This window comes from Stylophora pistillata, chromosome 5, assembly GCF_964205215.1.
Source record: "Stylophora pistillata chromosome 5, jaStyPist1.2, whole genome shotgun sequence".
NCBI classification, from domain to species: Eukaryota; Metazoa; Cnidaria; class Anthozoa; order Scleractinia; family Pocilloporidae; genus Stylophora; species Stylophora pistillata.
Window position 1 is genome coordinate 33,947,930 of NC_142523.1, and position 138,986 is coordinate 34,086,915.

A 138,986-nucleotide genomic window follows, 5' to 3' on the forward strand; every position below is an offset into this window, starting at 1 on the left:
GTGGCAAATTTACCATTTCAACTTTGTTGATATATTTAAATTATATTGAGAAAAAGAAATGATGTGAAGTAGTTAAAAAGTAGCCTTGATTCTTCGCTGCTCAATTTTCCTCCGTATCCTTAGTCCTAGCGTGAGCTTAGCCCCACCCTGTTAATAATGGAAATAAACTTCCTTGTCCCTCACCCACCCCTTTCCTACAAAAACATGTCTAAGTACGTATCGCTAGATCTTGACACATATATTATTTGCAAAGACAACCCTAATGCCTATTGACAAAACTTTGGTTTTGCGCAGGTTCAAACAAGAAATGGCCGCTGCATTTGAATATTCGGAAGAGCAGCTAAATTACTTCAGGATTTGTTACGTTGTCACTGATATTATAACAGAGGGTCTGCGAACAATCTTTAAACAAGAATGGGACAGTCGCCACAAGACAAGACTAGGAGAATGGAAAGATCAACCTAAAAATGGACTGGACTTTTGGAATGGGGAGTCCCCTGAGAAGAGAAGCGAAAACGCTCGGCTGTTATCAACTATGCAAAATGGTGACAGAGCTGAATGGGACTGTACCATGCTGTCTTACGCTATTCTTTTTTCAGATTGTATCCACGGTCTCAATTCAGAGGTTCGATCAAACATAGATGAACTAAGAGATATTCGGAATAAAATCGCACATGACAAAGCAGGCCAACTCTCTGACGGAAATTTCAATATTCTTATATCGCGGGTGAAAACTGCATTCGTCGCCTTAAGTCTTCCCACATTAAAAATCAATGAAGTCCAAAATCAAACAGCCTTCCCTACAGAGGAGTTAAATGAAGTTTTAAGGGAGGTTAACGACCTGAGACAAAAACTTCAAGAGAAGGAAAAGGAACTTCAAGGAAAAGAAAAAGAACTTCAAGAGAAAGGAAAGGTACTTCAAGTAAAAGAAGAACAGAGGCTTGCCTTGCAAGAACAGTTACACGCAGATGTCTCTCCATTTTGCATTCTCCCTCCTAAACCAACACACGACATCGCTGCTCGAGAATCTGAAGTTGATGAAATTATGCGAAACCTGCAAACATTAAAACACACCGATGATGGGATGAGTATACTGTATTTGTCAGGAAATCCAGGAAGTGGCAAATCTCAGCTGGCCCGTTTAGCAGCCAGGCGATTCTACGACGAGCTTAAAGAAACACCTTCCGCAGCTTCATTTGTCATGACACTGAATGCTGAAAGCCCAGAAACAATTTTGAATTCGTATGTCCTTTTTGCTCAACATTGCAAATGTCCCGGATATGAAATAACAAACACTTACGGCTCGAAGGATTTGAACACAGACGAGAAGATTTCATATCTCAAGACCCTAATAAGTGCAAAAATTAATCATTACACCTCATGGCTGCTGGTAGTTGATAATGGGAACTCTCTTTCAAGCGGTCATTTGCCTGATGCAGGAAACGAGGTGTGGGCAAGGGGCCAGATGCTAATAACAACGCAGGGCACTGCGTCTATGCCGTTAACAAGCTCTTCCATACAAAACCTTTCCGTCAGCGCAGGAATGCAACCTAACGACGCATGCTCTTTGCTGAGCATTCTTTCTGATATCCCAATTAATGGCATAGAGAAAGAAGTTGCTAAGGTATTAGACTACCAGCCACTTGCCCTAGCGGCTGCAGCCACGTATGTGCGACAAGTTCGTCAGAGTAAGGTATCCTCGAGATTTGGCTGGAGCGACTACTTGAAGAAATTGGAAGAGGGGAAACGAAGTGCTACTGAAATCATTCTTGCTGAGATCAATCCAAGCTATCCAAACTCCATGACCAAAGTAATAACACTCGCTGTCGAAAAGGCGATGGCGGACGATATAATTTTCTATCACATGTTCAATTTTCTCTCTGTGTGTGCATTACAGCCGATCCTTCAAGAAGCTGTTATCGAGTACATCAGAGCAGTAGATGAAGATTTTGAAGATGAACATATGATAAGAATGAGAATGAATCAATGTTCATTATTGCTGATTGAAGAAAAAGATGAGGTAAAAGAAGAATTGAGTGGTGTCTATATTCGAGCTCATGGTGTTGTTCACGACGTTATTAAGTCTGCGACGAAAGATTGCACAAAGGATGAAGTTTACGAAGTGGTATATGGGGCTGTAATGTCATTCTCAAAATTTAAAAAATTAGATTCTATTGATGTGGGAACAAAATTAGCTCCGCATTTAAAGATGTTAAGCTCAAAACTTGAACACGTGGTAATTAGAAGAGAAAAGCCAGAATTCTCCGAAAGAGCACTTAAGTCTTTGAGTTCTCACCCTGGTGGCCTTTGCACCCTCGGTGACATGTGCCATGACCACAGTGAGTTTGGAGCAGCGATAGTCTATTATAAATTGCTGTTAAAAATGATTGAATCAAGTCACGAAGGAGGGGACCTGAAAAAAGCAGCATGTTACAGCGAATTGGGCGGGATACATACGGAGCTGGGCGAAACAGATCAAGCAAAAGACTACCATAATCATGCACTGGAGATTCGTCTGAAGAAGCTGGGACCTGATCATGTTGATGTTGCAGTCTCTTACAACAATCTGGGTAATTTGCACTGGTATCTGGGCGAAACAGATCATGCAAAAGACTACTATAATCATGCACTGGAGATTCGTCTGAAAAAGCTGGAACCTGATCATGTTGATGTTGCAGGCTCTTACAACAATCTGGGTAATTTGCACTTGTACCTGCGCGAAACAGATCAAGCAAAAGATTACTATAATCATGCACTGGAGATTCGTCTGAAGAGGCTGGGACCTGATCATGTTAAGGTTGCAGACTCTTACAACAATCTGGGTAATTTGCACTGGTACCTGGGCGAAAAAGATCAAGCAAAAGACTACTATAATCATGCACTGGAGATTTATCTGAAAAAGCTTGGACCTGATCATGTTGATGTTACAGTCCCTTACAACAATCTGGGCATGTTATACGAAGCGCTGGGCGAGACAGATCAAGCAAAAGACTACCATAAGCGTGCACTGGAGATTCGTCTGAAGAAGCTGGGACCTGATCATGTTGATGTTGCAGCCTCTTACTACAATCTGGGTAATTTGCACTGGTGCCTGGGCGAAAAAGATCAAGCAAAAGACTATTCTAATCATGCACTGGAGATTCGTCTGAAAAAGCTGGAACCTGATCATGTTGATGTTGCAGCCTCTTACAACAGTCTGGGTAATTTGCACTTGTACCTGCGCGAAACAGATCAAGCAAAAGACTACTATAATCATGCACTGAAGATTCGTCTGAAGAAGCTGGGACCTGATCATGTTAAGGTTGCAGACTCTTACAACAATCTGGGTGATTTGCACAGTCGCCTGGGCGAAACAGATCAAGCAAAAGACTACTATAATCATGCACTGGAGATTTATTTGAAGAAGCTTGGACCTGATCATGTTAATGTTACAGTCCCTTACAACAATCTGGGCATGTTATACGAAGCGCTGGGCGAGACAGATCAAGCAAAAGACTACCATAAGCGTGCACTGGAGATTCGTCTGAAGAAGCTGGGACCTGATCATGTTGATGTTGCAGCCTCTTACTACAATCTGGGTAATTTGCACTGGTACCTGGGCGAAAAAGATCAAGCAAAAGACTACTATAATCATGCACTGGAGATTCGTCTGAAGAAGCTTGGACCTGATCATGTTGATGTTACAGTCCTTTACAACAATCTGGGCATGTTATACGAAGCGCTGGGCGAGACAGATCAAGCAAAAGACTACCATAAGCGTGCACTGGAGATTCGTCTGAAGAAGCTAGGACCTGATCATGTTGATGTTGCAGCCTCTTACAACAATCTGGGTATTTTACACAGTAACCTGGGCGAAACAGATCAAGCAAAAGACTACTATAAGCGTGCACTGGAGATTCGTCTGAAGAAGCTAGGACCTGATCATGTTGATGTTGCAGCCTCTTACAACAGTCTCGGTATTTTACACAGTAACCTGGGCGAAACAGATTAAGCAAAAGACTACTATAATCATGCACTGGAGATTTGTCTGAAGAAGCTGGGACCTGATCATGTTAAGGTTGCAGGCTCTTACAACAATCTGGGTAGTTTGCACTGGTACCTGGGCGAAAAAGATCAAGCAAAAGACTACTATAATCATGCACTGGAGATTTATCTGAAGAAGCTTGGACCTGATCATGTTGATGTTACAGTCCTTTACAACAATCTGGGCATGTTATACGAAGCGCTGGGCGAGACAGATCAAGCAAAAGACTACCATAAGCGTGCACTGGAGATTCGTCTGAAGGAGCTAGGACCTGATCATGTTGATGTTGCAGCCTCTTACAACAATCTGGGTATTTTACACAGTGACGTGGGCGAAACAGATCAAGCAAAGGACTACTATGAGCGTGCACTGGAGATTTGTCTGAAGAAGCTTGGACCTGATCATGTTAAAGTTGCAGCCTCTTACAACAATCTGGGTATTTTACAAGAAGCGCTGGGCGAAACAGATCAAGCAAAAGACTACTGTAAACAATCACTGGAGATTCGTCTGAGGAAGCTTGGACCTGATCATGTTGATGTTGCAGCCTCTTACTACAATCTGGGTATTTTACAAAAAGCGCTGGGCGAAACAGATCAAGCAAAAGACTACTATAAGCGTGCACTGGAGATTCTTCTGAAGAAGCTAGGACCTGATCATGTTGATGTTGCAGCCTCTTACAACAATCTGGGTAGTTTACACAGTGCCGTGGGCGAAACAGATCAAGCAAAGGACTACTATGAGCGTGCGCTGGAGATTCGTCTGAAGAAGCTTGGACCTGATCATGTTAAAGTTGCAGGCTCTTACAACAATCTGGGTACTTTACACAGTGACCTGGGCGAAATAGATCAAGCAAAAGACTACTATAAGCGTGCACTGGAGATTCGTCTGAAGAAGCTAGGACCTGATCATGTTGATGTTGCAACCTCTTACAACAATCTGGGTACTTTACACAGTGACCTGGGCGAAACAGATCAAGCAAAAGACTACTATAATCAATCACTGGAGATTCGTCTGAAAAAGCTTGGACCTGATCATGTTGATGTTGCAGCCTCTTACAACAATCTGGGTACTTTACACAGTAACCTGGGCGAAACAGATCAAGCAAAAGACTACTATAAGCGTGCACTGGAGATTCGTCTGAAGAAGCTAGGACCTGATCATGTTGATGTTGCAACCTCTTACAACAATCTGGGTACTTTACACAGTGACCTGGGCGAAACAGATCAAGCAAAAGACTACTATAATCAATCACTGGAGATTCGTCTGAAAAAGCTTGGACCTGATCATGTTGATGTTGCAGCCTCTTACAACAATCTGGGTACTTTACACAGTGACCTGGGCGAAACAGATCAAGCAAAAGACTACTATAAGCGTGCACTGGAGATTCGTCTGAAGAAGCTAGGACCTGATCATATTCATGTTGCAATCTTTTACAACAATCTGGGTACTTTACACAGTGACCTGGGCGAAACAGATCAAGCAAAAGACTACTATAAGCGTGCACTGGAGATTCGTCTGAAGAAGCTTGGACCTGATCATGTTGATGTTGCAGCCCCTTACACCAATCTGGGTAATTTACACAGTAACCTAGGCGAAACAGATCAAGCAAAAGACTACTATAAGCGTGCACTGGAGATTCGTCTGAAGAAGCTAGGACCTGATCATGTTGATGTTGCAGCCTCTTACAACAATCTGGGTATTTTACACAGTAAACTGGGCGAAACAGATCAAGCAAAAGACTACTATAAGCGTGCACTGGAGATTCGTCTGAAGAAGCTGGGACCTGATCATGTTGATGTTGCAGCCTCTTACACCAATCTGGGTAATTTACACAGTAACCTGGGCGAAACAGATCAAGCAAAAGATTACTATAAGCGTGCACTGGAGATTCGTCTGAAGAAGCTTGGACCTGATCATGTTGATGTTGCAGCCTCTTACAACAATCTGGGTATTTTACACAGTAACCTGGGCGAAACAGATCAAGCAAAAGACTACTATAAGCGTGCACTGGAGATTCGTCTGAAGAAGCTGGGACCTGATCATGTTAAAGTTGCAGCCTCTTACAACAATCTGAGTAGTTTACACTGTGACCTGGGCGAAACAGATCAAGCAAAGGACTACTATAAGCGTGCACTGGAGATTCATCTGAAGAAGCTATGACCTGATCATGTTGATGTTGCAACCTCTTAAAACAATTTGGGTACCTTACACAGTGACCTGGGCGAATCAGATCAAGCAAAAGACTACTATAATCAATCACTGGAGACTCGTCTGAAGAAGCTTGGACCTGATCATGTTGATGTTGCAGCCTCTTACAACAATCTGGGTAATTTACACAGTAACCTGGGCGAAACAGATCAAGCAAAAGACTACTATAAGCGTGCACTGGAGATTCGTCTGAAGAAGCTAGGACCTGATCATGTTGATGTTGCAGCCTCTTACAAGAATCTGGGTAATTTGCACAGTGACCTGAGCGAACTCCAAGAGGCCAAGCATTGTCTTGATCGTGCACTGGTAATTTTTATTTGGAGATACGGTCAAGATCATGTTAGGGTACGAGATGTCAGGAGGAACTTCTCTCGGCTTCAACAGAAAAGGAGGTGCGTCGTGAATTAAGGTTTAAGCTGCTTTGAGAAGAAGAAAAGATGGACTTGTTGATAGTCTAGAAACTGGGCTAATTTATAAACGGCGAAGGCCTTTAATTCTTTGTAGACGTTGCTGTCCCTTTCCTGGAGAAGTTTCGCCAGAATCTAGACCGTTTTGATATTTTCGTTATATTTGATATCATTTGAGCTTCTTGTATCCTGATCTGCAAACTCTGTGATCGGAGACAGGTTAAAGACGTTTCCTTGCTTGAAGTCCCACGTTCCAGGACAAAATCGTTTATGAGGCGCCATATAGTGCTGCTTTTTCTGAATTATGACTTTTGATTGATTGGCTTGTGCGCATATCACTCTCTTCTTATCAGCAACGTAAATTTATAAAGTAAAAGATAGCCTGGTGGTTTAGTTATATTTTATATTTGATGGAGCTTAAACTAAAAACAGGCTCCTCCTGTAAGAAGGAGTATAATTGACAAGGTTTCCAAATGAATAGCTCAGGACTTAATAGCACTGTAGATCTCAGTCTGAGAAGTTTCAAAGTATTGTAATAGACTAAGAGAATCCTTGTGATATTACCTTAGAATTTGAAATTTCGTTGAAGTGGAGACATGAACGCTTTATCTATTATTTTCTCATACATTCTTAGATGAATGTCGCGCGTTAACTACAGAGTGTACGAGGAGCTTCGTTTAATCGGGATGATTAGGTCTAGTAATGGTTGATTTCGACTCAGTGCATCTCAGTTCACCGATCTGTAGAATAATGAGGGACTATATATACATTAGCCTTTTGTGAGAGCTTACATAAGTTTATATATTTGTTTGCGGTCAAATGTGAGATCGTAAGAGATAATGTTCTTTTCAAATACACGGACATGTTTTTGCCTGAAATAGATACTTGTGTGGTTATTATCTTTCGATTTTACTTTTGGAGCGTGCAGTGGCCCCTCCCCACCCAGATTATTCAAGCATGATTTGTTTTAGCGTCACTCCTTTGGCAAGCTCGTTATCTTGTTTTTTATTATACTGGGTGAAACTCGAAGAGAGTGCCAAACTTTAGCAGCGGCTTCAGTTGTGTATCCCAGGCGCTTGTTTTATTTTTCTTCCCCCTCCCCCGGGCCAAAAATCTTTATGTACATCTTTGGATTAGGTCCGTTGGTGAGGTTGCCGTCTACGTCGTTCCCTCCGGATTGATGACTCTGTTTAAGACGTAGACAAGTCACATGGACTTTTGTTCGATCATAAAACAGTCAACTTATGTGTTTTCTAAAGCTTTCGATTGCAATGTTCTTCTTGACCTTTTTCATTTTCAATTGTGAACATTTGTGAAAAGAGGAAAACCTCACAGCTTTGAAAATGGCTTTTCGTCGTGCAAATTAAAATGAATAGAGCAAAGAAGCACAACACCCACAAAGAATAAAGCATGTTTTATCATGAATTTGCAACTCTACATCACACTTATAGGTCGTGGCAGTACAGACCCTGCAGCGTTCGGTCCATCCAAACCCAATGAGGGCCAATATGCCCCAGGACACTTTGAGCAAGTGAGGTTAAAAATAAATGATTTATTAGAGGCCAGTCTGACCAAAATTTGCCGATTTTCGAGAACAAAAATACACGGTGTTCAGGCGCATTGCAATTTGAAAAAAAAATTGATCCTTTATTTAAGGAAAACCGAAGGTAAAAGTTTAAAACAAACATGGAGGAAAAGCCAGTAGAAAAAACCTCGTGGCGACTTACTGAACGGCGCATGCGTGCACGCGATTGCATAACAATACGTCGGAACACACGGCCTACGACCGTTTCCGCGAAAACGGTCCGTATGGCAAAATCCCAACCCAGTAAAAACTAATCACAGCGCTTGGATTTACCTCAAGACTACTTGGCCGTATGAAACTATCAAAGTGACCCTATGGGGGACCCATAGATATATTATGCAGAATACAGTTGTTTATTTCATGCGGTCAAGTCTAAGGTTAAAAAGTAAACATGATATTTAACTCTTATACCCCCTTAACAATGAGTAAGTTCTTAAGTGGGAATAGTCGGTAGTTCAAATTTTGGTAAATGTTTATCCCACCTACTTGTAGGGCGCAAAATTAGCCGTCATCCCTACAACAATAACTTCACCAATCATTGATAAGGTACATGCCATCGGTGCCATGAGGCAATTTTTATGAAGCAGAATACAAATTAACATTTGAATCAGTGTCTGAATGATTAATATATCGTGTTTCGATGAATTGTTGTGGAAACTTTGGTAAAAAGTAGAAAACATTTTTCAAAGCACTTTGAATGGATAATTAATGGCTAGTGTTTCGAGACAAGGGCTACTTGAATTTAAACTGATAAGAACGTCTTGCGCTGAGATTCGATGGCCCGAAAATGTAGGCACGGTAAACAATAGATCACGAATTATGGATGAACCCCAGAGGAACATAAATGGTTTAAATGGAGGCTTGTTTTAAACAATAACAAGGCGACACCACAACATCGGGAGCTACATTCCCTGCACTTTGCGAAAAGTCATGAGCTACTTAAACGTGCACCTGCTCTTTTGTACAGAGAAGATGCAGCAGACGGGGCCTTTTGTGTTAATTGTCCTTCTCTAAGAAGACTAGAATGTCTAACCCTTTGCAGATGTCATAGCAAAAGTAGCGCATGCTCCTGAGTTATATCAAGACCCTGAGTGTTAGTCTGCCCTGGGGCTTGAACCAGACCTCTAACCTTAGACCTCGGAGCCAAAGTCGCCCAGGAGCCATTAAACTCGCCAAATTGAGAAGCGCTCTATTTTTTTTTTTTTACTAGGTATGAACAGACTATCCTGCAATTGTCCTGCTCGTGATGTTGATAATTTACAGAGTCGCATACTAAGAAATGTTATGTTTACAACAATAAGAAGTAGAAATATGATAATTTTGTTGTCTTTATTTGAAAATGATGTGGTGTTCCTAAGATTTTTGGACGATTGTAGTTTGCTGGTACATGAGGCTAAAAATCAAGGAGGTAACAATGTACTAGAAGGAACGAGAATGGCGATCATGAGGCATGATTTATATTAACATACCTTCCAAGGTATGAAACGTATATGTGCACGATCCTTCGCAGTAAAGCACTATTTGAGCAATAGTGAAAATGAGACCTGAAAAAAATTTCAGGCCTGTACGGGATTCGAACCACTGACCTCTGCGATACTAGTGCACATATACGTTTCATAACCGCAGTTCATACATATCTTTCATATGTTTGTTGTTGTTTGATTTATCATCTACGAGTTTATGTCGAATTAATTTGATGGCCTGCTCTCAGTTGGCTTGTTAGCTCAATTGGTAGAGCGCTGCACTAGTATCGCAGAGGTCAGTGGTTCGAATCCCGTACAGGCCTGAAATTTTTCTCAGGTCTGATTTTCACTATTGCTCAAATAGTGCTTTACTGCGAAGGATCGTGCAGATATACGTTTCATAACCGCAGTTCATACATATGTTTCATATGTTTGTTGTTGTTTGATTTATCATCTACGGGTTCATGTCGAGTTAATTTGATGGCCTGCTCCCAGTTGGCTTGTAAGCCCAATTGGTAGAGCGCTGCACTAGTATCGCAGAGGTCAGTGGTTCGAATCCCGTACAGGCCTGAAATTTTTTTCAGGTCTGATTTTCACTATTGCTCAAATAGTGCTTTACTGCGAAGGATCGTGCAGATATACGTTTTATAACCGCAGTTCATACATATGTTTCATATGTTTGTTGTTGTTTGATACCTTCCAAGGTAAGTAATGTAGCGGCTGAGTTCTGATTTTGGACGCTTGCGGCCAATTTTTTAAATTTGGAAACTCGTGTATGATTTTTTTTTTCTTTTTAAATTTTGACGGTAGTGTCTGATTTTTGAGAAAGGGGCCGATTTTTCGATTTTGGACAGCAAATGATCAGTTATCTAAACAAGTCAATTATCCTAGATTCCAAGCGCGCCTCCAACTAGACCAGTGGTGGCCAAGGAGAAATGAGAAGAAAACTCACTTGTGATTTCAATGGTGAGGTTACAAGTGACATTGTTTCCTGATTGGTCCATTGCATGATACAGAATAACACGATTCCTTTATTGAACAATTGAGGAGGTTGGTGGATTTGCTGATCATGAGTTGTCCGTAGCAACCGGTTTCGTGCAGGTAACTGACGATAAAAATTGTTCTCGTTCAGCATAAGATGACATGGGGTTTTTTGGACATGTGACACCAAACGTGAGAAGAACAAGATCTGGAATGGAAAAGAGTTCGTTAGTTTCAAGCGAAAGAACAAACATAAATCAAGCTAACATATCACCTGATGTCAACTCTAACCTGACCTTCGTACAGAGTTTTACTATTTTTCACATTAGAAATGACGCATGGAACACTCATCGATTTCCCAATCGTTAAGCTCGCAAATAATTTATTTTTATCAGCACTTGCGCAAAATATCTCCTTGGCTCGTTATCAAAATGGCAGAACCTATTATCAGTCGGATCGAATACTGGCTTGGTTAACGGGAACATACAAAAGGCTTTCAAATCTTTCCCGAAATCATTTTTAACTGGAAAATAACAGTTTCCTATAAAATAATGAACAATTAAAACTTATGATCACACGAACACAATAACATACGCGACAACGTTTATCGGAGGCAAAAAGCTCAATATAGTATGAAGGTGGCAAGTTATGGGTAAACAAGTTGTGTACACAAAACTTATTGAAAAGGACTGCTGGACACAAAAATAAAAACTGCGGACATAACACAAAGTTCGTAATGATATGAAAACCAGAAGATAACTTAAGTTCCAAAAAACATGGTTAGGTAGTTATTTAAAGCCTTCTCTATTCGATTATTTCCTAGAGGGAATTTTCTGTGGAATAATAATGGTATAGGGTAAAATATGGACTGGACTGGACTGTTTTTTGGACGATTTTTTGGACGATTTTTTTGAACGATGTTTTGGACCATTTTATAAGAGGGTCGGCACACCTTTAGTACTCAGGGAGGAGTGGGTGCAGTCGAAAAGTACTGATAGAGGGGTTGGGAAGAGTTCTGTTACTCAGGGAGAGGTGGTAGGTTGTTGTAATTGTAAACACCACTGGTTAATGGAGTTTTTACTCGATCGTACAGGTTATTTTGATCGGTCTTTCGACTGCCTTCAATCAAAATGTTTGCGCTGGGCCGCGGTGTTTCTTTAATTTTTAGTAATACGAAAATGCCACGTATACACCGGACGTAAATCTTTATTGAAAATATCGCGTTTACGATCTTCCATTGTAGAGTTACTAGTCTGGCGTTGGTTATGCGTGTGCCTTTCGAGTCGACTTGTGCACCATCAGTTTTCCTTTGGGTATACAGTGTGTAATTACCAGATTTATCTATCTTCTTTTTGTCATTGAAGTTATCAGACGAGATCACGAAATTCCCTGTCCTTCGCCCTTGAAGGAATTCACAAGAATTCACACAAAAAAAGAAAAAGAATTCACAAAAAAGAATTCACAAGCACTATCGTAATTTTTACGTTTGTACGTTTACTATATGAAATCATTTTTGGTACAATCGAGTGTCTCGAGTGCATTTAGCGGGTTTTGATTGTTTTTAAACAGGCGCGCGGCAGAAAATTTAGTGGTAAAAAATTAAGACAATAGAGTGTTTCTATCTCGGAACTGGCATAGGGTAAAATATGGACTGGACTGGACTTTTTTTGGACGATTTTTTGGACTGTTTTGGACGAGTTTTAGGACGATTTTTGGACTATTTTTTTGGACTATCTTTTGGAAAATTTTATAAGGGAGGAGGCACACCTTTAGTAATCAGGAAGGGGTGGGTGCAGTCGAAAAGTACTGAGGGAGGGGTGGGGGAAGAGTGTTATCTCTTAGGGAGGGGTGGCAAGTGGTTGTAATTATAAACACTACTGGTTAATGGAGCTTTTACTCGATCGTAATAATTGTTGATTGTTTTTAAACTGGCGAGCGGAAGACATTTTAGTGGTGAACAATAAAGAAAATAGTGTTTATGTCTCGGAACTATCGATGTGATAGTTGCCCCTTGGAAATCTGATGTTCTTTAAACTAGCATATCTGCCCGAGAAGCGAAGCTTCTCGGGCAAATATTTCTTTTAAGAACATCAAATTTCCGCGGGGCAGCTAACAGCTGATAGTTCCTCGACAGAAACACACTATTGTTTAACTAGGTATTTCGGTGTTTTGCGAAATTTTGTGATCTCGCCTGATAAGATCACTGACTAAAGGAAGATAGATATATTCACTAATAACATACTGTATACACAAAGGAAAACGTGAGGCAACTGATAGTGCACACACAAGTCGACTCAAAAGGCACACGGATTACTCAACAGTGAAGGACCGTAAACGAAGTATTTTAGATATAAATTAAAGTCCAGTGTTTACGTGGCAGTTTCGCTTTCGCATAACGGAAATTCCGATATCTCGTCTGATAAAATCAATGACAGACGGAAGAGAGATAAATCTGGTAATTACACACTGTATACACGTTTTTCGAGGTGTGCGTTCTCGAGGTGTGCGGTCTGCGGTCTGCGGTCTGCGGTCTGCGGTCTGCGTTTTCGAGGTCTGAGAGAATATTGCTATGTACGATTGTACCAAAAATGATTTCATATAAAAAACGTACAAACATTAAAATTGCGATAGCGCTTGTGAATTCTCTATTTACGGCTAAAGTCAAGAGCCAAGGAAAGGAAATTCTGTGATCTCGTCCGACAACATTAATGACAAAAGATAGATAGATAAATCTGGTAATTACACAAAGGAAAACTGACGGTGCGCAAGTCGGCAAAAGGCACACGCATAACCTATGCCAGATAACTCAACAGTGGAGGATCGATAGTAAAAGCGATATTTTCAATACGAATTGAAGTCCAGTGTTTACGTGGCAGTTTCGCTTTCGCATGGCTAAAAATTTAAAGAAACGCCGCGGCCCAGCGCAAAATGTTGATTTAGGAAAAATCAGTCGAAAAACCGATTAGAATAATTATCACGATCGAGTTAAAGCTCCATTAACCAGTAGTGTTTACAATTACAACCACCTACCACCCCTCCTTGAGTAATGACAGTCTTCCCCCACCCCTCCCTCAGTACTTGTCGACTGCACCCATCCCTCCCCGAGTACTAAAGGTGTGCCTCTTCCCTTATAAAATGGTCCAAAAAATGGTCCAAGAAATGGTCTAAAAGATAGTCCAAAAAATCGTCCAAAAAGTAGTCCAGTCCAGTCCATATTTTACCAAATGACGGTCACCAGTGTGTCGCCGTACCCGCGACCACAATATCACAAAAATAATAAAGATTTTGTTACTCTTATTTAGCAAACGACGAAGGGAGACGTGATTATTTAGATAACGCTGAACATGCTCACAAACGACACCTTTTTTCGTTTCTTGTTCGTGCCCGAAAAGCAAAGGTCGAAAATATTGTAAATGCATAAATTGAAAGAAGATCAAAGCGGTCCACAAAAAACATTAGGGACTTTAAGATACCTGGACGGCTGACCTCGAGGACGGTAATATTAGGCGCGGAGGACTGGGCCGAAACCGACGTTCTTGGCGAGAAACTTTCTACGTTAAGGAGCGGGTTGTTTGAACGGAGGACGGCAGCGAACCTAAAGTTTCTAGCTCTGTTCGTAAATCATGGCATATTTTAAAAAGACTCGCGAAATGATTGTTATTGTTTACGAAGAAAATCTACTGACCGACGAAGAGTTCCTATTTCTGTACGAGGCTAATAAGCCAGTTAACTTTAAGCTGCCATACTACGAGTACGAAGAATTTAACTTATGGCTGAACATTTATGGTGAATAGCAGTAACTTATGTGATACATGGAGTGAGCAAAATAATTCTGGAAACAGATGCCAGAAAATTCAATTTCATTCAAGTTTAGTTGACATATTCGCCATCACTGCGAAGCGCAGCAAACAAACACTCATTCGCGATGGTATTTTACACTTCAGTTTCTTAACTTTTGTTTATCAAAACAAGAAATAACAGTAAGGACAGCATTTTCAATTGAAAAAGAATGAATTTTAAAAGAAATTCTCGTCAAATGTGCTTAAGTTCACTTGTGGACGGCAAAACTCTAATTCCGAAGTCCTCGACAACAACTGGACGGCAACACGTGTTGTGCAGACATGCGCAATACAGTCTACACGTGTAAAATTACTTCCGGTCAGCCGTCCAGGTATCTTAAAGTCCCTATTATAGCAACTAAGACAGTTTTATCGCCGGAAACGAGGAACTAGACGAGAAGTCGCTTGATGTTAGAGGGGTTTCAAAAAACAGTAATTATTAACAATAATCAGAGATACAATGGGCAGTTTGTAGTCAGCTATTGCTGCCATGAAGGATAAATGAGGGAGTTATATACAGACCTATGGCTGATGCAAGGAGAAATTTCCGATGAGGATGCAGACTGCTTGAGTGAAGATTACGGCGCTGGGATTTCAACTGGAAACGTTCAGTTCGTTTGATTCTTTCGTTTTCTAAGAGGAGAAAATTTGTGAAAGATTTGATGCCAGTGCATCTCAGATATTTAACAAATGGTAAACACCACAGCGTACGCTATTGAGTTATGGATGCACGCGGGAGGTTGCTAAGCACGAAAGAAGCGTAAGAGTCGCTCGAGGCGATATCCGAGAGTGACTCTGGCTTCTTGAGTGCCTAGCAAACCTCCCAAGTGCATCCATGACTCAATAGTGTATGCTGTGGTGTTTACCATCTGTTTTATAACATAACATTAATACATTGTAGCTAAGGAGTTCCCTTTTATTTAACAAATCTTACATGACCAGAAAAAACAAGCGCGCGCGGAAAAATAGTCTTTGCATTTGCTCACGCCAGCAGCGTACACCCATGGGCAAATGGGGGACGCTAAACTGACCAATCAGAGCGCGCGCTTTACTTTGGTTATGTTATGATACAAAATGAGCTTCTTGCCATGTTGATGAAAGTGAATGAAAAGTAGCGACGGATTACTTGGTTGTAACTTAATGTTTAATGTTTTGCACCTGACCTTTCACAAACGTTGAATGCATTCCAGTAATTTTGAATCGGAGCACTTTCAGATCGAGTGTTGAGAAACCAAATCAAGGAATTTAAAACAGCCAATCAGAAGAAAGGAAAGTTCTCAAGAGCCAGTGAGAACTGAAAGTGAAGTTACTTTCGACATTCGATTGAAATTGCTCTGAAGGACAAATACAATGATCTTAACCTTGATTTTTTCGGCTGAAATGTTTTCGTGTAACACGCGAAAAAATTACGCCGTTACTGAGCTCCTGGACAGAACTACCCCGCTCTCATCTCTGTCTCAGTTGAGACTGCCATCACCTCGATAGCGCGAAACTAAAGGTATCCAATGTATCTTTCACGTTAGTTCACCTCCTGAAAAGGAGCTCCCACTTCTTTACATGGGACATTTCAGACAACGGAATTCTCCATGAAACACACTAAAATGTTTCATACCCCATTTGTAGGGTCAACCCTTGCAGTATGCGATCATTTTCATGCTAAACATCTGAACACTAGGAAGGATCTAAACAGTCACTGAATCTTTTCAATTTCTATTTGTTTTAGTTTCAAGGTATTTACAAGCGATTTGAAAGAAATTCTCTATTCCAATCATTATTTCAATATGTATCTTGGAGAAAGCCCGATTTTTTGATCCACTTTCTCCGTCACACATCGGTGCAAGATCAATGTTGCGTGACCGAAAAAAAGCGTCACAAAGGGAGGATGATCGCGCTCCCTAATAATAAGTAATAATAATAATAAAACTTTACTAATGTGTCAGGGGTATTTAGCTTGAAGCTAATTGGGGAGACAACTTGGACTGTTGTTTTTTGCTGAGGGAGGAAAACCGGAGGACCCGGAGATAAATCCTCGAAGCAAGGATCAGAAGTAACAAACTCAACCCACATGTGACGCTAGGTCCGGGAATTGAACTCGGGCCATAGCGGTGGGAGGCGAGTGGTCTCACCACTACACCATCCCTGCTCCCCAGCTTCCTGCTGGCAAAAAAGCTGCTCACTACGGTTTTAAATATTGTATATACAATAGAGGATTAGTCAAGAATAACAAATGCGTTTGATATCATGTTTCGAAATAAAGAATCAACATAACTGGAAATAAATTGAGTCGGTTGATAAACCCTTCAACCTCAGTCACCAACATCTAATTCCCCCTTACAATATCACTTCTAAATCAAACGCTAGGGTTATGAGAAAAAAGACAATGATCTGAACTGAATGAAGCTCTAGATTGTAAAAAAAATTTTCTTCGCGTCAGCACTATGACTAATGTAAAGCATACAGTATTGGAAACATGCCTACCGATATTCAAGGAGCGTAGAGGGCTAAACGAAGTCTTCCTTGGATCTCCCAAGTCTTTCTAAAATCTAAATCTGTCCATAAATGGGATGTTTGATAGTGTTGTCCATTGTTGGCATAAGACCTTGTTGACGCAGTTCTCAAAATTTGGCTGAATTGAAGATAGCTAAAACGAAGTTTAGCTAAAGAAGGGCAAACTGTTGGTTTCTCAACCGGCCGACTGTTATTCAGGTAAAGCTACAAAAAGCACTGAGTTTGGTTTCGATATCTTTCTACTAGCAAACATGGCGATCAAACATGGCGGTAAACACACGATCAAACATGGCGGTACACACAGACACACACACACACACACACACACACACACACACACACAGACACACACACACACACACACACACACACACACACACACAAAAATACCCATAATTGCATGGATCTTTTGTAACACTAAATACCTCATTTTCGTTCTCGCCAAAAAAATTAAACTTCAAAAGATCGATTTTGATAAATCAAAGACAGTTTGTTTCACAATTTGTGGCAGGTGTAACTTGGGGAAGGAGGGGGGGGGGGGAGTAACTGCACGGGAGGGGGATAGTCTGGTACCCTCTCCCTTTTTCCCTCTTTCTTTCCCATCTCCTATCATATCTACCTCACGGAGTAATCTGTAATCTTCGTGACTTTCGATGGTCTAGCATTTAAATACTCAGGCATTAGAGGGATACTCTCCACCAAATGTTAACATTTAATCAAAATGTAGATCTTTTGCCAAAACGACTACTGGAAGAAGAAAAAGTTCCCTAAAACCTTTTATTTGATTAAAATCCTGTTGCAAAAGCGCGAAATTCACTCAATTCAAAGACCGGAAGTTGAAATGGCTCCTAGTTAAACATAGCCTGCGAACAGGCTCCCCGTTTAATCAGACATGGGGACACAGAAACCTTCCCCTCCCTTCCCCTGCTTCGCGCCCTCCAAGCCGGGAGCCTGTTCGCAGGCTAAGTTAAACACGTGATCAATGACGAAGAAAGGAGAACTGAAAAACATACGAGCGATCGTATTGGAGTCCGACTCTAGAGATTCGAGTTTTCCTTCTCGGATTAATCGCGGGGGTGATCGAGAGTGCAGACGCTCGTGGAACTGAACCATATATGTGTTTGAGCCTTACGACAGTGAGGCTAGTTCTGACTCCTCGAATGAACCAGATGATGCCGATCCATTCGAGCGAATGCAAAACAGACTGGTAAGCGATTTCTCTGAGCTAAAATCTTCGCCTTTTGGCAAAATCTCTTCGTTTGTCACTTCACAAAGTGAAGTGATCGTTAGATTTGAGAAATGCAGCAGTGTTTGGCCTTAAAAATGTAGGACCTCAACTTGACTAGACCTGCATTTGTTTTTAACACAATAAAGCTATTCTTTCACATTCGCTGCACGTGTTATGTAAATCTTAAACTTGCGTAATTCCTCATTCTTTTACTTCTTCTTCACCTTCTTCCTCTTGATCCGAATTTTCCTCCTCACTCTGAACCAGGGTCGACGTAATAAACTCCTTGAGCGAAGTGCGTTGTGTGCTTTTACTCTTTACTGGAACGGACGTCTGACAGCCTGCCAAGTTATTTTAGCGTGCGGTTTGGTTACTTTCTTCGGGACGGCCAAACTACTGTCACAACAGATTTGTATTTTTATGTATTTTCAAGTGACTAAATTTGCCTCTAGCGGTACGACTGCTCCGAAATTGCACAGAGACATCTTTCCCTATTTTGGGAGTTTGGGTGCCGACATCTTGAGCTTGGGGTGAGAATTCTACCGATGCAAAACCTAATTGTTCGGTAACTCTCTTTGGAAAGGGAGAGCTATTCATTTTCTATATGTGCATCGAGGATCTGAAACACGCACCGGGTAAATGAGTTGGGTTATAAGTTTGAAAGAGCTTTTTGCTGCATTTTTCAGTCAATGAATACAGGTTCATATTTGAAATTATATATGCAAGGCTAAAAAGATTAAGAAAAGTTATTAAAATGCTAAAACCAAACGTTTTCGGTTGTTTTTCATCTTCAGGGTTGAAAGTGTTGACCGTCTGTACATAACTTATGTGATTCCCGATGGGAAAAGTTTGGAGACATAAGAAATGACTTGTTTGTTCAAACTGGGGTGGAATTGTTGGATCATTAGCCCCTTCGACGATCCTACGCTTGTGGAATGTTTCTGCTAGGGGGAACACGCCAAGTGGAAGAATGTGATGGATTTTACCGCAAGTGTTTTGGAGGTTCAGAGGTGTGAGTAGGTCAGCTTTATATTTATTTTCCAGGTAATACATACCCCCTTGCAGCTTTCCGTTTTCTGTATGCTCCACGTAGTTGTTGACGATTTTGTTTTGATAATCCCGCGCTAGTGTCACGGACTTGTGAAGATGAGAGTTTTTTTTTCGTCCTCGAGCCTTTGTTTCTTTTTTACAGGCGGATTAATATCAAAAACTAAGGGAACAGCATTGTATCTTAGAGGGGCTTTCATCTTTAAACCCATAGATTTCACCAGAACCGACTGTTCCTCAAAAGAATCTGCAGTGAAATAGTGAATGCTGCACAGACGGCTACAGTTTGTTGGGTTCTCAAAATCGGATCGCGTGTTTTTCACGGCTCTCATCCATAACCTGGCGAAATTAGGATCTTCGGGCCATTTATGAAGGCTTACTCCATCGCTACGAGTATTGGAACATCCACCAGCCACACATCGTTGCGGTATTATTGTATTTTTGGGGCGCGTTTTTTATTGAAGAAATCTCGGTGCTCTAGTGAAAGAAATCTCAACGGAAGTTAAATGAGTTCTCCCTTCTAAGTCAGCTCCGTGGGGAGGCAAAGCCCTATGCTCGAACCAAGCGTTGAGAAAAGTTTCAAATTTAAACGTAAACTACAAAAGATTTACCCTTTTTTTCAAAAGATTTTGTTAGGTGCACGAATGACCAACAAATGTCCGCTAACAAAGCATATATGAAAATAGATTCCCGAGTACGATATATGGCACGCAACAAAAATTCAACAACAAGCAGTTACCTATTTTAACTATTATTTAATTAGTTTTGCATTGTCTAATTTACTTAGGTTGAAGATTAAGTTAAGCAGTTCATGAAGCAGGCTTACAATCCTTCATGCCGTGTAAGTGATCGTCGTCTTGATCAACTTCCAATTCCAACATCCGCCGACTGAAGACCACAGCGCTTGGCTTTCTTGATTTATCGCATTCTTCCCTTGTACACAAACTCTTCCGGAGGACTCCATAGTAAACTCTGTATTCTCTATCTTCTTCCTCTCTTGACTATCGTCTTTTTCATCTCTTTCTTCTCTCCGGATATCGCAAGGTCAAAAGGTCATATCCTCGTGATATCATAGCTTCCACAACTTCAGTCAGCAAGCCACCAGGGTAAGCCCTCGGCCAAATCTTTTTTGTACTTCTCACAAGCCGGCTTTTATACATTTACTTTAGTTCTCTAGAATGTTCTATTACTATTTATAGCGTATTACAAGTTGTACTATTTTTGGAAACTGCTGAGTCACATGAAAGAAGTTTCTGGAATATTACAGACTATAGATAATTCTAGAAAAGCCTGGGATTGCGTGACAGATTCAGTAAAAATAATTCAATCCTCGTAACAATTTGTTTCATTTAAGTTGTTATCCGTCTTTTCTCAAAAAGTCATCACAGGCGAGAGAGTATCCCTTTAAGCTTGAATTAACAAATGGTGAAAGGCATATAGCGTATATTAGTATATACTAAAACAGTGGATGGCGTTGAAGGCGCGCTCTGATTGCCTACTCAAACTCCGAATATCGTTTGCTATTTACCTCCGAGCAACTCGGGAAAAAATGGCGTGCCGGTTTGCATCCGTGACAAGCGAAAAAATCACTCAAATAACGACGAAGCAGTCCCTGAAAACACAGAAAACGACTAAATTTGGTTTGGCCGTGTTTAAAGATAATGGTAACCGGGAGTTTATCGATAAAAACAAATGAAAAAGGTTTTGATTACAAATGCAAATTAATCTTGCGTAACCTCACTTGTTCACTTGAAAATCAAAGTTAAATGGTATTTTTCACACAATGGTCTCAGATATAGAAAGAGTTTGCAACACCGTTTGAAGAAATGTCGCCATCAGACCTAAACAAATGTCTTCAGAAATTTTATCTGCCAGCGAAAAAACCAAACGGCAGGTTTTACAACAAAAAATCACTTACCGCGATCGGAGCCGCGTTGGATCGTTACCCGCGGGAAAATGTTGGAATCGTTGCTGGAATTTATGAATTAAAATCAGTTTTTCGTGGAGCACATTATCTCACTGTTTTAGTATATACTAAAACAACTATTCACCTCAGTGTCGGTGGTTAGCGGTGAATATTTACCTCGCCGCTTCGCGGCTCGGTTAATATCCACTACTAACCACCTCCACTTCTGTGAGTAGTTGTTAACTATTGAGTTATGGATGCACGCTGGAGGTTGCTTAGCACGAAAGAAGCGTAATAGTCGCACGAGGCGATAGCCGAGTACAACTCTAGCTTCTTGAGTGCTTAGCAAACCTCCCGAGTGCATCCATAACTTAATAGTGCACGCTATGGCGTTCACCATTTGTTTTATAACATAACATTGAGACATTGGAGGAACAGAAGTCCTTTTATTGAGCTACATCGCAAAAAAAAATGTTTTGTTTAGTCTTACATGACAAGAGAAAACAAGCGCGCGAAAATTCATTCATAGCAACTAACTGCACACCAGCAACTCGATAAAGTTTAATCACGCTTCCTGAAATACCGACCAAAATCCTCTTTAATTTATAAGCTCCGTATCATTATCCAACAACCGGGGAAAGAGTTCAGCAGAACTATGAACAAACTGTGGTGTTTACCATTTGTTTTATTAACATAACATTGAAACATTGTAACAAGAGTTCCTTTTTATTTAAAAAGTCTTACGTGATCAGAAGAAACAAGCGCGCGCGGAAAAATAGTCTTAGCATTTGCTCAAGTCAGCAGCATACACCCACGGGCAAATAGTAGATGATGAATTAACCAATCAGAGCGCGCGCTTTGCTTTAGTTATGTTATCAATGAAAATGGAAAAATCAATCGACGAAACTTCTAAATATGTCTCTTACGACTTGTTCCGATACCAGTGATGAAAAAGAATAAACTTTCGACAGCACTAACATAACAGCTTTCACAAAAACAGTATTTTCAAATGAAATTGCAGTTTCTGTGCTATCGTTAAGCCCTATTAGAAAAGCAACAAAAATGACTGGGATTTGCCACACACGTACAGTGCGAGTAACCATTCTAAGCAACAGGGGCTCTCCCACTTTACGCGAGCGCACTCGCCCTCTTGTGCCAATTCCGTAGTCTGTGGAGCTATAACTAAAATCCATTCGACCGTCAACCCTAGGAAACACAAAACGTTTGTATGTAAGACTGAGAAATTAATACTTGTATCATCATAGTGTACGATACACACAATGGGGTGAGCAGCGGAGAAGGCAATAAATGCAATGATATCATTTACTTAAAGTCTACAAGTCTTTTTAAAAAACATAAGCCATCTTATGTCAAAAGCCCTCTGTACATAACTCTATCAAAACAATATGTACCACAGAATTTAAGCTTTATGTAGCTTAATGTATTGAGAGAATTTAACTGTACATACAAAAATCATGGTAATCGTACTTTTCAGCTGTTTATACACAGCATCAGTGAACAAATAGGAAAGAGGTGAAAAAATAAAATATAAATTAATGGCCTGCATACACTGATAGAGATGAGATCTACAGACAACTTAATGGTACAATAGTCTCTCCTATGGGTGCTGAGTAAAATTTATTTAAAATATAGAACTTATTTATAAAGAAGCTACATACTAAGAGAGAATTTATAGTACTGCATGTGGGTCATATGCCCACGAAAGATCTTTTTGATTTATGATTTTTCTTCAGCATTGTTGCCCATATTTAATATCTAATATATATTTCAAGAATTTAAAACCCACTATAGGATTTGTTTTTCATTTTGAACATCTAAATTCAATTCTCCCCACTTACAATGGGTGTTTCATCAATTGATACCTACAGTGTACATGGACTAGTTGATATTTTACTTTCTTCTTTTACATGTAATTTATCGCTTGCTCATGAACTGATCAATTAGATTAAACAGAAACTAACTACGTTTTCTAGTACAACTACATGACTTGTATATTCTGTATAAAAAATGGAAATGAAATGTGTAAAGAGGGCCTATTGAATCATACATGTTCATTACTGTTTCAAACCTTTTTCTTAGTCCTTCTTTCTCTTTTCAGCAATGAGGATGATTAAGAAAAGAACAAAGGCTTCAACAACGATACCAATAAAAGGCCATAAAGGGCCCAATGGATCTGTTAAAACAAAACAAAAAAGCAAACAATAAAACAACATGATAACATTGACAGGTCAAACCATATGTTGAACAAAACCTACGAGAGGTTGAGTGATTCTTTAGGACTGATACTGTACTATAACTTGCAATCACATGATATGTTGTGCTAAGAAATGCCATCATTCAATTATATTTTGAATCAAATGAAAGCAACTGGCATTTCAAGAATCATAATGCTGATAATAATCAAAATAACCAAAATAGTATTAATATAGACACTGATAATTGTAGTGTTATGGATAATGCTCAAAATGATGACAATGATAATTATTATAATAATAAATAATGGTAACATGACCAAGTAGATTCCAATTGGGTCTGACTAATCGTACCAGTGGTTAACGAAGTCAGACAAAAATGGAGAAGGAGTCTGATTTGTCAGTCACAGCTGAAAAGTAAAGCTGTAAGTACAAGCATGGTTGTTGCTATGGTTATTGTGATAAATTCTGTAATTGGTGGATATATAAGCAGAGTGGACGTAGTATGATTGGCTGCTTTGGCTGTCTGATTACAGCCAACTGTCTGATTTCACTGCAAAGGAATGATAAGTGAAGAATAAAGCATAAAATGCACTAATCCCATTTAAGGAAATTGCAATGACTATGATCACACTAATAATAATGATAATAATAACAACATTACCTGTGTGCTACTACATGTAAATGCAGCTGAGAGTGATAATTCTAAGGAAAATTAAACATAAATGTACATGTAAACCATTTGCTACCTCAAGAAATGAATAGATATTCTAGTCTTCTCGGATAAGGACGAATAAACCGTAGGCCCTGTCTCCTGCAGGGTTAGGGGTAGGAGACGTTAATTTACCCCGCACAAGATAACTGTGTGGTGGATGTTCTCCCCTGGGATGGGATGGGTGGCATGTATTTCTAGGGGGGCGTAATGAGCCTCAACGACCCGAGTTGAAATAAAGTTACCTGTAACTACTACCATGACATAATCCTTTCATCCCTAAAGATGACTTTAGCATCTACATATAGAATGTAATTTCTCCATGCTTACAAGACCACCTTGAATCAAACATCAAGGTGACGAGAATTAAGGAAATGATCACCAACTAAAGAGTTTCTTGATTTTTCGACAAATTCTCCTCCTCAGTAAAAGAGGAAATATATAGAGAAGAGAATGAAGAATCTAGATGTTGTCGGTGTTGGGGTACAAAGTGTTAAGCAAGTAAACTGATGAAAGTACACGTAGAGCCTCACCTCTGACGCCAAGAATGAATGGCTGGCATTTGTCTTCTACATTTTGGGAGCAGTTTGAAGAAAGACAACAGTAATAAAATCCACGATCAGTATAATCCACTCCAGATAGAGTCAGAATTGATGTGCCAAATGCATCCTGATGAATCTTGTAGTGTCCACCTGATCCATCTAGGTAAAGTGAGTCAAATTCATTTCCTCAAGAACAGATCATTTCTCTGTCTGTCTCTACTTGATCACAAAATAAGTAAAGATAATGAACAACTTATGATGACTAATCCTCAAAGATTGTGCTGAACTGTTTTAATAGGGACCCTTGATGAAATGAGCATCTTTAAAACTTACTTATGCAAGCCTGAACACTGTCTTCGTTCAGCTTCTTCACCTTCCATTCTACCTCCAAAGGAAATCTTTTCGCAGCACACTCAAACGACACTTTGCTTCCTTTAGAAGCCTTCTCCTTAATGTCTTCCTTCGGCTTGGGAAGCCAAGGTACAACTGGAATAAACCAATGACCAGCTATTACACTCGAATTGTCCAGGTAATTAACGGCAAGACATACATGTACATTTAATAATAATAATAATAATTTAATATTTATATTGCGCAAATTAACATGCGGATATGATCAAATGCGCATCATAACACTTTCCGGGTGACTTTGGCCTGACTGCGTCAGCAGTTTACAAACAACCAAAGGAAATTTATTTGAAGATGCCCCCTCCCCCCCCACCAATCCCCAGTAAAAAGGACAGATCACATCACAGTAATCTCGTGAGTGCTTTCTTTAACGCCCCTTGCTTAACCAAATTAACTAATTAATAGATTCAGGAGACGGGACCTACGGTTTATTCGTCCTTATCCGAGAAGACTAGAATGTCTATCTATTTCTTGATATCATAGAAAGGTAGCACATTCTCCTCAGTTTTTTTAAGACCTTGAGTGTTGGTCCGGCCGGGGCTCGAACCAGCATTTACCCTGGTTTACAAGGAAAAAATGGTAAATACAGATCGACATGCCGTCTATGCACAGTACATGTAATGTAAAAATTGGGCCATTGAAATTTCACCGGGACACTGTGCTGGGTAGCCTTAAAATTTTGTGATCTCTAAAGCTGAATGAACCTTCCCAGGTATGCTGTACCAAGGAAAATGTCTCACTCGACCAAATGCTTTCCCTTCAATTCCCAGAAGTGGCTGCAATGTAACCTCTCCATACAAATTTAAAACTCAGTCTATTCAGCCAACAACTGAAGCAAGATGTTTTTTCCTTCTCATGACAAGAGTTAAACAACAAATATTCTGGGATCACTAGGTTCATACAAAGCAATTTATCAGTTTAAAGGTGTTAGCTATGATGTAATTATAACAAATTTTCTAAACTAGCTATGATGAGAGATTTACATTTCTAATCAGATAATCAGATGCTGATACAGGTATATTTAGAAATAAATTAAATCATAAAACTGTTTTCATCATGGGTACTTTACTTTCTATTTAATAATGGTATGGCTGTTGGCAGTCAGGGTACTTTAATTTTTGTTTAATAATGGTATGGCTTTTAACAAGCAGGGTATTACAGAGTTGACTGGATGCTTATCAGCCCAAGCAGATTCTTAGTGGCCATACAAAATGTACAATGCAGCGCTTTTACCCCTTTAAACTCCCGTGAGTGATTAAGACAGAACTTTCTCTTCACAGTCTCAAATGAATACAAAATCACACTGACAAGTCATGAGAAGAAAGAAAAATATCAATAAGGGGATTATTAGTTGATCCAATACTAAATTCACCGAAGTAACAGCTAGCAGAAGAATTGAATGGCAGACAGTAACAAGAATTACTTATGAGGTCTTGCTGCAATAGTTCATTGTACTTACTCTTAAAGACTGTGTAATCTGTAACGTTGTACTCCATAGTATGCCTCAGCTTTACTTCCAAAAGGCAGGTGTAGTATCCCCCTTGTTGAACATCAACCTTTGTAAGCTTTAGTGGGGCTAAAAAGCCCTGTTGCACATCTGGATCTGGATTCCGCACACTCTCCAACAACTTCCCATCTTTAAACCAGGAAATCCTCTTCAGTGGGGTGCTGTTTTCATTTCCTCTTCTAGTTAGGTTGCAGAATATTATAATGCCATCATCTGGATTAAGAACACTGGAAACTGAGACTTTCACTGTTGGAATTTCATTTCCTGAAATGCAAGAATGTGTAAACCATTACATGAAGATTGTAGTGGCCGACACAAGCGAAGCAAAATTTCGACAACTATGAGTTTCGCAAATGAAGACACACTATGAAGCGGGGATATATTTTACGGTCAAGCCTTGAATCGTTTTATTTAACGTAGTCGTGGTATCCAAGTACTTATCATAAACTGAAATATGAATTTATAAGGAAGAAGCTCAGCTAAATGCGAATAGACAAACCAACATTCCGAAGATTCCAATATAAAGGCAAGATGCAAAGCTAGCTAAAAACTCAAACAAACTCACAAACGAACTATATATGAGCTAAAGGAAAGGAACATTAGCACTCACATAACACTCCCGCTTGTAAGAATTGAACCAAAACAAACTTCAATATAAGGTAGGTATTCGGAAGCGAAACGGGAAATCCAAACAGACACTTTTACTCTAACACAGAAAACTGTAGTCTTACGGTAAATATGACAACAACCATTAAACAAACCGCCAAATGATAAACTAAAAACTTCAACTACTCTCCTCTAAAAATCACACACGTCAATGTTAAAAAAGGGTCCGTGTGATTTGCTTACGATATTACTTCGTAATCTCAAAGCACGCACACACGAGTCGCGCGTGCACAAGTTTGTCAACGTCTTCTTAACAGTAGGCAAAAGGCGTGGCAGCCGTTACAAAGATGAAGATTATTGGCCAAAAGCTCAAGCATCAGGTGGATAGATTTTTCTGTTAACAAATACAATTTGTTTCCTAGTTGGAATGGAGATGGCTTATAGAAATATTTTGCTGCAAGAGGATTTTTATAAAAAGGTACTTTACCATTTAAGATGAGGGCATAACTTTTTGATGATCACTCACCCTACATGTAAATTGCACATTCAAAGTGAAAAATAACAGGAACTTTGACTCTGAACAATGGCAAGTAACCACACTACAACTTAACAGCTCATCCTATTCTCAGTGGTTTAAAGGAGATAGCAGTAGTGTTTTTCCCCTCAATAAGATGCCAGTCTTCAGAAAAGTTACCCCCATCCCTTGCATTTCCTTCTGTTTTCTGACAGTTTATTTTTACTCAATTCTATACTATGTGGATAGACACGACATACATAATAGACTTATTTATGCTGTGAGAGTACAAAGTAGTGAAACTTCATCTGAAATGCAAAGACTTACTTGTAGAAACGCTAACACTAAAGCCATGCCTCTTTGGTGAGCTTACACTTTTCGCAAAAGCATGGCATTCATAGCTTCCAAGATCCTGAATTGTTACATTCTCCAAAGTCATGGTAGTGTACAATTTAATGTTTCCTCCTACAACGAAAGCAATTAACTTGTTTGCGGGAGGAGAAGAATATGGCTTTGTACTGTACAGATTATAGAGGGGGAGGGGAGGGGGAGGGGAGGGGGAGGGGAGGGGGAGGGGAGGGGGAGGGGAGGGGGAGGGGAGGGGGAGGGGAGGGAAAGTGGAGGGAAGGGGAGGGGAGGGGAGGGGGTCCTGATCCCATTCCAGGCACAAATTGATAAAAAATTATCATGGCATCAAGTATCCAAGAAAGGAAAAGTTCAAATCTCTCATGTTATATGTGCGAGGTTTCAGGAAAATCTTGATGTTCTGACAAACTTAAGGAAATAAAATTCATGGGTGACATATGATTCAGGAGGGAAATCATGACTCAGCCTCGTTCACACTATTTATGACGATTTTAAGAATCCTGCTTTGGGAGTAAAGTCTGAGATCCAGAGGTTGTTTTGTTTTGTTTTGTTTTGTTTTCTAGAGCCAGATACATCATCTGTAATACAAAGATATACTCACTTATATTCTCTGTTCTTTGATTAAACAAAAATCTATCCCCCTCTAACTTTCTGTATCGGTTAAGATCATCTCTCTTATAAAACTCTATTCTATCTGGTTGAAGTTTACCAGATGCATCAAATGCAATGCAAGTAACGCTTGCTGAGGTGTACTCTAGTGGGTAGATATTCTCTGGGAAAGGTTGTATAACTCCAAATGGTGGTTCCCCTGGAAAAGAAGAAAAAAAAAAGAAAAAGAAAAAATGTACACTTACATCTATTAAACTGCAGGAACTGCACATACATGTATACTTGTATCTAGAAATGAGAAACTGGCGTGCTTTTCTGCATGGGACCGGACAGATGTTAATTTGAAGCTGTAATAGATTTTTGCCCATACTGTACCTTACGAAGCTGTAACGCACAATGTAACTATACCTAAGCTATCTCTAATTGATATATAAAAAGTTGAAAGCCAAAGTGCACGAGTAGATCACTCTAAATAATTCACACTGCTTTTTGTTCGAAGTTTGAATAACGCGCATAAAAATTTCTAGATCATTCCGTTATCAGGTATTGTTATTTAGTAACTGCCCAAACACGGATCCAAAAACAGCAACATCGCAAGTTGTGTCATTTTCAATTTTTTTAAAAATCGTCCCGCCACACTGAAACCATGTATTTTAATCCATCATGACATGAAAAGTTTGAGCAAGACTATAGCAACGCTTTGACAAAAAAAATATTGCGATCTCAGAATTCCAGCTCAGCAAAAAAATGTGATTTTCAAATTAGTATATCTTAAAGTCTATGTAAGGGCGTCAAAATTCTTAGCGCATAAAAACAGTCTTCAATTTCACAAATACGACCTCAAACATCTTTCACTTCCAAATTCATGTATGCGATCTCAAGGCCAACGAGCTACTGAAATTTCGTAGAACAAACAACACAATTACGTATGTGGTGATAGCACTCAGTAACACTTCTAGATTTTTTCGATCAGTTCATCCTAAACTTTTAAAACTTTAAAATCAACATATAAGATTCAAGACACCACCTTCCATTTGTAACCACAAAAAAAAAAAAAAAAAAAAAAACTGCGAGGTTTTCGCCAGAGAAAGCTCGTAATTTGCATCGAAAGATCGAAATTTATTCCTACATTACGACAGTTATACGCTCACAAGGCTTTAAAGAAAATTAAAAAACAATGCTAACATGAGATCGCAAATCATCTAGACGAAAGCTTCGGTTTTCTTCAAAGGTTTCAACCGACGGTGAGGTGAATGTACTGATTTAACTTCACCAACACATCCACTGTGCTGAAAGTAATTTTTCTCCATTAACAGGACATACGTCCTTTCAAATCTTTATTTTGGTCGGACATCTTATCAATTTGACCGGAGATTAATTAGCATTATTATACATTGTAGTCACCATCTATCTTCTCACAGGCTAAACGCCTACAGTTAATTCTGGGAAACAGCGCAACCTACAGATTATTCGCTAATCTGTACAGACAGATTAGTGAATAATCTGTAGGTTTCGCGCGCAATACGTGATTTCAGGTGGAGCAATGTCAAGTTCACGGACACCGAAGTAAGAATGGCTTCTCGATTCGCTTCATCGACCCAGCGAGAAATTGAGAAATGACTTGAAGATAAAGATTCGGAAAATACTAAAAGAATGTATAATGAAACAATTATTGGATTCGGTTTTTGTGATATCCGGGATAATCAAGGTCTCGGTTACTGTTATCAGGCTCAGGGTTCGGCCTCAGCTGATAACACTTACCTCGACCTTGATTATTCCGGATATCACCAAAACTTAATTAGAATTATTTAGCATGATGAAATTCAAGTTAGAATAATAATTTTCAGGAACTGCAATCAATTTTTTTTTATTTCATTATCAGCCATGATCATGAACACTTCACTATGCAGTTTCTCTTCATGATACTGCACGGAAACTCTCCACTGAAGTATTTTTCTCGTTCGATATCAGTACTTTATAGTAAACTGATATGCCGGGAAAATATAAAAGCAATGTCTTAAGTCCTGTTTCCTTATTTGGTTATAAATAAACCTATGCAAGCCCTGAAGGTCACGCCAGAAATAGTGGATCAATTGCAGCGTAGCACAAGTCACAACGACCCTCTGGAGACACTAAAAACTACAATTCTGACCGGATGGCCAATGCAGAGAGATCAAGTACCAATTATGATCCGGGAGTAATGGTCTTACCGCGACGAACTATCAGTACACAGTGGTGTTCTTTTCAAAGGCTCGAGTGCAGTCATCCCCGGCTAAATTACTGAGACCTGAAGTCAAATCCAGAACTCTTTCCAGTCAGTTAGGAGTAGAAGCTTGCCTGCGTAAAGTTAGAGACACTGTACTCTAGCCTGGTATGAAGGCAAAAGGGAGTAACCAAATCAAACAATGTTCAATTTGCAACGAATTTCAAGCTAAAAATCAGAAGCTTTTAATGCAAAGCCATGAACTTCCTAACCGCCCGTGGAGTTGAGTAGTTGCTGACCAGTTCAGATTTCATGACAAAGAATACATAGTGCTGGTTGACTACTACTCAGATTTCATGGAAGTACAAAAATTGGAGGAAAACACTTCCAGTTCCGTGATTGAATTCTTTTAAGGAACAGTTCAGCCGACACGGCATACCAGGCACACTAACTACTGACAACACTACTCAGTTTACAAGCCATGAGTTCCATCAGTTTTCAGTCCATTAGGAGTTCACTCACGTATTGTCTTCCCCGCATCATCGCAGATCCAACGGAAAGGCAGAGTCTGCTGTGAAAATTGTCAAGTCTTTGTTCAGAAAACCTCTCAACGACAACAAAGACCCGTAGTTAGCGCTATCGAACCAACACAACACACCAACAGAGCCCCTCGAAAGTAGCCCTGCACAGAGATTGATGTCTAGACGCAGCAGAACCTTACTGCCTACAACTTCTAACCTACTGTACCCCAAGATTTCAGAAAATGTTGATGCAGAGCTTAAATTGAAAACGCAAAAGGCTACGTGGTATCATGACCGCACATCGCGCGCCCTACCAGAATTACAAGTTGGGCAAGACGTCAGAGTGGCACCTCTTCAGAGGAATCAAAGGTGGAAAACCGGCACCTGTATTGAAAAGCTATCAGACAGGTCCTATGTAGTAAAAGCTAGTTCAGACAATCAAATATTCCGTCGAAATCGGGAATTTCTCAAGCCAGCTGCACAACCAGCAGCAGAACAGCACAAACTAGTTGCAAGCAGTGACAGCCAGCTTTCAAAGAGTGTGAATTAGCCTTCAAAGCAAGATTTCAATTCAGCTAATCATGAACCGAAGCCATATTGACACCACAAAGTGTTCCATTGAAGAGAACTCGTACCAGAGTTGTAAAGCCACCCTCGAGGTTCAGAGACCTTGTTGAGTAGTTTATCGTATGAAAATTGACTTCAGCTCAAGCGAACTCGAAGTCTTCATCAGTTAGAAAAACTGACTATTGGACAGTAACTTTAATAAGGACTTTCGACTTTCAGTCCTGTATGAAGTTCCATTTGTTTTGTTTTGTCCTATTTTTTAAAATCTTGTTTTAGTCATCTCCTTTTCAGTTTGAACACATTTCATTTATGTTCATATGTTTACTTTTGGAAGTTAGCTTACCCCAAAAGAAGGGAGATGTTACGATAAGTTGTCCTACATCACTTGTCACGTTACGTATTTCCTTATTTGGTTATGAATAAACCGGTCCGAATGGTTTATTCATTATTATTTTAACCTTTTTCACTTGTGAAAACAAGACGTAAATTCGAGCAACTTAAATGTTAATGAATAAACACTTGGCGACGCGCTGTCTGGCTGGTCAAGACTTTATTTCCTCACGAAATATTCATTACAGGTGTTGGCGACCTGAAATTCAGCTTTTAATTTCGCAAACAGTTTGAAAAAAAATCCTTTCCCCGAAAATATTTTGTCCAGTCTAAGTTCATCCTTTATTAAATATACTTTTACGAGTTGCTAAAGCAGACTATAATTTATTCATCGCTAGTTCAACTTTACGTGCAGATTATTATCTCCTGTTCATGTCATTCGAGCACACCTTGTTTTACATCAAACGTTTTCAGAGTTGACCAAACACGCAAAAACTTAATAAAATCGCTTGGGTTTTTCTTCGCCTTCACAATTAAAAAAAGGTCCGTTATCTTGAAAGAACACAAAGTGACAGCCAATATTTGCAACGTGACTGATCGACGAAAAGCGTTTGTTTTGTTTTTCTTGCGCATTCATCTGGCATCTGCTTAAAGGCAATTAATACTATTGAAATTATTACGTAGTCATTAAATAAAACTTGTTTTATAAATGATTTGAACAGGCCACTAGCTAACATTAAACTTATAAGTCATTTTTTGACCAGCCTTTGCCGTTGTAAAGGGCATTACCGTGCGAGACTCGAGGGTACATATATCAAATGCTAACAGCATTTTGTGATGCACGCAATGCATTAAAGGGCGATTTATTTGCAATACCCTTGCTTTATGAGTTACCTTTCCAATATAGCTCAAACAATCTGTGTCGGTGAAATGTTTGGACATCATGTCCGATCATAATGTGAAATTGGCCGGACAAATTCAAAATTTTGTCGGTCAATGTCCGATGACCGACTGTTATTTCCAGCTCTGCATTCAGTAAACCGGCATGTTTTTGTCGCTTTCCTCCCAAGTTTCATTTACACAATGAGATTTGTTTCGGAAGCTCTCGCATGACAAGTAAAGATTCTTCGTAGCTACCACTATATTATTATAGGGCTCTTAATACACATTTACCCTTACCTTGAGCCTTCACTGTTGCAAAAATAGTGAGAAAAAGAGGAATAATCTTTTCTAATACGGCCATGGTGTTCGTCGCACCTAAATCTATCTTTCAGCTTTTCATTAACCTTGGCACCAGGTGAAACTCCCGGCAGACTTGAAATTGAGGCTGTTTGACGCAACAGCCCTGTGCGGGAGTGTGTTGTCGTCTGAGTGCTAAATATGTATATGCGCTCGTTGGAAATACGAATACTTTATTCTAGAAACGTGAATCTTTAAATTGCACTGATGTAGTCGCGATAAAACCCATCGAGATAAGTCTTTTCTTTTGTAAGGAGGAAAAGATCTCGCCCAAGAAAACTCACAAACTTTTGATTCAAAGTAAAGGAAATGTTAACAGAAGCGTCGAAATTTAACTGACATGTATAAAGTGAAATAGAGTCTGGATATCCATGTTGAACGTACCCTACGGAGAGTACCCTCGAGCTTGGGGTGATGATCATAAAATGTCGTTAATTTACAAATCGTAATATTTGAGACCTTTCGTTACCAGCAATTTATCAAGATGACGTGATAGCAAGCTCGCGCAAGCCCTGCGTTTTCCTAATATGGCATATGAAGTCCATTGCAACACCAGGTCGTCATGACTACATGTTTTTTTTTTCAGAATCCGACTGCGTTTTGAGCGAATCGGGCTGGGAGATTTTCCTCTCTGATTTTTTCGAAGTTATTTAAAATCAAGGAGAGTAACAAAGAGTGTTGACCGAAAATGGCTTCAATTCAAGAAGGTTGGTGGAATTTTGTACTGTTATTGCCGATTTTTTTCTTTTTTAAGTTAATTTGTTTGCCGAAAGAAAACTTTTTTTCTCCTCATTAATTGCGCGTTTGGTTTTTATTTCTCAGGAGAGATCCAGGCTACTAAAGAACAGGTAAATTTAACATTTGTGCAGTTTGTCGTGAAAAGCTGAATTATCATTTCCTACAGCTTTTTTTTTAGATAAGGTTCAAGCACGTCAGTTTCTTGTAATTCTAGTGCGCTTGCATGCAGAAACGTGTATTGCGTGTTCCAAGCACATCCGTATCGAATAGCAGCTGTGGTCTTTTGTTTCCTGTCACGAATCACTAGCGGTGGTTAAAGATTGTAATCGGATTATATTCGGTCATTTTCGTGTGGAACAAGATAAAGAAGTCAACGTTAAGGAAATAAGTGTCGTGCACAAGTCTTAGATCACGAATTAAGAAACAATGATGAATGTTTGACAGTTTAGGTTTGTGGTCGGATGTACGTATCTAGGGCGTTTACTTGTGACTGCAATAAAACTAAACTCTTTATATAATTGTTTCCAATTTCTACGGTATCTTTTAAAAGGATGAAACCTTCAATAAGTGTTAAAGGCATTTCGGCGCTTGGCGTTAGAGCATTGCGAATATTTTACCAACTGTATTTGATTATTATGTCTTGTTTTAACTCACTAGTAATTTTATTGCATTTAATTTGTATGACAACTGTACGTATTTTTTAGCTTATAAAGTAGTAAACTGATGCATGGCTTATAACCCCAATAATATTGTAGTAATGAAATCTCTTTAGTTTGTTGTGGTAATGAAACTTCTTTAGCTTGCAATGTGTAGTATTTACTTATTTATTACTAATACCCGCCAAGACTAGCTAATGCTATATGCGGGTTGTGTAAATTTGCTTTTAATGTTCTATAAAATAATAATAAACAAGCATACAAACAAACTACAGCATGCTCTAATATTTAACAATTATTCGCCGAAGGCGAGGTGAATATCGTCGAATAATCCTCGAGACAAAGTCGAGGGGATTATTGGACAATATTCACCGAACCTGAGGCGCATAATTGTTTTAGTATAATTTCAGAACTGAGCAACAGAGAAATTTCTAAAATCATAACATTTTAGTAACATTTATCAACATTTTATTTTAACATTTTATATAAGCCGCGTGGAGCGGTTTATATAGCGTCATATAAGGAACCGTTCGACCAATCAGAGTGCTGCAAACTCTGTGCTCAGCTCTGAGATTATACTAAAATTTTTTTAATACAAGGATCTAACAAAAACTGCTGAAGACCAGAAAAAGCAAATCGAAAATCTTCAACATCAAATTGCGTGTGTATAGGCTTAACCTAAGTTAAAGTAATGTACAAAGTAGTACTGGAGATCGGTTTTTGCAAAAACTTAAAATTCTGAGACGTCCTCGGAAGTGTTCGGGTGTCTCCTGATATAATATGGTCTTTGACTGAGGTGCATTACATAGCGCAAGAGATAGGGTTGCATCAGAACTTCTCGGGATATCAGAATTTTTTGGAACATCCTCGGAAGTCTTCGGGTATCTTTGGATATGATTAGGTCCCTTAAGATAAATCTCACGCTTTTGCGGCCAGTTTGAATAAACAGTAGATTTTATTCCGCGGTTTCTCCTAATTTTTTTAATTTGCCTCAATCATTGGACAATGATAACTCTTTCAAACTACAATTTAGTTTTCAGAAGAGACTTAAATGCATACTTGTTTTGAAATTAGATCAGTGTTTAAGGTTTTTCGTCTCCTTTGATGCAAGACGTGGTATCTAAACATTTCTTCTTTCCACTGCAGGGCTTCAAAAGTAGCTTTGGCAGAACAAGAACTCACCACTTTTGAACTTGATAAGAAAGTTATTCGGCAAGCTCGGTGAGTGTCAAGTTTAATAAAACAATATAGTTTATGTGCGTGGACATACCTATGTTCTAGGCCCAACTCAGATTCATTTCAAATTTAGGCTCAAGAACAAAAACTTTATCACCAATATTCAGTATCATCAAGGAGGGCGAGTAGAAAAAAAATACTTAAAAAAAGAAGACAAAAAAACAGTCTGATCAATCACACGAGCGAGCGGGTTAAACTATATTTAGAGGATTGTGAAAGTGTAGTGCGATCATCCGGGAGAGTGTAGTCATGGGAACGACTGTTGTCGGTGGTGGTGACTGACGTCTCGACAACCTGTGCGGAAGTGATCATCAGATTCAAGTGAATAGTTGTTGTCAGTAGAATGTTGTTAGTCCAGTTTATGTAAAATGTCGCTCAGTTTTTCCGTGATGTTATTGGCTGTAAGACTCACGTGGCTTAAAGCTTTGAGATACTGCGGATATTCGTTTAAAAAAAAAATTTTATAGTACTTTTGCTAAGGTTGGGCTATAGTGCACTGATATGTTTTCTTCTGCTGTCTTGAAAAGTACTGAAATGGCGAAATTTTGGCCAAGCATTTAAAAAGAGAAGTATCAACTTCGCTACTACGATAGTGTTCCTTTTTCGTTCTCTGAATTTACTAAGACTTATTTTCCTCTTTCCCAGTTGAAAGAAACGAGGGAATCAGAAGAATGGATGAATAAAAAGTGAGAAAGCTTTTAAGGATTCGTAGTTATCTGCGTTCTGTGTTACCTTCATGTCGCAGCTCGAAGTTTGGATAAGGTTATCTACTGGATAATTTTGTTACGGCTTGCATCTGTGGGTATACGTTAACTACCCTTTGAACAACAGGGCCCAGATCTTTCTTTATTTGTTTTCTAGATATTTTACTTGAGGATTCTCCAGGTAAAAAAAAAAAAAACAAAAAATTATACAGATGACCTTCATGACTCGAGTTCGTACCCAATGATGATGCTCCATCTAAGATGAATTCAGCCTCAGATGCAATGGATGTTGCGTGAAGTTTTTGTCGTTTATTCTCAGTCGGCAATGGTAATGTTGTCAGGCTACAGAAATTTTCAGTCAAAATCCTTGTTCGCAAGAATTATCTCGAAATTGTCTGTCGAACACTCGCCTTACACCGCCTTACATTCTCCTTACACCGCCTCCCGGTTAGCTCAATGGATAGACCGCTGGACTGTTGTGCGGGAGGTCGAGGGTTCGAGCCCCTGCCAGACCGACACTCAGGGTCTTAAAATAATTGAGAAGAATTTGCTACCTTTCAATAATATCAAGAAATGGTCAGATTTTCTAGTTTTCTCGGATAGGGACGAACAAATGGAGGTCCCGTCTCCTGCAGGATTGGGGTAGGAGACGTTAATTTCCCACACACGAGATTACTGTGTGATGGATGTCCTCCCCTAGGGTGGGATGGGTGGGAGGGTGGACTAGCACGTATAGCTTGTATCTTCATTTCTAGCCCCTCCCCACTGCAAACTAATGCAGTGAAAATGGAGTAAATTAAATTAACACTCCATTTTTAGTTTAATAATCTGTACTGTAAGCAGTTTAATAATCTGTGTTTAAGAAAGACCGAGAGAATCTGCTTGCGATGAGTACGATGTTTAAAGTTGTACAGAAAGAAAGCAGCATAGTAAACCAAACTTTACGTGTAAGTTGCGGAATGTAACACTTTTATTGGTCAGTTGAATTTGGTGTCAGAATAGTAAAGCCCAGCCCTTCCTCAAACAACACGGCTTGCGGATTTGTAAACCTGCTGGTGTTCAGTGAAATTTCGGTGCGCATGCGTCGCTTAGATCCCTATATTTTGCACTTTGTTTTAAAGGTTCAAGAATGGTGGACTGAGCTCAGCCAGGGCAGTTGAATCAATCCCAATCAATTCCTTAAGAAAGAAGCATCAACAGAACATGTATTGGAAAGGAAAATTAGAGGAAATTTGAAGTTCGCGAAAATAAAAATGTATATGAAATCGTTCCCCTTGCTATTAGTACATGTGCATTATGATTTATTGCTTGTTGTTGTTCTATTTCTTCAGGAAGATAGAAAAAAAATGGATCGGTAGGTGTTCTATTATTAAAATCCTCTCTTGATTTGTAATACTGAATAAGGTTTAACAAATGTCACCCACTATTACTTACGCTCTCGATATTACGTTGAACGGAAAAAGAAAACGAGCCTATTTTGACTGGGAACCTCAAAAAACAAAACCAAAACGTTGAGTCCTTGGATCTCTAGCTTAAGAATGACTGCCTCGTATTTCTCCTTACAATATCACCCCCGAATTAAGCATTAACGTCACAGGAATATAGGAAATGGTCACCATTTGGAGAAGCTCTTGCAATCAATTTTTGAGCAAATTCTCCTTGTCAGAGTATTAAAAAATGAATAGAAAACAGTATGGAGAATATGTATTCTGATGTTATGGTATAAAAGGTTAACAAGGCTATTCAGAGCCAAGGTGAATATCACTGGGTAGCCTAGCCTTCATTTTATAAACATGCGCAGTAACATGTTTGACAATCTCAAACATTTGATCTAAGAAGTTCAACCGGTTTTTCTTTTCTGATTTCCTCTTTCAAATACAAAAGAAGCCGAGCTAAAATGTGCAATCTCAATAATTGTTAACAATTATTCCACGAGCACGCGTTGGATATGAGATGATAGATAGCCAACAAACGCAAGTGGAATAATTGTTTTATTAAAAACGCTACATTAAATGATTAAATTTTATTACATTTTTAGCTCCCTTTCATTTTTAAGCTTATGCGTACGCTTACCATATCGTAGTTTATGGTATATTGGCTACTCTACCATAATGGCTAAGCCAATGAAAAGTCTTGAACTGCATTATCCAATGATCCAGTTTTTAATTATTAGAAATATCTATAACTTTTGAGGTCATCAGCCTCGAATTCCACACTTATGGCAAGCGAAAGAAGTTTAAAATCTGAGAAAGATCAACGGTTCAAAACACATTTAAGCGTAGTTTTTATCTCTGGGATGAAGATGACTAAACATCATAACAAATCAAGTGAATTTAATTAATAGTTGTCAGTAAAACAATTGATATAGCCTGCAGGGTGCAGCTATTTAGAGACGTGATTTATGTGTTTGGTGTCGAAGTCAGATTAGCTTTCGCTTTCGTGTTCATCAGGTGCCTTTTTGATCACGGAGAGCAGCCTCTATTCTTTATCGCAAAATAAGTACTACTATCTTGCCATGAGGTGTCTGAAAGTTTGACAACGGTAAGATTACTTTATTTCAGTTACACCTAAGGATAACCAAAACTACAACTGCTTTCAAGCGAGGTTAAATTAGTTTAAATTAGACCAAAAAACTTTCCATCCTAAGATGGATGTGATACTCGCTTTAAAAGATTTGACGACTGTTTGGAGAAGAAAGATTAGCCAGCTCAGCAACAACGTGAAGTTGCACCACGCTTTCTTGTTCCATCCTTATAATATCGTTTTGTGCAAATGTAAGTGATGCTATGTTGATACGCTTCACGATTTTATGACAAGATTTACTGAGTGTATCAACTTATCGTATGAACTCGAATGGCTATGGAAGATAATTCTGATAAAGGCTTGAATAGACTGCGAAAAGTATATTTTCTTTGCCGATAATAATCAAAGTCCTGTCCCCGTTCCGATTTCAAATTTTGCAACTATTATGATCCACCTCAGTTGTAATCCTTGAGTGATCACAAGCGAGTTTGTTTCAAGTCTCATCAAGTGAACGAAGCGAACTGCAGCAAAAGATATTTTCATTCGCGCTTACATCAAGCTGATCTAATCTGCGGTTATCGTGCCAATTTTGCGATCTGTTACTATTCATGTCTTCAGACAACGAGAAGAACGTCCGTATTCTCCTTGCGTCGGTTTTTTTTCTTACTTATTCTCTTTCCGATTGCCTTACGCACGCATTTTTTGTTTTGTTTCAGTGTTTGTATTTGTGTATGTTTGACAAACCACTGGCATCGATTTCATGTGAATCACCTTTGGAGGTAACTATCACTTAATGATAATGAAAATAATAACTTTTTTATTTTACTTATATAGCGCATTACGGTGCAGTGTACAATACTCTTTCGGGATGGTATAATAGCAAATAATGCTTAAGGAATTTTAAAATAATGTGAAAAAGGGAGGGAGTAAGCTCCCTCTTACCCTTGGGTAAGCTGGGTAAGTTGTGTAAGCTCCATCATACCCTCCTTCTCACTTTTTACGTTAAGTAAGGTTAACGCACTCAAATTAACGAAGAATTTTCCAGACGAGAGAACTTTGAAAAATAATTAAGATTAACGTTTCAAGGCACATCCTAGTGTTGTTTTGCGGCGGGCAGATGATGGACAAAGAATCAAACCAAAGCAAATTCAATAGTTGTCAAAAAACAGTTGACATTAAACTTGCAGGGTTCAGCTATTTAGGGAGGTAGATAATTTGTTTTGCCTCAAGGCCAAAGAAGTTTTCGCTTTCGAGTTCATCGAGTGTTTTGTTGACTAGTTTTTGGTGACTGAAAGGAGCCTAAATTCTTTATCGCCTTTGATAAATCACCATGCACCTCACGAGAAGTTTCCAAAACTTGACAGCAATAAGTACCTTAATTTCACTTTTATTAAAGTTATGAGAAGCAGATAAAACTCTTTTCAAACGAAAAATACTTCCTAGAGTTCCTATATTGGAGGAGAAGGAGCTTCATGAGACCGTAACAAGATGAAATTTGACCGTGATCTCTTCCATCTTTCTTAGCACAAACTCCCATAAATCAGTAAACTATTTTCTGTTAATCGATGTAACCACAAAAGCCTGCCTCATTACTTCAGCAAAACAAAAGCAGTTCAGATGGCCCGTTGATATAACGTCATAATCATTTGATCAACGCTTTACAAGTATTGTGCGGCCTTCCACATAAAATCTCTCTAAGTGTCTTTTAAATTTATTTATGGTCTTCTAGATATATAAGTCTCCTCTGAAGTTAGCCGCGAATTGTTGACACTTATGTAGAGCGAAAGGAGTTATAAAGATAATTTTGATTAATGGGTCAAAGCACATCAAAAGTGTCATTTTGCAGCGCCAGATTATGGACGAAAAACCGCAACAAAGCGGTTTTCTGTCCAAAAATTTGCATAGTACCTGCAGGGTGCCGGCTGCTATTTAGGGACGTGATTAATGTGGATTGCGACAAATCTAGATTAGCTTTCGCTTGTGAGTTCCTGAAGTGTTTTGTTGACTTGAGAAAGGAGCCTATATTATCTATGGCAGATGAAGTATTACAACCTCACTAAAATGTTTCTTAAACTTTGACAACGTTAAGTAAACTTTGATTCACTTACCTAAACGTTAAGTGCAGCAGATACAACTTGTTTCAAACGAACAAGGCAGAAAACTTGATCCTTGAATCATCACGGGTTACCCAAGCCGAGAAAAGAAAGTAAATAAATTTGCGAATTCTCGCAAAAGAAACCTCAAGGAACAGTAAACTGCAGAACATAGTCGTGGTAACACTAGATGCAAAAGGCGTACAACAGCTGCTTTCGCTAGTAGGAATCCAGAGTGTCAAACGGCGTAGGAATTTTCTAATGTCCGTTAAATAAACGGGTCAAAGCACTTCAAGTCTATTATTTGGCGGTAGGGCCCAAGGGACCAAAAATCATAACAAACTATACACAAAACTTAAGTTAAAAATAAAAGAAAAAAGTAGCAAAAAATATTGCAACGATAAGTGAATCGTTCGGGCTCTCGGTGCGGGTCCCCTCGCATTTCATCCACGCCGATAACAAGCTACTCGTGTCAGTTTTGCGTGTTGTTATTATCCATGTATCCAGACTACGAAGAAAACTTTCATGTTTTCTTTGCGTCCGTTGTCTTTTCTGCTTTTTCTTTCCAGTCTCTCTTTTCAATTGCCTTTGGCACGCATTCTGTTTTTTTCAGTGTTTCTATCTGCGAAGTTTTGACAAACCACTATAAATCGCATTTGGAGGTAACTATCACTTAATAATAATGACGACAATAACTTTATCATTTTACTTATATAGCGCATTACGGTGGGTCTAATGAATACCGATACTCTTTCGGACTGGCCATGGCATAGAAGAAAATATTACTTGAAGAATTGTAATTAAAGGTGAAACAGGGAAGGAAGGGAGAGGAATGGGGTTGAATCACTATCAGTAGTCGTTTAGACTATTGTAATGGACTTTTGTATGGCCTTCCTAAGTCGCAAATAGCCAAATTCAACGTGTGCAGAATGCTGCGGCTAGACTTGTACTGAGTTTAAGTAAGTATTTGCATATTTCTCCTGCGCTTTGTCAACTTCACTGGTTACCAGTACAACATCGTGTTCATTTTAAGATCATAAATTTAACATTTAAAGCTATTCATGGATGGGCACCTAGGTATATCATTGAATTAATTAACATCAAACCTAGGTCTTTATATAATCTTAGATCAAATCAAAGTTTATTACTTGACCTTTGTAAGGGAATCATGCTTGCCACGTTGGGGGACAGATCATTCTCTGCTGCTGCCCCGTGCTTTTGGAATGCTCTGCCAGCTGAATTACGTTATATTCAATCATTTTCCATTTTAAAATGTAAGCTGAAAACTTATTTATTTCGTGCAGCTTTCTCAAAGTACCCTGTCTGACAATTATTTTTATTAGTACTACTAATTAAGTTTCTTATTAAGATCCTTATTCCTAATTAAGATCCTTATTATAGATATTCCATATCATTCTTATTTTTAACATACATTGTTAATATTAATGTAGATGTAATTAGTTTTATAAATTTGAATTTACTGTAGTATTCCAAGTTGTTAAGCGCTGTTGATCATTGAATGAAAATAGCGCTCTAGAAGTTATTAAGTTATTATATCATTATGAATAAGCTGCATCTTTTCCTCCTATCTTAGTTGTTTACTCTAAGTAAGGTTATCGCACTCACGTTAGCGAAGAATCTTCCAGACTTTTGTAGAGCGAAAAAAGTTTGAAAAATTATTAAGATTAACGGATCACGGTACATACTAGTGTTATTTTGATGCTGTAGAGTGCATTTGCTATGAAAAGATGGGATGATTACTTGGAGAGAAGGAGCTTCATGAGACCGTAAGAAGATAAAATTTGTTAGTGATTTCATCCATCTTCCCTGGCACAAATTCCCATAGATAAATGAAAATGGTATCTATGTTACTTAATACGCTTTGCAATTTCCTTATCTGATATTCTGAGTGTATCAACTCAACGAATGAACACACGAAAGAAAACTGCTACAAATTTATCAAAGCTGAAGAATTTATGGCGGAAGATACAGCTCTATTCCATAGTTATGGACCTCCTGCGGCGCATTAGCGTCACTTCAAGAGTTCTCGCAGCGCACTAACGGAAATTTTTTTACTGAATTTTTTCTTTTTTGACTCGCACGACGGACTTTGTGGAGGAAAAGGAAAGAGGGAAATTTATTTTAACTAGGATTGTTGAGGCTGATTAGGCATATTAGCAATACATGCTAATATGCCGAGCAAACTAAATAAGAGCATAAAAATCCCCACCGTCATGAGGCAAACTAGTGGGCTATTTACAGAGTGCAGCCGAGGAGTTGAACCAGGGGCAACCGAGAACAAATCCAGTGAGTGGCAGGGTGGAGGACTTGAACCTGGGACACCGGATTACAAGTCCAGCACGCTAACCACTCGGCCATGCCGCCTTCACGGGGGCCTACCACTCGGCCGAAAAGGGGGGACCTCTCGTAGTCTAGATAGCTGCCTCCGTTGTCGAAAAGAGTAATGATTTTTAAAATTCATTAAACAAACGGTTCAAAGCGCCTCAAATCTTTGTGTTATTTTGCGGTAGGGAGTGATGGACCGAAAATCATAACAAACCATGCACATAGACAGGTAAAAACGAGCGATATATTATCCCGACGTTTCGGCGACTTCATGACGCCATTATTAAGGGTACAAATGAAAATCAAATTAACTAATGCGAGTTCAAGAGTTACAACTAATTTACATAGGGGTGGTAGCTACACAAATACTTTAGCACGGATAGAATCCGTTTGCACGTTCCAACTCGGTGTTAATTGTTTGATGTAAAGCATCTCGTTGACAAGACAATCGAATTTGTTCATGCACTTCTTGAGAAATTTGAAACAGCTAAGAAGGTCCCCAGGGACAGCACCTACCTGGTCGATGTCGTCGTGCTTGCGTACTGAAGATGACGTGCTCTTATGGCTATCCACGCGGGCATATAAATGCCCACGTGTGTAACCAACATAGCTCCCTGTATCACACAGGTTACATTTAAATTGGTACACTACGCACTGTTATTACTAAATTATTAAACTAATATTACTACTAAGTACCACTGTTACTAGTTTTTCAGAATTATAATGCACTATACTATAACATACTAACACAGATATTACTACTTCTAGTATTGCAATTAGCTTAACCAGTCACTTATTTATTAGCCACTTTTTATGAAATTTATCTAAAGTATTATTCTTCATACACACATAGTTTTCAATTTCAAACTTATTTTAAACCTTTAATTTGAAGCAGGATATATAGGGTAATATTTGAGTTCTTTTTCAATCCCATAAATAGAAGTATAGAAGTATAGAAGGTATCTTGCTCTTCATTGCCGTTAAATATATTTATATTGAAGTTTTGTCGCTTAATTCACTTTGTTTTCACCTCCGATGTAGATAAGTACGTTCCGATTGCAAGCAAACGGCTAGGAGTCTTCTTCGGGCGAGCCGATCACGTTCCACAACAGCAATGAAAAGATCCTAAGACAAATAATAGCATCAATCAGCATTATTTTTTCCTCAAGGCACTAGGACAAGCCTCGCTGGTAAGTACATTGCGTCATTGTGTAATTTAGTTGTTGCGGACCAGGATTGCTTATTATGAAACTGAAACGAATTATCTACCATTCCCTTTTAGAAAACATTAAGAGATACCAGTCTTCGCTCGGGATAGAGGATCACGTACCTCCTTACCATTCATTATATTGGGTATGTTTTGAAGATGATGTAAGATAAATAGACTGGAAAAACTATATTTCTTTGCCTGTAATCGTTAAAGTCCTATCCCCGTAGATACTTATGACTCGATCGCCTCAATTGTAATTCTTGATCCTGAAGTTTACGAAGAGAACTGCAGCAAAAAATATTTCAACGTCAACTGAATCGCTTAGGCTCTCAGTGCGGGTCCCCTCGCATTTCATCCGCGCCGATATCAAGCTAATCGTGTCAGTTTTGCGCGTTGTTATTATCCATGTATCCAGACTACGAGAAGAACGTTCATATTGTCCTCGGGTCGGTTTTCTTTTGTGCTTTTTATTTCCAGCCTCTCTTTTCGATTGCATTTGGCACGCATTCTGTTTGTCTCAGTGTTTCTACCTGTGTACATTTGATAAACCACTGGCAAAGATTTCATGTAAGTCGCATTTGGAACTAACTATCGCTTTGTAACAATGATAATAATAACTTTATTATTTTACTTATCTAGCGCGTTAGACGCGTCTAATTTATACCAATACTCTTTCGAGCTGGCATAGAAGAAAATGTTACTTAAGGAATTGTAATTAAATAGTGAAACAGGGAGGACCGAGAGAGATGGGGGGGGGGAGGGGGTGGATAGGCTCCATCTTTTCTCCCTTTCACTTTTTAAGCTAAGTACGGGTTATTTCACTCACATCAGCGAATAATTTTTCAGACTTTTGTAGAGCGAATCAAAGTGTTATTTTGCGGCGGACAGATAATGGAACACGGATCAAACCAAAGTGAATTCAATAGTTGTCGGTAAAACATTTGATATTAAACCTGCAGGGTGCAGTAATATCAGTGTTCTGTTGAATACAGAAAGCAGTCTATATTTTTTATAGCAATGATAAATCACCACCTCACGAAAGGTTTCCAAAACTTGGCAGCAGCAAGTATCATAATTTCATTTGCATGAAAGTTATGAGTAGCAGATACAACTCTATTCAAACGAAAAATACTTCCTAGAACTGCTATATTGGAAGAGAAGGAGCTTCATGAGACCGTAACAAGATGAAATTTAACTGTGATTTCTTCCATCTTCCTTAACACAAATTCCCCTAAATCAATGAAAATGTATACTCAACAAAAGAACTCCCATGTTTGGTTGGGCACCGAATATCTTCGTTACTTCAAAGCAGGTTGCTTCTTGTTTCAAATGGATTTCTTAGATCAAGCTGGAGAAGGTCTTTACCAGCTCTATTTTCAGTTTAAGTCATCCTTTCATTGAAGTTGACTATTTTTCAACGATCAAAGTTTGTTTGGGTGATTGCAAAGAAACGTAACCAGGAAAATACAAACTATTTTCTATTAACTGTTCGACGTAACCCAAAAACCTGTCTTTCTTACTTCAGCAAAACAAAAGCAGTTCAAATGGCCCATTGATATGGCGTCATAATTATTCGATCATCGCTTTATAAGTATTGTGCGGCCTTCCAATGAAATCTCTCGAAGTCTCTTATCCTGTCTTGCTTAGAGACGTGATTAATGTGCATTGCGACGAAGCCAGATTAGCTTTCGCATGCGAGTTCTTCAAGTGTTTTGTTGACTACAGAAAGCAACCTATATTCTTTATCGCTGATAAAGTATTATTACCTCCCGAAAAGTTTCTAGAACTTTGACAACGTGAAGCAAACTTTAATTCACTTACCTGAAAGTTATGCGTAACAGATAGAACTCGTTTCAAACGAAAAAGAAACAAGCGAACATTGTAGAATACTTATCTTGATACGAAACACGCTGCAGGAGAGGGAGCATAATACAAAAAACTAGTTTAGCAAAAAGATAGAATTGCACTGCGACTTCTGCTATCGTCGCTTTAAGTTAGAGATGTTTGTGACTTGATGTTTGTGACTTGAATTTTGCTGGGAGAATCATCCATTGTTTTAAGGACTAGAGGTGGGAAAACTTTGTTAAGAATACCAGCCTTGAATCAAGGCTCCAGAAGATTTATTAAATACTTTTCACGGTGAATTTTTCACCTTTATTTTCTATCATGCAGATCACATTAAAACTGTAAAGTAAATTTATTTCTCTACCTCCTCTTGTAAAAGGATATTTTTATTGATTCTAAATGAATGATTTTCAGATGTGCAATGTTTTCTAGGTACTCTCGGACTAACTGACCCCATTAAAAAAAGAGAAAATAGTTCTATTTTCAAGCTTTTAAAAAGTGCCAACCAAAAATTGATTTCTTTTGTGTTAGAAAGCCTAATAAAAGTTATTGGTTATAGCGGTGGAAAGTTTCTGTCTAAATAACTTTTTAATTACCCGTAAGGAGTGGGATAAAAGGTCTTTTGCTGACTTCCTCTGCGAAGATACCGGTTAACGTGACCTTTAATTCCGGTGAAAAACTGCGTTTTCCGTTTATAAATATTTGTTTTAACGTATAATGGGCCACTTATAATAATACTTTTCTTGTAGCTCTATCACGGGCACAGTGTTTTATCCCCTCCGACTCAACGAAAGTCACCACCCCTGAATGTAGGGATGACTTAAAGGTAGTGTGAAGTCGATGGACCTTTTAACTTTCGCCAACGAGCAAAGCGCTCCTTCGAAAAAAAAGAACTTGTCAAACATGTAAAACACTGCTGTAATAGGTTGGCTTGTCTTTGAAGCCCAAAACAATGAAGCTTCCTAAATGACCATCCCACTCCTAACCCTATAACCTTACCCAACAAGTCAATGTTCTGCTGTTTTATTTCTGATGAGATCACGCGCAGATCAGGTGTAAAAATAGACACTGTGTCATCAGGTATGTTTCGCAATAATCTTTAGTGGCTTTCGGTTTGGTGCCCTGTTCACCTTCGAAAGGAGTCTTGCTTTTTTTTCTGGAGAAATACATCGATGCAAAGCTTCAATAGCCCCTGAAATCCTCAAAGAGGTAAGACTAGATCATTTGTAATCTAGATTGAGAAGCAATTAAGTGTCTGTATACAACAAGACTATAACTCAGTGTACGAACCATTAAGAGTTTTGTCACAAATCCATGCTCGTGTGCGCGAAGTGTTATACTTAACGGCTCTATGAACGAGTTTAGGCCTGCTCCATTTTAAACATTTACCAACAGCTAAGTCGATTTCATTTTGTAGAAAACAATTTGGGAATTTGTCCCTCATTCATTTCGCGAAATATATAGATCTTTTTAGACGTTTTGTTGTGAAGTATCGCTGAGTATTTTTACGAGTTATTTGTATTTTGACTCGCCCTACGGGCTCGTCAAAATGCGGCACAACTCGTAAAAATACTCAGCGATACTACACAACCAAATGTCTAATGAGTTATTTATTATCCAACACGCCAAACTGTTATTTCAGTGCGGGCGAATTTCGCGGATTTTATTTGCGAGGAGTGCGTGACAGAAGTATGCGAAGCGGAACGGAATTGGCGCGTTGTTGTGCTGCTGTTTCTATTTTCTTCATTAATGAAGAAATTTTCTGGTCGTCAAGCTGTTTTTCTTCGTTCGATTCATCTAATGAACTTGGACCTATATTTGCTAGCCATTTTGACTCTTTTTCGTCGGAAATATGATTCAAATTGTTCGCCCCTTGCTTATTTTTTTTTTTTCGTAACCACAATTCTTCGCTCGCCCGATGCGAGAAAACCTGTTTAACCGGTACTACAATAGACGAGTACAAATACCGCGTGATATTTGTACTCGTCTATGGCGTTATTTGTACTCGTCTTGGTGTAGTTGTATAAGAAAGTCTCTTAACCGGACGGATGTACAGCGATTCTTTATTTGGTGAATGAAAAACCTCATCGCTTATTTCGCTTTGTTTTTTCCTCCGATGTAAATTGGAACGTTTCGATAGCAAGGAAACGGTCTGGAGTCTTTATTGTTCGTGCCAGCCCATCACGATCTAAAACGGCAGTGAAAAGATGATCAGATCAACAATAGCATTTAACAACCTTACTGTGTTCCTCAAGGCACTGAAATAAGTCTCACTGGTAAGTACATTATGTCAGAGCGTAATTTAGTTGTTTCCGTAAAGGGCCAGTACTTGCCAATCATGAAATTTAAACTAAACATCTACCTATCTTTGGACAACAACAAGAGCTACATGTCTTTGCTCTCGAGATTGATCACGAACGAAGATCGTTAAGTTTCTTGCCAATAAGCACGTTAGGTATGTTTTGAAGATGGGAAGATTTTCGAATGTATGTTGTCTAAGGTAAAACCGTAGAAAGAAATTGACACAGACAACTCCGCAGTCGATTAAGATCTTCTCTGCATCATCGTTTTCCAGACACGTTTCCCCCCTAATTTTCTAACCCTATATACTTTCAGCTGGCTCTAAATTTTACTATAAAGAAAATGCTGAATGTTTTCGCTGAAGATAACCGGTGAACTGAATACTAAACTGTTCGTTCAAAAATTTTCCTTTCGGTGAAAGGCTCAGTTTAGTGCTTTTATCATTTTTTACTTCATAAATTGTTACAATGCCGTTTGGTAAAGGGACTTTAATCAGAACGTTCTAGAAGAGGACATTCGAATATGGTTGACCTCTGTTCAAGATTACTTACTGACTCCTATTACTTGAAATATCACACCAAACACGAGAGCAGGCGGTAAATCATTCAACGTTTAGTATTCCCCTAATGTTGCCCTTTATCTGCTTTGTATTAATAGAACCGCTTCGAGAATTTCTTGAAATATTGCCTAAGGGACAGGGGAAGAACTGATGTGCTTTGCTCTACCACTTTTTCATTTTTTGACTTACCTCCTCCAACGTCCCCCATTCCGATGAAATAGTTCTATTTACACGTAACGGATCAGCGCATTTGCTGTTAAAAGACGCGTGTCATGGGATTATTATTTCAAGGCTAAGGTCACAATAGGTAACACACTGGTTTCACTTTCGTGTTCCTGTTTACAAGTTGAAGGCTGGTTGCGGATGAGCAATTTTAAGTTTCTTGTCTTGTCTGGTTGGAATTTTGACGCCTAAACGAAATTCAGAACCGATTTTAGTAGTTGTTTCAGACAAGAGATATTTACATTCTCTACAGAGGCTTAACTGTGGAGTCTTATCCTTGTTGCTGCTCTGAAAAGGACTTTGATCAACACATTCTCGAACAGAATTTAGATTTGCTCTATAATTTGACTCAACCCCCATTAAGTAGCTCTGCTCATAAACTCAACGGATCAGCGCAGAAATCGCAAGTCTGACGTTTGTGGCTTTAAAGGTGCCATAAAAAATGATGCAATGTCTAGAGATTATTTCTGAAGGTCACAGTATGTAACTAATCAGTTTCACTTTCATGTTCTTGGTTATTAGCTTCTAAATAGCTCATATTGTCCTTGCGTCGGTTTTCTTTCTTACTTATTCTCTTTCCGATTGCGTAGTCTTACGCACGCATTTTTTGTTTCAGTGTTTCTATTTGTGTATGTTGGACAAATCACTGGCATCGATTTCATGTGAATCACATTTGGAGGTAACTATCACTTAATGATAATGATTATAACAACTTTATTATTTTACTTATATAGCGCATTGCGGTGCGGTGTACAATATTCTTTCGGAATGGTATAGAAGCAAATAATACATATGGAATTGTATTTTAATGTGAACAGGGAGGGAGTGGGGATGGGGTAAGCTCAATCTTGCCCCCCCGTCTCACTTCTTCCACGCTAAGTAAGGTTATCGTACCCAACTTAAAGACGAATTTTCCAGACTTTTGTAGAGCGAAAGAACTTCGAAAAATAATGAAGGTTCACGTGTCGAGGCACATCCTAGTGTTGTTTGCTGCGGAGAGATGATGGACAAAGAATCAAACCAAAGCAAATTCAATAGTTATCAGTAAAACAATTGATATTAAACTTGCAGAGTGCAGCTATTTAGGGAGGTAGATAAGGTGTTCTGCCTGAAGGCCAAAGAAGTTTTCGCTTTCGCGTTCGTCGAGTGTTTTGTTGACTACAGAAAGCAGCCTATATTCTTTATCGCAGATGATCAATCACCACCAAAAAGTTTCCAAAACTTGACAGGAGCAAGTACCTTAGTTTCATTTGCATGAAATTTATGAGTAGCAGATACAACTCTTTTCAAACGAAAATTACTTCCTAGAATTGCTATATTGGAAGAGAAGGAGCTTCATGAGACCGTAACAAGATGAAATTTAACCGTGATTTCTCCCATCTTCCTTAACGCAAATTCCCCTACATCAGTGAAAATGTTATTGATGTTATTTTGTTATGCTTTGTAATTTCTTTAATCTAATATTCTGAGTTTATCAACTCAACAAAAGAACTTCTATGTTTGGTCGGGCACCGAATATCTTCAATACTCCAAAGCAGGTTGCTTCTTATTTCAAATGGATTTCTTAGCTCAAGCTGAAGAAGGTCTTTACCAGCTCTATTTTCAGTTTAAGTCATCCTTTCATTCAAGTTGATATTTTTCAACGATCAAAGCTTGTTTGAGTGAGTGTAAAGAAAAGTAACCAGGAAAATACAAACTATTTTCTCTTAACTGACGTAACCCAAAAACCTGTCTTTCTTACTTCAGCAAAAATAAACCAGTTCAAATGGCCCATTTATATGGCGTCAAAATTATTTGATCATCGCTTTATAAGTATTGTGCGGCCTTCCAATGAAATCTCTCGAAGTCTCTTGTGCTGTCTTGCCTAGAGACGTGATTTATGTGCATTGCGACGAAGCCAGATTAGCTTTCGCATGCGAGTTCCTCAAGTGTTTTGTTGACTACAGAAAGCAGCATATATTCTTTATTGCTGATAAAGTATTATTACCTCACGAAAAGTTTCTAGAACTTTGACAACGTGAAGCAAACTTTAATTCACTTACCTGAAAGTTATGCGTAGCAGATACAACTCGTTTCAAACGAAAAAGAAACAAGCGAACATTGTAGAATACTTATCTTGATACGAAACACGCCGCAGGAGAAGGAGCGTAATACAGAAAACTATTTTAGCAAAAAGATAAAATTGCACTGCGACTTCTGCTATCGTCGCTTTAGGTTAGAAAAGAGATGTTTGTGACCTTACGTTCTTTTGATACTCTAACTAATACGATCCATTGTCTAATATGCTGACCGTATCAAATGAACAAAAGACGGAACTGTTTAGCAAAGTTGACAGTAATTATGAAAAACGCAAGGGGCAAAAAGCAGCGGATTACGGCTGCCACAACTTCATTAAAACTCCAGAAATTTTGCTGGGAGAATCATCCATTTTAAGGACTAGAGGTGGAAGAGATAAGAGGACCTCAAGAGATAAAACTCTGTTTAGTGCTACAGTATACCAGCACTGTAGTGTCACAGTATACCAGCACTGAAGTGCCACAGTATACCAGCACTGCAGTGCCGCAGTATACCAGCACTGCATTGCCACAGTATACCAGCACTGTAGTGATAGTTCCAGAACTCAGTGGGATAATCCAGCTGCGAACAAACTGCCAAAGCCTTTGAAGCTTTGAGATCTAATGTCCGTGAGATGAAGAAGAAACGAAATAAATAGCGAACAAAACAAGTGTTGTAGAGCGTTTTCAAGGCTCGTTATTTCAAGCATTTTTAGGTTTACCTTTTGTTTTATTAAGTCTCTCCTTTTCGCCCCTACGTGCTATTTTGAACTTGGCTCAGCACTTACCGTGCTAGACATTTTAATCCTTTGTTATGGTTGAAGATAACTAGTTTGCTAGGTGGTCATGTTTGAGTTGGTAAAACTGACCTTGAGTTTTACCCACACTGAACATCCTGTTTTGGAAGTTCCCACGGTTAGCTAGCCCAGACATGTCTGTGATTTTTGTATTTAATACTGGAGCACTCCTTGCTGAAAGTAGTAGAAATAAGCAGTGGAACAAGAGAGAGAATAAAGAAGAAAATTAGAGAGTCTCAGTACCTCTTGTTAATTTGCCAAGCGAGTGGTAAAACCCCTCAACAAAAGTGCTTTTCGTGAAATGTCTTCTTAAACTTGTTCCAAACGTCAATATTGCATAAAAGAACGCTTATTATGTCAAATATATCTCTTGGCTCAGGCTGGAAAGAATTCTGTCTCTCTACCAACTTTTAACACAGACCCCGTTTTGTCATTTTCACTTATCTTTCATTACAGATCACTTGCCGTGAAAGTAAGCCTTGACTGATAACAGTTACATAAGCCGTGAACAAAAAGTAAATAGATTTGAAAATTCTTGCGAAAGAAACCTCAAGCAACAGAAACCCAGAGCAGATCTGTGGCAGCACTAAATGCAGAAGGCTTCCTTCCGCTGTTAGGAGCCGTCTAGATTGTCGAACAGCATGAGAATTTGTAATATTCATTTACTAATCAGATCAAAGTCGTTCAAATCTCCGTGTTACTTTGCGGTAAGAGGTGATGGATCAGAAATCAAAACAAACTATTCTTAATACTTCTCAAACAAAAGAAAAATAGATGACATGTTGCCATGTATCTGTTCAATAATAGATGACAAAAGTGTCACGTGAGGCACAGCAGAGTGTGTCACTGATGTTCTTACTATTTTGACGTCTTCTGTGATCTATTACTAAACAGACCCACGGCATCATGGATGATCTATTATTCAATTTATTATTACTTATATAGCGCAAAATACATGTGGATATGATCTAATGCGCTAGAATTCTGATTGTTTTATATGATAAATACGTCTGTCCTCCAGTCGATCATTGGTAAGAACCAATCACAATTGCAGCGTTATTTAGCTTATGATACATAAAACACCGGATATGCTGCTGTGTGTAGCTTTAAACGCATGTGATTCTTAACTATTCAACCTTTGAACGCAGACAGTTTAAGTATTCCAAAGGTTTCCCAAACTTCCAGAACGGTATGTATTATCTAAGTTACTGATTCAAGTGAGTTCCAGATAACTTTTTTCTCTGAATTTGGTTGTGTTATCGATCTATAGAATCAGAGTGATAATTTCCATTCGTGAAGAAACCTCAGTTCACGAGTTGACGTAAATTAAAGTTAACCGTCACGTGTGGTGTGTATCATTTTATACAGTACGCTGGGAATTTATTTCGGCTCAGGTTGGCAAAGTTCTCTAGTATTTATCTAAGAGTGATGGCTGGTTTTTACTTAACGCTATCATACTTGAATGAAGTGAGAAGCGATTCTTTATTGATCACTAGAAAGTGAGCTGAGAGAATGGAATTCAATGTTAAGAGACCTTATTAAGTAAGATTATCATAACTAATTACCTCGGACGCAAAAAAAAATAAACTGAAAAGACGGAAAAAAATTCGTATAGCTTAGAAATTATTGACTTTGACCATCAGTTCTCAGACTTAGACAGTATTCCTGATGCTTTAAACATTTTCTCTGTTATAGGAAAATTCATTACCTGACGAGGGACTCGTGCGGTATCAGTTTTTGCAGGAAAGTTAACGCGGAATTGACGAGGTAGGTGATCGATTTTCCTTAAGTCGCATATTTGAACAAAAATTAGTAAAATCAGAGTTAACTTCGTTTGCTTCTTCGGATGAGCCAAAAAAATAAAGGCTGATAGTTTCTAAAGAAACTGTTTGGGGCTGCGTCGGTGGGGGTAACGAAATAATTTGAATATATCAACAAAGTTGAAATGGTAAATTGGCCACTGTTACGATTATAAAAGCTGACGTTTCGAGCGTTAGCCCTTCGCTCCGACGAAGAGCTAACGCTCGAAACGTCAGCTTTTATAATCGTAACGGTGGCCAATTTACCATTTCAGCTTTGTTGATACATTCAAATTAAATTGAGAAAAAAAATGATGTGAAGTTGTTAAAAAGTAGCCTTGATTCTTTGCTGCTCAATTTTCCTTCATATCCCTAGTCCTGGCGTCAATTTAGCTCCACCCTGTGAATAAAGGAAATAGACTTCCTTGTTTTTGACCCACCCCTTTCCTAAAAAAAACATGTCTAAGCGCGTATCGCTAGATCTTGACACATATACTATTTGCAAAGACAACCCTGATGCCCATTAACAAAACTTTGGTTTTGCGCAGGTTCAAACAAGAGATGGCCGCTGCATTTGAATACACGGAAGAGCAGCTAAATTACTTCAGGATTTGTTACGTTGTCACTGATATTATAACAGAGGGTCTGCGAACAATCTTTAAACAAGAATGGGACAGTCGCCACAAGACAAGACTAGGAGAATGGAAAGATCAACCTAAAAATGGACTGGACTTTTGGAATGGGGAGTCCCTAAAGAACAGAAAAAAAAACGCACGGCTGTTATCAACCATGAAAAATGGCGATAGAGCTGAATGGGATTGTACCATGCTGTTTTACGCTATTCTTTTTTCAGATTGTATCCACGGTCTCAATTCAGTGGTTCGATCAAACATAGTTGATATAAGAAATATTCGGAATGAAATCGCACATGACGAAGCAGGCCAACTCTCTGACGGATATTTCAATATTGTTATATCGCGGGTGAAAACTGCATTCGTCGCCCTCGGTCTTCCCACATTAAAAATCAATGAAGTCCAAAATCAAACAGCCTTCCCCACAGAGGAGTTAAGTGAAGTTTTAAGGGAGGTTAACGACCTGAGACAAAAACTTAAAGAGAAGGAAAAGGAACTTAAAGGAAAAGAAAAAGAGCTTCAAGAGAAAGAAAAGGTACTTCAAGTAAAAGAAGAACAGAGGCTTGCCTTGCAAGAACAGTTACACGCAGATGTCTCTCCATTTTGCATTCTCCCTCCTAAACCAACACACGTCATCGCTGCTCGAGAATCTGAAGTTGATGAAATTATGCGAAACCTGCAAACATTAAAACGCACCGATGATGGGATGAGCATACTGTATTTGTCAGGAAATCCAGGAAGTGGCAAATCTCAGCTGGCCCGTTTAGCAGCCAAGCGATTCTACGACGAAGTCAAAGAAACACCTTCCGCAGCTTCATTTGTCATGACACTGAATGCTGAAAGCCCAGAAACAATTTTGAACTCGTATGTCGATTTTGCTCAACATTGCAAATGTCCCGGATATGAAATAACAAACACTTACGGCTCGAAGGATTTGAACACCGACGACAAGATTTCATATCTCAAGTCCCTAATAAGTGCAAAAATTAAGCATTACACTTCATGGCTGGTGGTAGTTGATAATGGGAACTCTCTTTCAAGCGGTCTTTTGCCTGATGCAGGAAACGAGGTGTGGGCAAGTGGCCAGATGCTAATAACAACGCAGGGCACTGCGTCTATGCCGTTAACAAGCTCTTCCGTACAAAACCTTTCCGTCAGCGCAGGAATGCAACCTAACGACGCATGCTCTTTGCTGAGCATTCTTTCTGATATCCCAATTAATGACATAGAGAAAGAAGTTGCTAAGGTATTAGACTACCAGCCACTTGCCCTAGCGGCTGCAGCCACGTATGTGCGACAAGTTCGTCAGAGTAAGGTATCCTCGAAATTTGGCTGGAGCGACTACCTGAAGAAATTGGAAGAGGGGAAACGAAGTGCTACTGAAATCAGACTTGCTGAGAGCAATCCAAGCTATCCAAACTCCATGACCAAAGTAATAACACTCGCTGTCGAAAAGGCGATGGCGGACGATATAATTTTCCATCACATCTTCAATTTTCTCTCTGTGTGTGCATTACAGCCGATCCTTCAAGAAGCTGTTATCGAGTACGTCAGAGCAGTAGATGAAGATTTTGAAGATGAAGATATGATGAGAATGAGAATGAATCAATGTTCATTATTGCTGATTGAAGAAAAAGAAGAAGAGGAACAAGAAGAGGAAGAAGAAGAAAAAGTGAGTGGTGTCTATATTCGAGCTCATGGTATTGTTCACGATGTTATTAAATCTGCGACGAAAGATTGGACAAAGGATGAAGTTTACGAAGTGGTATATGGGGCTGTAGTGTCATTCTCAAAATTCGAAAAATTAGCTTCCATTGATGTGGGAACAAAATTAGCTCCCCATTTAAAGATGTTAAGCTTAAAACTTGAACAAGTGGTAATTAGAAGAGAAAAGCCAGAATTCTACGAAAGAGCACTTAAGTCTTTGAGTTCTTACGCTGGTGGCCTTTGCACCCTCGGTGACATGTGCCATGACCACAGTGAGTTTGGAGCAGCGTTAGTCTTTTATAAATTGCTGTTAAAAATGATTGAAACAAGTCACGAAGGAGAGGACCTGATAAAAGCAGCATGTTACAGCAACTTGGGTATTGTACACAACGAGCTGGGCAAAACGCACCAAGCAGAAGACTACTATAATCATGCACTGGAGATTCGTCTGAAGAAACTGGGACCTGATCATGTTGATGTTGCATCCTCTTACAACAATCTGGGTCGTTTACACAGTGAACTGGGCGAAACAGATCAAGCAAAAGACTACTATAGGCGTGCACTGGAGATTCGTCTGAAGAAGCTAGGACCTGATCATGTTGATGTTGCATCCTCTTACAACAATCTGGGTATTTTACACAAAGTGCTGGGCGAAACAGATCAAGCAAAAGACTACTATAAGCGTGCACTGGAGATTCGTCTGAAGAAGCTTGGACCTGATCATGTTGATGTTGCAGCCTCTTACAACAATATGGGTAGTTTACACAGTGCCCTGGGCGAAACAGATCAAGCAAAAGACTACTATAAGCGTGCACTGGAGATTCTTCTAAAGAAGCTAGGACCTGATCATGTTGATGTTGCAAACTCTTACAACAGTCTGGGTACTTTACACAGAGCGCTGGGCGAAACAGATCAAGTAAAAGACTACTATAATCAATCACTGGAGATTCGTCTGAGGAAGCTTGGACCTGATCATGTTAATGTTGCAGCCTCTTACAACAATCTGGGTGGTCTACACAGTGACCTGGGCGAAACAGATCAAGGAAAAGACTACTTTAAGCGTGCACTGGAGATTCTTCTAAAGAAGCTAGGACCTGATCATGTTGATGTTGCAACCTCTTACAACAATCTGGGTATTTTACACAAAGCGCTGGGCGAGACAGATCAAGCAAAAGACTACTATAAGCGTGCACTGGAGATTCGTCTGAAGAAGCTTGGACCTGATCATGTTGATGTTGCATCCTCTTACAACAATCTGGGTAGTCTACACAGTGACCTGGGCGAAACAGATCAAGCAAAAGACTACTATAAGCGTGCACTGGAGATTATTCTAAAGAAGGTAGGACCTGATCATGTTCGTATTGCAGCCTCTTACAACAATCTGGGTATTTTACACAAAGCGCTGGGCGAAACAGATCAAGCAAAAGACTACTATAATCAATCACTGGAGATTCGTCTGAAGAAGCTTGGACCTGATCATGTTGATGTTGCAGCCTCTTACAACAATATGGGTCGTTTACACAGTGACCTGGGCGAAACAGATCAAGCAAAAGACTACTATAAGCGTGCACTGGAGATTCTTCTAAAGAAGGTAGGACCTGATCATGTTCATGTTGCAGGCTCTTACAACAATCTGGGTATTTTACACAAAGCGCTGGGCGAAACAGATCAAGCAAAAGACTACTATAAGCGTGCACTGGAGATTCGTCTGAAGAAGCTTGGACCTGTTCATGTTGATGTTGCAGCCTCTTACAACAATCTGGGTAGTTTACACAGTGACCTGGGCGAAACGGATCAAGCAAAAGACTACTATAAGCGTGCACTGGAGATTCGTCTAAAGAAGTTTGGACCTGATCATGTTAAAGTTGCGGCCTCTTACAACAATCTGGGTAGCTTACACAGTGACCTGGGCGAAACAGATCAAGCAAAAGACTACTATAAGCGTGCACTGGAGATTCATCTAAAGAAGCTAGGACCTGATCATGTTGATGTTGCAACCTCTTAGAACAATCTGGGTACTTTAGACAAAGCGCTGGGCGAAACAGATCAAGCAAAAGACTACTATAATCAATCACTGGAGATTCGTCTGAAGAAGCTTGGACCTGATCATGTTGATGTTGCAGCCTCTTACAATAATCTGGGTAGTTTACACAGTGACCTGGGCGAAACAGATCAAGCAAAAGACTACTATAAGAGTGCAGTGGAGATTCTTCTGAAGAAGGTAGGACCTCATCATGTAGATGTTACAACCTCTTAGAACAATCTGGGTAGTTTACACAGTGACCTGGGCGAAACAGATCAAGCAAAAGACTACTATAAGCGTGCACTGGAGATTCTTCTGAAGAAGGTAGGACCTCATCATGTAGATGTTACAACCTCTTAGAACAATCTGGGTAGTTTACACAGTGACCTAGGCGAAACAGATCAAGCAAAAGACTACTATAAAGGTGCACTGGAGACTCGTCTGAAGAAGCTTGGACCTGATCATGTTAAAGTTGCAGCCTCTTACAACAATCTGGGTAGTTTACACAGTGACCTGGGCGAAATCGATCAAGCAAAAGACTACTATAAGCGTGCATGGGAGATTCTTCTGAAGAAGCTTGGACCTGATCATGTTGATGTTGCAACCTCTTAAAACAATCTGGGTATTTTACACAAAGCGCTGAGCGAAACAGATCAAGCAAAAGAGTACTATAATCAATCACTGGAGATTCGTCTGAAGAAGCTTGGACCTGATCATTTTGATGATGCAGCCTTTTACAACAATCTGGGTAGTTTACACAGTGACCTGGGTGAAACAGATCAAGCAAAAGACTACTATAAGCGTGCACTGGAGATTCTTCTGAGGAAGCTAGGACCTGATCATGTTCATGTTGCAGCCTCTTACAACAATCTGGGTAGTTTACACAGTGACCTGGGCGAAACAGATCAAGCAAAAGACTACTATAAGCGTGCACTGGAGATTCTTCTGAAGAAGCTAGGACCTGATCATGTTGATGTTGCAACCTCTTACAACAATCTGGGTATTTTACACAAAGCGCTGGGCGAAACAGATCAAGCAAAAGACTACTATAATCAATCACTGGAGATTCGTCTGAAGAAGCTTGGACCTGATCATGTTGATGTTGCAGCCTCTTACAACAATATGGGTAGTTTACACAGTGACCTGGGCGAAACAGATCAAGCAAAAGACTACTATAAGCGTGCACTGGAGATTCTTCTGAAGAAGCTAGGACCTGATCATGTTGATGTTGCAACCTCTTACAACAATCTGGGTATTTTACACAAAGCGCTGGGCGAAACAGATCAAGCAAAAGACTACTATAATCAATCACTGGAGATTCGTCTGAAGAAGCTTGGACCCGATCATGTTGATGTTGCAGCCTATTACAACAATCTGGGTAATTTGCACAGTGACCTGAGCGAACTCCAACAGGCCAGGCATTGTTTTGATCGTGCACTGGTAATTTTTATTTCGAGATACCGTCAAGATCATGTTAGGGTACGAGAGGTCAGGAGGAACTTCTCTCGGCTACAACAGAAAAGGAGGTGCGTCGTGAATTAAGGTTTAAGCTGCTTTGAAAAGAAGAAAGGATGGACTTGTAGATAGTCTAGAAACTGGGCTAATTTAAAAACGGCGAAGGCCTTTAATTCTTTTTAGACGTTGCTGGCCCTTTGCTGGAGAAGTATCGCCAGAATCTAGACCGTTTTGATATTTTCGCTATATTTGATATCATTTGAGCTTCTTGTATCCTGATCTGCAAACTCTGTGATCGGAGACAGGTTAAAGACGTTTCCTTGCTTGAAGTCCCACGTTCAGGACAAAATCGTTTATGAATCGCCATATAGTGCTGCTTCTTCTGAATTATGACTTTTGATTGATTGGCTTGTGTACATATCACTCTCTTCTTATCAGCAACGTAACTTTATAAAGTAAAAGATAGCCTGGTGGTTTCGTTATGTTTTATATTTGATGGAACTTAAACTAAAAACAGGCTCCTCCTGTAAGAAGGAGTATAATTTACAAGGTTTCCAAATGAATAGCTCAGGACTCAATAGCACTGTAGATCTCAGTCTGAGAAGTTTCAAAGTATTGTAATAGATTAAGAGAGTCCTTGTGATATTACCTTAGAATTTGAAATTTCGTTGAAGTGGAGACATAAACGCTTTATTTATTATTTTCTCATACATTCTTAGATGAATGTCGCGCGTTAACTACAGAGTGTACGAGAAGCTTCGTTTAATCGGGATGATTAGGTCTAGTAATGGTTGATTTCGACTCAGTGCATCTCAGTTCACCGATCTTTAGAATAATGACGGACTATATATGCATTAGCCTTTTGTGAGAGCTTACATAAGTTTATATATTTGTTTGCGGTCAAATGTGAGATCGTAAGAGATGATGTTTTTTTCAAATACACGGACATGTTTTTGCATCAAATAGATACTTGTGTGGTTATTATCTTTCGATTTTACTTTTGGAGCGTGCAGTGGCCCCTCCCCACCCAGATTATTCAAGCATGATTTGTTTTAGCGTCACTCCTTTGGCAAGCTCGTTATCTTGTTTTTTATTATACTGGGTGAAACTCGAAGAGAGTGCCAAACTTTAGCAGCGGCTTCAGTTTTGTATCCCAGGCGCTTGTTTCATTTTTCTTCCCCCTCCCCCGGGCCAAAAATCTTTATGTACATCTTTGGTTTAGATCCGTTGGTGAGGTTGCCGTGTACGTCGTTCCCTCCGGTTTGATGACTCTGTTTAAGACGTAGACAAGTCACATGGACTTTTGTTCGATCATAAAATAGTCAACTTATGTGTTTTCTGAAGCTTTCGATTGCAATGTTCTTCTTGACCTTTTTCATTTTGAATTGTGAACATTTGTCAAAAGAGGAAAACCTCACAGCTTTGAAAATGGCTTTTCGTCGCGGAAATTAAAATGGATAGAGCAAAGAAGCACAACACCCACAAAAAATAAAGCATGTTTTATCATGAATTTGCAACTCTCCATCACACTTATAGGTCGTCGCAGTACAGACCCTGCAACGTTCGGTCCATCCAAACCCAATGAGGGCCAATATGCCCCAGGACACTTTGAGCAAGTGAGGTTAATACGAAATGATTTATTAGAGGGCAGTCTGACCAAAATTTGCCGATTTTCGAGAACAAAAATACACGGTGTTCAGGCGCATTGCAATTTGAAAAAAAATTGATCCTTTATTTAAGGAAAACCGACGGTAAAAGTTTAAAACAAACATGGAGGAAAAGCCAGTAGAAAAAACCTCGTGGTGACTTACTGAACGGCGCATGCGTGCACGCGACATGCGTGCACGTGACAATACGTCGGAATACACGGCCTACGACCGTTTCCGCGAAAACGGTCCGTATGGCAAAATCCCAACCGAGTAAAAACTAATCACAGCGCTCGGATTTACCTCAAGACTACTTGGCCGTATGAAACTATCAAAGTGACCCTATGGGGGACCCATAGATATATTATGCAGAATACAATTGTTTATTTCATGCGGTCAAGTCTAAGGTTAAAAAGTAAACGTGATATTTAATTCTTATACCCCCTTAACAATGAGTAAGTTCTTAAGAGGGAACAGTCGGTAGTTCAAATTTTGGTAAATGTTTATCCCACCTACTTGTCCGGCACAAAATTAGCCGTAATCCCTACAACAATAGCTTCACCAATCATTGATAAGGTACATGCCATCGGTGCCATGAGGCAATTTTTATGAAGCAGAATACAAATTAACATTTGAATCAGTGTCTGAATGATTAATATATCGTGTTTCGATGAATTGTTGTGGAAAATTTGGTAAAAAGTAGAAAACATTTTTCAAAGCACTTTGAATGGATAATTAATGGCTAGTGTTTCGAGACAAGGGCTACCTGAATTTAAACTGATAAGAACGTCTTGGGCTGAGATTCGATGGCCCGAAAATGTAGGCAGGGTAAATCATAGATCAGGAATTATGGATGAACCCAAGAGGAACATAAATGGTTTAAATGGAGGCTTGTTTTAAACAATAACAAGGCGACACCACAACATCGGGAGCTACATTCTCTACACTTTGCGAAAAGTCATGAGCTACTTAAACGTGCACCTGCTCTTTTGTACAGAGAAGATGCAGCAGACGGGGCCTTTTGTGTTAATTGTCCTTCTCTAAGAAGACTAGAATGTCTAACCCTTTGCAGATGTCATAGCAAAAGTAGCGCATGCTCCTGAGTTATATCAAGACCCTGAGTGTTAGTCTGCCCTGGGGCTTGAACCAGACCTCTAACCTTAGACCTCGGAGCTAAAGTCACCCAGGAGCCATCAAAGTCGCCAAATTGAGAAGCACTCTATTTTTTTTTTTTACCAGGTATGAACAGACTATCCTGCAATTGTCCTGCTCGTGATGTTGATAATTTACAGAGTCACATACTAAGAAATGTTATGTTTACAACAATAAGTAGTAGAAATATGATAATTTTGTTGTCTTTATTTGAAAATGATGTGGTGTTCCCAAGATTTTTGGACGATTGTAGTTTGCTGGTGCATGAGGCTAAAAATCAAGGAGGTAACAATGTACTAGAAGGAACGAGAATGGTGATCATGAGGCATGATTTATATTAACATACCTTCCAAGGTATATGTGCACGATCCTTCGCAGTAAATCACTATTTGAGCAATAGGGAAAATCAGACCTGAAAAAAGTTTCAGGCCTGTACGGGATTCGAACCACTGACCTCTGCGATACTAGTGCAGCGCTCTACCAATTGAGCTAACAAGCCAACTGAGAGCAGGCCATCAAATTAATTCGACATAAACCCGTAGATGATAAATCAAACAACAACAAACATATGAAACATATGTATGAACTGCGGTTATGAAACGTATATGTGCACTAGTATCGCAGAGGTCAGTGGTTCGAATCCCGTACAGGCCTGAAATTTTTTTCAGGTCTGATTTTCACTATTGCTCAAATAGTGCTTTACTGCGAAGGATCGTGCACATATACGTTTCATAACCGCAGTTCATACATATGTTTCATATGGTTGTTGTTGTTTGATACCTTCCAAGGTAAGTAATGTAGCGGCCGAGTTCTGATTTTGGACGCTTGCGGCCAATTTTTTAAATTTGGAAACTCGTGTATGATAAATTTTTTTTTTTTTTTAATTTTGACGGTAGTGTCTGATTTTTGAGAAAGGGGCCGATTTTTCGATTTTGGACAGCAAATGATCAGTTATCTAAACAAGTCAATTATCCTAGATTCCAAGCGCGCCTCCAACTAGACCAGTGGTGGCCAAGGAGAAATGAGAAGAAAACTCACTTGTGATTTCAATGGTGAGGTTACAAGTGACATTGTTTCCTGATTGGTCCATTGCATGATACAGAATAACACGATTCCCTTATTGAACGATTGAGGAGGTTGGTGGATTTGCTGATCATGAGTTGTCCGTAGCAACCGGTTTCGTGCAGGTAACCGACGATAAAATTTTTTCTCGTTCAGTATAAGATGACATGGGGTTTTTTGGACATGTGACACCAAACGTGAGAGGAACAAGATCTGGAATGGAAAAGAGTTCGTTAGTTTCAAGCGAAAGAACAAAGATAAATCAAGCTGACATATCACCTGATGTCAACTCTAACCTGACCTTCGTACAGAGTTTTACTATTTTTCACAATAGAAATGACGCATGGAACACTCATCGATTTCCCAATCGTTAAGCTCGCAAATAATTTATTTTTATCAGCACTTGCACAAAATATCTCCTTGGCTCGTTATCAAAATGGCAGAACCTATTATCAGTCGGGTCAAATACTGGCTTGGTTAACGGGAACATAGAAAAGGCTTTCAAATCTTTCCCGAAATAATTTTTAACTGGAAAATAACAGTTTCCTATAAAATAATGAACAATTAAAACTTATGATCACACGAACACAATAACATACGCGAAAACGTTTATCGGAGGCAAAAAGCTCAATATAGTATGAAGGTGGCAAGTTATGGGTAAACAAGTTGTGTACACAAAACTTATTGAAAAGGACTGCTGGACACAAAAATAAAAACTGCGGACGTAACACAAAGTTCGTACTGATATGAAAACCAGAAGAGAACTTAAGTTCCAAAAAACATGGTTAGGTAGTTATTTAAAGCCTTCTCTATTCGATTATTTCTTAGAGGGAATTTTCTGTGGAATAATAATGGTATAGGGTAAAATATGGACTGGACTGGACTGTTTTTTGGACGATTTTTTGGACGATTTTTTTGAACGATTTTTTGGACCATTTTATAAGAGGGTCGGCACACCTTTAGTACTCAGGGAGGAGTGGGTGCAGTCGAAAAGTACTGAGGGAGGGGTTGGGAAGAGTTTTGTTACTCAGGGAGAGGTGGTAGGTTGTTGTAATTGTAAACACTACTGGTTAATGGAGTTTTTACTCGATCATACAGGTTATTTTGATCGGTTTTTCGACTGCCTTCAATTAAAATGTTTGCGCTGGGCCGCGATGTTTCTTTAATTTCTAGTAATACGAAAATGCCACGTATACACCGGACGTAAATCTTTATTGAAAATATCGCGTTTACGATCTTCCACTGTAGAGTTACTAGGCTGGCGTAGGTTATGCGTGTGCCTTTCGAGTCGACTTGTGCACCATCAGTTTTCCTTTGGGTATACAGTGTGTAATTACCAGATTTATCTATCTTCTTTTTGTCATTGAAGTTATCAGACGAGATCACGAAATTCCCTGTCCTTCGCCCTTGACTAGAATTCACAAGCACTATCGCAATTTTTACGTTTGTACGTTTACTATATGAAATCAATTTTGGTACAATCGAGTGTCTTGAGTGCATTTAGCAGGTTTTGATTGTTTTTAAACAGGCGCGCGGAAGAAAATCTAGTGGTAAACAATTAATACAATAGAGTGTTTCTATTTCGGAACTTGCACAGGGTAAAATATGGACTGGACTGAACTATTTTTTGGACGATTTTTTGGACTATTTTGGACGAGTTTTAGGACGATTTTTTGGACTATTTTTTGGACTATTTTTTGGACTATTTTTTGGACAATTTTATAAGGGAGGAGGCACACCTTTAGTAATCAGGAATGGGTGGGTGCAGTCGAAAAGTACTGAGGGAGGGGTGGGGGAAGAGTGTTATTACTTAGGGAGGGGTGGTAAGTGGTTGTAATTATAAACACTACTGGTTAATCGAGCTTTTACTCGATCGTAATAATTGTTGATTGTTTTTAAACTGGCAAGCGGAAGAAATTTTAGTGGTGAACAATAAAGAAAATAGTGTTTATGTCTCGGAACTATCGATCTGATAGTTGCCCCTTGGAAATCTGATGTTCTTAAAACTAGCAAATCTGCCCGAGAAGCGAAGCTTCTCGGGCAAACATTTCTTTTAAGAACATAAAATTTTCGCGGGGCAGCTAACAGCTGATAGTTCCTCGACAGAGACACTCTATTGTTTAACTAGGTATTTCGGTGTTGTGCGAAATTTTGTGATCTCGTCTGATAAGATCACTGACAAAAGGAAGATAGATATATTCACTAATAACATACTGTATACACAAATGGAAAACGTAAAGCAACTGATAGTGCACACACAAGTCGACTCAAAAGGCACACGGATAACTCAACAGTGAAGGATCGTAAACAAAGTATTTTAAATATAAATTAAAGTCCAGTGTTTACGTGGCAGTTTCGCTTTCGCATAACGGAAATTCCGATATCTCGTCTGATAAAATCAATGACAGAAGGAAGAGAGATAAATTTGGTAATTACACACTGTATACACGTTTTTCGAGGTGTGCGTTCTCGAGGTGTGCGTTCTCGAGGTGTGCGGTCTACGGTCTGCGGTCTGCGGTCTGCGGTTTCGAGGTCTGAGAGAATATTGCTTTGTACGATTGTACCAATAATGATTTCATATAGTAAACGTACAAACATTAAAATTGCGATAGCGCTTGTGAATTCTCTATTTACGGCTAAAGTCAAGGGCCAAGGAACGGAAACTATGTGATCTCGTCCGACAACACTAATGACAAAAGATAGATAGATAAATCTGGTAATTACACAAAGGAAAACTGACGGTGCGCAAGTCGGCAAAAGGCACACGCATAACCTATGCCAGATAACTCAACAGTGGAGGATCGATAGTAAAAGCGATATTTTCAATACGAATTGAAGTCCAGTGTTTACGTGGCAGTTTCGCTTTCGCATGGCTAAAAATTTAAAGAAACGCCGCGGCCCAGCGCAAAATGTTGATGTAGGAGAAGTCAGTCGAAAAACCGATTAAAACATATATTACGATCGAGTTAAAGCTCCATTAACCAGAAGTGTTTACAATTACAACACCCTACCACCCCTCCTTGAGTAATGACAGTCTTCCCCCACCCCTCCCTCAGTACTTGTCGACTGCACCCATCCCTCCCCGAGTACTAAAGGTGTGCCTCTTTCCTTATAAAATGGTCCAAAAAATGGTCGAAGAAATGGTACAAAAAATAGTCCAAAAAATCGTCCAAAAAGTAGTCCAGTCCAGTCTATATTTTACCAATGACGGTCACCAGTGTGTCGCCGTACCCGCGACCACAATATCACAAAAGTAATAAAGATGTTGTTACTCTTATTTAGCAAACGACAAAGGGAGACGTGATTATTTAGATAACGCTGAACATGCTCACAAACGACACCTTTTTTCGTTTCTTGTTCGTGCCCGAAAAGCAAAGGTCGAAAATATTGTAAATGCATAAATTGAAAGAAGATCGAAGCGGTCCACAACAAACATTAGGGACTTTAAGATACCTGGACGGCTGACCTCGAGGACGGTAATATTAGGCGCGGAGGACTGGGCCGAAACCGACGTTCTTGGCGAGAAACTTTCTACGCTAAGGAGCGGGTTGTTTGAACGGAGGACGGCAGCGAACCTGAAGTTTCTACCTCTGTTCGTAAATCATGGCATATTTTAAAAAGACTCGCGAAATGATTGTTATTGTTTACGAAGAAAATCTACTGACCGACGAGGAGTTCCTCTTTCTCTACGAAGCTAATAAGCCAGTTAACTTAAAGCTGCCATACTACGAGTACGAAGAATTTAACTTATGGCTGAACATTTATGGTGAATAGCAGTAATTTACGTGATACACGGAGTGAGCAAAATGATTCTGCAAACAGATGCCAGAAAATTCAATTTCATTCAAGTTTAGTTGACATATTCGCCATCACTGCGAAGCGCAGCAAACAAACACTCATTCGCGATGGTATTTTACACTTCAATTTTTTAACTTTTGTTTATCAAAACAAGAAATAACAGTAAGGACAGCCTTTTCAATTGAAAAATAATGAATTTTAAAAGAAATGCTCGTCAAATGTGCTTACGTTCACTTGTGGACGGCAAAACTCTAATTCCGAAGTCCTCGACAACAACTGGACGGCAACACGTGTTGTGCAGACATGCGCAATACATTCTACACGTGTAAAATTACTTCCGGTCAGCCGCCCAGGTTTATAACATAACATTAATACATTGTAGCTAAGGAGTTCCCTTTTATTCAACAAATCTTACATGACCAGAAAAAACAAGCGCGCGCGGAAAAATAGTCTTTGCATTTGCTCACGTCAGCAGCGTACACCCATGGGCAAATGGGGGACGCTAAACTGACCAATCAGAGCGCGCGCTTTACTTTGGTTATGTTATGATACAAAATGAGCTTCTTGCCATGCTGATGAAAGTGAATGAAAAGTAGCGACAGATTACTTGGTTGTAACTTAATGTTTGATGTTTTGCACCTGACCTTTCACAAATGTTGAATGCATTCCAGTAATTTTGAATCGGAGCACTTTCAGATCGGGTGTTGAGAAACCAAATCAAGGAATTTAAAACAGCCAATCAGAAGAAAGGAAAGTTCTCAAGAGCCAGTGAGAACTGAAAGTGAAATTACTTTCGACATTCGATTGAAATTGCTCTAAAGGACAAATACAATGATCTTATCCTTGATTTTTTCGGCTGAAATGTTTTCGTGTAACACGAGAAAAAATTACGCCCTTATTGAGCTCCTGGACAGAACTACCCCGCTCTCATCTCTGTCTCAGTTGAAACTGCCATCACCTCGATAGCGCGAAACTAAAGGTATCCAATGTATCTTTCACGTTAGTTCACCTCCTGAAAAGGAGCCCCCACTTCTTTACATGGGACATTTCAGACAACGGAATTCTCCATGAAACACACTAAGATGTTTCATACCCCATTTGTAGGGTCAACCCTTGCAGTATGCGATCATTTTCATGCTAAACATCTTAACACTAGGAAGAATCTAAACAGTCATTGAATCTTTTCAATTTCTATTTGTTTTAGCTTCAAGGTATTTACAAGCGATTTGAAAGAAATTCTCTATTCCAATCATTATTTCAATATGTATCTTGGAGAAAGCCCGATTTTTTGATCCACTTTCTCCGTCACACATCGGTGCAAAATCAATGTTGCGTGACCGAAAAAAAGCGTCACAAAGGGAGGACGATCGCGCTCCCTAATAATAAGTAATAACAATAATAAAACTTTATTAATGTGTCAGGGGTATTTAGCTTGAAGCTAATTGGGGACACAACTTGGAATGTTGGTTTTTGCTGAGGGAGGAAAACCGGAGGACCCGGAGATAAACCCTCGGAGCAAGGATCAGAATCAACAAACTCAACCCACATGTGACGCTAGGTCCGGGAATTGAACCCAGGCCATAGCGGTGGGAGGCGAGTGGTCTCACCACTACACAATCCCTGCTCCCCAGCTCCCTGTTGGAAAAAAAGCTGCTCACTACGGTTTTAAATATTGTATGTACAATAAAGGATTAATCAAGAATAACAAATACGTTGATATCATGTTTCGAAATAAAGAATCAACATAACTGGAAATAGATTGAGCCGGTTGAAAAACCCTTGAACGTCAGTCACTAACATCTAATTTCCCCTTACAATATCACTTCTTAATCAAACGCTACGGTTATGAGAAAAAAGACAATGATCTCAACTGAATGAAGCTCTGGATTGTAAAAAATTTTTCTTCGCGTCAGTACCATGAGTATGGGAAACATGCCTACCGATGTTCAGGGAGCGTAGAGGGCTAATCGAAGTCTTCCTTGGGTCTCCCAAGATTTTCGACAATCTAAATTTGTCCATAAATGGGATGTTTCATAGTGTTGTCCATTGTTGGCATAAAACCTTGTTGACGCAGTTCTCAAAATTTAGCTAAATTGAAGATAGCTAAAACAAAGTTTAGCTAAAGAAGGGCAAACTGTTGGTTTCTCAACCGGCCGACTGTTATTCAGGTAAAGCTACAAAAAACACTGAATTTGGTTTCGATATCTTTCTACTAGCAAACATGGCGATCAAACATGGCGGTAAACACACGATCAAACATGGCGGTACACACAGACACACACACACACACACACACACACACACACACACACACACACACACACAAAAAAAAAAAACCCATAATTGCATGGATCTTTTGTAACACTAAATACCTCATTTTCGTTCACGCCAAAAAAATTAAACTTCAAAAGATCGTTTTTGATAAATCAAAGACAGTTTGTTTCACAATTTGTGGCAGGTGTAACTTGGGGAAGGAAGGGGGGGGGAGAAACTGCATTGGAGGGGGATAGTCTGGTACCCTCTCTCTTTTTCCCTCTTTCTTTCCCATCTCCTATCATATCTACCTCACGGAGTAATCTGTAGTCTTCGTGACTTTCGATGGTCTAGCATTTAAATACTCAGGCATTAAAGGGATACTCTCCACCATTTTTTAACATTTAATTAAAATGTAGATCTTTTGCCAAAACGACTACTGGAAGAAGAAAAAGTTCCCTAAAACCTTTCATTTGATTAAAATCCTGTTGCAAAAGCACGAAATTCACTCAATTCAAAGACCGGAAGTTGAAATGGCTCCTAGTTAGACAGCCTGCGAACAGGCTCCCCGTTCAATCAGAAGTGGGGACACAGAAACCTTCCCCTTCCTACCCCTGCTTCGCGCCCTCCAAACCGGGAGCCTGTTCGCAGGCTAAGTTAAACACGTGATCAATGACGTAGAAAGGAGAACTGAAAAACATACGAGCGATCGTATTGGAGTCCGACTCTAGAGATTCGAGTTTTCCTTCTCGGATTAATCGCGGGGGTGATCGAGAGTGAAGACGCTCATGAAACTGAACCATATATGTGTTTGAGCCTTACGACAGTGAGGCTAGTTCTGACTCCTCGAATGAACCAGATGATGCCGATCCATTCGAGCGATTACAAAACAGACTGGTAAGCGATTTCTCTGAGCTAAAATCTTCGCCTTTTGGCGAAATCTCTTCGTTTGTCACTTCACAAAGTGAAGTGATCGTTAGATTTGAGAAATGCAGCAGTGTTTGGCCTTAAAAATGTAGGACCTCAACTTGATTAGACCGGCATTTGTTTTTAACACAATAACGCAATTCTTTCACATTCGCTGCACGTGTTATGTAAATCTTAAACTTGCGTAATTCCTCATTCTTTTACTTCTTCTTCACCTTCTTCCTCTTGATCCGAATTTTCTTCCTCACTCTGAACCGGGGTGGACGTAATAAACTCTTTGAGCGAAGTGCGTTGTGTGCTTTTACTCTTTACTGGAACGGACGTCTGACAACCTGCCAAGTTATTTTAGCGTGCGGTTTGGTTACTTTCTTCGGAACGGCCAAACTCCTGTCACAACAGATTTGTATTTTTATGTATGTTCAAGTGACTAAATTTGCCTCTAGCGGTACGACTGCTCCGAAATTGCACAGAAACATCTATCCCTATTTTGGGAGTTTGGGTGCTGACATCTTGAGCTTGGGGTGAGAATGCTACCGATGCAAAACCTAATTGTTCGCTAACTCTCTTTGGAAAGGGAGAGCTGTTCATTTTCTATATGTGCATCGAGGATCTGGAACACGCATCGGGTAAATGAGTTGGGTTATAAGTTTGAAAGAGCTTTTTGCTACATTTTTCATTCAATGAATACAGGTTCATATTTGATATTATATATGCAAGGCTAAAAAGATTAAGAAAAGTTATCAAAATGCTAAAACCAAACGTTTTCGGCTGTTTGTCATCATCAGGGTTGAAAGTGATGAGCGTCTGTACATACATACATATCTTATGTGATTCCCGATGGGAAAAGTTTAGAGACATAAAAATGACTTGTTTGTTCAAACTGGGGTGGAACTGTTGGATCATTAGCCCCTCGACGATCCTACGCTTGTGGAATGTTTCTGCTGAGGGGAGAACACGCCAAGTGAAAGAATGTGATGGAATTTCCCGCAAGTGTTTGCAGGTTCAGAGGTGTGAGTAGGACAGGTCTATATTTCTTTTACAGGTAATACATACCCTTGCAGCTTTCCGTTTTCTGAATGCTCCACGTAGTTGTTGTCGATTTTGTTTTGATAATCTCACGCTAGTGTCACGGACTTGTGAAGATGAGAGTTTTTTTTCGTCCTCAAGCCTTTGTTTGTTTTTTACAGACCGATTAATATAAAGATTTAAGGGTACAGCATTGTATTTTAGAAAGGGCTTTCATCTTTAAACCCATAGATTTCGCCTGAACCGACTGTTCCTCAAAAGAGTCTGCAGTGAAATAGCGAATGTAGCACAGACGGCTAGAGTTTGTTGGGTTCTCAAAATCGGATCGCGTGTTTTTCACGGCTCTCGTCCATAACCTAGCGAATTTAGGATCTTCGGGTCATTTATGAAGGCTTACACCATCGCGACGCGTATTGGAACATCCACCGGCCACACATCGTTGCGGTATTATTTTATTTTTGGGGCGCGTTTTTTATTGAAGAAATCTCGGTGCTCTTGTGAAAGAAATCTCAACGGAAGTTAAATGAGTTCTCCCTTCTACGTCACTTCCGTTGGGAGGCAAAGCCATACGCTCGAACCACACGTTGAGAAAAGTTTCAAATTTAAACGAAAACAACAAAAGATTTACCCTTTCTTTCAACAGATTTGTTTTACTTAAGTTGTTATCCGTCTTTTCTCAAAAAGTCATCACAGGCGAGAGAGTAACCCTTTAAGCTTGAATTAACAAATGGTGAACGGCATAGCGTATACTATTGAGTTATGGATGCACGCGGGAGGTTGCTAAGCACGAAAGAAACGTAAGAGTCGCACAAGGCGATAGCCGAGTGCAACTCTAGCTTCTTGAGTGCTTAGCAAACCTCCCAAGTGCATCCATAACTCAATAATTCACGCTATGCCGTTCACCCTTTGTTTTATAACATAACATTGATATATTGGAGGAACAGAAGTCCTTTTATTGAGCTACATCGCAAAAAAATGTTTTGTGTAGTCTTACATGACAAGAGAAAACAAGCGCGGGAAAATTCATTCATAACAACTAACTGCACACCAGCAACTCGATAAAGTTTAATCACGCTTCCTGAAATACCGACCAAAATCCTCTTTAATTTATGAGCTCTGAATCCAACAAACGGTGAAAGAGTTCAGCAAAACTATGAACAAACTGTGGTGTTTACCATTTGTTTTATTAATAGAACATTGAAACATTGTAACAAGAGTTCCCTTTCATTTAAAAAATCTTACGTGATCAGAAAAAACAAGCGCGCGCGCAAAAATAGAGTTAGCATTTGCTCACGTCAGCAGCATATACCCACTGGAAAATAGTAGATGATGAATTAACCAATCAGAGCGCGCGCTTTGCTTTAGTTATGATATGAATGAAAATGGAAAAATCAATAGACGAAACTTCTAAATATGTCTCTTACGACTTGTTCCGATACCAGTGATGAAAAAGAATAAACTTTCGACAGCACTAACATAACAGCTTTCACAAAAACAGTATTTTCAAATAAAATTGCAGTTTCTGTGCTATCTTTAAACCCTATAACAAAAGCAACAAAAATGACTGGGATTTGCCACACACGTGCAGTACGAGTAACCATTCTAAGCAACAGGGGCTCTCCCACTTTACGCGAGCGCACTTGCCCTCTTGTGCCAATTCCGTAGTGTCTGTGGAACTATAACTAAAATCCATTCGACCGTCAACCCTATGAAACACAAAACGTTTGTATGTAAGACTGAGAAATTAATACTTGTATCATCATAGTGTACACAATGGGGTGAGCAGTGGAGAAGGCAATAAATGCAATGATGTCATTTACTTAAAATTTACAAGTCTTTTTAAAAAACATGGGCCATCTTATGTCAAAAACCCTCTGTACATAAGTCTTTCAAAACAATATGTAGCACAGAATTTAAGCTCTATGTAGCTTAATGTATTGAGAGAATTTAACTGTACATACAAAAATCATGGTAATTGTACTTTTCAGCTGTTTATACGCAGCATCAGTGAACAAAGAGGAAAGAGGTGAAAAAATAAAATATAAATTAGTGGTCTGCATACACTGATAGGGATGAGATCTACATACAACTTAACGGTACAACAGTCTCTCCTATGGGTACTGAGTAAACTTTATTTAAAACATAGAACTTATTTATAAAGAAGCTACATAGAGAGAATTTATAGTACTGCATGTGGGTCATATGCCCACGAGAGATCTTTTTGATTTATGATTTTTCTTCAGCATTGTTGCCCATATTTAATATCAAATATACATTTCAAGATTTTAAAACCCACAATAGGTTTTTTTTCATTTTGAACATCTAAAATGCAACTCTCCCCACTTACGATTGGTGTTTCATCAATTGATACCTACAGTGTACATGTACTAGTTGATATTTTACTTTCTTCTTTTACACGTAGTTTATCGCTTGCTCATGAACTGATCAATTAGATTAAACAGAAACTAACTACGTTTCTAATAAAACTACATGATTTGTATATTCTGTATAAAAAATGGAAATGAAGTGCATAAAGAGGACCTATTGAATCATGTTCATTACTGTTTCAAACCTTTTTCTTTGTCCTTCTTTCTCTTTTCAGCAATGTGGATGATTAAGAAAAGAACAAGGGCTTCAACAACGATACCAATAAAAGGCCACAAAGGGCCCAATGGATCTGTTAAAACAAAACAAAAAAGCAAACAATAAAACAACATGATAACATTGACAGGTCAAACCATATGTTGAACAAAACCTACGAGAGGCTGTGGGATTCTTTAGGACTGATACTGTAGTATAACTTGCAATCACATGATATGTTGTGCTAAGAAATGCCATCATTCAATTATTATATTTTGAATCAAATGAAAGCAACTGGCATTTCAAGAATCATAATGCTGATAATAATCAAAATAACCAAAATAGTATTAATATAGACAATGATAATTGTAGTGTTATGGATAATACTCAAAATGATGACAATGATAATTATTATAATAATAAATAATGGTAACATGACCAAGTAGATTCCAATTGGGTCTGACTAATCGTACCGGTGATTAACGAAATCAGACAAACATGGAGAAGGAGTCTGATTTGTCAGTCACAGCTGAAAAGTAAAGCTGTAAGTACAAGCATGGTTGTTGCTATGGCTATTGTGATAAATTCTGTGATTGGTGGATATATAAGCTGAGTGGACGTAGAATGATTGGCTGCTTTAGTTGTCTGATTACAGCCAACTGCCTGATTTCACTGCAAAGGAATAATAAGTGAAAAATAAAACAAGAAATGCACTGATCCCATTTAAGGAAATTGCAATGACTATGATCACACTAATAATAATGATAATAATAACAACATTACCTGTGTGCTACTACATGTAAATGCAGCTGACAGTGATAATTCTGAGGAAAATTAAACATAAATGTACATGTAAACCATTTGCTACCTTTCTATAATATCAAGAAATGAATAGATATTCTAGTCTTCTCGGATAAGGACGAATAAACCGTAGGCCCTGTCTCCTGCAGGGTTATGGGTAGGAGACGTTAATTTACCACGCACAAGATAACTGTGTGGTGGATGTTCTCCCATGAGATGGAATGGGTGGCATGTATTTCTAGGGGGCGTAGTGAGCCTCAACAACCCGAGTTGAAATAAAGTTACCTGTACCTACTACCATGACATAATCCTTTCATCCCTAACGGTGACTTCAGCATCTACACATAGAATGTAATTTCTCCAAGCTTACAAGACCACCTTGAATCAAACATCAAGGTGACGAGAATTAAGGAAATGATCACCAACTAAAGAGTTTCTTGATTTTTCGACAAATTCTCCTCCTCAGTAAAAGAGGAAATATATACAGAAGAGAATGAAGAATCTAGATGTTGTCGGTGTTGGGGTACAAAGTACGTCACAGTAATCTCGTAAGTGCTTTCTTTAACGCCCCTTGCTTAACCAAATTAACTAATTAATAGCTGCAGGAGACGGGACCTATGGTTTATTCGTCCTTATCCGAGAAGACTAGAATGTCTATCCATTTCTTGATATTATAGAAAGGTAGCACATTCTCCTCAGTTTTTTTTTAAGACCTTGAGTGTTGGTCCGGCCGGGGCTCGAACCATCGACCTTGACCTCCCGCACAACAGTCCAGCGCTCTAACCAATTGAGCTAACCGAGAGGCGGTTAGGCATTTACCTTGGTTTACAAGGAAAAAATGGTAAATACAGATCGACATGCCATCTATGTACAGTACATGTAATGTAAAAATTGGGCCATTGAAATTTCACCAGGACACTGTGCTGGGTAGCCTTAAAATTTTGTGATCTCTAAAGCTGAATGAACCTTCCCAGGTATGCTGTACCAAGGAAAATGTCTCACTCGATCAAATGCTTTCCCTTCAACTCCCAGAAGTGACTGCAATGTAACCTCTCCATACAAATTTAAAACTCAGTCTATTCAGCCAACAACTGAAGCAAGATGTTTTTTCCTTCTCATGATTAGAGCTAAACAACAAATATTCAGGGATAACTAGGTTCATACAAAGCAATTTATCAGTTTAAAGGTGTTAGCTATGATGTAATTATAACAAATTTTCTAAACTAGTTATGATGAGAGATTTACATTTCTAATCAGATAATCAGATGCTGATATAGATATTTCTAGAGATAAATTAAATTATAAAACTGTGTTTTCATCATGGGTACTTTACTTTCTATTTAATAATGGTATGGCTGTTGGCAGTGAGGGTACTTTAATTTTTGTTTAATAATGGTATGGCTTTTAACAAGCAGGGTATTACAGAATTGATTGAATGCTTATTAGCCCAAGCAGATTCTTAGTGGCCATAAAAAATGTACAATGCAGTTCTTTTACCCCTTTAAACTCCCGTGAGGGGTTAAGACAGAACTTTCTCTTCACAGTATCAAATGAATATAAAATCACACTGACAAGTCATGAGAAGAAAGAAAAATATCAATAAGGGGATTATTAGTTGATCCAATACTAAATTCACCGAAGTAACAGCTAGCAGAAGAATTGAATGGCAGACAGTAACAAGAATTACTTATGAGGTCTTGCTGCAATAGTTCATTGTACTTACTCTTAATAACTGTGTAATCTGTAACGTTGTACTCCTTAATATGCCTCAGCTTTACTTCCAAAAGGCAGGTATACTTTCCCCCTTGTTGGACATCAACCTTTGTAAGCTTTAGTGGGGCTAAAAAGCCCTGTTGCACATCTGGATCTGGATTCCGCACACTCTCCAACAACTTCCCATCTTTAAACCAGGAAATCCTCTTCAGTGGGGTGCTGTTTTCATGTCCTCTTCTAGTTAGGTTGCAGAATATTATAATGCCGTCATCTGGATTAAGAACACTGGAAACTGAGACTTTCACTGTTGGAATTTCATTTCCTGAAATGCAAGAATGTGTAAACCATTACATGAAGATTGTAGTGGCTGACACAAGCGAAGCAAAATTTCGACAACTATGAGTTTCGCAAATGAAGACACACTATGAAGCGAGGATATATTTTACGGACAAGCCTTGAATCGTTTTATTTAACGTAGTCGTGGTATCCAAGTACTTATCATAAACTGAAATATGAATTTATAAGGAAGAAGCTCAGCTAAATGCGAATAGACAAACCAACATTCCAAAGATTCCAATATAAAGGCAAGATGCAAAGCTAGCTAAAACCTCAAACAAACTCACAAACGAACTATATATAAGCTCAAGGAAAGGAACATTAGCACTTGAATAACAGTCCCGCTTGTAAGAATTGAACCAAAACAAACTTCAATACAAGGTAGGTATTCGGAAGCGAAACAGGAGATCCAAACAGACACTTTTACTCTAACACAGAAAACTGTAGTCTTACGGTAAATATGACAACAACCATTAAACAAACTGCCAAACGATAAACTAAAATCTTCAACTACTCTCCTCTAAAAATCACGCGAGTCAATGTTAAAAAAGGGTCCGTGTGATTTGCTTACGATATTACTTCGTAATCTCAAAGCACGCACACACGAGTCGCATGCGCACAAGTTTGTTAACGTCTTCTTAACAGTAGGCAAAAGGCGTGGCAGCCATTACAAAGATGAAGATTATTGGCCAAAAGCTCAAGCATCAGGTGGATAGATTTTTCTGTTAACAAATACAATTTGTTTCCTAGTTGGAATGGAGATGGTTTATAGAAATATTTTGCTGCAAAAGGATTTTTATAAAAAGGTACTTTACCATTTAAGATGAGGGCATAACTTTTTGATGATCACTCACCCTACATGTAGATTGCACATTCAAAGTGAAAAATAACAGGAACTTTGACTCTGAACAATGGCAAGTAACCACACTACAACTTAACAGCTCATCCTATTCTCAGTGGTTTAAAGGAGATAGCAGTAGTGTTTTTCCCCTCAATAAGATGCCAGTCTTCAGAAAAGTTACCCCCATCCCTTGGCATTTCCTCCTGTTTTCTGACAGTTTATTTTTACTCAATTCTATACTATGTGGATAGACACGACATACATAATAGACTTATTTATGATGTGAGAGTACAAAGTAGTGAAATTTCATCTGAAATGCATAGACTTACTTGTAATAACGCTAACACTAAAGCCATGCCTCTTTGGTACGCTTACATTTTTCGCAAAAGCATGGCATTCATAGCTTCCAAGTTCACCGTACTGACTGTCATCCTGAATTGTTACATTCTTCAAAGTCATGGTAGTGTACAAATTAATGTTTCCTCCTACAACGAAAGCAATTAACTTGTTTGCAGGAGGAGAAGAATATGGCTTTGTACTGTACAGATTATAGAGGGGGAGGGGAGAGGGAGGGGAGGGGGAGGGGGAGGGAAGGGAAGGGGGAGGGAAGAGGAGGGGAGGGGGGGAGGGGAGGGGAGGGGAGGGGGGGTCCTGATCCCATTCCAGGCACAAATTGATAAAAAATTATCATGGCATCAAGTATCCAAGAAAGGAAAAGTTCAAATCTCTCTTGTTATATGTGCGAGGTTTCAGGAAAATCTTGATGTTCTGACAAACTTAAGGAAATAAAATTCATGGGTCACATATGATTCAGGAGGGAAATCATGACTCAACCTCGTTCACACTATTTATGACGATTTTAAGAATCCTGCTTTGGGAGTAAAGTCTGAGATCCAGAGGTTGTTTTGTTTTGTTTTGCTTTGTTTTCTAGAGCCAGATACATTATCTGTAATACAAAGATATACTCACTTATATTCTCTGTTCTTTGATTAAACAAAAATCTATCCCCCCCTAACTTTCTGTATCGGTTAAGATCATCTCTCCTATAAAACTCTATTCTATCTGGTTGAAGTTTACCAGATGCATCAAATGCAATGCAAGTAACGCTTGCTGAGGTGTACTGTGGTGGGTAGATGTTCTCTGGGAAAGGTTCTATAATTGCAAATGGTGGTTCCCCTGGAAAACAAAGAAAAAAAACGAAAAAGAAAAAATGTACACTTACATCTATTAAACTGCAGGAACTGCATATACATGTATACTTGTATCTAGAAATGAGAAACCGGTGTGCTTTTCTGCATGGGGCAGGACAGATGTTAATTTGAAGCTGTAATAGATTTTTGCCCATATTGTACCTTACGAAGCTGTAACGCACAATGTAATCATACCTAAGCTATCTCTAATTGATATTTAAAAAATTATAAGCCAAAGTGCACAAGTAGATCACTCTAAATAGTTCACACTGCTTTTTGTTGAAGTTCGCATAACGCGCATAAAAATTTCTAGATCATTCCGTTATCAGGTATTGTTATTTAGTAACTGCCCAAACACAGATCCAAAAACAGTAACATCGCAAGTTGTGTCATTTTCAATGACAATTTTTTTAAAAATCGTCCCTGCCACACTGAAACCATGTATTTTAATCCATCATGACATGAAAAGTTTGAGCAAGACTATAGCAACGCTTTGACAAAAAAATATTGCGATCTCAGAATTCCAGCACAGCAAAAAAATGTGATTTTCAAATTAGTATATCTTAAAGTCTATGTAATGGCGTAAAAATTCTTAGCGCATGAAAACAGTCTAAAATTTCACAAATACGTCCTCAAACATCTTTCACTTCCAAATTCATGTATACGATCTTAAGGCCAACGAGCTACTGAAATTTCGTAGAACAAACAACACAATTACGTATGTGGTGATAGTACTCACTCACGCTTTTAGACTTTTTCGATCAGTTCATCCTAAACTTTTAAAACTTCAAAATCAACATATAAGATTCAAGACACCACCTGCCATTTGTAACCACAAAAAAAGAAAAAAAAAAACTGCGAGGTTTTCGCTAGAGAAAGCTCGTAAAATGCATCGAGAGATCGAAATTTATTCGTACATTACGACAGTTATACGCTCACAAAGCTTCAAAGAAATTGAAAAACAATGCTGATATGAGATCGCAAATCATCTGGACGAAAGCTTCGGTTCTCTTCAAAGGTTTCAACCTCAGGTGAGGTGAATGCACTGATTTAACTTCACCAACACATCCACTGTGCTGAAAGTAATTTTTCTCTATTAACAGAGCATACTTCCTTTCAAATCTTTATTTTGATCGGACATCTTGTAGATTTGACCGGACATTAATTAGCATTATTATACATTGTAGTCACCATCTATCTTCTCATTGGCTAAACGCCTACAGTTAATTCTGGGAAACAGCGCAACCTACAGATCATTCACCAATCTGTACCTACAGATTCGTGAATAATCTGTAAGTTGCGCGCGCAATACGTGATTTCCGGTGGAGCAATGTCAAGTTCACGGACACCGAGGTAAGAATGGCTTCTCCATTCGCTTCATCGACCCGGGAGAAATTGAGAAATTACTTGAAGATAAAGATTCGGAAAATACTAAAAGAATGTATGATGAATCAATTATTGGATTCGGTTTTTGTGATACCCGGAATAATCAAGGTCTCGGTTAGTGTTATCAGCCTCAGCCTTCGGCCTCATCTGATAACACTTACCTCGACCTTGATTATTCCGGATATAACAAAAACTTCATTAAAATTATTTAGCATGATAAAATTCACTAGAATAATGATTTTCAAGAACTGCAATTAATTTTTTTATTTCATTATCAGTTTTGAGCATGAACACTTCATTATGCAGTTTTTCTTCATGATACTGCACGGAAACTCTCCACTGAAGTATTTTTTTCGTTCGATATCAGTACTTTATAGTAAACTAATATGCTGGGAAAAAATAAAAGCAATGCCTTAAGTCCTGTTTCCTTATGTGGTTATAAATAAACCTATGCAAGCCCTGAAGGTCACGCCAGAAAGACTGGATTAATTGCAGCGTAGCACAAGTCACGACGACACTCTGGGGACACTAAGAACCACAATTCTGACCGGATGGCCAATGCAGAAAGATCAAGTACCAATCAAGATCCGGGAGTAATGGTCTTACCGCGACGAACTATCAGTACACAATGGTGTTCTTTTCAAAGGCTCGAGAGTAGTCATCCCCGGCTAAGTTACTGAGACCTGAAGTCAAATCCAGAATTCTTTCCAGGCATTTAGGAGTAGAAGCTTGCCTGCGTAAAGCTAGAGACACTGTACTCTAGCCTGGTATGAATGCAGAAGGGAGTAACCAATTCAAACAATGTTCAATTTGCAACGAATTTTAAGCTAAAAATCAGAAGCTTCTAATGCAAAGCCATGAACTTCCTAACCACCCGTGGAGTTGAGTAGCTGCTGACCAGTTCAGATTTCATGACAAAGAATACATCGTGCTTGTTGACTACCACTCAGATTTCAAGGAAGTGCCAAGATTGGAGGAAAACACTTCCAGTTCCGTGATTGAATTATTCTAAGGAACAGTTCAGCCGACACAGCATTCCAGACACACTAACTACTGACAACGCTCCTCAGTTTACAAGCCATGAGTTCCATCAGTTTTCAGTCGATTAGGAGTTCACTCACGTATCGTCTTCCCCGCATCATCGCAGATCCAACGGAAAGGCAGAGTCTGCTGTGAAAATTTTCAAGTCTTTGTTCAGAAAACCTCTCAACGACAACAAAGACCCGTAGTTAGCCCTATCGAACCAACGCAACACACCAACAGAGTCCCTCGAAAGTAGCCCTGCACAGACATTGATGTCTAGACGCACCATAACCTTACTACCCTTAACTTCTAACCTACTGCACCCCAAGATTCCAGAAAATGTTAATGCAGAGCTTAATTTGAAAAGGCAAAAGGCTACGTAGTACCATGACCGCACGTCGCGCACCCTACCAGAATTACAAGTTGGGCAAGACATAAGAGTGGCATCTCTTCAGAGGAATCAAAGGTGGAAAACCGGCACCTGTATTGAAAAGCTATCAGACAGGTCCTATGTAGTAAATACTAGTTCAGACAATCAAATATTCCGTCGAAATCGGGAATTTCTCAAGTCAACTGCACAACCAGCAGCAGAACAGCACAAACTAGTTGAAAGCAGTGACAGCCAGCTTTCAAAGAGTGTGAATTAGCCTTCAAAGCAAGATGTCAATTCAGCTAATCATGAACCGAAGCCAATATTGACACCACAAAGTGTTCCATTGAAGAAAACTCGTACCAGAGTGGTAAAGCCACCTCGAGGCTCAGTGACCTTGTTGAGTAGTTTATCGTATGAAAATTGACTTCAGCTCAAGCGAACTCGAAGTCTTCATCAGTTAGAAAAACTGACTATTGGACAGTAACTTTAATAAGGACTTTCGACTTTCAGACCTGTATGAAGTTCCATTTGTTTTGTTTTGTCCTTTTTTTAAATTTTGTTTTAGTCATCTCCTTTTCAATTTGAACACATTTCATTTATGTTCATATGTTTACTTTTGGAAGTTAGCTTACCCCGAAAGAAGGGAGATGTTACGATAAGTTGTCCTAAATCACTTGTCACGTTACGTGTTTCCTTATTTGGTTATGAATAGCCCGGTCCGAATGGTTTATTCATTATTATTTTAACCTTTTTCACTTGTGAAAACAAGACGTAAATTCGAGCAATTTAAATGTTAATGAATAAACACTTGGCGACGCGCTGTCTGGCTGGTCAAGACTTTATTTCCTCACGAAATATTCATTACAGGTGTTGGCGACCTGAAATTCAGCTTCTAATTTCGCAAACAGTTGGAAAAAAATCCTTTCCCCGAAAATATTTCGTCCAGTCTAAGTTTATCCTTTATTAAAAATACTTTTACGAGTTGCTACCGCAGACTATAATTTATTCATCGCTGGTTCAACCTCACGTGCAGATTATTATCTCCTGTTCATATGTCATTCGAGCACACCTTGTTTTACATCAAACGTTTTCAGAGTTGACCAAACATGCAAAAGCTCAATAAAACCGCTTGGGTGTTTCTTCGCCTTCACAATTGAAAAAAGTTCCGTTATCTTGAAAGAACACAAAGTGACAGCCAATATTTGCAACGTGACTGATCGACGAAAAGCGTTTGTTTTGTTTTTCTTGCGCATTCATCTGGAATCTGCTTAAAGGCAATTAATACTATTGAAATTATTACGTAGTCATTAAATAAAACTTGTTTTATAAATGATTTCAACAGGCCACTGGTTAACATTAAACTTATAAGTCGTTTTTTAACCAGCCTTTGCCGTTGTAAAGGGCATTACCGTGCGAGACTTGAGGGTACATATATCAAATGCTAACAGCATTTCGTGATGCACGCAATGCATTAAAGGGCGATTTATTTGCAATACCCCTGCTTTATGAGTTACCTTTCCAATATAGCTCAAACAATCTGTGAAGGTGAAATGTTCGGACATCATGTCCGATCATAATGTGAAATTGGCCGGACATATTCAAAATTTTGTCGGTCAATGTCTGATGACCGACTGTTATTTCCAGCTCTACATTCAGTAAACCGGCATGTTTTTGTTGCTTTCCTCCCAAGTTTCATTTTCCCGATGATATTTGTTTCGGAAGCTCTCGCATGACAAGTAAAGTTTCTTCGTAATTGTGAGAAACAGAGGAATAATCTTTTCTAATACGGCCATGGTGTTCGCAGCACCTCTATCTATCTTTCAGCTCCTCATTAATTGCACGTTTGGTTTTTTTTTTCTCAGGAGAGATCCAGGCTACTAAAGAACAGGTAAATTGAACATTTGTGCAGTTTGTCGTGACAAGCTGAAGTATCATTTCCTACAGCGTTTTTTTTTTTAGATAAGGTTCAAGCACGTCAGTTTCTTGTAATTCAAGTGCGCTTGCATACAGAAACGTGTATTGCGTGTTCCAAGCACATCCGTATCGAATAGCAGCTGTGGTCTTTTGTTTCCTGTCACGAATCACTAGTGGTGGTTAAAAATTGTTATCGGATTATATTCGGTCATTTTCGTGTCGAACAAGGTAAAGCAGGCAACGCTAAGGAAATAAGTGTCGTGCACAAGTCTTAGATCACGAATTAAGAAACAATGATGAATGTTTGACAGTTTAGGTTTGTGGTCGGATGTACGTATCTAGGGCGTTTACTTGTGATAGCAATAAAACTAGGTAGTTTTGTAACATTAAGAAAGACTGATGACAACGGTTGTGATGAGCAAAAGTATGACTGTAATAAAGTGAAGAAAACGACAGACACAGTCCTAGGTGTTTGTTGAACCAGCGAGCACGGACATATTCCTAACGCAGTGGAAAACTCCTCAAAACAGTTTGTAACTGGTTTTCAAACAAAGCTATTATTAAAAGAAAAATCATTTTCGGAAGACTTAGCCGAGAACGAGGTCTGTTATATAGTTTGTTTCTTAACCTTTCTTTGAATGTAAAAGTTCACTAATGAGTCAGCGATATGCGGCAGGTTGTAAAAAGTAAGGTGGAAATTAAATTTTTTGTGGCATTTTCAGTCCACAGAATGCGAGATGACAGCCCCTTAGCAGAGCACTGCGGAAAAAGCGAAGAAAAAAGGTAAAAGAAACAGATCATGCAAAGATAATACTGTAACACGAAATCACTTCCGGTAATGGGCGTAAACTTCCGGTCAGCAGTCGTTGGACCAAGATTATGTCCCTGTTAAGTCTTCTAAAGACATTAAAAGAAAATTCTGAGTAACTACTTTCCCCTTTACCAAACTCTCTTCTTTGCAATTCACAAATTCTTTCTCTTTCATGCAAAATCTTCGAGGTTTTCTTTTTCAATACTAAAGCCGATGTTTAATTTTCCTTTTTCACAGTTTTCAAAATCTTCTAGTCAGCCATCCTGGAAGGACTAACTAAAGATTAAGGTTATTGATGCTGTATGGCTAAGGAATAGGGACACTTGGTGGGTGTTTATTTCCGGTTCAACCCTGTTTCAGAAAGAGATATTTCATGTACCTGAATGTAGTTTCCATTGCATTTATGTCGCTTTAATTTTCTCCTCATAAAGAATTCTTTATATAATTGTTTCCAATTTCTACGGTATTATTTAAAAGGATGAAACCTTCAATAAGTGTTAAAAGCAGTCCGGCCGCTTGGCGTTAGAGCATTGCGAATATTTCCGCAACTGAATTTGGTTATTATGTCTTGTTTTAACTCACTAGTAATTTTATTGCATTTAATTTGTATGACAACTGTACGTATCTTTTAGCTTATAATGTAGTAAACTAATGCATGGCTTATAACCCCAATAATATTGTAGTAACGAAATCTCTTTAGTTTGTTGTAAAATATCTTTAATTTATTGGGTAAGGAAACTTCTTTAGCTTTCAATGATTAGTATTTACTTATTTATTGCTAATACCCGCCATGACTAGTTAAATCTATATGCGGGTTGTGTAAATTTGCTTCTAATGTTCTGTAAAATAATGATACACAAACAAACAAACAAACTACAGCATGCTCTAATATAATTTTTTAGTACAAGGATCTAACAAAAACTGCTGAAGACCAGAAGAAGGAAATGGAAAATCTTCAACAGCAAATTGCGTGTGTATAGGCTTAACCTAAGCTAAAGTAATGTACGAAGTAGTACTGGAGATCAGTTTTTGCAAAAACTTCAAGTTCTGCGACGTCCTCGGAAGTGTTCGGGTGTCTCCTGATATAATATGGTCTTTGACTGAGGTGCATTACATAGCGCAAGAGATAGGGTTGGATCAGAACTCTTCGGGATATCATTCGGAGTTTTTGGAACATCTTCGCAAGTCTTCGGGTGTCTCTAAATATGATAGGGTCTCAGGTAAAATCATAGTATATAGCGCAATGGTTATTGTTGCATCCGAACTCTTGGGGATGTCATCAAAAATTTTGGAAATATCTTCGGAAGTGTTCGGGTGTCCTCGGATATGATCGAGTCAATTAAAAAAACTCATACGTCTTTGGAATTTTTAAAACGTCCACGAAAACCTATGGGTGTCTTCGGGCACAATCGGGCCTCAAGCTTATTGTAGTGGAGAGCGTAAGAGATAAGGTTGCATCAGAACTTCTCGGGATGTCAGAATTTTCTGGAACATCCTCGGAAGTCTTCGGGTATCTTTGGATATGATTAGGTCCCTTAAGATAAATCCCACGCTTTTGCGGCCAGTTTGAATAGACAATAGATTTTATTCCGCGGTTTCTACTGATTTTTTTAATTTGCCTCAAACATTGGACAATGATAACTCTAATAAACTACAATTTAGTTTTCAGAAGAGACTTAAATACATACTTGTTTTGAAATTAGATCAGTGTTTAAGGTTTTTCGTCTCCTTTGATGCAAGACGTGGTATCTAAACATTTCTTCTTTCCACTGCAGGGCTTCAAAAGTAGCTTTGGCAGAACAAGAACTCACCACTTTTGAACTTGATAAGAAAGTTATTCGGCTAGCTCTGTGAGTGTCAAGTTTAATAAAACAATATAGTTTATGTTCGTGGACATACCTATGTTTTAGGCCCAACTCAGATTCATTTCAAATTTAGGCTCAAGAACAAAAACTTTATCACCAATATTCAGTATCATCAAGGAGGGCGAGTAGAAAAAAAATACTTAAAAAAAGAAGACAACAAAACAGTCTGATCAATCACACGAGCGAGCGGGTTAAACTATAATTAGAGGATTGTGAAAGTGTAGTGCGATCATCCGGGAGAGTGTAGACATGAGAAGGACTGTTTGTCGGTGGTGGTGACTGACGTTTCGAAAACCTGTGCGGAAGTGATCATCAGATTCAAGTGAGTAGTTGTTGTCAGTAGAATGTTGTTAGTCCAGTTTATGTAAAATGTCGCTCAGTTTTTCCGTGATGTTATTGGCTGTAAGACTCACGTGGCTTAAAGCTTTGAGATACTGCGGATATTCGTTTAAAAAAAAAATTTATAGTACTTTTGCTAAGGTTGGGCTATAGTGCACTGATATGTTTTCTTCTGCTGTCTTGAAAAGTAAGAAATGGCGAAATTTTGGCCAAGCATTTAAACAGAGAAGTATCAACTTCGCTACTACGATAGTGTTCCTTTTTCGTTCTCTGAATTTACTAAGACTTATTTTCCTCTTTCCCAGTTGAAAGAAACGAGGGAATCAGAAGAATGGATGAATAAAAAGTGAGAAAGCTTTTAAGGATTCGTAGTTATCTGCGTTCTGTGTTACCTTCATGTCGCAGCTCGAAGTTTGGATAAGGTTATCTACTGGATAATTTTGTTACGGCTTGCATCAGTGGGTATACGTTAACTACCCTTTGAACAACAGGGCCCAGATCTTCCTTCATTTGTTTTCTAGATATTTTACTTGAGGATTTTCCAGGTTAAAAAAAAAAAAAACAAAAAATTATACAGATGACCTTCATGACTCGAGTTCGTACCCAATGATGATGCTCCATCTAAGATGAATTCAGCCTCAGATGCAATGGATGTTGCGTGAAGTTTTTGTCGTTTATTTTCAGTCGGCAATGGTAATGTTGTCAGGCTACAGAAATTTTCAGTCAAAATCCTTGTTCGCAAGAATTATCTCGAAATTGTCTGTCGAACACTCGCCTTACACCGCCTTACATTCTCCTTGCACCGCCTCCCGGTTAGCTCAATGGATAGACCGCTGGACTGTTGTGCGGGAGGTCGAGGGTTCGAGCCCCTGCCAGACCGACACTCAGGGTCTTAAAATAATTGAGAAGAATTTGCTACCTTTCTATAACATCAAGAAATGGTCAGATATTCTAGTTTTCTCGGATAGGGACGAATAAATGGAGGTCCCGTCTCCTGCAGGATTGGGGTAGGAGACGTTAATTTCCCACACACGAGATTACTGTGTGATGGATGTCCTCCCCTAGGGTGGGATGGGTGGGAGGGTGGACTAGCACGTATAGCTTGTATCTTCATTTCTAGCCCCTCCCCACTGCAAACTAATGCAGTGAAAATGGAGTAAATTAAATTAACACTCCATTTTCAGTTTAATAATCTGTACTGTAAGCAGTTTAATAATCTGTGTTTAAGAAAGACCGAGAGAATCTGCTTGCGATGAGTACGATGTTTAAAGTTGTACAGAAAGAAAGCAGCAGAGTAAACCAAACTTTACGTGTAAGTTGCGGAATGTAACACTTTTATTCGTCAGTTGAATTTGGTGTCAGAATAGTAAAGCCCAGCCCTTCCTCAAACAACACGGCTTGCGGATTTGTAAACCTGCTGGTGTTCAGTAAAATTTCGGTGCGCATGCGTCGCTTAGATCCCTATATTTTGCACTTTGTTTTAAAGGTTCAAGAATGGTGGACTGAGCTCAGCCAAGGCAGTTGAATCAATCACAACCAATTCCTTAAGAAAGAAGCATCAACAGAACATGTATTGGAAAGGAAAATTAGAGGAAATTTGAAGTTCGCGAATATAAAAATGTATATGAAATCGTTCCCCTTGCTATTAGTACACGTGCATTATGATTTATTGCTTGTTGTTGTTCTATTTCTTCAGGAAGATAGAAAAAAAATGGATCGGTAGGTGTTCTATTATTAAATCCTCTCTTGATTTGTAATACTGAATAAGGTTTAACAAATAAGTCACCCACTATTATTTAAGCTCTCGATATTACGTTGAACGGAAAAGAAAACGAGCCTATTTTGACTGGGACCCTCAAAAAACAAAACCAAAACGTTGAGTCCTTGGACCTCTAGCTTAAGAATGACTGCCTCGTATTTCTCCTTACAATATCACCCCCGAATTACGCATTAACGTCACAGGAATATAGGAAATGGTCACCATTTGGAGAAGCTCTTGCAATCAATTTTTGAGCAAATTCTCCTTGTCAGAGTATTAAAAAATGAATAGAAAACAGTATGGAGAATATGTATTCTGATGTTATGGTAAAAAAGGTTAAAAAGGCTATTCAGAGCCAAGGTGAATATCACTGGGTAGCCTAGCCTTCATTTTATAAACATGCGCAGTAACATGTTTGACAATCTCAAACATTTGATCTAAGAAGTTCAACCCGTTTTTCTTTTCTGATTTCCTCTTTCAAATAGAAAAGAAGCCGAGCTAAAATGTGCAATCTCCAGGCTGAACAACGAAGGCGGTTGGCTTCAATCTGGTGTAACAAATTTAATGAACAAGATCAACGAGCATAACGATGAAGTAGAAAAACTGCAGACTGCAAAGGGTAGGGTTGGAGATAATGCGCACCAGCAAGATATCCATAACTTAAATGAAACTGAAGCTTGGCAAAGCAAGTGAAGCAAATGTCAAAAAAGCACTCTTGAATTAACCCTTCGATCCCTAAAAGTGACTAACTTCTAATTTCATTTACAATATTTCCACTGCTGAATCAAATGTTAAGGTCACGATAGTGAAGGAAATGATCTCAAACAAAAGAAGCGCTTGACTGTTAACCAAATTCTTCCTGTGAGCACCAGGAAATGAATAGATAACTGATGTAGGGATGTAAAGTGTTAGATATCAGAAAATCATCTCCTCGCCGTAGAACGCGTTTGGTGGGAAAAAGCGCGCTAACAGTCGCTCGATTGACGTCTGTGCATGTGTGAACGCTGCAATGGCTAGGAGGGGAGGGGGGGATTTCAAGGAGTCAGAACCAAAATATCTGACATCTTTGAGGAGTTTTAAGCTAATAGACACGCCAATGAGTCACAGTTTGTTACAGCCGCATAGCGTTCTGGCAAAGTTCAACTGGATACCCTTTATTACATACGCTTTATGTTTAAAAAATTTTCTAGTTCTCTTTTTCCCTAGTATTTTCTTACTTTTACAGACCTATTTGAACCTTTCGCGTTGTTTTAGTCTAACGATTACTTTTTTCTCACTCTAAGTGACACTTAATTTTGTAGTTTATTTATATCTTTTAGATGGAAATTACATTGAGAACAATAAAATGTAAGTGACATTTGATATCGTCTCTTCCAACATGCAGGAAACGTTATAGATAGATCATAAATGTTACGCTAGTCATCTGCCCTAATTCAAATGAAATAGAAAATGGAGGCCTCATTATTATTGCCTAGAGGGGGGAAGAGGGCTGGAATATTTTCGATGTATCACAGTTAAAAATTCACCTGACTTAGTCCTTCCCATAGGGCTCTGTAGTATTGAAATGACCCTCAATTTCCTAACGTCTCCCGTTTATATCCCGTTAGCGACAAATGATCCCCCTCTGTCCCCCCTAAAAACTTGGAGAACAAAATCCTCCACTGCCAGTCTTGTGAGTACCACCTCGACCAAACTATCTACGATCTCCTTTCCCTCCCTCGAGGGTGTTTATTGGATAGATCCAATCGGTGGCTCCCAGTCTAACACGTTTCGGGTTTACTGCGACATGGAAGCTGATGGAGGAGGCTGGACTCTAGTTTGGAGTTATACGTTAACCAACTACGATGTTTTTGCAAGTGATACAAACGTTGTGACACCAAGGCCAAACTGGCCAGCACACGGCTACTATGGCATATGAACAACAGCTCCACTGAATGAAACAGATTATAACGCCGTGAACTTCTCACTCTGGAAACAACTCGGCAGACAGGTCCTCATCAAGAGCAACACAAAAAACTGACTGGTGTGTCATCCGGAAACAGGCAACTTGGTTGATTGGCAGGAAGGTAACGTCAACTGTCGAATTGTCAAGCATGCGACTAACACATGTAAGGACACTTTGCCGCCATCAGTGCCGCGACTTGAGATGGTGAAAGGAGTAACGGTATGTTACGATGAGAACCCTTATTCCCTTATCTATTACCGCTTCGACTCTAGCGATACGACTGGCTGGCCTGTCAATGATCCTTGTGGAAAAGAGTGTGACAATCATGTAAAAAATGCGCTTAATCCACCCGGGAACATTTATGTTCGTATCTAATAAATCTTATAGTTTTACGAGGCCTTGTTCACCTGGCGAAATGGTGATTAAAATCATCAAAAAAGTGAGGTGGCATTAAGGCAACTGCATCGACTATTTTAACCCCTTTACTCGCACGATCTGTGGAGGCGCGGTGACCTCATGGTTTGTATGCTCGACTCTGGATCGAGTGGTCCGGGTTCGAGCCCCGGCCGGGACATCGTGTTGTGTTCTTAGGCAAGACACTTTACTCTCACAGTGCCTCTCTTCTTTCAGGTGTAGAGATGGGTACCGGTAAATTTAATGCTGGGGGTAACCCTGCGATGGACTGGCATCCCATCCAGGGGGGAGTAGAAATACTCCTAGTCGCTTCATGCTACAGAAACCGGAGTTAAGCACCGGCCTAATGGGCCACTAGGCTCGTAAATAGACTTTACCTTACTCCCACGATCTGATGGTAAATTCTCCCCTGTAGCTGTTACACGTTTCCCTGTGAATTAGTTACAAGAATTTGGAGGTAGATCAAGATGACAACATCTTCCTGATAAGTTTGGTATTTTCATTACCTGTTTGCTGGATAACATTTGAATAGAATAGGGAAATTAAAAGTTACCTGTTAATCAGTTCTCGGGTTTTGAGGGTTGAACTTTTGTATACGCTGATTACAATCCCATAATGACAATACATGCTACTTATTTGTTTGAAAATAACGGGCAAATCAAGCAAGTGTGAATGGTGTTTCTTAAGGGCTGCATCGTTACTACGGCAGCCGTTCTGTAAGGAAAATTACAATAAGAGAAAACTTATATCGATGCTAAACGAACAAACCATTGGGAAATTGGAGCGCTTCGAAATTCAAATATTCTATCAGGGTTTTGGACACCAGAAAGGAAGTTGGAGTGTATTGGGACATAGCAGTGGGGAGGGAGGGGAGGGTCAGTGAATATCAAGTCAAGCGGTGGGGAGGGTAATAATAGTAATAATAATAATTCAATATATATATTGCGCAAATTAACATGTAGATATGATCAAATGCGCATCACAACACTTTTCGGGGGGACTTTGGCCGGACTGCATCAGCAGTTTACAAACAATCGAAGGAAACTTATTTGAAGATGCCCCCTCCCCCAATTCCCAGTAAACAGGCCAGACCACATCACAGTAATCTCGTGAGTGGGTTTTTTAACGTCCCCTGCCTAACCAAATTAACTAATTACTAGATCCAGGAGACGGGACCTATGGTTTATTCGTCCTTATCCGAGAAGACTAGAATGTCTATCCATTTCTTGATATTATATAGAAAGGTGGCGCATTCTCCTCAGTTATTTTAAGACCTTGAGTGTTGGTCCGGCCGGGGCTCGAACCATCGACCTCGACCTCCCGCACACCAGTCTAGCGCTCTAACCAACTGAGCTAACCGGGAGGGTCAGTGAATATCAAGTCAAGCATTTGGCCCTGCTCAAAATTCTGCCTCAGAACTTACAATACAATACTTTTTAATAGATAATTTGAGTCTTCCATCTTACATCATCGACACTTTCTATATGAGAGGTGCTTAAAATTAATAGATTTTCTGTCGTATTAAAAATTCTGATTATCTCACTGTAATCTTGGGGAAAAGATTAGACATGCAGATGACGCATGGAAAAATCCCCAAATTATTAGTATAAAGTTGAATATAAAAACAATTTAAGTCACACTTTACCTTTAAAAATTTACTAAAAATATTTGAATCAAGGGATCTTTTGTGATATTAAGAATTTGACGGGACTTAAAAAAATCAGAGATGTTTAAGAAACCCAGCGACATTTAACAATTATTCCACGAGCACGCGTTGGATATGAGATGATAGATAGCCAACAAACGCAAGTGGAATAATTGTTTTATTAAAAACGCTACTTTAAATGATTAAATTTTATTACATTTTTAGCTCCCTTTCAAATTTAAGCTGATGCCTACGCTTACCATATCGTAGTTTATGGTATATTGGCTACTCTACCATAATGGCTAAGCCAATGAAAAGTCTTCAATTGCATTATCCAATGATCCAGTTTTTAATAATTAGAGATATCTATAACTTTTGAGGTCATCAGCCTCGAGTTCCACACTTATGGCAAGCGAAAGAGGTTTGAAATATGATAAAGATCAACGGTTCAAAACACATTTAAGCGTAATTTTTCTCTCTGCGATGAAGATGACTAAACATCATAACAAATCAAGTGAATTTGATTAATAGTTGTCAGTAAAACAATTGATATAGCCTGCAGGGTGCAGCTAGTTAGAGACGTGATTTATGTGTTTGGTGTTGAAGTCAGATTAGCTTTCGCTTTTGTGTTCATCGGGTGCTCTTTTTATCAAGGAGAGTAGCCTCTATTCTTTATCGCAAAAGAAGTACTACTATCTTGCTATGAGGTGCTTGAAAGTTTGACAACGGTAAGATTACTTTATTTCAGTTACACCTAAGGATAACCAAAACTACCACTGCTTTCAAGCGAGGTTAAATTAGTTTAAATTGGACCAAAAAACTTTCCATCCTAAGATGGATGTGATACTCGCTTTAAAAGATTTGACGACTGTTTGGAGAAGAAAGATTAGCCAGCTCAGCAACAACGTGAAGTTGCACCACGCTTTCTTGTTCCATCCTTAAAATATCGTTTTGTGCAAATGTAAGTGACGCTATTTTGATACGCTTCACGATTTTATGACAAGATTTACTGAGTGTATCAACTTATCATATGAACTCGAATGGCTATGGAAGATAATTCTGATAAAGGCTTGAATAGACTGCGAAAAGTATATTTTCTTTGCCGATAATAATCAAAGTCCTGTCCCCGTTCCGATTTCAAATTTTGCAACTATTATGATCCACCTCAATTGTAATCCTTGAGTGATCACAAGCGAGTTTGTTTCAAGTCTCATCAAGTGAACGAAGCGAACTGCAGCAAAAAATATTTTCATTCGCGCTTACATCAAGCTGATCTAATCTGCGGTTATCGTGTCAATTTTGCGCTTTGTTATTATTCACGTCTGCAGACTACGAGAAGAACGTCCATATTCTCCTCGCGTCGGTTTTTTTTTCTTACTTAATCTCTTTCCGATTGCCTTACGCACGCATTTTTTTTTTGTTTCAGTGTTTCTATTTGCGTATGTTTGACAAACCACTGGCATCGATTTCATGTGAATCACCTTTGGAGGTAACTATCACTTAATGATAATGAAAATAATAACTTTTTTATTTTACTTATATAGCGCATTACGGTGCAGTGTGCAATACTCTTTCGGGAAGGTATAATAGCAAATAATGCATAAGGAATTTTAAAATAATGTGAAAAAGGGAGGGAGTAAGCTTCCTCTTACCCTTGGGTAAGCGGGGTAAGTTGGGTAAGCTCCATCGTACCCTCCTTCTCACTTTTTACGCTAAGCAAGGTTATCGCACTCAAATTAACGAAGAATCTTCCAGACGAGAGAACTTTGAAAAATAATTAATATTAACGTTTCAAGGCACATCCTAGTGTTGTTTTGCTGCGGACAGATGATGGACAAAGAATCAAACCAAAAGCAAATTCAATAGTTGTCACTAAAACAGTTGACATTAAACCTGCAGGGTTCAGCTAGTTAGGGAGGTAGATAATTTGTTTTGCCTCAAGGCCAAAGAAGTTTTCGCTTTCGAGTTCATCGAGTGTTTTGTTGACTAGTTTTTGGTGACTGAAAGGAGCCTATATTCTTTATCGCCTTTGATAAATCACCATGCACCTCACGAGAAGTTTCCAAAACTTGACAGCAATAAGTACCTTAATTTCACTTAAATGAAAGTTATGAGAAGCAGATAAAACTCTTTTCAAACGAAAAATATTTCCTAGAGTTCCTATATTGGAGGAGAAGGAGCTTCATGAGACCGTAACAAGATGAAATTTGACCGTGATCTCTTCCATCTTCCCTAGCACAAATTCCCCTAAATCAGTAAAAATGTTGTTGATGTTATTTTGATATGCTTTGTAATTTCCTAATCTAATATTCTGAGTTTATCAACTCAACAAAAGAACTCCTATGTTTAGTTGGACACCAAATATTAATGCTTCAAAGCAGGTTGCTTGTTACTTCAAATGGATTTCTTAGCTCAAGTTAGAGGAAGTCTTTACCAGCTTTATTTCCAGTTTACGTCTTCCTTTAATTCAAGAATAATTTTTTTCCACGATCAAATTTTGTTTGGGCGAGTGCAACGAAACGTAACCAGAAAAAGTAAACTATTTTCTCTTAATTGATGTAACCACAAAAGCCTGCCTCATTACTTCAGCAAAACAAAAGCAGTTCAGATGGCCCGTTCATCTGACGTCATAATCATTTGATCAACGCTTTACAAGTATTGTGCGGCCTTCCATATAAAATCTCTCTAAGTGTCTTTTAAATTCATTTATGGTCTTCTAGATACATAAGTCTCCTCTGAAGTTAGCCGCGAATTGTTGACACTTATGTAGAGCGAAAGGAGTTAGAACGATAATTTTGATTAATGGGTCAAAGCACATCAAAAGTGTCATTTTGCAGCGCCAGATTATGGACGAAAAAACCGCAACAAAGCGGTTTTCTGTCCAAAAATTTGCATAGTACCTGCAGGGTGCCGCCTGCTATTTGGGGACGTGATTAATGTGGATTGCGACGAATCTAGATTAGCTTTCGCTTGTGAGTTCCTGAAGTTTTTTGTTGACTTCAGAAAGGAGCCTATATTATCTATGGCAGATTAAGTATTACAACCTCACTAAAATGTTGCTTAAACTTTGATAACGTTAAGTAAACTTTGATTCACTTACCTAAACGTTAAGTGCAGCAGATACAACCTGTTTCAAACGAACAAGGCAGAAAACTTAATCCTTGAATCATCACGGGTTACCCAAGCCGAGAAAGGAAAGTAAATAAATTTGCGAATTCTCGCAAAAGAAACCTCAAGGAACAGAAAACTGCAAGAACATAGTCGTGGTAGCACTAGATGCAAAAGGCGTACAACAACTGCTTTAGTAGGAATCCAGAGTGTCAAGCGGCGTAAGAATTTTCTAATGTCCGTTAAATAAACGGGTCAAAGCACTTCAAGTCTATTAGTTTGCGGTAGGGCCCGAGGGACCGAAAATCATAACAAACTATACACAAAGCTTAAGTTCAAAATAAAAGAAAAAAGTAGCAAAAAAATATTACAACGATAAGTGAATCGTTCGGGCTCTCGGTGCGGTTCCCCTCGCATTTCATCCACGCCGATATCAAGCTACTCTTGTCAGTTTTGCGTGTTGTTATTATCCATGTATCCAGACTACGAAGAAAACTTTCATGTTTTCCTTGAGTCCGTTGTCTTTTCTGCTTTTTCTTTCTAGTCTCTCTTTTCAATTGCTTTTGGCACGCATTCTGTTTTTTTCAGTGTTTCTATCTGCGTACTTTTGACAAACCACTGTAAATCGCATTTGGAGGTAACTATCACTTAATAATAATGACGATATAGCGCATTACGGTGCGTCTAATGAATACCGATACTCTTTCGGACTGGCCATGGCATAGAAGAAAATATTACTTGAAGAATTGTAATTAAAGGTGAAACAGGGAAGGAAGGGAGAGGAATGGGGTTGAATCACTTTCACTAGTCGTTTAAACTATTGTAGTGGACCTTTGCATGGCCTTCCTAAGTCGCAAATAGCCAAATTGCAACCTGTGCAGAATGCTGCGGCTAGACTTGTACTGAGTTTAAGTAAGTATTTGCATATTTCTCCTGCGCTTTGTCAACTTCACTGGTTACCAGTACAACATCGTGTTCATTTTAAGATCATAAATTTAACATTTAAAGCTATTCATGGATGGGCGCCTAGGTATATCATTGAACTAATTAACATCAAGCCTAGGTATGTATATAATCTTAGATCAACTCAAATTTTATTACTTGACCTTCGTAAGGGAAAAATGCTTGCCACGCTGGGGGACAGATCATTCTCTGCTGCTGCCCCGTACTTTTGGAATGCTCTGCCAGCTGAATTACGTGATACTCAATCATTTTCCATTTTTAAATGTAAGCTGAAAACTTATTTATTTCGTGCAGCTTTCTGAAAGTACCCTGTCTGACAATTCTTTTTATTAGTATTCTTTTTATTAGTATTAGTATTTATTAAGATCCTTATTCCTAATTAAGATCCTTATAATGGATATTCCATATCATTCTTATTTTTAGCATACATTTTTAATATTAATGTACATGTAATTAGTTTTATAAATTTGAATTTACTGTAGTATTCTAAGTTGTTAAGCGCTGTTGATCATTGAGTGAAAATAGCGCTCTAGAAGTTATTAAGTTATTATATTATTATGAATAAGCTTCATCTTTTCCTCCTATCTTAATTCTTTACACTAAGTAAGGTTATCGCACTTACGTTAGCGAAGAATCTCCCAGACTTTTGTAGAAGGAACAAAGTTTGAAAAATGATTAAGATTAACGGATCACGGTACATCCTAGTGTTATTTTGATGCTGTAGAGTGCATTTGCTATGAAAAGATGGGATGATTACTTGGAGAGAAGGAGCTTCATGAGACCGTAAGAAGATGAAATTTGTTAGGGATTTGATCCACAATTTCCCATAGATAAATGAAAATGGTATCTATGTTATTTGATGCGCTTTGCAATTTCTTTATCTGATATTCTGAGTGTATCAACTCAATGAATGAGCACACGAAAGAAAACTGCTACAAATTGATCAAAGTTGAAGAATTTATGGCGGAAGATACAGCTCTATTCCATAGTTATGGACCTCCTGCGGTGCATCAGCGTCACTTCAAGAGTTACGGAGTCTCGGCTATCGCCTCGAGCGACTCTTACGCTTCTTTCGTGCTTAGCAACCTCCCGCGTGCATCCATAACTCAATAGTGTACGATGTGGTGTTTACCATTTGTTAATTGTTCATGCACTTCTTGAGAACTTTGAAACAGCTAAGAAGGTCCTCAGAGACAGCATCTGGGTGGTCGTTGTCGTAGTGCTTGCGTACTGAAGATGACGTGCTCTTATGACTATCCACGTGGGCATATAAATGCCCGCGTGTGTAACCAACATAGCTCCCTGTATCACACAGGTTACATTTAAATTGGTACACTACGCACTCTTATTACTAAATTATCACACTACTATTACTACTGAGTACCACTGTTACTAGTTTTACAGTATTATAATACACTATACTATAACATACTAACACAGATATTACTACTTCTAGTACTGCAATTAGCTTAACCAGTCACTTATTTATTAGCAACTTTTTATGAAATTTATCTAAAGTATTATTCTTCATACACACATATTTTTCTATTTCAAACTTATTTTTAACCTTTAATTTGAAGCCAGTTATATAGGGTAATATTTGAGTTCTTCTGCAATCCCATAAATAGTAGTATAGAAGTATAGAAGGTATCTTGCTCTTCATTGCCGTTAAATATATTTATATTGAAGTATTGTCGCTTAATTCACTTTGTTTTCACCTCCGATGTAGATAAGAAAGTTTCGATTGCAAGCAAACGGCTTGCAGTCTTCTTCATGCGAGCCCATCACGATCCACAACAGCAGTGAAAAGATCCTAAGACAAATAATAGCATCAATCAGCATTTGTTCCTCAAGGCACTGGGACAAGCCTCGCTGGTAAGTACACTATGTCATTGTGTAATTTAGTTGTTTCCGTTGCGGACCAGGATTGCTTATTATGAAACTGAAACGAATTATCTACCGTTCCCTTTTAGAAAACAACAAGAGATACCAGTACTCGCTCGGGATAGAGGATCACGTACTTCCTTGCCATTTAGTATATTGGGTATGTTTTGAAGATGATGTAAGCTTAAATAGACTGGAAAAACTATATTTCTTTGCCTATAATCGTTAAAGTCCTATCCCCGTAGATACTTATGACTCGATCGCCTCAATTATAATTCTTGATCCTCTATCAGACTATTACAGCCGTGTTTATTTCAAGTCTCATGAAGTTTACGAAGAGAACTGCAGCAAAAAAATATTTCAACGTCAAGTGAATCGCTTGGGCTCTCAGTGCGGGTCCCCTCGCATTTTATCCGTGCTGATATCAAGCTAATCGTGTCAGTTTTGCGCGTTGTTATTATCCATGTATCCAGACTACGAGAAGGACGTTAATATTGTCCTTTCGTCGGCTTTCTTTTGTGCTTTATATTTCCAGCCTCTCCTTTCGATTTTTTTTGGCACGCATTCTGTTTGTCTCAGTGTTTCTATCTGTGTACATTTGACAAATCACTGGCAACGACTTCATGTAAATCGCATTTCGAACTAACTATCGCTTTGTAATAATAATAATAATAACTTTATTATTTTACTTATATATCGCATTAGGTGCGTCTAATTTATACCAATACTCTTTCGAGCGGGCATAGAAGAAAATATTACTTAAGGAACTCTAATTAAATATTAAATGTGAAACAGCGAGTACCGAGAGAGGGGGAGGGGGGGGGGGGGGTGGATAAGCTCCATCTTTCCTCCCTTTCACTTTTTAAGCTAAGTACGGGTTATTTCACATACGTTAGCGAATAATTTTTCAGACTTTTTTAGAGCCAATCAAAGTGTTATTTTGGTCCGGACAGATAATGGAACAAGGATCAAACCAAAGTGAATTCAATAGTTGTCAGTACAACAATTGATATTAAACCTGCAGGGTGCAACTATTTGTGCCTTGCCTCGAGGCCAAATAAGCTTTCGCTTTCGAACTCGTCAAGTGTTCTCTTGAATACAGAAAGCACTCTATATTTTTTATAGCAAATGATAAATCACCATCTCACGAAAAGTTTCCAAAACTTGGCAGAAGCAAGTATCATAATTTCATTTGGATGAAAGTTATGAGTAGCAGATACAACTCTTTTCATACAAAAATACTTCTTAGAATTGCTATATTTGAAGGAAAGGAGCTTCATGAGACCGTAACAAGATAAAATTTAACTATGATTTCTTCCTTCTTCCTTAACACAAATTCCCCTTAATCGATGAAAATGTATACTCAACAAAAGAACTCCTATGTTTGGTTGGGCACCGAATATATTCAATACTTCAAAGCAGGTTGCTTGTTATTTCAAATAGATTTCTTAGCTGAAGCTAGAGAAGGTCTTTGCCAGCTCTATTTTCAGTTTAAGTCATCCTTTTATTCAAGTTGACTATTTTTTCAACAATCAAAGTTTGTTTGGGTGAGTGCAAAGAAACGTAACCAGGAAAATACAAACTATTTTCTCTTAACTGACGTAACCCAAAAACTTGTCTTTCTTACATCAGCAAAACAAAAGCAGTTCAAATGGCCCATTGATATGGCGTCATAATTATTCGATCATCGCTTTATAAGTATTGTGCGGTCTTCCAATTAAATCTCTCGAAGTCTCTTGTCCTGTCTTGCTTAGAGACGTGATTAATGTGCATTGCGACGAAACCAGATTAGCTTTCGCATGCTAGTTCCTCAAATGTTTTGTTGACTACAGAAAGCAGCCTGTATTCTTTATCGCTGATAAGGTATTATTGCCTCACGAAAAAAGTTTCTAGAACTTTGACAACGTGAAGCAAACTTTAACTCACTTACCTGAAAGTTATGAGTAGCAGATACAATTCGTTTCAAACGAAAATGAAACAAGCGAACGTTGTAGAATACTTATCTTGATACGAAACACGTCGCAGGAGAAGGAGCGTAATACAGAAAACTAGTTTAGTAAAAGGATAAAATTGCGCTGCGACTTCTGCTATCGTCGCGTTAAGTTAGAAAAGAAATGTTTATGACCTTACGTTCTTTTGATACTCTAACTGATATGATCCATTGTCTAATATGCTGACCGTATCAAGGCACTGAAATAAGTCTCACTGGTAAGTACATTATGTCAGAGTGTAATTTAGTTGTTTCCGTAAAGGGCCAGGACTTGCCAATTATGATATTTGAACTAGACATCTACCTGTCTTGGGCAACAACAAGAGCTACATGTCTTTGCTCTCGAGATTGATCACGAACGAAGATCGTTAAGTTTCTTGCCAATAAGCACGTTAGGTATGTTTTGAAGATGGGAAGATTTTCGAATGTATGTTGTCTAAGGTAAAACCGTAGAAAGAAATTGACACAGACAACTCCGCAGTCGATTAAGATCTTCTCTGCATCATCGTTTTCCAGACACGTTTCCCCCTAATTTTCTAACCCTATATACTTTCAGCTGGCTCTACATTTTACTATAAGTAAAATGCTGAATGTTGTCGCTGAAGATAACCGGTGAACTGAATACTAAACTGTTCGTTCAAAAATTTTCCTTTCGGTGAATGGTTCAGTTTAGTGCTTTTTTCATCTTTTACTTCATAAATTGTTACAATGCCGTTCTGTAAAGGGACTTTAATCAGAACCTTCTAGAAGAGGACATTCGAATATGGTTGACCTCTGTTCAAGAACTTACTGACTTGAAATATCACACCAAACACGAGAGAGAGCAGGCGGTAAATCATTCAACGTTTAGTATTCCCCTAATGTTGCCCTTTATCTGCTTTGTATTAATAGAACCGCTTCGAGAATTTCTTGAAATATTGCCTAAGGGACCGGGGAAGAACTGATGTGCTTTGCTCTACCACTTTTTCATTTTTTGACTTACCTCCTCCAACGTCCGCCATTCCGATGAAATAGTTCTATTTACACGTAACGGATCAGCGCATTTGCTGTTAAAAGACGCGTGTCGTGGGATTATTATTTCAAGGCTAAGGTCACAATAGCTAACACACTGGTTTCACTTCCGTGTTCCTGTTTACAAGTTGAAGGCTGGTTGCGGATGAGCAATTTTAAGTTTCTTGTCTTGTCTGGTTGGAATTTTGACGCCTAAACGAAATTCAGAACCGATTTTAGTAGTTGTTTCAGAGAAGAGATATTTACATTCCTTAAAGAGGCTTAAATGTGAAGTCTTATCCTTGTTGCTGCTCTGAAAAGGACTTTGATCAACACATTCTCGAACAGAATTTAGATTTGCTCTATATTTTGACTCAACCCCCATTAAGTAGCTCTGTCTATAAACTCAACGGATCAGCGCAGAAATCGCAAGTCTGACGTTTGTGGCTTTAAAGATGCCATAAAAAATGATGCAATGTCTAGAGATTATTTCTGAAGGTCACAGTTTGTAACTAATCAGTTTCACTTTCATGTTCTTGTTTATTAGCTTCTAAACAGCTGCCCCTCCCCTCCCCTCTAAAATCCCGATTCCTTCCAGAGTTTTCTTAACTCTGGAAAGTAGGGGCCTGTACACAGGCTACTGTTTATCAACTGGACGGAATTATGACGATTCTTTATTTGCTGAATGAAAACCCTCATCTAGTATAAAAAGACTTTAGTTCTTTATCGTCGTTAAATACAGTCAATTTAGTCAGTTTCATCGCTTAGGCCCAGTTCAAACGTTGAATTTCACATGTGCCGAACTTAACTCCTATTTCAGTCGTTCAATTTGATTCAAGTCGTTTAAAGGCAAGATAGGCCAACTCAGTATAAGTGAGCTCTTAGATGATTGCTGCACGCGCTGTAGCCTCTGCTCCTCTTGAATTTTATATATTTTTATTACAAATCCCGTAACTAGTTAACTATAGATTTTCTCTTAGTTTTAGTATCTATACTACTGTAAATGGCTCCTAGTCTTTTTTCTTTTTTAGTGTCCCCAAATTAGTAAGGGATTTTTCCCTTGCTAGACGGCGCTCGACACTTTTAATAAAGTTTTACTACTACTATTACTACCACGTCGAATTTAACTCAGTCGAATTCAACTCTGTTCGCTGTCGATATTCCCAGGCGCACTACTTATTTTCTAGACGAAGACGTCTATTGAGTGTTTGCTTGATTGCTTCACAGATGCTCTTGTTTTGCTGTTTGTTTTTGCTTCCTTATCTTAGCTTTTCGTCATGATACTTTCACATGATTCACGTTCTATCATTTCACTGAAACACGACCCACAATATGCCACAGAGTTTCCTACTTTCCACCCAGGAGTGCCGTCTTCGTTTTAAAAAACCGAACACCTCATACAAAAGTAATTACAGCACGTCAAACAACTGTATTTTGTCTTTTCAAAGCAAGAACTACAAATTCCTTTGTCTCCCACCATTTTTTTTGTGCTGTTTTGGCTTTTTCGCGCATGGCATTCATAGAATTCGTGGCGATTTGTGGATAATAAATGAATTATAATAATTTCCTGTAGTTCATGCATTAAATTCGGCACATGTGAGCACAGGGAGCCCAGACAAGCAACGAGTCTGGTTGTTTATTCGAAATATAAAGGAATGTATGGGAGACTATTGAAGAGTCCTATTATCGTAAACTTATGTCACGAAATTTCTGAGTTAAAGCTCAAAATAAATGGAAACCTACCTCACTTGCCGTGCATTGTCGTTTCTGTGGCTCTAAATTGCCAATTTGAGCGATTTGGCGGGTTTTGCTTCGACTGTTACTATACGTTATAAGAAGGAGACAAGGGTAGAAAGCTCATACGTTATAAGAAGGAGACAAGGGTGGAAAGCTCATACGTTATAAGAAGGAAACAAGGGTGGAAAGCTCTTGCGTTATAAGAAGGAGACAAGGGTAGAAAGCTCATACGTTATAAGAAGGAGACAAGGGTAGAAAGCTCATACGTTATAAGAAGGAGACAAGGGTGGAAAGCTCTTGCGTTATAAGAAGGAGACAAGGGTGGAAAGCTCATACGTTATAAGAAGGAGACAAGGGTGGAAAGCTCATACGTTATAAGAAGGAGACAAGGGTGGAAAGCTCTTGCGTTATAAGAAGGAGACAAGGGTGGAAAGCTCATACGTTATAAGAAGGAGACAAGGGTAGAAAGCTCATACGTTATAAGAAGGAGACAAGGGTGGAAAGCTCATACGTTATAAGAAGGAGACAAGGGTAGAAAGCTCATACGTTATAAGAAGGAGACAAGGGTGGAAAGCTCATACGTTATAAGAAGGAGACAAGGGTGGAAAGCTCATACGTTATAAGAAGGAGACAAGGGTAGAAAGCTCATACGTTATAAGAAGGAGACAAGGGTGGAAAGCTCATACGTTATAAGAAGGAAACAAGGGTGGAAAGCTCATACGTTATAAGAAGGTGACAAGGGTGGAAAGCTCATAGGTGATAAGAAGGAGACAAGGGTGGAAAGCTCATACGTTATAAGAAGGAGACAAGGGTAGAAAGCTCATACGTTATAAGAAGGAGACAAGGGTGGAAAGCTCATATGTTATAAGAAGGTGACAAGGGTGGAAAGCTCATAGGTTATAAGAAGGAGACAAGGGTGGAAAGCTCATACGTTATAAGAAGGAGACAAGGGTAGAAAGCTCATACGTTATAAGAAGGTGACAAGGGTGGAAAGCTCATACGTTATAAGAAGGAGACAAGGGTGGAAAGCTCATACGTTATAAGAAGGAGACAAGTCCTGTCACCGTTGTGATTTCAAATTTTGCAACTACTTACGATCCGCCTCAAATGTAATCCATGACTGATCACAAGCGCGTTTGTTTCAAGTCTCATCAAGCTAATGAAGAGAACTGCAGCAAAAAATATTTCAACCGTACGTGACTCGCTCGGGTTTTTAGTGCAGGTCCCCTCGCAACACTGTTCATATTTTTCATTGGAGCAGACATCAAGCCAGTCTAATCCGCGGTTATCGTGTCTGTTTTTCGCTTTGTTGTTATCCATGTATGCAGACTACGAAAAGAACGTTCATATTGTCCTTGCGTGGTTTTTTTTTTCTTACTTATTCTCTTTCCGATTGCCTAGCCTTACGCACGCATTTTTTGTTTCAGTGTTTCTATTTGTGAATGTTGGACAAATCACTGGCATCGATTTCATGTGAATCACATTTGGAGGTAACTATCACTTAATGATAATGATTATAAAAACTTTATTATTTTACTTATATAGCGCATTGCGTTGCGGTGTACAATATTCTTTCGGAATGGTATAGAAGCAAATAATACATATGGAGTTGTAATTTGATGTGAACAGCGAGGGAGTGGGGGTGGGGTAAGCTCAATCTTACCCCCCCGTCTCACTTCTTCCACGCTAAGTAAGGTTATCGTACCCAACTTAATGACGAATTTTCCAGACTTTTGTAGAGCGAAAGAACTTCGAAAAATAATGAAGGTTTACGTGTCGAGGCACATCCTAGTGTTGTTTGCTGCGGAGAGATGATGGACAAAGAATCAAACCAAAGCAAATTCAATAGTTGTCAGTAAAACAATTGATATTAAACTTGCAGAGTGCAGCTATTTAGGGAGGTAGATAAGGTGTTCTGCCTGAAGGCCAAAGAAGTTTTCGCTTTCGCGTTCGTCGAGTGTTTTGTTGACTACAGAAAGCAGCCTATATTCTTTATCGCAGATGACCAAAAAGTTTCCAAAACTTGGCAGGAGCAAGTACCTTAGTTTCATTTGCATGAAATTTATGAGTAGCAGATACAACTCTTTTCAAACGAAAACTACTTCCTAGAATTGCTACATTGGAAGAGAAGGAGCTTCATGAGACCGTAACAAGATGAAATTTAACCGTGATTTCTCCCATCTTCCTTAACGCAAAATCCCCTACATTAGTGAAAATGTTATTGATGTTATTTTGTTATGCTTTGTAATTTCTTTAATCTAATATTCTCAGTTTATCAACTCAACAAAAGAACTTCTATGTCTGGTCGGGCACCGAATATCTTCAATACTCCAAAGCAGGTTGCTTCTTATTTCAAATGGATTTCTTAGCTCAAGCTGAAGAAGGTCTTTACCAGCTCTATTTTCAGTTTAAGTCATCCTTTCATTGAAGTTGATCATTCTTCAACGATCAAAGTTTGTTTGAGTGAGTGCAAAGAAAAGTAACCAGGAAAATACAAACTATTTTCTCTTAACTGACGTAACCCAAAAACCTGTCTTTCTTACTTCAGCAAAACAAAAGCAGTTCAAATGGCCCATTGATATGGCGTCAAAATTATTCGATCATCACTTTATAAGTATTGTGCGGCCTTCCAATTAAATCTCTCGAAGTCTCTTGTCCTGTCTTGCTTAGAGACGTAATTTATGTGCATTGCGACGAGGCCAGATTAGCTTTCGCATGTGAGTTCCTCAAGTGTTTTGTTGACTACAGAAAGCAGCATATATTCTTTATTGCTGATAAAGTATTATTACCTCACGAAAAGTTTCTAGAACTTTGACAGCGTGAAGCAAACTTTAATTCACCTACCTGAAAGTTATGCGTAGCAGATACAACTCGTTTCAAACGAAAAAGAAACAAGCGAACATTTTAGAATACTTATCTTGATACGAAACACGCCGCAGGAGAAGGAGCGAAATACAGAAAACTATTTTAGCAAAAAGATAAAATTGCACTGCGACTTCTGCTATCGTCGCTTTAGGTTAGAAAAGAGATGTTTGTGACCTTACGTTCTTTTGATACTCTAACTGATAGGATCCATTGTCTAATATGCTGACCGTATCAAATGAACAAAAGACGGAACTGTTTAGCTAAGTTGACAGTAATTATAAAAAAAGGCAAGGGGTAAAAAGAAGCGGATTACGGCTGCCACAACTTCATTAAAACTCCAGAAATTTTGCTGGGAGAATCATCCATTTTAAGGACCAGAGGTGGAAGAGATAAGACCAGCACTGCGGTGCCACGGTATAACAGCACTGCATTGCCACAGTATACCAGCACTGCAGCGCCACAGTATAACAGCACTGCATTGCCACAGTATAACAGCACTGTAGCGTTAGTTCCAGAACTCATTGAGATAAACCAGCTACGAAAAAACTGCCAAAGCCCTTGAAAAATTGAGATCTAATGTCCATGAGATGAGGAAGAAACGAAATAAATAGCGAACAAAACAAGTGCTTTTCCTGAAATTTCTTCTTAAATTTGTTCCAAACGTCAATATTGCATAAAAGAACGCTTATTATGTCAAATGTATTTCTTGGCTCAGGCTGGAAAGAATTCTGTTTCTCTACCAACTTTTAACACAGACCCCGTTTAGTCATTTTCACTTATCTTTCATTACAGATGGCTTGCCGTGAAAGTAAGCCTTGACTGATAACAGTTACGTAAGCCGTGAACAAAAAGTAAATATATTTGCAAATTCTTGCGAAAGAAACCTCCAGCAACAGAAACCCAGAGCATATCTGTAGCAGCACTAGATGCAGAAGGCTTCCTTTCGCTGTTAGGAGCCGTCTAGATTGTCGAACAGCATGAGAATTTCTAATATTCATTTGCGGTAAGAAGTGATGGACCAGAAATCATAACAAACTATTCTTAATACTTCTCAAACAAAAGAAAAATAGAAGACATGTTGCCATGTATCTGTTCAATAATAGATGACAAAGGTGTCACGTGAGGCACAGCAGAGTGTGTCACTGATGTTCTTACTATTTTGACGTCTTCTGGGATCTATTACTAAACAGACCCACGGCATCATCGATGATCTATTATTCAATTTATTATTACTTATATAGCGCAAAATACGTGTGGATATGATCTAATGCGCTAGAATTCTGATTGTTTTATTTAATAAATACGTCTGTCCTCCAATCGATCACAGGTAAGAACCAATAACAATGCCAGCGTTATTTAGCTTATGATACATAAAACACCGGATATGCTGCTGTGCACAGCTTTAAATGCATGTGATTCTTAACTATTCAAACTTTGATTGCAGAGAGTTTAAGTATTCCAAAGGTTTCTCAAACTTCCAGAGCGGTATGTATTATCGAAGATACTGATTCAAGTGAGTTCCAGATAACGTTTTTCTCTGAATTTGCTTTTATTATCGATCTATAGCTTCAGAGTGATAATTTCCATTCGTTTGGAAACCTCCGTTCACGAGTTGACGTAAATTAAAGTTAACCGTCACGTGTGGTGTGTATCATTTTATACAGTACGCTGGGAATTTATTTCGGCTCAGGTTGGCAAAGTTCTCTAGTATTTATCTAAGAGTGATGGCTGGTTTTCACTTTACGCTATCATACTTCAATGAAGTGAGAAGCGATTCTATTGATCACTAGAAAGTGAGCTGAGAGAATGGAATTCAATGTTAAGAGACCTTATTAAGTAAGATTATCATGACTAATTACCTCGGACGCAAAAAAGATAAGCTGAGAAGACAGAAAAAAATTCGTATAGCTTAAAAATTATTGACTTTGACAATCATTTCTCAGATGAATTTTGTTCCCTGGCCAAATGATTCAAAAATCAGGTGACTTCTATCGAGCCATGATTCGTATTTAAGCTCAAATGTGCCACGCAAAATTAACTATGCTGGGAACAAATGAGAAATGAAATAAACAAAAACATTAAATAACAGGGGAGCGAGAAGACTTAGACCGTATTCCCGATGCTTTAAACTTTTTCTTTATTATAGGAAAATTCATTACCTGACGAGGGATTCCTGCGATATCAGTTTTTGCAGGAAAGGTAACGCGAAATTGACGAGTTAGGTGATCGATTTTTCTTAAGTCGCATATTTGAACAAAAATTAGTAAAATCAGAGTTAACTTCGTTTGTTTCTGCGGATGAGAAAAAAAAAAAGGCTGATAGTTTCTAGAGAAACTGTTTCAGGTTGAGTCGGTGGGGGTAGCGAAATAATTTGAATATATCAACAAAGTTGAAATGGTAAATTGGCCACCGTCACGATTATAAAAGCTGACGTTTCGAGCGTTAGCCCTTCGCTCCGACGAAGGTCTAACGCTCGAAACGTCAGCTTTTTTAATCTTAACGGTGGCAAATTTACCGTTTCAACTTTGTTCATATATTTAAATTATATTGAGAAAAAAAATTATGTGACGTAGTTAAAAAGAAACCTTGATTCTTCGCTTCTTAATTTTCCTTCATATCCTTAGTCCTAGCGTCAATTTAGCCCCACCCTGAGAATAAAGGAAATAAACTTCCTTGTCTCTGACCCACCCTTTTCCTACAAAAACATGTCTAAGCGCGTATCGCTAGATCTTGACACATATACTATTTTCAAAGACAACCCTAATGCGTATTAACAAAACTTTGGTTTTGCTCAGGTTCAAACAAGAAATGGCCGCTGCATTTGAATACACGGAAGAAGAGCTAAATTACTTCAGGATTTGTTACGTTGTCACTGGTATTATAACAGAGGGTCTGCGAACAATCTTTAAACAAGAATGGGACAGTCGCCACAAGACAACACTAGGAGAATGGAAAGATCAACCTAAAAATGGACTGGACTTTTGGAATGGGGAGTCCCATAAGAGGAGAAGCAAAAACGCTCGGCTGTTATCAACCATGAAGAATGGCGATAGAGCTGAATGGGATTGTACCATGCTGTTTTACGCTATTCGTTTTTCAGATTGTATCCACGGTCTCAATTCAGTGGTTCGATCAAACATAGATGATCTAAGAAATATTCGGAATGAAATCGCACATGACGAAGCAGGCCAACTCTCTGACGGAGATTTCAATACTGTTACATCGCGGGTGAAAACTGCATTCGCCGCCCTCGGTCTTCCCACATTAAAAATCAATGAGGTCCAAAATCAAACAACCTTCCCCACAGAGGAGTTAAGTGAAGTTTTAAGAGAGGTTAACAACCTGAGACAAAAACTTAAAGAGAAGGAAAAGGAACTTCAAGGAAAAGATAAAGAACTTCAAGAGAAAGGAAAGGTACTTCAAGTAAAAGAAGAACAGAGGCTTGCCTTGCAAGAACAGTTACACGCAGATGTCTCTCCATTTTGCATTCTCCCTCCTAAACCAACACACGACATCGCTGCTCGAGAATCTGAAGTTGATGAAATTATGCGAAACCTGCAAACATTAAAACGCACCGATGATGGGATGAGCATACTGTATTTGTCAGGAAATCCAGGAAGTGGCAAATCTCAGCTGGCCCGTTTAGCAGCCAAGCGATTCTACGACGAAGTCAAAGAAACACCTTCCGCAGCTTCATTTGTCATGACACTGAATGCTGAAAGCCCAGAAACAATTTTGAATTCGTATGTCGATTTTGCTCAACATTGCAAATGTCCCGGATATGAAATAACAAACACTTACGGCTCGAAGGATTTGAACACAGACGAGAAGATTTCATATCTCAAGTCCCTAATAAGTGCAAAAATTAAGCATTACACTTCATGGCTGGTGGTAGTTGACAATGGGAACTCTCTTTCAAGCGGTCTTTTGCCTGATGCAGGAAACGAGGTGTGGGCAAGGGGCCAGATGCTAATAACAACGCAGGGCACTGCGTCTATGCCGTTAACAAGCTCTTACGTACAAAACCTTTCCGTCAGCGCAGGAATGCAACCTAACGACGCATGCTCTTTGCTGAGCATTCTTTCTGATATCCCAATTAATGACATAGAGAAAGAAGTTGCTAAGGTATTAGACTACCAGCCACTTGCCCTAGCGGCTGCAGCCACGTATGTGCGACAGGTTCGTCAGAGTAAGGTATCCTCGAAGTTTGGCTGGAGCGACTACCTGAAGAAATTGGAAGAGGGGAAACGAAGTGCTATTGAAATCAGACTTGCTGAGAGCAATCCAAGCTATCCAAACTCCATGACCAAAGCAATAACACTCGCTGTCGAAAAGGCGATGGCGGACGATATAATTTTCCATCACATCTTCAATTTTCTCTCTGTGTGTGCATTACAGCCGATCCTTCAAGAAGCTGTTATCGAGTACATCAGAGCAGTAGATGAAGATTTTGAAGATGAAGATATGATGAGAATGAGAATGAATCAATGTTCATTATTGCTGACTGAAGAAAAAGAAGAAGAGGAAGAAGAAGAGGAAGAAGAAGAAAAAGTGAGTGGTGTCTATATTCGAGCTCATGGTATTGTTCACGATGTTATTAAATCTGCGACGAAAGATTGGACAAAGGATGAAGTTTACGAAGTGGTATATGGGGCTGTAATGTCATTCTCAAAATTCGAAAAATTAGCTTCTATTGATGTGGGAACAAAATTAGCTCCCCATTTAAAGATGTTAAGCTTAAAACTTGAACATGTGGTAATTAGAAGAGAAAAGCCAGAATTATCCGAAAGAGCACTTAAGTCTTTGAGTTCTTACGCTGGTGGCCTTTGCACCCTCGGTGACATGTGCCATGACCACAGTGAGTTTGGAGCAGCGATAGTCTTTTATAAATTGCAGTTAAAAATGATTGAATCAAGTCACGAAGGAGAGGACCTGAAAAAAGCAGCATGTTACAGCAACTTGGGTATTGTACATAAGAAGCTGGGCAAAACAGACCAAGCAGAAGACTACTATAATCATGCACTGGAGATTGAGCTGAAGAAGCTAGGACCTGATCATGTTGATGTTGCAGCCTCTTATAACAATCTGGGTATTTTATACAAAGCGCTGGGCGAAACAGATCAAGCAAAAGACTACTATTATCAATCACTGGATATTCGTCTGAAGAAGCTGGGATCTGATCATGTTGATGTTGCAGCCTCTTACAACAATCTGGGTAGTTTACACAGTGACCTGGGCGAAACAGATCAAGCAAAAGACTACTATAAGCGTGCACTGGAGATTCGTCTGAAGAAGTTTGGACCTGATTATGTTAAAGTTGCAGCCTCTTACAACAATCTGGGTAGTTTACACAGTGACCTGGGCGAAACAGATCAAGCAAAAGACTACTATAAGCGTGCACTGGAGATTCATCTGAAGAAGCTTGGACCTGATCATGTTGATGTTGCAACCTCTTACAACAATCTGGGTATTTTACACAAAGCGCTGGGCGAAACAGATCAAGCAAAAGACTACTATAAGCGTGCACTGGAGATTTTTCTGAAGAAGCTTGGACCTGATCATGTTGATGTTGCAGCCTCTTACAACAATCTGGGTCTTTTACACAGTGACCTGGGCGAAACAGATCAAGCAAAAGACTACTATAATCATGCACTGGAGATTCGTCTGAAGAAGCTAGGTCCTGATCATGTTGATGTTGCAACCTCTTACAACAATCTGGGTGTTTTACACAGTGACCTGGGCGAAACAGATCAAGCAAAAGACTACTATAAGCGTGCACTGGAGATTCGTCTGAAGAAGCTGGGACCTGATCATGTTAAGGTTGCAGACTCTTACAACAATCTGGGTATGTTACACAGTGACCTGGGCCAAACAGATCAAGCAAAAGACTACTGTAATCATGCACTGGAGATTCGTCTGAAGAAGCTGGGACCTGATCATGTTGATGTTGCAACCTCTCACAACAATCTGGGTATTTTACACAGTGACCTGGGCGAAACAGATCAAGCAAAAGACTACTATAAGCGTGCACTGGAGATTCATCTGAAGAAGCTAGGACCTGATCATGTTGATGTTGCAACCTCTTACAACAATCTGGGTATTTTACACAAAGCGCTGGGCGAAACAGATCAAGCAAAAGACTACTATAAGCGTGCAATGGAGATTTTTCTGAAGAAGCTTGGACCTGATCATGTTGATGTTGCAGCCTCTTACAACAATCTGGGTCTTTTACACAGTGACCTGGGCGAAACAGATCAAGCAAAAGACTACTATAATCATGCACTGGAGATTCGTCTGAAGAAGCTGGGTCCTGATCATGTTGATGTTGCAGCCTCTTACAACAATCTGGGTCTTTTACACAGTGACCTGGGCGAAACAGGTCAAGCAAAAGACTACTATAAGCGTGCACTGGAGATTCGTCTGAAGAGGCTGGGACCTGATCATGTTAAGGTTGCAGACTCTTACAACAATCTGGGTATGTTACACAGTGACCTGGGCGAAACAGATCAAGCAAAAGACTACTGTAATCATGCACTGGAGATTCGTCTGAAGAAGCTGGGATCTGATCATGTTGATGTTGCAATCTCTTACAACAATCTGGGTCTTTTACACAGTGACCTGGGCGAAACAGATCAAGCAAAAGACTACTATAAGCGTGCACTGGAGATTCATCTGAAAAAACTGGGACCTGATCATGTTAAAGTTGCAACCTCTTACAACAATCTGGGTATTTTACACAAAGTGCTGGGCGAAACAGATCAAGCAAAAGACTACTATAAGCGTGCACTGGAGATTCGTCTGAAAAAACTGGGACCTGATCATGTTAAAGTTGCAGCCTCTTACAACAATCTGGGTATTTTACACAAAGCGCTGGGCGAAACAGATCAAGCAAAAGACTACTATAAGCGTGCACTGGAGATTCATCTGAAGAAGCTTGGACCTGATCATATTAATGTTGCAGCCTCTTACAAGAATCTGGGTAATTTGCACAGTGACCTGGACGAACTCCAAGAAGCGAAGCATTGTCTTGATCGTGCACTGCTAATCTTTATTTCGAAATACGGTCAAGATCACGTTAGGGTACGAGAGGTCAGGAGGACCTTATCTCGGCTACAACAGAAAGGGAGGTACGTCGTGGAGTAAGGGTTAAGCTGCTTTGAAAAGAAGAAAAGATGGACGTATAGATAGTCTAGAAACTGTGCTAATTTATAAACGGTGAAGGCCTTTAGACGCTGCTGTCCCTTTTTCTGGAGAAGTTTCGCCAAAATCTAGACCGTTTTGATATTTTCGTTATATTTGATATCACTTGAGCTTCTTATATCCTGATCTGCAAACTCTGTGATCGGACACAGTTTAAAGACGTTTCCTTGCTTGCAGTCCCACGGTCTAGGACAAAGTCGTTTATGAGTCGCCATTTAGTGCTGCTTCTTCTGAATTATGACTTTTGATTGATTGGCTTGTGTATATATCACTCTCTTCTTATCAGCAACGTATATTTATAAAGTAAAAGGTAGCCTGGTGGTTTCGTTATGTTCTATACTTGTTGGAACTTAAACCAAAAACAGGCTCCTCCTGTAAGAAGGAGTATAATTGACAAAGTTTCCAAATGAATAGCTCAGGACTTAATAGCACTGTAGATCTCAGTCTGAGAAGTTTAAAAGTATTGTAATAGATTAAGAGACTCCTTGTGGTATTACCTTAGAATTTAAAATTTCGTTGAACTGGAGACAAACGCTTTATCTACTATTTTTTCATACATTCTGAGATGAAACTCGCGCGTTAACTACAGAGTGTACGAGGTGCTTCGTTTAATCGGGATGATTAGGTCTAGTAATGGTTGATTTCGACTCAGTGCATCTCAGTTCACCGATCTTTAGAATAATGACGGACTACATATACTATAGCCTTTTGTGAGAGCTTACGTAAGTTTATATATTTGTTTTGCGGTCAAATGTGATATTGTAAGAGATGATGTTTTATTCAAATACGCAGACATTTTTTTGTATCAAATAGATCCTTGTGTGGTTATTATCTTTCGATTTTACTTTTGGAGCGTGCAGTGGCCCCTCCCACCCAGATTATTTAAGCATGATTTGTTTTAGCGTCGCCCCTTTGGCAAGCTCCTTAACCTTTTCTTTATATTGAGTGAAACCCGAAGAGATTGCCAAACTTTAGCAGCGGCTTCAGTTGTGTATCCCTGGCGCTTGTTCCATTTTTTTTGGTCCCCCCTCCCCAGGCCAAAAATCTTTATGTACACCTTTGGTTTAGATCCGTTGGTGAGGTTGCCGTGTACGTCGTTCCCTCCGGTTTGATGACTCTGTTTATGACGTAGACAAGTCACATGGACTTTTGTTCGATCATAAAACAGTAAACGTATGTGTTTTCTGAAGCTATCGATTACAATGTTCTCCTTTACCTTTTTCATTTTCAATTGTGAACATTTGTGAAAAAAAAAAAAAAACTCACAGCTTTAAAAATGGCTTTTCGTTGCGGAAAGTAAAATGGATAGAGCAAAGACGCACAACACACACAAAGAATAAAGCATATTTTATCATGAATTTGCAACTCTACATCACTCTTAATGGATAATTAATGGCCAGTGTTTGGAGACAAGGGCTACCTGAATTTAAACTGATAAGAACGTCTTGGGCAGAGATTCGATGGGCCGAAAATGTAGGCAGCGTAAATCATAGATCACGAATTATGGATAAACCCAAGAGGAACATAAATGGTTTAAATGGAGGCTTGTTTTAAACAAGAACAAGGCGACACCACAACATCGGGAGCTACATTCCCTACACTTTGCGAAAAGTCATGAGCTACTTAAACGTGCACCTGCTCTTTTATGCAGAGAAGATGCAGCAGACGGGGCCTTTTGTGTTAATTGTCCTTCTCTAAGAAGACTAGAATGTCTATCCCTTTGCAGATGTCATAGCAAAAGTAGCGCATGCTCCTGAGTTATATCAAGACCCTGAGTGTTAGTCTGCCCTGGGGCTTGAACCAGACCTCTAACCTTAGACCTCGGAGCTAAAGTCGCCCAGGAGCCATCAAACTCGCCAAATTGAGAAGCACTCTATTTTTTTTACAAGGTATGAACAGACTATCCTGCAGATGTCCTGCTCGTGATGTTGATAATTTACAGAGTCGCATACTAAGAAATGTTATGTTTACAACAATGAGTAGTGGAAATATGATAGTTTTGTTGTCTTTATTTGAAAATAATGTGGTGTTCCAAAGATTTTTGGACGATTGTAGTTTGCTGGTGCATGAGGCTAAAAATCAAGGAGGTAACAATGTACTAGAAGGAACGAGAATGGCGATCATGACGAATGATATAAATTAACATACCCTCCAAGGCAAGTAATGTAGCGGCCGAGTTCTGATTTTGGACGCTTGCGGCCAATTTTCTTATTTTAGAAACTGGTGTATGATTTTTTTTTAATTTTTTTTTCTAATTTTGACGGTAGTGTCTGATTTTTGACAAAGGGGCCGATTTTTCGATTTTGGACAGCAAATGATCAGTTATCCAAACAAGTCAATTATCCTAGACTCCAAGCGCGCCTCCAACTAGACCAGCGGTGGCCAAGAAGAAATAAGAAGAAAGCTCACTTGTGATTTCAATGGTGAAGTTACAAGTGACATTGTTTCCTGATTGGTCCATTGCATGACGCAGAATAACACGATTCCTTTATTGAACGATTGAGGAGGTTGGTGGATTTGCTGATCATGAGTTGTCCGTAGCAACCGGTTTCGTGCAGGTAACCGACGATAAAAATTTTTCTCGTTCAGCATAAGATGACATGGGGTTTTTTGGACATGTGACACCAAACGTGAGAGGAACAAGATCTGGAATGGAAAAGAGTTCGTTAGTTTCAAGCGAAAGAACAAACATAAATCAAGCTGACATATCACCTGATGTCAACTCTAACCTGACCTTCGTACAGAGTTTTAGTATTTTTCAAAATAGAAATGACCCATGGAACACTCATTGATTTCCCAATGTTTAAGCTCGCAATTAATTTATTTTTATCAGCGCTTGCACAAAATATCTCCTTAGCTCGTTATCAAAATGGCAGAACCTATTATCAGTCGGGTCGAATACTGGCTTGGTTAACGGGAACATACAAAAGGCTTTCAAATCTTTCCCGAAATAATTTTTAACCGGAAAATAACAGTTTCTCATAAAATAATGAACAATTAAAACTTATGATCACACGAACACAATAACATACGCGAAAACGTTTATCGGAGGCAAAGAGCTAAATATAGTATGAAGGTGGCAAGTTATGGGTAAACAAGTTGTGTACACAAAACTTATTGAAAAGGACTGCTGGACACAAAAATAAAAAGTGCGGACGTAACACGAAGTTCGTACTGATATGGAAACCAGAAGAGAACTTAAGTTCCAAAAAACGTGGTTAGGTAGTTATTTAAGGCCCTCTCTATTCAATTATTTCTTAGAGGAAATTTTCTGTGTAATAATAATGGTATAGGATAAAATATGGACTGGACTGGACTGTTTTTTGGACGATTTTTTGGACGATTTTTTTGAACGATTTTTTTGGACCATTTTATAAGGGGGGGCGGCACACCTTTAGTACTCAGGGAGGAATGGGTGCAGTCGAAAAGTACTGAGGGAGGGGTTGGGAAGAGTCTTGTTACTCAGGGAGAGGTGGTAGGTGGTTGTAATTGTAAACACTACTGGTTAATGGAGTTTTTACTCTATCGTACAGGTTATTTTAATCGGTTTTTCGAGTGCCTTCAATCAAAATGTTTGCGCTGGGCCGCGGTGTTTCTTTAATTTTTAGTACTGCGAAAATGCCACGTATACACTGGACGTAAATTTTTATTGAAAATATCGCGTTTAGGATCTTCAACTGTAGAGTTACTAGTCTGGGGTAGGTTATGCGTGTGCCTTTTGAGTCGACTTGTGCACCATCAGTTTTCCTTTGGGTATAGAGTGTGTAATTACCAGATTTATCTATCTTCTTTTTGTCATTGAAGTTATCAGACGAGATCACGAAATTCCCGGTCCTTGGCCCTTGACTAGAATTCACAAGCACTATCGTAATTTTTACATTTGTACGTTTACTATATGAAATCATTTTTGGTACAATCGAGTGTCTCGAGTGCATTTAGCGGATTTTGATTCTTTTTAAACAGGCGCGCGGAAGAAAACTTAGTGGTGAACAATAAAGACAATAGAGTGTTTATGTCTCGGAACTGGCATAGGGTAAAATATAGACTGGACTGGACTATTTTTTGGACGATTTTTTGGACTATTTTGGACGAGTTTTTGAACGATTTTTGGACTATTTTTTGGACAGTTTTATAAGGGAGGAGGCACACCTTTAGTACTCAGGAAAGGATGGGTGCAGTCGACAGGTACTAAGGGAGGGGTGGGGGAAGAGTGTTATTACTTAGGGAGGGGTGGTAAGTGGTTGTAATTATAAACACTACTGGTTAATGGAGCTTTTACTCGATCATAATAATTATTGATTGTTTTTAAACTGGCGCGCGGAAGAAAATTTAGTGGTGAACAATAAAGAAAATAGTGTTTATGTCTCGGAACTATCGGTCTGATAGTTGCCCCTTGGAAATCTGATGTTCTTAAAACTAGCATATTTCTTTTAAGAACATCAAATTTCCGCGGGGCAACTAACAGCTGATAGTTCCTCGACAGAAACACTCTGTTGTTTAACTAGGTATCTCGGTGTTGGGTGAAATTCTGTGATCTCGTCTGATAAGATCACTGACAAAAGGAAGATAGATAAATTCACTACTAACATACTGTATACACAAAGGAAAACGTAAAGCAACTGATAGTGCACACACAAGTCGACTCAAAAGGCACACGGATAACTCAACAGTGAAGGATCGTAAACGAAGTATTTTAAATATAAATTAAAGTCCAGTGTTTACGTGGCAGTTTCGCTTTCGCATAACGGAAATTCCGATATCTCGTCTGATAAAATGAGTGACAGAAGGAAGAGAGATAAATCTAGTAAATACACACTGTATACACGTTTTTCGAGGTGTGCGTTTTCGAGGCGTGCGGTCTGCGGTCTGCGGTCTGCGTTTTCGAGGTCTGAGAGAATATTGCTTTGTACGATTGTACCAAAGATGATTTCATATAGTAAACGCACAAACATTAAAATTGCGATAGCGCTTGTGAATTCTATATTTACGGCTAAAGTCAAGGGCCAAGGAACGGAAATTCTGTGATCTAGTCCGATAAGATTAATGACAAAAGATAGATGGATAGATCTGGTAATTACACCGTGAAGGAAAACTGACGGTGTGCAAGTCGGCAAAAGGCACATGCATAACCTATGCCAGATAACTCAACAGTGGAGGATCGATAGTAAAAGTGATATTTTCAATAAGAATTAAAGTCCAGTGTTTACGTGGCATTTTCGCTTTCGCATGGCTAAAAATTTAAAGAAACGCCGCGGCAAAGCGCAAAATGTTGATGTAGGAGAAGTCAGTCGAAAAACCGATTAAAATAATTATTACGATCGAGTTAAAGCTCCATTAACCAGTAGTGTTTACAATTACAACCACCTACCACCCCTCCTTGAGTAATGACAGTCTTCCCCCACCCTCCCTCAGTACTTGTCGACTACACCCATCCCTACCCGAGTACTAAAGGTGTGCCTCTTCCCTTTTAAAATGGTCCAAAAAATGGTCCAAGAAATGGTCCAAAAAATAGTCCAAAAAATCATCCAAAAAATAGTCCAGTCCAGTGCATATTTTACCCTATGACGGTCACCAGTGTGTCGCCGTACCCGCGACCACAATGAGACAAAAATAATAAATATTTTCTTACTCTTACTTAGCAAACGACGAAGGGAGACGTGATTATTTAGATAACGCTGAACATGCTGCACTAACGACAGCTTTTTTCGTTTCTTCTTCGTGCCCGAAAAGCAAAGGTCGAGAATATTGTAAATGCATAAATTGAAAGAAGATCAAAGCGGTCTACAAAAAACATCATAGCAAAGACAGTTTTATCGCCGGAAACGAGGAACTGGACGAGAAGTCGCTTGATGTTAGAAGGGTTTAAAAAAACAGTAATTATTAAAAATAATTAGAGATATTAAGGAAAAATCACTTAATAAGGTTTTTGCGACATCATGTCGTCGTTATCACATGATTACTGCAATGGGCAGTTTGCAGTCAGCCATCGCTGCCATGAAGGTTAAATGAGGGAGTTATGTACAGACCTATGTCTGATGCAAGGAGAAATTTCTGATACGGATGCAGACTGCTTGAGTGAAGATTACGGGCGCTGTGATTTCAACTGGAAACGTTCAGTTCATTTGATTCTTTCGTTTTCTAAGAGGAGAACATTTGTGAAAGATTTGATGCCAGTGCCTCTAAGATATTTAACAAATGGTAAACACCACAGCGTACACTATTGAGTTATGGATGCACGCAGGAGGTTGCTAAGCACGAAAGAAGCGTAAGAGTAGTTCGAGGCGATAGCCGAGAGCGACTCTAGCTTCTTGACTGCTTAGCAAACCTCCCAAGTGCATCCATAACTCAATAGTGTACGCTGTGGTGTTTACCATTTGTTTTATAACATAACATTAATACATTGTAGCTAAAGAGTTCCCTTTTATTTGACAAATCTTACGTGACCAGAAAAAACAAGCGCGCGCGGAAAAATAGTCTTTGCATTTGCTCACGTCAGCAGCGTACACCCATGGGCAAATGGGGGACGCTAAATTGACCAATCAGAGCGCGTGCTTTACTTTGGTTATGTTATAATAAAAAATGAGCTTGTCGCCATGTTGATGAAAGTGAATGGATAGAAAAGTAGCGACAGATTACTTGGTTCTAACTTAATGTTTGATGTTTTGCACCTGACCTTTCACAAATGTTGAATGCATTCCAGTAATTTTGAATCGGAGCACTTTCAGATCGAGTGTTGAGAAACCAAATCAAGGAATTTAAAACAGCAAATCAGAAGAAAGGAAAGTTCCTAAGAGCCAACGAGAACTAAAAGTGAAATTACGACATTCGATTGAAATTGCTCTAAACGACAAATACAATGATCTTATCCTTGATATTTTCACCGTTATTGAGCTCCTGGACAAAACTGCCCCGCTCTCATCTCTGTCTCAGTTGAAACTTCCATCACCTCGATAGCGCGAAACTAAAAGGTATCCAATGTATCACGTTAGTTCACCTCCTCAAAAGCAGCCCCCGCTTCTTTACATGGGACATTTCAGCCAACGGAATTCTCCATGAAACACACTAAAATGTTACATACCCCATTTGTAAGGTTAAGCCTTGAAGTATGCGATCATTTCCATGCTAAACATCTTAACACTAAGAAGGATCTAAACAGTCACTGAATCTTTTTAATTTTTTTTTGTTTTAGCTTCAAGGCATTTACAAGCGAGTTGAAAGAAACTTTCTATTCTAATCATTATTTCAATATGTATCTTAGAGAAAGCCCGATTTTGATCCACTTTTTCCGTCACACTACGGTGCAAAGTCAATGTTGCGTGACAGAGAAAAAGCGTGACAAGAGGACTACGATTGCGCTCCCTGCTGTCAAAAAGGCTGCTCAATACCGTTTTAAATATTGTATATACAATAAAGGATTAATCAAGTATAACAAATACGTTGATGTCATGTTTCGAAATAAAGAATCAACATAACTGGAAATAAATTGAGCCGGTTAATAAACTCTTCAACCTCAGTCACTAACATCTAATTTCCCCTTACAATATCACTTCTAAATCAAACGCTACGGTTATGAGTAAAAAGAAAATGATCTCAACTGAATGAAGCTCTGGATTGTAAAAAAAAAATTCTTCGCGTCAGTACCATGACTAATGTAAAGCACACAGTATGGGGAACATGCCTACCGATGTTCAGGAAGCGTAGAGGGCTAAAGGAAGTCTTCCTTGGGTCTCCCAAGATTTTCTACAATCTAAATTTGTGCATAAGTGGGATGATAGTGTTTTCCATTGTTGATATAAAACCTTGTTGACGCAGTTCTCAAAATTTGGCTGAATTGAAGATAGCTAAAACGAAGTTTAGCTAAAGAAGGGCAAACTGTTGGTTTCACAACCGGCCGACTGTTATTCAGGTACAAGCTACAAAAAAAATTATGAGTTTGGTTACGATATCTTTCTTCTAGCAAACATGGCGATCAAACATGGCGGTACACACACACACACACACAGACACACACACAGACACACACACAGAGACACACACACACACACACAAACCATAATTGCATCGATCTTTCTAACACTAAATACCTCATCCTCATTTACGCCAAAAAAATTAAACTTCAAAAGATCGTTTTTGATAATTCAAAGACAGTTTGTCTCACAATTTGTGGCAGGTGTAACTTGGGGGAGGAGAAAGGGGGGAGAAACTGCCTGGAAGGGAGGTAATCTGGTACTCTCTCCCTTTTTTCCCCCTTCCTTTCCCATCTCCTACCATATCTACCTCACGGAGTAATCTGTAATCTTCGTGACTTTCGATGGTCTAGCATTTAAATACTCAGGCTATAAAGGGATACTCTCCACCAAATTTTAACATTTAATTAAAATGTAGATATTTTGCCAAAACAACTACTGGAAGAAGAAAAAGTTCCCTAAAACCTTTCATTCGATTGAAATCCTGGAGCAAAAGCGCGAAACTCACTCAATTCAAGGACCGGAAGTTGAAATGGCTCCTAGTTAAACATAGCCTGCGAACAGGCTCCCCATTTAATCAGACGTGGGGACACAGAAACCTTCCCCTTCCTTCCCCTGCTTCGCGCCCTCCAAGCCGGGAGCCTGTTCGCAGGCTCAGTTAAACACGTAATCAATGACGTAGAAAGGAGAACTGAAAAACATACGAGCGATCGTACTGGAGTCCAACTCTAGAGATTCGAGTTTTCCTTTTCGGATTCATCGTCGGTGATCGAGAGTGCAGACGCTCAAGGAACTGAACCATATATGTGTTTGAGCCTTAAGACAGTGAGGCTAGTTCTGACTCCTCAAAAGAACCAGATAAAGCCGATCCATTCGAGCGATTACGAAACAGACTGGTAAGCGATTTCTCTGAGTTACAATTTTCGCTTTTCGGCGAAATCTCTTCGTTTGTCACTTCACAAAGTGAAGTGATCGTTAGATTTGAGAAATGCAGCAGTGTTTTGCCTTAAAAATGTAGGACCTCAACTTGATTAGACCGGCATTTGTTTTTAACACAATAAAGCTATTCTTTCGCATTCGCTGCACGTGTTATGTAAATCTTAAACTTGCGTAATTCCTCATTCTCTTACTTCTTCTTCACCTTCTTCCTCTTGATCCGAATTTTCCTCCTCACTCTGAACCGGGGTCGACGTAACAAACTCCTTGAGCGAAGTGCGTTGTGTGCTTTTACTCTTTACTGGAACGGACGTCTGACAATCTGCCAAGTTATTTTAGCGTGCAGTTTGGTTACTTTCTTCGGGACGGCCAAACTACTGTCACAACAGACTTGTATTTTTATGTATTTTCAAGTGACTAAATTTGCCTGTAGCGGTACGACTGCTCCGAAATTGCACAGAGAAATCTTTCCTTATTTTGGGAGTTTGGGTGCTGACATCTTGAGCTTGGGGTGAATGCTACCGATGCAAAACCTAATTGTTCGGTAACTCTCTTTGGAAAGGGAGAGCTGTTCATTTTCTATATGTGCATCGAGGATCTGGAACACGCACCGGGTAAATGAGTTGGATTATAAGTTTGAAAGAGCTTTTTGCTACATTTTTCATTCAATGAATACAGGTTCATATTTGATATTATATATGCAAGGCTAAAAAGATTAAGAAAAGTTATTAAAATGCTAAAACCAAACGTTTTCGGCTGTTTGTCATCATCAGGGTTGAAAGTGTTGACCGTCTGTACATACATATATATCTTATGTGATTCCCGATGGGAAAAGTTTGGAGACATAAGAAATGACTTGTTTGTTCAAACTGGGGGGGAATTGTTGGATCATTAGCCCCTCGACGATCCTACGCTTGTGGAATGTTTCTGCTGAGGGGAGAACACGCCAAGTGAAAGAATGTGATGGATTTTCCCGCAAGTGTTTTGCAGGTTCAGAGGTGTGAGTAGGACAGGTCTATATTTCTTTTACAGGTAATACATACCTTTGCAGCTTTCCGTTTTCTGAATGCTCCACGTAGTTGTTGTCGATTTTGTTTTGATAATCTCGCGCTAGTGTCACGGACTTGTGAAGATGAGAGTTTTTTTTTCGTCCTCAAGCCTTTGTTTGTTTTTTACAGACGGATTAATATAAAGATTTAAGGGAACAGCATTGTATTTTAGAAAGGGCTTTCATCTTTAAACCCATAGATTTCGCCTGAACCGACTGTTCCTCAAAAGAATCTGCAGTGAAATAGCGAATGCTGCACAGACGGCTAGAGTTTGTTGGGTTCTCATAATCGGATCGCGTGTTTTTCACGGCTCTCGTCCATAACCTAGCGAAATTAGGATCTTCGGGTCATTTATGAAGGCTTACACAATCGCTACGCGTATTGGAACATCCACCGGCCACACATCGTTGCGGTATTATTGTATTTTTGGGGTGCGTTTTTTATTGAAGAAATTTCGGTGCTCTTGTGAAAGAAATCTCAACGGAAGTTAAATGAGTTCTCCCTTCTACGTCACTTCCGTTGGGAGGCAAAGCCCTACGCTCGAACCACACGTTGAGAAAGGTTTCAAATTTAAACGGAAACAACATAAGATTTACCCTTTCTTTCAACAGATTTGTTTTACTTAAGTTGTTATCCGTCTTTTCTCAAAAAGTCATCACAGGCGAGAGACTATCCCTTTAAGCTTGAATTAAAAATGGTGAACGGCATAGCGTATACTATTGAGTTATGGATGCACGCGGGAGGTTGCTAAGCACGAAAGAAACGTAAGAGTCGCACGAGGCGATAGCCGAGTGCAACTCTAGCTTCTTGAGTGCTTAGCAAACCTCCCCAGTGCATCCATAACTCACTAATTCACCCTATGCCGTTCACCCTTTGTTTTATAACATAACATTGATACATTGCAGGAACAGAAGTCCTTTCATTGAGCTACATCGCAAAAAAATGTTTTGTGTAGTCTTACATGACAAGAGAAAACAAGCGCGCGAAAATTCATTCATAACAACTAACTGGACACCAGCAACTCGATAAAGTTTAATCACGCTTCCTGAAATACCGACCAAAATCCTCTTTAATTTATGAGCTCTGAATCCAACAAACGGTGAAAGAGTTCAGCAAAACTATGAACAAACTGTGGTGTTTACCATTTGTTTTATTAACATAACATTGAAACATTGTAACAAGAGTTCCCTTTTATTTAAAAAATCTTACGTGGTTAAAAAAAAACAAGCGCGCGCGCAAAAATAGAGTTAGCATTTGCTCACGTCAGCAGCATATACCCACTGGAAAATAGTAGATGATGAATTAACCAATCAGAGCGCGCGCTTTGCTTTAGTTATGATATGAATGAAAATGGAAAAATCAATAGACGAAACTTCTAAATAAGTCTCTTATGACTTGTTCCGATACCAGTGATGAAAAAGAATAAACTTTCGACAGCACTAACATAACAGCTTTCACAAAAACAGTATTTTCAAATAAAATTGCAGTTTCTCTGCTATCTTTAAGCCCTATAACAAAAGCAACAAAAATGACTGGGATTTGCCACACACGTGCAGTACGAGTAACCATTCTAAGCAACAGGGGCTCTCCCACTTTACGCGAGCGCACTTGCCCTCTTCTGCCAATTCCGTAGTGTCTGTGGAACTATAACTAAAATCCATTCGACCGTAAACCCTATGAAACACAAAACGTTTGTATGTAAGACTGAGAAATTAATACTTGTATCATCATAGTGTACACAATGGGGTGAGCAGCGGAGAAGGCAATAAATGCAATGATGTCATTTACTTAAAATTTACAAGTCTTTTTAAAAAACATGGGCCATCTTATGTCAAAAGCCCTCTGTACATAAGTCTTTCAAAACAATATGTAGCACAGAATTTAAGCTCTATGTAGCTTAATGTATTGAGAGAATTTAACTGTACATACAAAAATCATGGTAATTGTACTTAACAGCTGTTTATACGCAGCATCAGTGAACAAATAGGAAAGAGGTGAAAAAATAAAATATAAATGAGTGGTCTGCATACACTGATAGAGATGAGATCTACCTACAACTTAATGGTACAAAAGTCTCTCCTATGGGTACTGAGTAAACTTTATTTAAAACATAGAACTTATTTATAAAGAAGCTACATAGAGAGAGTTTATAGTACTGCATGTGGGTCATATGCCCACGAGAGATCTTTTTGATTTATGATTTTTCTTCAGCATTGTTGCCCATATTTAATATCAAATATACATTTCAAGATTTTAAAACCCACAATAGGTTTTTTTTATTTTGAACATCTAAAATGCAATTCTCCCCACTTACAATTGGTGTTTCATCAATTGATACCTACAGTGTACATGTACTAGTTGATATTTTACTTTCTTCTTTTACACGTAGTTTATCGCTTGCTCATGAACTGATCAATTAGATTAAACAGAAACTAACTACGTTTCTAATAAAACTACATGATTTGTATATTCTGTATAAAAAATGGAAATGAAGTGCATAAAGAGGACCTATTGAATCATGTTCATTACTGTTTCAAACCTTTTTCTTTGTCCTTCTTTCTCTTTTCGGCAATGTGGATGATTAAGAAAAGAACAAGGGCTTCAACAACGATACCAATAAAAGGCCACAAAGGGCCCAATGGATCTGTTAAAACAAAACAAAAAAGCAAACAATGAAACAACATGATAACATTGACAGGTCAAACCATATGTTGAACAAAACCTACGAGAGGCTGTGGGATTCTTTAGGACTGATACTGTAGTATAACTTGCAATCACATGATATGTTGTGCTAAGAAATGCCATCATTCAATTATTGTATTTTGAATCAAATGAAAGCAACTGGCATTTCAAGAATCATAATGCTGATAATAATCAAAATAACCAAAATAGTATTAATATAGACACTGATAATTGTAGTGTTATGGATAATACTCAAAATGATGACAATCATAATTATTATAATAATAAATAATGGTAACATGACCAAGTAGATTCCAATTGGGTCTGACTAATCGTACCGGTGATTAACGAAATCAGACAAACATGGAGAAGGAGTCTGATTTGTCAGTCACAGCTGAAAAGTAAAGCTGTAAGTACAAGCATGGTTGTTGCTATGGCTATTGTGATAAATTCTGTGATTGGTGGATATATAAGCTGAGTGGACGTAGAATGATTGGCTGCTTTAGTTGTCTGACTACAGCCAACTGTCTGATTTCACTGCAAAGGAATAATAAGTGAAAAATAAAACAACAAATGCACTGATCCCATTTAAGGAAATTGCAATGACTATGATCACACTAATAATAATGATAATAATAACAACATTACCTGTGTGCTACTACATGTAAATGCAGCTGACAGTGATAAATCTGAGGAAAATTAAACATAAATGTACATGTAAACCATTTGCTACCTTTCTATAATATCAAGAAATGAATAGATATTCTAGTCTTCTCGGATAAGGACGAATAAACCGTAGGCCCTGTCTCCTGCAGGGTTAGGGGTAGGAGACGTTAATTTACCACGCACAAGATAACTGTGTGGTGGATGTTCTCCCATGGGATGGGATGGGTGGCATGTATTTCTAGGGGGCGTAATCAGCCTCAACAACCCGAGTTGAAATAAAGTTACCTGTACCTACTACCATGACATAATCCTTTCATCCCTAACAGTGACTTAAGCATCTACACATAGAATGTAATTTCTCCAAGCCTACAAGACCACCTTGAATCAAACATCAAGGTGACGAGAATTAAGGAAATGATCACCAACTAAAGAGTTTCTTGATTTTTCGACAAATTCTCCTCCTCAGTAAAAGAGGAAATATATACAGAAGAGAATGAAGAATCTAGATGTTGTCGGTGTTGGGGTACAAAGTACGTCACAGTAATCTCGTGAGTGCTTTCTTTAACGCCCCTTGCTTAACCAAATTAACTAATTAATAGATGCAGGAGACGGGACCTACGGTTTATTCGTCCTTATCCGAGAAGACTAGAATGTCTATCCATTTCTTGATATTATAGAAAGGTAGCACATTCTCCTCAGTTTTTTTTAAGACCTTGAGTGTTGGTCCGGCCGGGGCTCGAGCCATCGACCTTGACCTCACGCACAACAGTCCAGCGCTCTAACCAATTGAGCTAACCGGGAGGCGGTTAGGCATTTACCCTGGTTTACAAGGAAAAAATGGTAAATACAGATCGGCATGCCGTCAATGTACAGTACATGTAATGTAAAAATTGGGCCATTGAAATTTCACCAGGACACTGTGCTGGGTAGCCTTAAAATATTGTGATCTCTAAAGCTGAATGAACCTTCCCAGGTATGCTGTACCAAGGAAAATGTCTCACTCGACCAAATGCTTTCCCTTCAACTCCCAGAAGTGACTGCAATGTAACCTCTCCATACAAATTTAAAACTCAGTCTATTCAGCCAACAACTGAAGCAAGATGTTTTTTCCTTCTCATGATTAGAGCTAAACAACAAATATTCAGGGATAACTAGGTTCATACAAAGCAATTTATCAGTTTAAAGGTGTTGGCTATGATGTAATTATAACAAATTTTCTAAACTAGCTATGATGAGAGATTTACATTTCTGATCAGATAATCAGATGCTGATACAGGTATTTCTAGAAATATATATTATAAAACTGTGTTTTCATCATGGGTACTTTACTTTCTATTTAATAATGGTATGGCTGTTGGCAATCAGGGTACTTTACTTTCTATTTAATAATGGTATGGCTGTTGGCAGTCAGGGTACTTTAATTTTTGTTTAATAATGGTATGGCTTTTAACAAGCAGGGTATTACAGAATTGATTGAATGCTTATTAGCCCAAGCAGATTCTTAGTGGCCATACAAAATGTACAATGCAGCTCTTTTACCCCTTTAAACTCCCGTGAGTGATTAAGACAGAACTTTCTCTTCACGGTATCAAATAAATACAAAATCACACTGACAAGTCATGAGAAGAAAGAAAAAGTTAATATCAATTAGGGGATTATTAGTTGATCCAATACTAAATTCGCCAAGGAAACAGCTAGCCGAAGAATTGAATGGCAGACAGTAACAAGAATTACTTATGAGGTCTTGCTGCAATAGTTCATTGTACTTACTCTTACTAACTGTGTAATCTGTAACGTTGTACTCCTTAATATGCCTCAGCTTTACTTCCAAAAGGCAGGTGTACTTTCCCCCTTGTTGGACATCAAGCTTTGTAAGCTTTAGTGGGGCTAAAAAGCCCTGTTGCACATCTGGATCTGGATTCCGCACACTCTCCAACAACTTCCCATCTTTAAACCAGGAAATCCTCTTCATTGGGGTGCTGTTTTCATTTCCTCTTCTAGTTAGGTTGCAGAATATTATAATGCCGTCATCTGGATTAAGAACACTGGAAACTGAGACTTTCACTGTTGGAATTTCATTTCCTGAAATGCAAGAATGTGTAAACCATTACATGAAGATTGTAGTGGCCGACACAAGCGAAGCAAAATTTCGACAACTATGAGTTTCGCAAATGAAGACACACTATATAAGCTCAAGGAAAGGAAGAATTGAACCAAAACAAACTTCAATATAAGGTAGGTATTCGGAAGAGAAACGGGAGATCCAAACAGACACTTTTACTCTAACACAGAAAACTGTAGTCTTACGGTAAATATGACAACAACCATTAAACAAACCGCCAAACGATAAACTAAAAACTTCAACTACTCTCCTCTAAAAATTACACACGTCAACGTTAAAAAATGGGTCCGTGTGTGATTTGCTTACGATATTACTTCGTATTATCTCAAAGCACGCGCACGCGAGTCGCATGCGCACAAGTTTTTTAACGTCTTCTTAACAGTAGGCAAAAGGCGTGCCAGCCATTACAAAGATGAAGATTATTGGCCAAAAGCTCAAGCATCAGGTGGATAGATTTTTCTGTTAACAAATACAATTTGTTTCCTAGTTGGAATGGAGATGGTTTATAGAAATATTTTGCTGCAAAAGGATTTTTATAAAAAGGTACTTTACCACTTAAGATGAGGGCATAACTTTTTGATGATCACTCACCCTACATGTAAATTGCACATTCAAAGTGAAAAATAACAGGAACTTTGACTCTGAACAATGGCAAGTAACCACACTACAACTTAACAGCTCATCCTATTCTCAGAGGTTTAAAGGAGATAGCAGTAGTGTTTTTCCCCTCAATAAGATGCCAGTCTTCAGAAAAGTTACCCCCATCCCTTGGCATTTCCTCCAGTTTTCTGACAGTTTATTTTTACTCAATTCTATACTATGTGGATAGACACGACATACATAATAGACTTATTTATGCTGTGAGAGTACAAAGTAGTGAAATTTCATCTGCAATGCATAGACTTACTTGTAATAACGGTAACACTAAAGCCATGCCTCTTTGGTAAGCTTACATTTTTCGCAAAAGCATGGCACTCATAGCTTCCAAGATCACCGTACTGACTGTCATCCTGAATCGTTACATTCTTCAAAGTCATGGTAGTGTACAATTTAATGTTTCCTCCTACAACGAAAGCAATTAACTTGTTTGCAGGAGGAGAAGAATATGGCTTTGTACTGTACAGATTATAGAGCGGGAGGGGAGGGGGAGGGGAGAGGGAGGGGAGGGGAGGGGGAGGGGAGGGAAGGGAGAGGGAAAGGGGAGGGGAGGGGAGGGGGAGGGGAGGGGGAGGGGAGGGGGGTCCTGATCCCATTCCAGGCACAAATTGATAAAAAATTATCATGGCATCAAGTATCCAAGAAAGGAAAAGTTCAAATCTCTCTTGTTATATGTGCGAGGTTTCAGGAAAATCTTGATGTTCTGACAAACTTAAGGAAATAAAATTCATGGGTCACATATGATTCAGGAGGGAAATCATGACTCAGCCTCGTTCACACTATGTATGACGATTTTAAGAATCCTGCTTTGGGAGTGAAGTCTAAGATCCAGAGGTTGTTTTGTTTTGTTTTCTAGAGCCAGATACATTATCTGTAATACAAAGATATACTCACTTATATTCTCTGTTCTTTGAGTAAACAAAAATCTATCCCCCTCTAACTTTCTGTATCGGTTAAGATCATCTCTCCTATAAAACTCTATTCTATCTGGTTGAAGTTTACCAGATGCATCAAATGCAATGCAAGTAACGCTTGCTGAAGTGTACTCTAGTTGGTAGATGTTCTCTGGGAAAGGTTCTATAACTCCAAATGGTGGTTCCCCTGGAAAAGAAAGAAAAAAAAAAAAGAAAAAGAAAAAATGTACACTTACATCTATTAAACTGCAGGAACTGCACATACATGTATACTTGTATCTAGAAATGAGAAACTGGGGTGCTTTTCTGCATGGGGCCGGACAGATGTTAATTTGAAGCTGTAATAGATTTTTGCCCATACTGTACCTTACGAAGCTGTAACGCACAATGTAACCATACCTAAGCTATCTCTAATTGATATATAAAAAATTGAAAGCCAAAGTGCACAAGTAGATCACTCTTAGTAATTCACACTGCTTTTTGTTCGAAGTTCGAATAACGCGCATAAAAATTTCTAGATCATTCCGTTATCAGGTATTGTTATTTGGTAACTGCCCAAACACAGATCCAAAAACAGTAACATCGCAAGTTGTGTCATTTTCAATGACAATTTTTTTAAAAATCGTCCCTGCCACACTGAAACCATGTATTTTAATCCATCATGACATGAAAAGTTTGAGCAAGACTATAGCAACGCTTTGACAAAAAATTTTGCGATCTTAGAATTCCAGCTAAGCAAAAAAATGTGATTTTCAAATTAGTATATCTTAAAGTCTATGTAATGGCGTAAAAATTCTTAGCGCATAAAAACAGTCTTAAATTTCACAAATACGACCTCAAACATCTTTCACCTCCAAATTCATTTATACGATCTTAAGGCCAACGAGCTACGGAAATTTCGTAGAACAAACAACACTATTACGTATGTGGTGATAGTACTCACTCACGCTTTTAGACTTTTTCGATCAGTTCATCCTAAACTTTTAAAACTTCAAAATCAACATATAAGATTCAAGACACCACCTTCCATTTGTAACCACAAAAAAAGAAAAATAACTGCGAGGTTTTCGCTAGAGAAAGCTCGTGAAATGCATCGAGAGATCGAAATTTATTCGTACATTACGACAGTTATACGCTCACAAAGCAACAAAGAAATTAAAAAACAATGCTAATATGAGATCGCAAATCATCTGGACGAAAGCTTCGGTTCTCTTCAAAGGTTTCAACCTAAGGTGAGGTGAATGCACTGATTTAACTTCACCAACACATCCACTGTGCTGAAAGTAATTTTTCTCCATTAACAGGACATACGTCCTTTCAAATTTTTATTTTGATCGGACATCTTGTAAATTTGACCGGACATTAATTAGCATTATTATACATTGTAGTCACCATCTATCTTCTCATTGGCTAAACGCCTACAGTTAATTCTGGGAAACAGCGCAATCTACAGATCATTCACTAATCTGTACCTACAGATTAGTGAATAATCTGTAGGTTGCGCGCGCAATACGTGATTTCCGGTGGAGCAATGTCACGTTCACGGACACCGAAGTAAGAATGGCTTCTCGATTCGCTTTATCGACCCAGCGAGAAATTGAGAAATTACTTGAAGATAAAGATTCGGAAAATACTAAACGAATGTATGATGAATCAATTATTGGATGCGGTTTTTGTGATACCCAGAATAATCAAGGTCTCGGTTAGTGTTATCAGCCTCAGCCTTCGGCTTCATCTGAAAACACTTACCTCGACCTTGATTATTCCGGATATAACAAAAACTTCATTAAAATTATTTAGCATGATAAAATTCACTAGAATAATGATTTTCAAGAACTGCAATTAATTTTTTTATTTCATTATCAGTCTTGAGCATGAACACTTCATTATGCAGTTTTTCTTCATGATACTGCACGGAAACTCTCCACTGAAGTATTTTTTTCGTTCGATATCAGTACTTTATAGTAAACTGATACGCCGGGAAAAAATAAAAGCAATGTCTTAAGTCCTGTTTCCTTATTTGGTTATAAATAAACCTATGCAAGCCCTGAAGGTCACGCCAGAAAGACTGGATTAATTGAAGCGTTGCACAAGTCACGACGACACTCTGGGGACACTAAGAACCACAATTCTGACCGGATGGCCAATGCAGAAAGATCAAGTGCCAATCAAGATCCGGGAGTAATGGTCTTACCGCGACGAACTTTAAGTACACAATGGTGTTCTTTTCAAAGGCTCGAGAGTAGTCATCCCCGGCTAAGTTACTGAGACCTGAAGTCAAATCCAGAAGTCATTCCAAGCATTTAGGAGTAGAAGCTTGCCTGCGTAAAGCTAGAGACACTGTACTCTAGCCTGGTATGAATGCAAAAGGGAGTAACCAAATCAAACAATGTTAAATTTGCAACGAATTTTAAGCTAAAAATCAGAAGCTTCTAATGCAAAGCCATGAACTTCCTAACCGCCCGTGGAGTTGAGTAGCTGCTGACCAGTTCAGATTTCATGACAAAGAATACATCGTGCTTGTTGACTACCACTCAGATTTCAAGGAAGTGCCAAGATTGGAGGAAAACACTTCCAGTTCCGTGATTGAATTATTCTAAGGAACAGTTCAGCCGACACAGCATTCGAGACACACTAACTACTGACAACGCTCCTCAGTTTACAAGCCATGAGTTCCATCAGTTTTCAGTCGATTAGGAGTTCACTCACGTATCGTCTTCCCCGCATCATCGTAGATCCAACGGAAAGGCAGAGTCTGCTGTGAAAATTTTCAAGTCTTTGTTCAGAAAACCTCTCAACGACAACAAAGACCCGTAGTTAGCCTTATCGAACCAACGCAACACACCAACAGAGTCCCTCGAAAGTAGCCCTGCACAGACATTGATGTCTAGACGCACCATAACCTTACTACCCTTAACTTCTAACCTACGGTACCCCAAGATTCCAGAAAATGTTAATGCAGAGCTTAATTTGAAAAGGCAAAAGGCTACGTGGTACCATGACCGCACGTCGCGCACCCTACCAGAATTACAAGTTGGGCAAGACATAAGAGTGGCATCTCTTCAGAGGAATCAAAGGTGGAAAACCGGCACCTGTATTGAGAAGTTTCAGACAGGTCCTATGTAGTAAAAACTAGTTCAGACAATCAAATATTACGTCGAAATCGGGAATTTCTCAAGCCAGCTGCACAACCATTAGCAGAACAGCACAAACTAGTTGAAAGCAGTGACAGCCAGCTTTCAAAGAGTGTAAACCAGCCTTCAAAGCAAGATGTTAATTCAGCTAATCATGAACCGAAGCCAATATTGACACCACAGACTGTTCCATTGAAGAAAACTCGCACAGAGTTGTAAAGCCACCCTCGAGGTTCAGTGACGTTGTTGAGTAGTTTATCGTATGAAAATTGACTTCAGCTCAAGCGAACTCGAAGTCTTCATCAGTTAGAAAAACTGACTATTGGACAGTAACTTTGATAAGGACTTTCGACTTTCAGTCCTGTATGAAGTTCCATTTGTTTTGTTTTGTACTTTTTTTAAATTTTGTTTTAGTCATCTCCTTTTCAATTGGAACACATTTCATTTATGTTCATATGTCTACTTTTGGAAGTTAGCTTGCCCCAAAAGAGGGAGATGTTACGATAAGTTGTCCTACGTCACTTGTCACGTTACGTGTTTCCTTATTTGGTTATGAATAAACCGGTCCGAATGATTTGTTCATTACTATTTTAACCTTTTTCACTTGTGAATACAAGACGTAAATTCGAGTAATTTAAATGTTAATGAATAAACACTTGGCGACGCGCTGTCTGGCTGGTCAAGACTTTATTTCCTCACGAAATATTCATTACAGGTGTTGGCGACCTGAAATTCAGCTTTTAATTTCGCAAACAGTTTGAAAACAAATCCTTTCCCCGAAAATATTTTGTTCAGTCTAAGTTTATCCTTTATTAAAAATACTTTTACGAGTTGCTACCGCAGACTATAATTTATTCATCGCTAGTGCAACTTCACGTGCAGATTATTATCTCCTTTTCATATGTCATTCGCGCACACCTTGTTTTACATCAATCGTTTTCAGAGTTGACCAAACATGCAAAAACTTTATAAAATCGCTTGGGTTTTTCTTCGCCTTCACAATTGAAAAAAGTTCCGTTACCTTGAAAGAACACAAAGTGACAGCCAATATTTGCAACGTGACTGATCGACGAAAAGCGTTTGTTTTGTTTTTCTTGCGCATTCATTTAGCATCTGCTTAAAGGCAATTAATACTATTGAAATTATTGCGTAGTCATTAAAGAACACTTGTTTTATAAATCATTTGAACAGGCCACTAGTTAACATTAAACTTATAACTAGTTTTTTGACCAGCCTTTGCCGTTGTAAAGGGCATTACCGTGCGAGACTTGAGGGTACATATATCAAATGCTAACAGCATTTCGTGATGCACGCAAGGCATTAAAGGGCGATTTATTTGCAATACCCCTGCTTTATGAGTTACCTTTCCAATATAGCTCAGACATTCTGTGTCGGTGAAATGTTCGGACATCATGTCCCATCATAATGTGAAATTGGCCGGACATATTCAAAATTTTGTCGGTCAATGTCCGATGACCGACTGTTATTTCCAGCTCTGCATTCAGTAAACCGGCATGTTTTTGTGGCTTTCCTCCCAAGTTTCATTTGCACAATGAGATTTGTTTCAGAAGTTCTCGCATGACAAGTAAAGTTTCTTCGTAGCCACCACTATATTATTATAGGGTTCTTAATACACATTTACCCTTACCTTGAGCCTTCACTGTTGCAAAAATTGTGAGAAACAGAGGAATAATCTTTTCTAATACGGCCATGGTGTTCGCAGCTCCTCTATCTATCTTTCAGCTTTTCATTAACCTTAGCACCAGGTGAAACTCCAGGCAGACTTGAAATTGAGGCTGTTTGACGTAACAGGCCTGTGAGGGAGTGTGTTGTCGTCTGAGTAATAAATATGTACATGCGCTCGTTGGAAATACGAATACTTTATTCTAGAAACGAGAATCTTTAAATTGCACTGATGTAGTCGCGATAAAATCCATCGAGATAAATCTCTTCTTTTGAAAGGAGGAAAAGATCTCGCCCAAGAAAACTCACAAACTTTTGATTCAAAGTAAAGGAAATGTTAACAGAGGCGTCGAAATTTAACTGACATGCATAAAGCGAAATAGAGTCTGGATATCCATGTTGAACGTACCCTACGGAAAGTACCCTCGAGCTTGGGGTGATGATCATAAAATGTCATTAATTTACAAATCGTAATATTTGAGACCTTTCGTTACCAGCAATTTATCAAGATGACGTGACAACAAGCTCGCGCAAGCCCTGCGTTTTCCTAATATGGCATATGAAGTCCATTGCAACGCCAGGACGTCATGACTACATGTTTTTGTTTTTTTTTTTCAGAATCCGACTGCGTTTTGAGAGAATCGGGCTGGGAGATTTTCCTCTCTGATTTTTGCGAAGTTATTTAAAATCAAGGAGAGTAACAAAGAGTGTTGACCGACAATGGCTTCAATTCAAGAAGGTTGGTGGAATTTTGTACTGTTATTGCCGATTTTTTTCTTTTTTAAGTTTATTTTTTTGCCGAAAGAAAACTTTTTTTCTCCTCATTAATTGCACGTTTCGTTTTTATTTCTCAGGAGAGATCCAGGCTACTAAAGAACAGGTGAATTTAACATTTGTACAGTTTGTCGTGAAAAGCTGAAGTATCATTTCCTACAGTTTTTTTTTTAAAATAAGATTCAAGCACGTCTGTTTCTTGTAATTCAAGTGCGCTTGCATGCAGAAACGTGTATTGCATGTTCCAAGCACATCCGTGTCGAATAGCAGCTGTGGTCTTTTGTTTCCTGTCACGAATCACTAGTGGTGGTTAAAGATTGTAATCGGATTATATTCGGTCATTTTCGTGTCGAACAAGGTAAAGCAGTCAACGCTAAGGAAATAAGTGTCGTGCACAAGTCTTAGATCACGAATTAAGAAACAATAATGAATGTTTGACAGTTTAGGTTTGTGGTCGGATGTACGTATCTAGGGCGTTTACTTGTGATAGCAATAAAACTAGGTAATTTTGTAACATTAAGGAAGACTGATTACAACGGTTGAGATGAGCGAAAGTATGACTGTAATAAAGTGAAGAAAACGACAGACACATTCCTAGGTGTTTGTTGAACCAGCGAGCGCGGACATATTCCTAACGCAGTGGAAAATTCCTCAAAACAGTTTGTAACTGGTTTTCAAACAAAGCTATTATTAAAAAAAAAATTATTTTCGGAGGACTTAGCCGAGAACGAGGTCTGTAAGATAGTTTGTTTCTTAAACTTTCTTTGAATGTAAAAGTTCGCTAATGAGTCAGCGATATGCGGCAGGTTGTAAAAAGTAAGGTGGAAATTAAATTTTTTGTGGCATTTTTAGTCCAGAGAATGCGAGGTGACAGCCCCTTAGCAGAGTGCTGCGGAAAAAGTGAAGAAAAAAGGTTAAAGAAACAGATCATGCAGCGGATAATACTGTAACACAAAATCACTTCCGGTAATGGGCATAAACTTCCGGTCAGCAGTCTTCTAAAGACATTAAAGGAGAATTCTGATTAACTACTTACTCCTTTACCAAAGTCTCTTCTTTGCAATACACAAACTCTTTCCCTTTCATGCAAAATCTTCGGGGTTTTCTTTTTCAATACTTAAGCCGGTGTTTAATTTTCTTTTTTCACATTTTTCAAAATCTTCTAGTCAGCCATCCTGGAAGGACAATCTAAAGATTAAGGTTATTGATGCAATATGGCTAAGGAATAGGGACACTTGGTGGGTGCTTATATGAATATTAAAGAATTTCCCCGGGTTCAACCCTGTTTCAGAAAGAGATATAGCATGTACCTGAATGTAATTTCCATTGCATTTATGTCGCTTGAATTTTCTCCTCATAAATAATTCTTTATATAACTGTTTCCAATTTCTACGGTATCTTTTAAAAGGATGAAACCTTCAGTAAGTGTTAAAGGCATTCCGGCGCTTGGCGTTAGAGCATTGCAAATACTTCCCCAACTGTATTTGATTGTTATGTCTTGTTTTAACTCACTAGTAATTTTATTGCATTTAATTTGTATGACAATTGTACGTATCTTTTAGCTTATAATGTAGTAAACTGATGCATGGCTTATAACCCCAATAATACTATATTAATGAAATCTCTTTAGTTTATTGTAAAATCTCTTTAGTTTGTTGTGGTAATGAAACCTCTTTAGCTTGCAATGTGTAGTATTTACTTATTTATTACTAATACCCGCCAAGACTAGCTAATGCTATATGCGGGTTGTGTAAATTTGCTTTTAATGTTCTATAAAATAATAATAAACAAGCAAACAAACAAACTACAGCATGCTCTAATATTTAAAAATTATTCGCCGAAGGCGAGGTGAATATCGTCGAATAATCCCCGAGACAAAGTCGAGGGGATTATTGGACAATATTCACCGAGCCTCAGGCAATAATTGTTTTAGTATAATTTCAGAACTGAGCAACAGAGAAATTTCTAAAATCATAACATTATAGTAACATTTATTAACATTTTATTTTAACATTTTATATAAGCCGCGTGGAGCGGTTTATATAACGTCATATAAGGAACCGCTCGACCAATCAGATTGCTGGAAACTCTTTGCTCAGCTCTGAGATTATACTAAAGTTTTTTTTAATACAAGGATCTAACAAAAACTGCTGAAGACCAGAAGAAGGAAATCGAAAATCTTCAACAGCAAATTGCGTGTGTATAGGCTTAACCTAAGCTAAAGTAATGTACGAAGTAGTACTGGAGATCAGTTTTTGCAAAAACTTAAAATTATAAGGCGTCCTCGGAAGTGTTCGAGTGTCTCCTGATATAATTTGGTCTTTGACTGAGGTGCATTACATAGCGCAAGAGATAGGGTTGCATCAGAACTCTTCGGGATATCATTCGGAGTTTTCGGAACATCTTCGCAAGTCTTCGGGTGTCTCTAAATAT

General features: G+C 38.8%; 2 protein-coding genes, 1 long non-coding RNA gene and 3 pseudogenes across 4 annotated transcripts; 4 read left to right on the forward strand and 2 right to left on the reverse strand.

Moving 5' to 3' along the window:
• Positions 1–276: 276 nt before the first annotated feature.
• On the forward strand, positions 277–7,519 carry LOC148731589 (uncharacterized; annotated as a pseudogene).
• Positions 7,520–21,863: 14,344 nt separating this feature from the next.
• LOC148731590 (hemicentin-1-like) lies at positions 21,864–79,085 on the reverse strand. Its single transcript, XM_088761924.1, has 10 exons — positions 78,898–79,085; positions 77,402–77,713; positions 28,569–28,872; positions 28,026–28,216; positions 26,531–26,842; positions 24,997–25,149; positions 24,655–24,822; positions 24,074–24,114; positions 23,286–23,390; positions 21,864–22,402 (listed from the first exon to the last, which is right to left on the reverse strand). Exons 1-9 carry the CDS (start codon positions 79,025–79,027, stop codon positions 23,328–23,330), a joined length of 1,674 nt encoding a protein of 557 aa, XP_088618050.1. The 5' UTR covers positions 79,028–79,085; the 3' UTR covers positions 21,864–22,402; positions 23,286–23,327.
• On the forward strand, positions 55,165–61,398 carry LOC148731591 (uncharacterized; annotated as a pseudogene).
• Positions 79,086–93,805: 14,720 nt separating the features above from the next.
• LOC148731592 (uncharacterized) lies at positions 93,806–100,248 on the forward strand. The gene is made up of 4 exons (XR_016001241.1): positions 93,806–93,960; positions 94,659–94,721; positions 99,033–99,178; positions 99,277–100,248. It is a non-coding gene; the product is annotated as an uncharacterized LOC148731592 (long non-coding RNA).
• Positions 100,249–104,302: 4,054 nt separating this feature from the next.
• On the forward strand, positions 104,303–114,783 carry LOC148731593 (uncharacterized; annotated as a pseudogene). The gene is made up of 2 exons (XR_016001803.1): positions 104,303–108,968; positions 109,565–114,783. The product of XR_016001803.1 is annotated as an uncharacterized LOC148731593 (transcript).
• Positions 114,784–125,051: 10,268 nt separating this feature from the next.
• LOC148731594 (uncharacterized) lies at positions 125,052–135,879 on the reverse strand. The gene is made up of 7 exons (XM_088762104.1): positions 135,745–135,879; positions 130,943–131,149; positions 130,299–130,454; positions 129,040–129,351; positions 127,252–127,292; positions 126,461–126,565; positions 125,052–125,595 (listed from the first exon to the last, which is right to left on the reverse strand). Exons 1-6 carry the CDS (start codon positions 135,806–135,808, stop codon positions 126,503–126,505), a joined length of 843 nt encoding a protein of 280 aa, XP_088618230.1. The 5' UTR covers positions 135,809–135,879; the 3' UTR covers positions 125,052–125,595; positions 126,461–126,502.
• Positions 135,880–138,986: the final 3,107 nt, after the last annotated feature.

Bases quoted from the DNA above. Each gene is read 5' to 3' on its own strand.
- LOC148731594 (XM_088762104.1), bottom strand. From the start codon at position 135,808: ATGGCCGTATTAGAAAAGATTATTCCTCTGTTTCTCACAATTTTTGCA. The intron at 131,150-135,744 runs GTAAGGGTAAAT...TTTCTTTTCCAG, and splicing joins TGCAACAGTGAAGGCTCAAG to GGGAACCACCATTTGGAGTT. The intron at 130,455-130,942 runs GTGAGTATATCT...CTTTCGTTGTAG, and splicing joins TCAAAGAACAGAGAATATAA to GAGGAAACATTAAATTGTAC.
- LOC148731590 (XM_088761924.1), bottom strand. From the start codon at position 79,027: ATGACTTTGAAGAATGTAACAATTCAGGATGACAGTCAGTACGGTGAA. The intron at 24,823-24,996 runs GTAAGTTTTAAA...CACTTTACCTAG, and splicing joins CAGTGTTCAGGCTTGCATAA to ATGGATCAGGTGGACACTAC. The intron at 24,115-24,654 runs GTGAGGCTCTAC...AATTTTCCTTAG, and splicing joins ATTCATTCTTGGCGTCAGAG to AATTATCACTCTCAGCTGCA.